The sequence below is a fragment of the Rattus norvegicus genome, chromosome 20 (assembly GCF_036323735.1).
Source record: "Rattus norvegicus strain BN/NHsdMcwi chromosome 20, GRCr8, whole genome shotgun sequence".
NCBI classification, from domain to species: Eukaryota; Metazoa; Chordata; class Mammalia; order Rodentia; family Muridae; genus Rattus; species Rattus norvegicus.
In genome coordinates, this window is record NC_086038.1 from 48,807,592 (window position 1) to 48,935,305 (window position 127,714).

The 127,714-nt window shown below is 46.4% G+C and overlaps 1 protein-coding gene, 4 long non-coding RNA genes and 1 pseudogene across 29 annotated transcripts in view; 2 read left to right on the forward strand and 4 right to left on the reverse strand.

Moving 5' to 3' along the window:
- Positions 1–6,220, reverse strand: part of LOC120098891 (uncharacterized) — a 14,799-nt gene extending 8,579 nt beyond the window's left edge. For all 3 annotated transcript variants that reach the window (XR_010060899.1, XM_063279639.1, XM_063279638.1), the window contains exon 1: positions 4,867–6,220. The gene's annotated coding sequence lies outside the window, so the exon portion shown is untranslated. The remainder of the gene's footprint in view (positions 1–4,866) is intronic.
- A 6,826-nt stretch (positions 6,221–13,046) lies between these two features.
- LOC134483829 (uncharacterized) lies at positions 13,047–26,753 on the forward strand. 3 transcript variants are annotated; one of them, XR_010060903.1, is made up of 3 exons: positions 13,047–13,601; positions 23,909–26,295; positions 26,379–26,753. It is a non-coding gene; the product is annotated as an uncharacterized LOC134483829 (long non-coding RNA). The 3 variants fall into 3 exon arrangements; XR_010060901.1 differs by having other exon boundaries at positions 23,909–26,753; XR_010060902.1 differs by having other exon boundaries at positions 25,205–26,753.
- Positions 26,754–29,643: 2,890 nt separating this feature from the next.
- LOC102555452 (uncharacterized) lies at positions 29,644–41,286 on the reverse strand. 8 transcript variants are annotated; one of them, XR_005497476.1, is made up of 6 exons: positions 41,147–41,286; positions 40,853–40,921; positions 40,623–40,766; positions 38,137–38,223; positions 33,584–33,737; positions 29,644–29,919 (listed from the first exon to the last, which is right to left on the reverse strand). It is a non-coding gene; the product is annotated as an uncharacterized LOC102555452 (long non-coding RNA). The 8 variants fall into 8 exon arrangements; XR_005497477.1 differs by lacking the exon at positions 40,623–40,766 and having other exon boundaries at positions 38,137–38,218; XR_005497475.1 differs by lacking the exon at positions 40,623–40,766.
- Positions 32,351–47,656, forward strand: LOC102555396 (uncharacterized). Of its 13 annotated transcripts, none has more exons than XR_005497488.2 (3): positions 32,351–32,538; positions 37,914–38,102; positions 38,690–43,130. It is a non-coding gene; the product is annotated as an uncharacterized LOC102555396 (long non-coding RNA). The 13 variants fall into 13 exon arrangements; XR_005497487.2 differs by lacking the exon at positions 32,351–32,538 and adding an exon at positions 32,836–32,959; XR_005497479.2 differs by lacking the exon at positions 32,351–32,538 and adding an exon at positions 46,890–47,656 and having other exon boundaries at positions 33,755–38,102; positions 38,690–41,711.
- Positions 47,657–57,711: 10,055 nt separating this feature from the next.
- LOC134483830 (uncharacterized) lies at positions 57,712–97,207 on the reverse strand. 2 transcript variants are annotated; one of them, XR_010060904.1, is made up of 5 exons: positions 97,129–97,207; positions 91,499–91,581; positions 70,078–70,237; positions 63,998–65,282; positions 57,712–60,902 (listed from the first exon to the last, which is right to left on the reverse strand). It is a non-coding gene; the product is annotated as an uncharacterized LOC134483830 (long non-coding RNA). The 2 variants fall into 2 exon arrangements; XR_010060906.1 differs by lacking the exons at positions 57,712–60,902; positions 63,998–65,282; positions 70,078–70,237 and adding an exon at positions 77,318–77,946.
- On the reverse strand, positions 67,693–70,015 carry Nsrp1-ps1 (nuclear speckle splicing regulatory protein 1, pseudogene 1; annotated as a pseudogene).
- Positions 97,208–127,714: the final 30,507 nt, after the last annotated feature.

The window sequence follows — 127,714 nt, forward strand, 5'->3', positions numbered from 1 at the left end:
TGCCCTCGTCTCCCTAGTATAGGGACTACAAGCATGTACCATCATGCTGCCCTGAAACATTCGTAATGAGTCCATTACATCACACGTTTCTCAGGGTGGGGATGTATAACCCCTCTGTGTTCAACCACAGGAGGATACTTATCTATTCTATCAGTGGTTCTCAACCTGTGGGCCATGACTCTGTTGAGGGTCACCTATCAGATACCCTGCATATCGTATTTCCATTACAATTCGTAATGGGAACAAAATTAGAGTTATGAAGTAGCAACAAGATAGTTTTATGGTTGGGGGTCAGCAGAACAAGAGAAACTGTATTAAAGGATTGCAGCATTAGGAAGGTTGAGGACCATGTCCCAGGTAAAACCAAGTATAGCTCCAGACTTCGTTGCACCGGCCCCTGTGCCTGCTGGGCAGGGCATGTACTGAATGAAGGATTAGTTGGGTCCATTGACAGTTTCTATTTCCCTCACAGCTTCAGAAATAGAGTTCCCATGCAGCTTTTTGCATTCATGAAAGTGAGTTCCTCTCAGCCCACTGTGGACCCTTCATAACGATTCTGATGCCACTGGATTTTGAGTGCAAGGGTGAAGGAAGGGTTAGCCAAAAGCCTCCTCATCTTGGCAGGTGAGCTGAGAAGTAAGGCTAGGTGACCATGAGCCTGGATAATTTAAAGGCTTTCAGAAAATGGCAATGAGTCAGAATAACAACCAAGCAAACCCCAGCAATACCCAGACATCATGTTCTCCACGCACGTGAGGTGGCAGGGGGAGGAGGGGAGGAAAGGCCTGGGAGACAGTCAGATGCTTGGCTCAGTGGTGCCAAGAGTTTATAAGACATTATGGTTTGGAAATGAAGTCTCTCCCAATGACCCATGAACTGGGGCCTGGTCTGTGTCTTGGTTCCATTGCTGTGAAGAGACACTATGACCAAGGTAACTCCAGGGACAGCATTTGATTGGGGCTGGCATACAGTTTCAGAGGTCCAGTCCATTATCATCATGGTGGGAAGCCTGTCAATGTGGTGATTTGGAAGGAGCTGAGAGTTCTGCATCTTGATACAAAGGCAAGCAGGAGGAGACTGGGTTCTGCAGGCAGCCCAAAAGAGGCTCTCTTCTGCACTGGATGGAACTTGAGCATAGGACCTCAAAGCTCACCCCTACCATAACACACTTCCTCCAACAAGGCCATACCTCTTAGTAGTATCCCTGTGGGCTAGCGCTGAAATACATGAGTCTATAGGGACCACACCTATTCAAACTACCAGTCTTCAGTGCAGTGTGGGGCAGGCCTTGAGAGATGGGTAGATCAGGAGGCCACTAATCTCTTCCATAGGTGAAACCAGGGGTTCTCAACTTGTAGTCTGTAACCCCTTTGGGGGGATCAAAGGACATTTTCATGGGGGTCATATATCAAATATTCTATATATCAGATGTTTACATTATGATTCATAACAGGCACAAAAGTACACTTATGAAGTAGCAACAAAAATAATTTTATGGTTTGGGGGTCACCATGGCATGAGGACCTGTATGAAAGGGTCGGTCGCAGCATTAGGAAGGGTGAGAGCCACTGGATTAAACCATTGGTGGGAGCCTAATTCCAGGAAATAGGTCCTCGGGGAAAGGTATTTTTAAAGGGTAGTTTGGGACCTTGCCCCTTCCTTCCATCTTGTCTGCCATGATATAAGTGGCTCTCCCAGCTATGTACTTCTGCTTTTGGGACTAGCAAATACAAACTTTTAGAACCATAGTGATGGTTGACCCAGGGAATGGCACTATTTGGAGGTGTGGCCTTGTTGGAGTAGGTGTGTCCCTGTGGGTGTGGCTTTAAGACCCTCATCCTAGCTGCCTGGAAGCCAGAATTCTGCTAGCAGCCTTCAGTTGCAGAAGTAGAACTCTCAGCTCCTCCTGTGCCATGTCTGCCTGGATGCTGCCATGTTCCTGCCTTGATGATAAAGGACTGAATCTCTGTAGGCAGCCCCAATTAAATGTTGTCCTTTATAAGACTTGCCTTGGTCATGGTGTCTCTTCACAGCAGTAAAACCCAAACTAAGACAATCATGAACTAATTTTTCTTGTGATATTTTGTGATAACAAGAGAATTTTTAAAAATCCTGTCCCTTCCTTGACACCTTACAAATCCTAGTGCCAAGGAGGCAAAAAGCAGGAAGATGCCTGGGGCTTGCTGCTCAGCTAATCTTGCTAAAGCAGTGGGCACCAGGGTCAGTGAGAGACTACAAGGTAGAGATTGAAGATGACACCTGATGCCAACCCCTGGCTTTAACACGCATGCCCACACAAGTGTGCATATATACACATGCCTATATGATATACACACACAAAAATTAAAAACAATAAAATTATGAGTATGAATTAAATGGTCTCTGTGTGTGTATATGTGTATGTGTATGTGTGTGTATGTGTGTGTGTATGTGTGTGTATGTGTGTGTGTGTGTATGTGTGTGTGTCTGTATGTATGTTTGTATGTACGTATGTATATATCTCAAATCCATATTGCCGATAATTTGGTATATTAGTTAGGGTTTCCATTGCTATGAAGGGACACCATGACCAAGGCAACTCTTAGAAGGAAAACATTAAATTGGGGCTGGCTTACAGTATCAGAGGTTCAGTCCATTATCATCTTGGCGGGAATCAGGGCAGCATCCAGGCAGGAGCTGGAGAAGCAGATGAGAGTTCTACATCTTGATCTTTTACTGCCCAGATTCCTAGGTCGTATGGTTCTGGTTGGTTATTAAGCACTCTGGTGTCAACAACACTAAGTGCCTCTTTTCCTGTCATGCATAAATGGACCTTATTCTCCAGGTACAACAGAGAGCCTTTGTCCCAAGTCCATGTGCCCTGAATCACCAGTGACAAGAGTCCTTCCGCCCATTTCCAGTAGCCAGCCTGAATGGCCCTGCTTGGGTAGGCAGCAGGCCTCCAGGCTTTGGTGTAACTGAAAACTTCCCTTACCTCCACACAGTTTGACTGAGCGCTCACTTTTGTGTGCGCAGGCCCAGCGAGACTGAGGGTTGTGTGGTTTACATGTGTTTAATTTAAGGCAGGAACTCATTTCTTCTGTCCTCGTGTATGTGCTCCCTCCAGCCCCACCACCTCCATTTTCACGTGAAGCAAGCAAGGGCTAACCAGCTTTAACACACTGTAGATGTCCACTCCCCCCTGCTTTCGGAAATCTTCCTAGAATGATCGCTCTACCTGGAGGCGAGTACAGCCTGGGCAGTGGCTAGACAGACAGATCTTCCACCTGCCTGCTCTGTCACAAGCTGGCCCACGACCTGAGTATTGAGGCTGTTAAGAGGGAGACAAAGTGTGTGTGTGTGTGTGTGTGTGTGTGTGTGTGTGTGTGTGTGTGTGTATGTATATATGTATGTATGTTGTTTGTATGTATCTCAGACCCATAGTCCCGGTAACTTGGTATCTTAGTTAGGGTTTCCATTGCTCTGAAGAGACACCATGACCAAGGCAACTCTTAAAAGGAAAACGTTTAATCGGGGCTGGCTTACAGTTTCAGTCCATTATCATCATGGCGGGAAGGAGACTGTCTTCTGCAGGTATCCAGGAGGAGGGTCTCCACCGTGCTGGGTAGAGCTTAAGCACTAAGAGCTCTCAAAGCCTGTCTACACAGTGACACACCTCCTCTAACAAGGCCACACCTCCCGAGAGTGCCACTTCCCATGGGCCAAGCATATTCAAACCACCACACTTGGTGAGTTTCAGGGATGAGGAGGTGGCTTTGCTGAATGGAAGTGATAAAAGGAAGCCTAGCTCTGTGATGCCTCCTTCCCCAGGGATTTCCTTCACCTTTTCTCATTTTCAAGGGTCCACTGTGATTCCTCCGTGTGACCCTCTCTCCTCCTCTCTAGCCACTGTGGCCAGCAGATATTCCTCAATGACTCTTCTCTCTGGTACCCACTCCTATGTTCCTACTCTTCTGGTGAATGTGTGAGGAAACTGTTCTCATGAGGCCTCAGGAATGTGAGCGCCTGAGGGCCTCTCACCTGGGTGTAAGAGGCGAACAGCGTTCTATAACCAAACACTGGATGGTGAATAATGGATAAGCAATGAAAACTTTACTTCTCATAATTCTCATGTCCAGGAAATACAAAACCAAGCTTGGTGTCCAGTGAGGCCCATTGTGAGCCTCAGGAGGGCACTTGGGAGAGTGGCAGGGTCAAGAGCATAAAGGTCTTCTTTGGTAAGACTCTTGATCCCATTCATGATAGGGGTCACGGTCTAGTTACTCCCTTAAAGGCATGACCTTTCAGTACATTGACCTTGAAGATTAACAGCCAGCATGAGTGTTAGAGGGTCACAAACATTCAATCTGTAGAATAAAGGAACGGGGAAGGGCCCTGTGTCCAGGAGGGCAGTTTGGTGATCCTGTCAGAGTTAAGCCTTGTCAGTCTCTTTTGGACAAAGTTGTAAAGCAGGGCGTGTGCTCCATCCTCAGCTCCCCTTTCTGAAGAATCCCTCTCCATCTCCACCCCAGCCCTGACCACAGCTCTTTCCTACCAACTCTCCCCACCAATGGCACCTTTACCTTCTTATCACACCAGGATAGAAGGGTGCAACGGCTTTGCCCCTTCTCAGGAGCGTTTGTCACAGTATACAGTGAGTGAAATGGTCTATCCCCTGCTAAAGGAATATCAGGGCTGAAGTGTAGAGAGGCCCATTAGACTTCCTGTGTCACTGACAGATCAAATCCAAAATTTGCTGAATGGTCAAAATGGCCGTTAATTTGTTTACCTTCCGGTTGTTAGTTCGTTATCCTGCCTATTTTGTTGTTTTGGCTCCTATTAAAAGTGAATTTAGAATGGGCACAGGCACTACGTAAAAAGGCCTACCTGGCTCCTCACTTACGCCGCCAGCTGAGTAAAACAGGACGGATGAAAACCTGACCTTCTTGCTTTCCATTGGTATCGACCTCCTTCCTTTTAAGACCTTGGGTCAGACGACTCCTTCCCTGAGCATGCGCAGTGTAAGCGCTCAGGGCGTCTGGAAGTCAGTGATACAATGTGTCTACCTGCCTGCCTTCAAGGCTGAGGTTCACAGAGATGGGAGTAACGTAGGCGTGTTTCTGCCCGCATTTCACCCCTAAAGGTGCCCGAAAGTCTCCCAGTCTCAGTCCTGAACACTGTCCTGTTGTCGTCACCTTAGACTCCAGAAAAAGCAGACCTTGTCCGGCAGATCAGGCTGTGGTGAGCTCATCCGCCAAGCCCGAGCAACCGTCTCCTGGGAATCAGATTGATTGCCCCCTCCAACAATACAGACTTTTTTTTCAAGCTGTCTTGCAGAACCAGATCGAGATAATGATCAATCGGACCACATTTTGACCAAGACTGCTTAATTATGCATAGCTCTTGCCTCCTGTCCCGATTCTTCCTCTACTTAACCTAAAAATCTCGTCGACCCACCAAAGGGGTTGAAACGTTTCCTTGTCTTTCCCTAACGGCTACTTTGCCCTGTCTTGTCACCATTACTTCTATTAGCTTTTGGGGGCGGTGAATGTTTGGACTTGACATGTTGGAACAACCTGAGGTAGGTCTCAGGCCTAAGACTCTGGTTACCCAGAGTTAAAATATAGATTTTTTTTTTTTTTTTTTAGTCGCCTAAAATTTGTAACTAAAAGAAAAGTTTCTATACTCTAGCGTGTCGACTTAACGCAGCAAGGTCACCTTACACAGAGCCTGGCATTTTCTAACAGGTCATCTTAAACAGTGTAACTTGGTAGCAGTTGTTATTCAGGGATGTTTGGACGAATGAGGCTTTACAAATCTCCATTCTCTGCTGTGGAGAATGTGGTCCTAGGTCAACAGTGTTGGCATCATTTGGAGTTTGTTAGAATACGCTGGCTCCCGGATACCACTTACACCCTGGAAATCAAATCTTCATACTGTAGTGGTCCCAGGTAATCTGTAAGCAGCCTACACCCTGAGGTCTGCAAGGCAAACTTGCTGATCTATAAGAATGCCCACTATATTTTAAGCTCTGGTTCCCGTTCTTGGAATCTTTGAACATGTTCGGAGTAGGTTAAGTCCACTGAATTATATATTAAAAAAAAAAAAAAAGAACAAAATTCCCCCAGAAACACTCAAGTTTGGGACCCATCAAAAGAATTCATCCCTTTCCACTGGAGCAGAAGATGAGACTGGAGTGACAAAATGGCCTGCCTATCCAAACTGTCACCAGGGTGACGCCAAGGTTCCGTACACAAAAGTAGTAACGATGTTATTTATTAAATGCAATTAGATAATCTACACTTGAAACAATTTGTGCCAAGAAATTCAAGGTGTTCTAGTCTGTGTTAGTTGTTAGAACAAAACAACACAGACCACATGACTTAGGAAGAAACATCTCTCGCAGTTGTGCCCTCCCCCCACCCCCAAACAAAAGCTCTTGGGATTGAGTCAAGGGCCTCTCTCTTGTTAGGCTCTTTATCGCTTAGTGTGGCCTCAGCTCTCTTCACCTTTCTTTTCAAGGCCTCATTAAGTTGTCTGAGCTAGACTTAAACTCACTCTCTACCCCACATTTATCCTGGATTTGTGATCCTTCTCCCTCATCCTCCACGGTCGCTAGATTTCTGACATATAGCACCAGGCCTGGCTTATACTTCTAGTCTGTAAAAGCAGGCATCTGGCTGAGTGGTGGTGGTGTGTGCCTTTAATCCCAGCACTCAGGAGGCAGAGGCAGGTGGATCTCTGAGTTCGAGGCCAGCCTGGTATCTCAAACAAAACAAACAAAAAACTCCAGACGTGGGTTTGGGGATTTAGCTCAGTGGTAGAGCGCTTGCCTAGAAAGCGCAAGGCCCTGGGTTCGGTCCTCAGCTCCGAAAAAAGAAAGAAAGAAAGAAAAAAAGGAAGAAAGAAAGGAAGAAAAAAGACAAACTCTGAGAGACACTAAATTTGATGGCACCTTGCTTCATGTTGTCCCCTTAGTCCCAGCTTCCAGGGCTGTGAGCAGCCTAAGCAGACTATGACAACATGCATTACAGTGCGCTAAGCTGCAGGTAGAATTCTGTGCTACTTAGATTCTGTCATCTGGACACTAGTCGTTAGTCATTTAAGAAGAGGGACTCCAAACTGAAAAAATGCCTCCATAAGATTGGCCTGTAGAAGAGGCTGTGGGGTATTTTCATGATTAACGATTAATGTGAGAGAACCTACCCCACTGTGAGCAGTGGCTCCCCTGGACAGATGGTCCTGGGTTCTATTAAAAAGCAGGCTGAGCGAGCCACAGGGATCAAGCCAGGAAGTGGCACTGTTTCATGGTGTTGTGATAGAGTCGTGGCTCGCATCCAGACAGACCACACCAGGCCAATGCTGTCTCCCTTGGAAGAAGTTTATTGAGGATGATGGAGAAAGAAAGGAGGGGAAGAGAAAAAAGAGAAAAAGAAAGAAGAGAGAAAAAAGAAGGGGACAGAAAACCGCCTTTTACTTAAACTGTGACATGACTGCTCCAAGGTGAAGGTGGGAGCTGAACCAAATGTATGCTGGGAATGTCTGGCCATTGCCACGGCAACAGATGCGCACGCAGGTTCCTGTCGGTGACGTCACTGCTGGAGTCGAAAGCGGTTCCTGATATCAACGTTTCTCCTTCAGGCTTCTACTTCAGGAAGTGACTTTTCTCAAGAGTAGACTACTCAGGATGCATAAGCCAATCGAACCTTTTCTCCCCATGTTGATTCTGTCCACGTTTTCCATCGTGACGACAGGGAATAATCTAGAACTAAGTAGGATAGAAACCAGGCTTATCACACACCAGTAGGACATTTGCAGTCTTGTGCAGAAGAGGACAGAGGCATGGTCTCCCAGAAACATAGCAAGGATAACAAGACAGTCCGTAATAAGGGCCGCGTGAAGTACGTAGACTCCAGATGCCAAGGGAGCGCTATTAGACCAGCGTGTTTGTGATGGATACTGTGAGCTCTCATCTTGTTAGGGTCTAGACTCACCCAGATATACCTGTGAGGAACTTACTGATTAGGTTAATTGAGGTGGGAAGGCCTATGTATCCCGAAGGTGGGAAGTACCATTTCCTGGCTGGGTTCCAGGACTGAGTAAAAAGGGGAAAGACACGATCACATGCGGTTTATACAGTCTGGGGTTCTCTCGCCTCACTTTCTGACCCAGGATGTGAGGTGACCAGCTGCAGCCAGCTCCTACCACCTCAACTACCCTGCTACAACAGACTAGACCCTTGAACGGTGAGCTGGAATAACCCCAAGCTTGCGTACTTTGCTTTTGCCTGGGTGTCTTATCACAGCAATAGGGAAAAAGAAACTAAGACACCTTTCCGGAACAGTTTGAAGGTCCCTTGGGGTTCTTGAATCATGAATAATTAACTTGAAACTGATAAACTTCTAAACTCGCATGCAAAGAAAATGTAAACATAATTTGTTATGTAAATGAACAGGACTTTCCTCCTATAGATGGTCTTTAACATTTGCAAAGGGGACTCATAAAAAAATAATCACTGTTACTGAGGGGCTGGGCTGTCCCTCAGTGGCAGAACACGCCTTTATCATGTTTAAAGTGCTAAGGTCAATCAATCCCTTGTGCCATCAGAGGGGGCACAATTCAGTTTATTGGGACAGCTATAGATAGAGACTAATACAGATGTAACATCGACCTGCAAACCCTACTTTGAGCTAAGAAATGTAAGTTCTGATCCTAACGGAACACTGATTTTCCTGAACTTTCATGAGGTTGTGTTTCTAGAAGGCTTCGTGTATGTTAAAATTGTACAAACAAGGCTTTGTATCTGTATATAAAAAGAAACTAGTCTCCGGGCTCAAGATTAAGCACGGGCTTTTCACCTGGCCTGGAGTCCAGCGGGTGGGGGAGGGGCAGGGCAAACTTCTACCAGCCCAGGATCCCCCTGGGGCTGCCCTGAAATGTAGATCAGGAGGTATGGGGTAGGTTTTAGAATCTCTAGTCATCTCTACAAGGTCCCCGGACTGAGGTTGCAGCTTTCAGAAGAAGAAGAAAGAACGACGGGTTAGAGGAAGCAAAGACTTCACAAAGAAGGGAATACAAACAGACCTTTGAAGAAAGAATGGTCTGGAGCTGTCAACCTCCCCTGACGCCTGGCTGTGGGGAGACAGGGGGGCGGGGTGTCCCTAGCCCACCCTGCCAAAGCCAGTGTGCGGCTTGGAGCCAATAGCCTGCAGTCCGGCCCAGTCTCGCTGTAGGGGTTGAGTCTGGCAGACCCCAGCCAAGTTCATTTCCTTCAATAAATCCAGCAGCTTCCCCTTTGATGAATACTGTCAGAGCTGGAACACGTGGTGTTAACAAAATATGGTTTTAATTTGGGACCCGCTGCACTCACGGTTAAATACTTGTGTATACAATAACAGCTTCACAGCCAGACAAGTTAATATGCCCGGGCCGAAAATGGCTAAGCCCATGAGGATTCAGTTATACACATTTCTGCTGCTCTGAAAAGCAACCTAATCACCGTCATCAATTTTAATACTCCAGAACTTCTCGTGAGCGTGGAGGCTTTTAAAGGGCAGCCAGTTTTGCCTCTACATCCAGTGCAGAAGCCACACATTTGTTTCTCTGATATTTTATACCCACTTATTGTCATATGTTGTTTGACATTCAGGAAACGGCATGCTGTTTTAATCAACAGCTCAACGCGGCATTCAAACTTGACGGTCCATAGCCCCGTGGCAAAGGCGGGAGGGGGCGGAGAGAGAGACGGAGTTGGAGGAGGAAGCCAGACTTGGGGGTTTAACAACAGACAGGCTTGTTGTGGCGAGCCTCAGTCCTGGGAACAGAAACTCTTAGTGTTTCCGTCAGGCTCGAGTGTGTCTGCCTTGGAACAGCCCAGGGAGAGGAGAAAACTGGTTAGACCGGTTTCGATGTGGCCCTGGCAGTGGACAGTGCTGGTAACTGGACCTCCAGGAGAGCGGACAATGAAGCCTGGGGCTTCCAGACAGTGGGTCACAGGAACTGTGTGCGGCCATTTCCTGGTACACCAGAGATCACAGCCCCTGGCTCGGAACCTTACTGGGAAACAGAGCTAAGAAAGGTCGGCAGCAGGTGTGCCGTGGGCAGTCGGCAACAGAGACAGCAAAGAGTTCCTGGAGTCTGGGTTCTCTCAAATGACTGGAGCTTCCAGGAATAGGGAGGGAGGTGAACTGGGTCACGCCTTAAAAACCGAAAACACCCAGGAATCAACGAATAGCCTTAAAGGACTGGAGGTTTATTCCTAAGGCATAAAGGGAGCTGATAAGATTTCTTTGACCATCCTGGCGGCATCTGCATGCTGCATTTAAACACATTTTTCCTATTAGTTAATTAACTTTAGATCCTAATCGCAGCCCTCCCCAAACCTCCTCCCACCTGGCCAGGAGTGAAGTTCAGTAGTAGAGGACTTGCTTAGCATTCTCCGTCCCACACCGTACCCAGGATTGAAAAATAAAGGTATTTTTCCTTCTATTATGTTCTCACTTTGAGAGAACAAGACTATACCATTCCCTGAGCAGCAATTTCCCAGTTAATTATTCTCCGACAAATCCTCTGAAGCAATCTTTAAACTCTGGTGTGAACTCTCTTCTTTTTGGTGCTGGGGACTGAATCCAGGGCCTGTTGAGAGACACCTCTAACCCTGAAACCTTGGGTACCTGTGCACAAGTGTGTGTGTTATTGTAAAATATCATGATACTGAAAGGCACTGACAGAGATGGTTTTAATTAATTAATTTTTCTTCACGCTTTCTTTCTTGTTCTGTTTTGTTTAGGACGGGGTTTCTCCGTGTACCCCTGGCTATCCTAGAACTCACTCTGTGGACCAGGCTGGCCTTGAACTCAGAGACCGACTTGTCTTTGCCTCCCTCTATTTTTCTTTCTTAATAAAAGGTCCTGCTACGTACGCAGCCATTCTGACTGCCCTAGACCTTGTCACGTAACTCAAGCCAGCCTTGTAACTCAAACATGGCAATCCTCCTGCTTCAGTCTCCTGAGTTCTGGGATTATAGTGTGCACCACAGAATCCGGCAATGGGCATGCCTCTTTATGATGAAGGCAAGTTTTTTTCTGGGCCACGTAAAGCTATCTGTTCTAGGTGAAAATGTGTAGGCTCAGCCAATAGGACTGAGAGGATGGGGGGGGGGAGTGAGGGGGGCTACCAGGGCAGAGGTCTCTGGCATTGAAGCCTTTGAGGTCCTCTGTTTTCTCTCATTTGTTGGATGTGGAGAGAGAGGCAGTATCCTCGCCCACCTCCGGTGTGTTGGCTTGGAACCATGGAGACTTTAGGCACACGAACATTCATTCGGGCTGTAGCTACCTTTTGCACTGGCTTCTTTTTTCCCCCTTTGGATTGCTTCCTCGTTAATGGAAGGATCGGGAGGAGGGTGCGTGTTTTACCTGAGAAAGAATTCAGACTTCTAATGGTATAGAGATTGTGTGCCATTAATGGGGGGGGGGGTTCCCACATATTCGTCGCAGCAATGAAACTCTATAGGGACAAGGGGTCAGTGGGCATTTAATACAAATACCAAAATTAGTAAGTAGAACAAGCCTCTAATTGGAGACCTGGGTTCTACCTTAAAAGCTATTCTGCACCTGATACCTTTGAAAGACACCGCGATGGCATCTAAATTTCATGGCTTTCACTCAGAGCAGGTCCCCAAGCACGCTACTCACGAAGCACTGACCCAGCCTGGCACCTGTGTTCTGCAGCCCGAGCCCAGGGGCTGATTGGAGGAAAGTCAGCATTTCTTTTGTAGACTCTGGGGCTCTCTGATGTCTGCCCATTTCACTCCCTCCTGGTACCTCAGCTCCATTCTCCTCCAATATCCTTTCTAGCAAGCGGTTGCAGTTTCTGCATCAACGTACCTCAGTCCTTCTAGTAACTAAGAGCCAAGATTGCCATCAGGGAATGCCCCCTCACCCACAGTTCCAGAGGGGCAGATGTAATTGAACGCCTCTGAACGTGGGTGGAGCATCCGGGCAATGCATAGACCAATCGTTATGGCCTCCCACTTCACGGCCATCTGATTGGTCTAGACAGAGCCTATGAGAGACGGTGATGTGTTTTCCTCTCATTTCTGTTTTGGGTACCCGGGAGGATGTGAGCATCTCTTGTCCCCTAAGGGCCACCATAGGAATCCAACACCAATTGTAACTGTAGTAGCCAGAGCTGAAAGCTGAAGTGAAAACAACCAAGTCTCTGCGCCAGCTAGGGACAGTGGCACGCACCTTCGATCCTGTGAGTTCAAGGTCAGCCTGGATTACTTAGTGAGTTCCAGGCCAGTCAGTACAGTACAATGAGACCCTTTCTCAAACATGAATAAAACAGATTTGTACGTGTATGAAAATATCATGATAAACCTATTATTCTCTAATGTCTATATCTATCTACATATACATATACATACACACACAAACACATGCGCATGCATACTATACGCATATACTTACCTGTACTTATGCCTATGCATATATACATACATATACACACACATACAAACACACACAAATGCACATGCATACTATACACATACATATACCTATATGTCTACCTATGACTATGCAAGGGATATGCCTACACATGTGCATATATGAGTAGATATATGCATACATATATATAAGTATTCTGATAATACTATCTGAGCCCAGTTATCCCAGGGAGCCAGCCCTACCATGAATCTTCACTTAGGTCATTCTATACTGTTTTTAAGCTAAAAATTATGGTAGGTTTTCTGTTGCTTGCAGTCAGAAGACAGATACACCCATTTCCCCTCATTAACCCACATTGAAAAAAACACTTTTCAGAAAGTCAATCCATTCTAAATTATGTGGCCGATGGTGCATGCCTGGGATACCGGCTACTCAGGAAGCTGAACCTGGAAGATTGCATGATCAAGGAATGCCTGGGCTGTGGTGCGAAGTCGAGGTCAGCCTAGGCGATTTAGTAATAAATAAAATTAATTTTTATTTATAAAACAACAAGTAAATAAGCCCCCAAATACAAAGTAAACAGGATTAGAGGTATAGATCCGGGGTTTGTTCAGTCACCACCACTTGAGGACTAGAAAAAAAAGGACTGGGGAACAGGAAGTAGAACAACACGGGCAGAATAGTTAGGGAACAGGAAGTAGAACAACACGGGCAGAATAGTTAGGGAACAGGAAGTAGAACAACACGGACAGAATAGTTAGGGAACAGGAAGTAGAACAACACGGACAGAATAGTTAGGGAACAGGAAGTAGAACAACACAGACTAGTTCAAGGATGAGTCCTTAAGCAAGACTTTAGCTTCAACTATTCATCCAGTCAGTATTAAGTCCCTGAAATATGTTGTTGTAAAGAAACTTGGGGAAACATGCTAGAGAAGACTCTTCCCATAAATGGGAATATAAAGCTTCACTTTAGTCTTTTGTGCTAACTTAATTTGAACTATCAGGAAAAGACAAAAAAGATGATAGATGCTAGCAAAACCATTCTAGACCTAGTATGAGCGGGAGACCTTATACCAGTGTATCTACCGAGCTCTAAAATGGGGTTGTGGGAGTTGGAGCATTGGTCAGGGCTTCCTTATTTTTGTCGTTGAGAAAGAAACCTTCAATAATGGTGAGTTACATTACCGTTTATTTTGTCACTAAGGATACATGGGCAAGTCCACGGAGCCACCCTTGAAACTGCATCATGGGGCTTTCTCTACGACTGGATGTTTTTCTAATTCCTTGTAAGAAGTTGAGATCTTCCAGGCAGCAGTCTGTGTGCTGAGGTAGCTCATAAGCATTTTAGGGTGACATTAAACACGGTGTCTATAGCTGGGCATGGCGGTATACATTAATAATACCAATGATTGGGAGAATCAAAAGTTCTAAGCCATCCAGCCTGGACTACGTGGTGAGACCAAGTCTTTAAAAATCAATTAATTAAAAACATGTAGGTAGGTAGGTAGATAGACGATATATAGATGGATATATAGATATATAGATGGATGGAGAGAGAGAGAGAGAGAGAGAGAGAGAGAGAGAGAGAGAGAGAGAGAGAGAGAAAATAGATAGATAAAACACGGGCTTAGTGTACCCACAGCACCACCTATGAAATACCCAGGGCTCTAACAACACTAATGTGTACTGGAGGGCGAGACCCTGACTTTGACAGACTGGGAGTGGTGGGAACAGGACTGGTTGAACAGTCTCCAGGTGACAATGACTTCATACACAACTAATCTAAACCAGCCTGTTTGTGCTAGAGGAAACAGTTCTGTGTTTTTCACGCCCCGTTGGAGTTGCATTCTAAGTTAGCTAATCTGTTCTGCAGAGTAACTACACTTCCTGGAGAAGGAGGGAAACAAAACAATGGCAGACACTGGCTGGCTGCTCAAGGACAGAGGTCACAGCTCACAGTCTAAAAATTAGCAGTCATGTTATGATGAGACATAACAGACTTTGGAGGAAGGTGAAGGAAGAACCGGGCAATTCGTTTTACCATTTACATGCCAACTTGTTTCTCTTCTCCTTTTTTTACATATGAGCGTGTCTCTTCTCTGAGACATGGTTGTATTATGCTTTTGTTTCCCTCAGTGTTAGCCACAGAATTTGTTTATCACTGGTGTAATTGGAAGCCTTGGGAGCTCCCGGCTATCGGTTCTATTAGTAACAGATGTCAGTTTCCTTGCACATACCTGGTGACCTTGGAGACACCCCAGCTGTTTATCAAGTCCATTCATTGCCCAGATGTGCTTCCCATGGGTGGAAAACAGAGTAGATATCCCCAGAAAAGAGAGGAGGTGGTGGAAGGGCACAGAAAAAACTACTGGGGGACAGTAATACTAACTTCAATGTCAAATGACATTGACAATCTCGTGATGATGGTGGTGGGTTGTGGTGGTAATGGTGTGGATGGTGGTGTTGTCGGTGGTGTTAGAGGTAATGGTGGTGGTGCTATTGTTGTTGGTTGTGTTGGTGGTGATGGTGGTGGTGGTAATGGTGGCCTTGTTGTTGTTGGTGGTGGTGGTAGTGGTCTTGTTGTTGCTCTTGGTGGTGGTGGTGGTGGTGGTGGTAATGGTGTTGTTGTTGTTGGTGGTGGTGGTGGTGCTGGTGGGTATTGGTGGTCTTGGTGGTGGTATTGGTGGTAGGTGATGGTGGTGGCAGTGGTAGGGATTCTTTTCAAACCACAGTCTTTGCCAAACTAAGAAATAAAGAGGCAAAAGTAAATATCATGCCAGGTTTAGCAAACAGTAGCTGAAAGAAAGCCAAGGTCAGCCCTGAGTGTGGAGAAAATACTGCTGGTTAGGCATTGTTCTCTGGAGCCAGACTACATCGTGTCACTGCAGCAAGTGAAGGACACCTACTTTTGTGAAGCAGGACAGAGGCACTGATTCTAAACCCATTAAATTAGTGTTTCTTTCCACAACCCATCGCCTGCACATGCTCCTGTGGCCTGCACACACTCTGGTTGACCATTTTGCTGTCTCTGCTCATATCAGGAGCCCGGATAGCAATTTTCTCTTCTGGTAGCTTTGTTTCCTTGCCTGTGTAGGGGCTGTCCTTACCTATCAGACATCATTTTTTTTCTTGCAGGCCCGGTATTGTGTACCAAGATCAGGAGGCAGAGGTATTGTCTCTTAGGGTGACATTGCTGTCGAATGACTCACCCTCTGAAACCCAGGCATTATTATTATTGTCCTTGCTCACTGGCCTGGCTACTTTCTCTCCTTGCCTGAGAAAAGTATTACATGAACTATGGAGAGTGGTGACCCCACCCAGCCAAGCTCCAAACTTGTGAAAAGGAACTAAAGAAAGGCTTAAGAAGGGAAGGCAACCATCAAAAATGAGGGGACCCAGTTCCATTCCCAGCAAGCAGTGGAGCTTGGCAGCTTCAACCGTGTGGATAGAAGGAAGGGTCGTAGAATCTCCTTCCATAGCTAAAGAAAGCTGTTGAGGTCATGTATATGTCATGGTGTCCCTGCATGGATACTTAGAGAGGCCACTGTGAGAAGCTGTGAAGGTGAAGCCTAGATTTATTGGAAATCCCAAGATGTTGGAGCTGTCAGAGTCGTGGGATGTCTGTTGACAAAAGCTGCTAACAGGGAGTGGAACCAGCCCAAGAGAGAGAGAGAAAAGTGTGTTGCAGTCAACACAGCTGAAAGGAGTTGGCGATCTGAAGAGTGCTTTGACATCAGACATGAACACGCAGAATTTGGAGTTTACCCCACTGGTTTTCAGTCTTGCTTTGGTCCAGTAATTCCTTACCATCTTCCCTTTCCTCCCCTTTGGAATGGTAACATACACTTGGTATTATTGGTATGTTGGCAGTATTGATCCACTTTTTGATTTTTATTTACCTACGTTACAGTTAAGCGATTGGAACATGCCCCCCTTATTCTATCACATTATCTCCAGCTTTCTGTTTTCCAGTGGTCTCCTTCACTGCCTAAGCTTGGCTGTCCTGGAACTTGCTCTGTAGACTGACCTTGAACTCAGAGATCTGCACGCCTCTAGGTCTTCTGAGTGCTGGGGTTAAATGTACGTACCATCACACCTGGACATCAGCCTTTCTTTACCTTTTCACAAGGTCTTTACGTTCTGGGTTGTAGTTCATTCCAGACGTAGTCAAGTTGACAACTGAGAAACAGCCATCACATTCCAACGCTTGTCAATCTGACATAATCATATATCTCTTTATGTCCAAATGGAAACAACCAAGTCATAATAATGCCCAGATATAACTATCCCTTGTTCAACCTCAAACACATAAACAATAAGCTTAGCTGGGTGGGATCTTGCCCTAAGGTCACCAATCCCTTAATCTGTTTCTCTCCTTGAACGCAGGATTCAGTCCCATTGCACTTCCTGGTGCCCCTTTCATACTTGAACCATGCATTTTGTGTTTTTCTGTCTAAGTTTACTATGCTTGATCAAAACATTCCTCACAAGAGTGAACTACAGGACTGAATCTACTTGTCCTGGCTGGTTTGCAATTCCTTTGTCAGTGTAATTAATCTGAATATCTTGTCTCCTTAGCTTCAGACTCTTCAGACAAGGGCAAAAAGCAGGCATATTCTTCACCAAGATACTACAAGAAAGGTCTCTAGGCCACATAAGATTCTTCTCCTCTGAAACATCTAGAGTCAGGCCCCCACAGTTCAAACCACCCTTAGCACCACTATCTCCCATGCTTCTGCTAGTATGGCTCATTAAACCCCACTTAGAGCATTTCACTGCTTTCCAAATCCAGAGTCCCCAAATCTACACTCTTCCGAACAAAAACATGGTCAAGCCTATCACAGAAAGACCATGGTCCCTGGTACCAACTTCTATCTTAGTTCTGTTGCTGTGAAGAGACACCATGACCAAAGCAACTCTTACAAAGGAAAAGCATTTAACTGGGGCTGGCTTACAGTTTCAGAGCTTCAGTCCATTACCATCATGGAGGAAGCATGGCAGTGTGTAGGTAGACATGGTGCTCTAGAAGGATCTGAGTGTTCCACATCTTAAACCAAAGGCATCCAGAAGAAAGACCCTCTTCCTCACTGGGTGGAGCTTAGGCATAGGACCTCAAAGTCCGCCCCACAGTGACACATTTTCTTCAACAAGGCCACACCTCCTAACAGTGCCATTTTCCATGGGCCAAGCATATTCCAACCACTACAAAGTTGAATTAAATGCATTTTGCATCATATGGCTGTAAGCCTGTCTGGACCAGTGATTGGAATGTAGTGTTTTGAGTAACTCTGACATCCGTAGCTCATAGTTTTGAGTGCTTAGTAACCAAGGAGTGACGCTGTTTGGGACTGATTAGGAAGTGTGGCCTTGATGGAGAACGTGTGTCACTGGGGGTGGGCTTTGAGGTTTCAGAAGCCCAATCAGACCGACCCTCTCTCTCTCTCTGCCTGCAGATCAGGATGTAACTTTCAGATACTGCTCTAGCACCATGTCTGCCTGCCACCATGCTTCCTGTGCTCCGCTCCCTCTCCCCATGGTGACGACAGACTAAGCCTCTGAAAGTGTAAGGGAGCAGCCAATTCAATGCTTTCTTCTCTAAGAGGTGCCTTGGTCATGGCATCTCTGCACAGCAGTAGAACAGTGGCTAAGACAGATCTCGAAGTGAGATGTGTTACTAATTATCCCATCCCATCCATCTTCAGTGAGTTCTTATCAGCATGAAAGCGTGCTCCAATACTCCCATTCTGGAAAACAAACAGTCACAAATCCACTCATGGAGGCCAACATTTCTTTTGAACTTTCTTTCTTCCCCCTCTTCATTCTTAGCTGACAGGACGGGCCAGGCACAGCCATGGCCTGCCTTGGTTTAACAGCTCCTCCAGCTGGCTTTGTCTCCTACTCCATCGTTAAGAGTGTCTCTTTCCGGGGTTGGGGATTTAGCTCAGTGGTGGAGCGCTTGCCTAGGAAGCGCAAGGCCCTGGGTTCAGTCCCCAGCTCCGAAAAAAAGATCCAAAAAAAAAAAAAGAGTGTCTCTTTCCAAGTACCCAGTGACACACACCCAGTGTGTGTGTGTGTGTGTGTGTGTGTGTGTGTGTGTGTGTATGTGTGTATGTGTATATATGTGTACGTGTGTGTCTATGTGTATGTGTGTATGTGTATATATGTGTACGTGTGTGTCTATGTGTATGTGTGTATGTGTATATATGTGTACGTGTGTGTCTATGTGTATGTGTGTATGTGTATCTGTGTGTGTATGTGTGTAAATGTGTGTATGTGTGTATATGTGTACGTGTGTGTGTGTGTATCTGTGTGTGTATGTGTGTAAATGTGTGTATGTGTGTCTGTGTGTATATGTGTCTGTGTGTGTCTGTGGGTATATGTGTGTGTATGTGTGTGTGTGTATGTATGTATGTGTGTGTATGTGTGTGTAGTATGTGTGTGTATGTGTGTATATGTATATGTATGTGTGTATGTATGTGTGTGTATGTGTGTGTATCTGTGTATATGTGTACATGTGTGTCTATGTGTCTATGTGTATATGTGTGTGTATGTGTATCTCTGTGTGTGTAAATGGGTGTATGTGTGTAAATGTGTGTATGTGTGTATATGTGTACATGTGTGTCTATGTGTATATATGTGTGTGTATATGTATCTGTGTGTGTAAATGTGTGTATGTGTGTATGTGTATATATGTGTATGTATATGTATCTGTGTAAATGTGTGTATGTGTGTATGTGTATATATGTGTATGTGTGTGTCTATGTGTATATGTGTGCATATGTGTGTATATGTATCTGTGTGTGTAAATGTGTGTATGTGTGTATACGTGTATGTGTGTGTCTATGTGTATATATGTGTGTATGTGTGTGTATGTGCATCTGTATGTGTGTGTGTATCTGTATCTGTATTTGTGTGTGTATGTGTGTAAATGTGTGTATGTGTGTCTGTGTGTATGTGTGTCTGTGTGTGTCTGTGGGTATGTGTGTGTATGTGTGTGTGTGTATGTATGTATGTATGTATGTGTGTGTATGTGTGTGTATGTATGTATGTGTGTGTATGTGTGTGTGTATGTGTGTGTGTGTGTGTGCAGCAGGTTCATGTGAAGACTACAGGTTAAAGTTGGATGTCATTTCTTAGGAGCCATCCATATTTAAAAAGATGTATTTATCTTATGTATATGAATATTTTGGTTGCATAGATGTATGTGAACCATGTGCCTGCAGAGCCTAATGAGACCGTTGGGTCCCTTGAAACTAGAGTTAAGGACGGTTGTGAGCTGCCGTGTGGGTGGTAGAATGGACGGGCCAGGTCCTCCAGTGCTCTCAGTCCCTAAGTTATCTCTCAGCCTCTTTCATTTTTTTTTTTTTTTCGTTTTTAGACAAGTTATTTCACTAGGAGCTGCGGTCCCTCAGGTAGGATATGCTAGGCTAGGCTGGCAGTTCACTGAGCCCAGGAATCATTAATCTATCTGTACCTCCCGGCTCCAGGATTACAAGATCAAGCCACACCTGTTTTTCACAAGGAGCTAAAACTCGGATCCTCTGCGAGCACACTTCTTTGACTAAGCTAGTTCCCCGGCCCCAAATCTAATTTGGTTTTCTTTTTGAACCAAAGCTATCAAACCCTCGTGGGGTTCTCCCTCCTTCCTGTTTTTCTGTGCTGCTTGTTGCAGGATATTCGGTCACACTGTGATCCCTGAGACCGTGTTATTGACTGGAAAGAAACTGTCTTTGGTTGTGGCGTGACTCAGCCTTAGCACACACCATTAATCCAAGAGCTTCCTGATTGAACGTTGTAGACAGGATCGAGAAAAGTCAACCATAGGCCAAGAGGTGGGACAAGCAGCCGGTAGACAGAAGTGAACATAGGATTATTAAGAAAAAAAAACATAGAAGGTGAGAGGGAGTCAGGAGCACAGAGAGGCACGGGAAGTAGAAGGGAGGGGCGTTCAGTTTGAAGGAGGTGTTTTTGAGACTATGGTTCCCAGTGTGACGTCAGCTGAGGAGGAAACTGTGATGTCAGCTGGGAGCTTTCTCTGCCTCCATGAGCTAGTAGGCTTTCACCCCAGCATCTGACTCCTAAGTTTTCATTGGTAAAATTAAACCATTGAGATTTTGTTTAAACAACAACAACAACAACAACAACAACAGTTGCTGACCTTTATTTATTTCAAGACCAGGATGGCCTCGAACTCACTATGTAGCTAAGAATGTGTGATCCCCCTGCCTTCGCTCCCAAACAATGGGATCACCGATGTGCACCTCCACACTCCAGCTCTGACCTTTACATCTTGGAACCTTTCAGGCTCCGCCTCCTGTCTGTGTTGAGAGCCTCAGTTCATACAGTAGCCCAGCCTGTGGCCTGCCCAGCCACCCCAAGACCTGCTGGACAGGAGCGCACCACGCCTCGTTTGTTCAGAACGAGGCCTGTGGCCGTTCTTACTGTGCTAAAGAGTTTTGTATTTTTGTTTGTTTCTTCTTTGTTTTTTCTTCCAAATCCACTCGTTACCCAAGAAGGTATCTTGGTTACTTGCTTTCCTGGTTTCCATCTAAGCTTGTCCACTGGGGATCTTTGGAGGAGAACGGGACCTAGAATAGTGAGGTCAGATGCTCATCTATTTAGCTTCCCCTCTTCCGGTTTGCCACAGGCTGAATCCCTGGGCTAAAGTCACTGCTTCTCTTTATGGGTCCTTCTCCAAATACTCCTCCCCCTCGTGTCTGGATGAGTAATTCTCAACCGCTATCAGCTCCTGGTTCTAGCCGTCTTTCTTTCCCTCTCTTTCTCCTTTCTTCTTTCTCCCTCTACCGCATTATAAAGAGTTATCCCTTTAATTACCTTAGCTGGAGCATACCCCTGCTTCTTGCTGGTACCCTAGTCAGGCAACTGATATTGGAAGTTACATCAATAAGCAGACCCTCGAAATGGAATCTGGGGTTGGTTGGTTGAGCTTCAGAGCTCAAGAGGAATCTTGTGGGGGAACAGGGAGGTTTGAAGCACGGAAAATGACATCAACCTGAGTGTGGTTCTGTCACTTTAAAGAAAACTATCAGTTGTCACTGCATGGGACGCAGCGTAAACAGGGACAAGACACTGTGAGCCCTGATAGCTCTGTCAAAGGTAGCAGAGGTCGCCCAGATTCTTTTTAATGCTCCAGAGAGCATGCCTAAGCAGCAAGATGTGTTAAGAACTATGAATAAGTATTGAACGTTACCCATGTGGAGGCCAGCATCCGTTGGTAACCCCGAGAGCTTTTCAACAATCTGCAGTTGTTACCGTTAACAACCAGGGTCTGATGCCAAGTGTTGCTTGTAGAACCAATTAAAGCCAACCAGGTTTCTAATTCTGAGGAGAGACGCTGGCTGAGGCTGAGGGCAAGACTCTTAAGCCCTCTTTCTGGAAGAAAAATAAAAAAGCAAACTCTTGGGATGAGGCCCAAGACTCTGTTCTTTTAAAACAAATAGTTTTCACATTATTAAAAAAAAAAAAAAAAGGGGGTTGGGGATTTAGCTCAGGGGTAGAGCGCTTGCCTAGCAAGCGCAAGGCCCTGGGTTTGGTTCCCAGCTCCAGAAAAAAAAAAAACAAAAAAAACAAAAAAAACAAAAAAAACAAAGCAAACGTGTGTGTGGTAGAGTTTTGGGCACTGCAGCTATGAAGCAAATGTTCACAGGCTTGAGGATCTGGTTAAGATGCAGGTTCTGATTTAGTAGTTCTCCAGCGGTGCCTGACAATCTGCTGTGCTCTTAGGAGACCCCAAGGTACTGCTTATCTGTAAACCACAGTGAGCCAAGGAGTGAAAGGACCCGGCATGGAAAATGAAGCCGCAAGGTTGCCATTCGCAGCTTCTTCAGTGGGATCTGAAGAGCACATCATCAAGGCCAGAAAAATGGATGGTTAGAGGAGTGCTGGGTCCTAGAGAAGCCCTCCTGTCAGCAGAGAAGATAATGATGTCACTTCGGTGGAATTGCCTTTGCTGGTCTTAATGGGGCCATACATACAACAGCAAATACGATGTCCTGACTTTACTCGGCATGCAAAGAGGGAGGTGCAGGGGTCTGTGGCAACAGGTGACTGATTACCATGTTCCTAGACATGAACTGAGCCAACAGCTTAGTGAGTGTTTCATGCACACGGGGAGTTCTGCTGAAGCTCCCGTAGAGGGAATGCATGGCCCCTGGTCCACTCCCCACACCCAGCCAGCTCAGACTCCTAGCTCTCTGAGGCGAGTGCCTGTAAAGTGCCCCAATTAGAGAAACCAGAGGGTATTTCTCAGGGCGACCAGCACCCTGGAGAAAGGAAAGCAGCCAGAAATGCAACTTGGACTTCACCTCAAGAACAATGGCTGTGGACTTCTGAGGAGAGCAGAGTCTTGTCTGAATCTGCCTAACAGTGCAGGAGTCGGGTGAGACCTGAAACCCCTCCCAGAACACACACATGTACGGTATAAAGAGCCAGGCCTAGTAACTGGCAGGGTCCCCACGTTGGTTCCCTAAGGACTGTTGTAGTGAGAGGAACCTATATGGTCACCTCCACTCGGTCGTTCCAATCCCAGATAGAAAATAAAAGCCATACTTTAGTCTGCTCACCATGAGTCAGCTTCCCTCCGGGTTCCAACCTTCCATATTTTATCCTCCGAGTTTCCCTGAACCCCCCTTACTTTGCCTCTTTGATCCCAGCTTGTGTGGGACATTGTTCATTACCCCAAACGAGAGAGTGGAACAACCCTCATTACTGCATACCAAGTCCCTCCCTTTAAAAAGAAACAGAACACAAAGTAAGACGCACTGGCCATAGACCCCGGAAAACCGTGAGAGAACGCAGGCTACAGTTCAAGTCGTTCCCCATCTTCCTCTATTTGTCCACACTTGAATCCACGTGTTTAACGCAAGTAGAATAATTCTGTTTCGATTATCTTGTGACACGTGTAAAATAGTTTATTGGGGACCCTGTGGATCGGTTTACATGCGTTTAGGACACTATTTGTGGTGAGAGTATTGGCAGATTTCAAAGGTACCTCTGAGAATGACGGAGGAGGAGCCTCTGTACCGTTTCTCAGGGTCCCAGTTTCCTTCAATAGTAGCATGCTTTGTTGTTGTTAATAATGACATTGTTTTATATATTAATTTTTGGACAAGGTCTCACATGTTCCAGGCTGGCCTTGAATTCAGCATAGAGTTGAAGATTGCTTTGAACCTCTGTCCCACCTGCCTCGTATCCCTACCAGATTATAGCATGTGCCATGATGCCCGGTTTATGCTGGGATTTGAACCTAGGGCTTCATGCATGCTGACAAGCCTTCTATGAAGCGATCTACTCTCCCAAGCCCAAAGGCAGTGCCTTTCTGCGTAGTTTCACAAGGGAATGTTATTGGTCTTGATCTGATCCATTCTTCTTCTCCAGGCCTTCTCTGTTGTTTTAAAAATGCATTTGCGTGTGTGCACATTGTGTGCTTAATGCTGTATAATTTTTTATCACGTGCAGAGATCTGCATCGTCGAGACAAACAAGACCATCGCCTAGAACCCCATGCTGACCTTCTGTGGCCACCTCTACTTTTCCTTCTACCTCTCCCCTTCCCCCTCATCTCTTCCCCATTTGCATACCTTGCTCATCTCATAAACGTTTACTAAATGGAATCGTGTTGTTGGTATACGTTTAGAATTGGCTTTTTATTTGTCGTAACTTCACTGGGGCTCACCCAAGTCGTGTCCATCAACGTTGTTACAGCTGCGTAGCATTCTATGATGTAGAGTCAGCACAGCTTGGCCAGTCGACCCTTTCCAAACATATGGACTGCTTTAAATACGGAGTTATAGGGAAAAAATACATATTTTGTGTAGACATAGTTATGGTTTTTCCTGAGATAAATGTCCAAGAATCTGATTTTGAGGTTGTATGGTAATTGTGGGATCAGAGGGAATGTCTTATCTGTTTTCTGTTGCTAATAGCCCAATATGGCAGACTAAGTAAGGTATAAGGAAAGAGTTATTTTGGCTTACAGTTCTGGCATGACCCATGTCTATGACCTTGGTAGTGGAAACCTGAGAGGGCTTAGGACACCATATGGCGTCTTTTTATGTTGGTGCATGCACACCTGAGCACATCTAGGCTTGCCTCTACTCCTCTATGTTATTCTGTTCTCCCTCTTGTAAGGCCACAAAGATTCAATGGTGGTGTCCTTGTCTCTCCCCATCAGCTCCCAAGGCCCTGCCTCTAAGCACCAGAGTGAGAGTAAATGCTCACCCTCACCGTAGATTCAGTTTCAGCAGAGTCTTCAGAGGGAGGAAACCACTCTTTTTTTTTTTTTAAGATTTATTCATTTATTATATATAAGTACACTGTAGCTGTCTTCAGATACACCAGAAGAGGGCATCGGATCTCTTTACAGATGGTTGTGAACCACCATGTGGTTGCTGGGAATTGAACTCATGACCTCCGGAAGAGCAGTCGGGTGCTCTTAACCACTGAGCCATCTCTCCAGCCCCGGAAACCACTCTTGAATGACAGTGGTGGACATCTCTTATAGCTCACATGGAAAGATGGTGCTGTGCAGTATTTTAGGAGACTAAGCTGTCAGAGCTGCTGCCTTTAAAAAAATCATGTAAAATCTACCTCCTTGTTTATACCACCTACGTTATATAAAATGTATGTCTTCTAAGTCTGTGTTCCCGGGTGTTCTTAGAAGAATTATTTGTGCTAGGGGAAAAAAACTAAACAAAAAATATATATGGTGCTATGTTCCGGTTCCTTTTATTTATTCCTTCTGTTTGTCCCTCAGGTGAAAGCTGTCATAGTGCTTTAATTTGAAACTGCTACAAGAATCAGAGCTCTGCCTTTCCCTCCAGACGCTCTTGTTTTTATGTATCTTTTGTTAGCCCTGTTGAGTGGTTGGTCTCTCGTGGACTTGGAGGTGAGTTATAGATGGTAACTTTTTATCTCTCGGTTCTCTGCTTGGACTTTGAGCCTGGAACTTTAAAAGGTTTGCCTAACCAAATCGGTCACATACTCCTTTCATTCTTCTTGTCTCGTCTGGGAAGGGTTTGCTTCCTTCTGCCTTGGTCTCTTTCTTGTTTTAATAGTTATGTCAAACATCCTTCTTATGTGCTCCAGACTGTAGTGACGCTTGTCGTCTTGCCGTGCCAAGTGCAGAAGAGTAACCATGTCATGACTTTAAAGCACTGTTTCTCCTCGGTGCTAATGACGTGTTTGTCATCATCAAAGTCGGCGTGGACTGGAAGCATGGCTTGCCCCGGCTTTCTCTGAGAAGAGATGGGTTGGACAAGCTTGCCATCCCTCGACCTGCAGCTGGCGGCAGCTGTGGTGGCTAGCGGAGGGATGCAAAGTCGACGCAAAGCGTTTGCTCGTAAAGTAAGCCCAAGCAACCGCTTAGTAAAATCGTTTGGCCTCGGCAACAAGAAAATGAAGTCATTTGGAGGAAACAGAAATAAAACAAAGAAACAAAAGTGGAGATTAGGTCCACATGTGGGCCGATGTGTCTCCTTGGAAGGCGTGGTCACGAATTTTTGATCCTCAAAAACAGCCACATATTAAATCCATTTAACTAATTTACACATGTTTGCCATTTACCACAAAGAAAATAAATTATAGTGGGCTGTGGATGGGTGACCAGAAAGCCACTACCCCTGCAGTGGAAGGTAACTGAGGGTACTTGTACTAGGTAATGGGTGCAGTATGCCAGTCCCTGAGGTCTGGTTAGTCTTGTGAAGCTCTTGTTTCAAATGAATGGCCATTTAGTGAAATTTTGTATAATTTTTTCCCCCTAGAACTACCCTGCTCAATTATGGCCGAGTAGATTCTGCTAATCACAGGCTGCATAGTTTGAACACTGAGAACAGTCATTTGGATGAGGTTTGTTTTTTTTTAATCCATGCCTGAGTTTCAGTAGAGCATTAGACAAACTGTGTCACAGATCCCTTCTCTCTTCCTGACAGGTATGAATCTCAGTAAGAGTGTGATCACCGAATGGGTCACTTTTCTTTGCTCATCAAGCCAACAACCTTCATGTTATGGGTGGAGAAATGAGGGTTAAGGGTTGTGACTTGCCTGAGGTCATACAGTAGTACATTCATGATAACCCCAGACCAGTTTTCTCCCCATCGAACAAAAATGCATGCCTCCCTCCCCCGAAGCAGGCCAGCCCGTTTCAGCAGAGACATTTTCACCAGCTCTTCTGGATCCACCCCTGCACCTCGCAGTCGCTCGTCCCCGGTCTTACTTTCTTGCTTGCTCGTGATCTCTCTCATTTTCCTGATGATTTGGCTTTGGGAACAGTGGAGTAAATAAAAGTTCACAGACTTGTTAGCTGGAGACACGGTTGCCACCAAAGAGTGAGGAAAGGGTGTCTCCATATTGGACTGACCACTTAAAAAAAAATTCCCCAGCCTTAAATATTATCACTGGCCTTGGCAAAGCTCCAAGGTTCTAGGCAATGTGCTCCCTGTGTTTAGCTGGGGGACAGGGGTGGGGACAGGAGATGGGGGATGGGGGTGAGAACAGGAGATGGGGCATGGGGGATGGGGGATGGGGGATGGGGATGAGGACAGGAGATGGGGCATGGGGGATGGGGGATGGGGGATGGGATGGGACAGGATGGGACGACAGAAAGATGGACAGGCAGACAGACACCTGAGCAGGAGTGGAATGCTTGGGCTATGATTTTCTTCCCTCTGAAGTTCCTGACTTCTACTGCCTCCACCCTGGACTTCCTGGGACAGGCTTCAGTATACTGTGAGGAGACCCTGGAGTAGTGAGGACTTGCTGAGAATGACAAGTTAGAAAACTCTGGGCACACCATCCTCCCACCCCCCAGCACCCTGTCACTCAGCCATACCCCCAGCATTACATAACGCATTACTGAAGTCCATTTGAAGGTTTATTGTCAGATCACACTACTCTCTAAATTCTGTCAGTAACTACATACCTTTCAACACATCGCTTTTCCATTCTGTCACTTGCAACCAAGAATCTTCATAGGAGATCCTTTCCCTGCAGGACCATCAGATGTCAGCTTAGAGTGCTGTCTACAAATGTACACCATCCAGAGTACTTCAGAATTAGCCTAGGTTAGCTCCCTCCCCCTGGTGGTATAGTCCCGAACACTGGCTTTCTTTAGCTGACACTTACATAAAGTATTCCTGTAGTTTATAGCCCCTAGTTTATTGTTAGAGCAAAAGACTTCATTGGCACACCACTGTCTCAGCTGCCACTCCTGTGAGGCCTCCATTCCTCTACCAGGACCCCTGGCTTGGCAATCCATGCCTCCAAGAAGAGAAATATATTACAAAAGGTTTGCCTACTAGGACAGCTAAAATTGAAAACACTGAAAGCGCCCACTGTCTCCAAGGACATTAAAATGTCTGACATTCACACATCTGCTGGTGGCAATATAGAAACAAACACCCAGGAAGGAAGCTGAGGCAGGAGGATGAATGCTTTGAAGTTAGCCTTGTTTCAATAAACAACAAACAGTATCATCATTTTGGAACTCTAGCAGATTTTAGGATAACTAAATGTATTTACTACAAATACATTTTAATTAATTAATTAATTAAATTATTAACACAAATAATATCTCTAGGTATAGGTATATTACCCAAGGGAAAAAATTAGTGCACAGATGCATAAAATCTTATACAAGAACATTCATAGAAGTTTTAGTTAAAAAAAAAAAAGATAGGGCTGGAGAGATGGCTCAGTGGTTAAGAGCACTGACTGCTCTTCCAGAGGCCCTGAGTTCAATTCCCAGCAACCACATGGTGGCTCACAACCATCTGTAATGGAATCTGATGCTCTGCTCTGTGTGTCTGAAGATAGCCACAGTGTACTTATATATAATAAATGGATAAAAAAAAGATAAAGAACTTGTAATCCATTCATATAATTCTCTACAGTGTTAGAAATGGACAGGTTGCTGGTACCTATGTACATATATACATACACACATACATATGTATGTGTGACCCGACAGAGAGTTTTATTAAGCCAAAGCAACGCCATTTATATGAAACTGAAGAACTGGAAAAAATTCAACTACGGCAACAGAACTCAGAACTCCCTGGAGGACTGTAACATTGAATTTACATGGCAACGAGACTGTCAGGGTTGTCTACTCCTAGAAAAAGTCATTAGGGACTGGAGAGATGGCTCAGCAGTTAAGAGCCCATGGCTGTCCATCCAGAGGATCCGGGTTCCCAGCACCCCAATGGCAGCTCACAACCATCTCCAATTCTAGTCCTTGGGGGAATCTAACGCCCCCTTCTGGCCTCTGAGGGCATCAGGTTCATGCTGATACACAAGTAGACAAAATACCCATTCACATAGAATAGCTAAAAAAAAAAAAATTAAAAATGTAAAGGAAAAAGTTATTAAAATGCACCCTCTCCAGTTCTAGAGAAAATTAGAAAAGATGATATAAGAAAGTAATTACATTGATAACATTCCTTTTTCCCCTCTTATATTGTTAATTCTGTAACCTGTCATAATTAATCTCATCAGGAGAGTTTGAGAATTTTCTGTGCTTCCCCTCCATTCTTTGTTTAGAGAGCCAAAGGGCTTTTCATCCTTTCCAGGAGCAGTTTGATGTTCAAAGGGGGATCATTAGGGTAAAGTAATGATTAACGCAAAAGAAATGACTAGCTTAATGGGTGGGCTTTCGGGCACCAGGAGAGCTGTCATTTTAGGTTAAAGGAGGGTCAAGAAAAGCTTCCAGAGTATTGCAAACTGAAGGGTGAGGGGGGTGGGGCGGGTAATAAATTCAGATAAGTCACTTCTGTGGAGCCCCAGGTAGAGCCAGAAGCCTTTGGTCGTCTGTTTCTGCGATGGCAGGATCTGTCCACTTGTTTCCAAAAGACAGGAAGAAAGACCAGTTCTGGGGCCATCCTTCCCCTTAAAACTGGTAGTGGAAGTTTCTTGGTGTAAAGCAAGACTCTCCCCACCCTCGTTGCAAGCTAGAGCAGGAAAAGAGCAGAGGGCACAGTGTTAAAGGGCAGGAGAGACATGGCATGCAGAGAAAGACGCCCCTAGAAAGAGGGGGGAAGGCAGAGGAGAGACGTCAGCAGGAAGTAAAGGAAGAATGGGTGGTGTGGGCAGGGGAGACCCAGAAGCGCGCCCCTGTGCACTGAGCACCTGCTGCCCGTGAGGCCTCTTGCCCCTGTCTTCCTCTTCTGTTGTTCTAACAGACTGCCCCAGACAGGGTACTTCATAGACAACAGACATTTATTTAACAGCTAATGGTTCTGGAGGCCGGGAAATCTCAAGCACATTTTGCCAGCATGGCCCTGGTGAGGGTCTTCATATTGTGTCATCCGAGGCAGAAGGCAGGAGGGCAAGAGTCCACAGCAAGAGTCCAAGAGGCGCTGGGTGTCAGCACGATCCTTTAGTCCCAGCCTTGGAAGGGAAAGGCAGGCAGATCTGTGATTTCGAGGCCAACGACACAGTGAGCCCTGGAATAGCCAGGGCTATGTTAGAGGGACCCTGTCTCAAAATAATCAAGGAAATACAAGAGGGTTAAGCTTACTGTTTTAAGCCTACTTTCAACATAACTAACCTATTCCCATGATAGCATTAACCAGTTCACAGAGGCAGAAACCCCACGACCTAATCTCCTTAAAAAACCAAACCAAAACCAAAACAACAGAACAACCATTTTTAAACATGTGTGCGTGCACACACAGGAGTGCCATGGTGTACGTGCCAAAACCAGAGGGCAACCTTCAGAGCTGGTTCTCTCCTTCCACGGGGGATGTAACGCAGGTTGTCAAAACTCTTGGGGGGCGGGCACCTTAATCCACCGAACCATCTCTCTAATTACAAATATGTAGCCCCAAACTGGCCTCCAGCTTGCGAGCCTCCTGTCTCTGTCTCTTCGGCACTCACCACAGTGCCCAGCCAAATCAGCCTTTATTGAGTGACAACTCCTGATTCTTGAATTGATTTTTTAATATTTGGATGCCTTCAAACCACAGTGTTCCTCTTGGAGCTACTAGCACTGTAGCCTCTTGGCACGTTTGGTCTCTGAGCCCTCGATTCTCTGGCCCTTTAACGGCACAACGGTTTTCTTAAAGTCCCATCTGATTACATCCTGCTTAAAACTATTTAACATTATCTCATTTAAAAGTCCCAAGCTCCTCCAAGACCTTGCCATGTCCCATCCCTTTACACTCCTCCTGCCTCCCTTATTTTGCAAATAATGAGTGGCTATGTTTAGTAAATGTTAGTTTTAATCTTTTTACTTTAAGAACCTTAGGACGGTATTCGTTGTATTTACACAACCCAGTTCCAGGAAGGTTTGGTGTGCAAACCTGCCAGTGGCCCAGGTGGCCCAGAGAGAGCTCATCTGTCCAACCAGGATGGTCTGCCAAGTGGGGATGAATAGCTGGGGCAGCTTTACTGAGGTCTGATGAGGGGGAAGAAGTTAGCCCCCTATGCCCTGGTTGTGCTTTCTTCTACACGTTGGATAGCTTTAAAGACCCATTTCGGATGCTGCTGTTATAGCCCACTTGGGCTTGGGAAGGAGGAAGGTTTGGGTTTCCTTGTTTTGGAAGCATCCTTCATCTATGAAAATCCTGCTCAAAGCTGAGAGGTGTTTGGGGATAGTTACAGGAAGAGGTACAGGTAGCCTAAGGTCCTATCTCCAGGGGCCCCACACAAATGTAGACAACAGTCATTCGAGGAAGTGAGAGGGCCCAGTTTTCTGCAGGAGGCAGACAGACAGCACAAGAGCCGCCAGCTAGCAAAAGTAAGTCCGGCATAGGAAGAGGGTGGCTCTCAGGGGTTTCTGGAGAAGAGGAATGCCCCTGGGGTAATGAGACAGTGACAAAGGCAGATGCACGCAATGAACAAGGCCCAGTCTGGAACTGGGAAGTGGACCAGAACCCAGTCATGCAGGCCAAGTTGACCCTCGGGGAAGGAAGGGTGTGGCTCCTGGGAGGTGGAAACTCTTGACTCTCCAGGTGACTCTCCCGGTGACTGCCGTATCCATAAACTGTCAACAGACTGCTGATTCAGTCTGACCTGCTGTGGTGCTCCAGGCTACCTAATGTCACCCAGCAGAACGGCAAGGACTAAGCCTAGGTGAGTCGGAGAATACAGTGAAGCTGGCTGTAAGCCTCAGCTGCCCCAGCTCTGGGGACAGGACTGGACTCTCTCTGGACTCCTGCTTTGTGACACCTCTCTTCAGTCTGCATTCTCCTGGGTAAACGACCTCTGCAGTGTGTGGTCCAGGGCCGGCACTCACAGAAAGGCCTTGGTGTGCACAGTGTTCCCTAAACCTCCTCCTTGTCATTCCGACAGCATCCAAGAGAGATTCCTCTTCCTCCGTGAGCAGTAAAACGCAAAACTGCTATCTATCTCCCACTCTCACTGAGAAAAACCCTGGAGCTCATCAAAAAAAAAAAAAAAAAAAAAAAAAAATGGAGGACAATACCTAGAACCTCTCATCGCCCTTCCCCCTGACAGCTCAGGGTTCAGCCCCCTCAAACAAAACTTCAATTTCTTCTCCCTTTCTGTCCCAACATCAGTGGAGAAACCTGATGTGGTTGCCGTGGAGATGTCACTGAGTTCAGAGAGGCTGGTTGCGGTAGGTGAAAGTCACGTACGCCTGGCTGAGCTGAGCAGCTGTCAAGAGTTAGCAGAGGAAGTCACTAATTTCAGGCCGTGATCACTTCGGAGTGAAGGCCGGAGGCAAGCTAAGGTCCGCTCCAGGCGAGCCTTTCCGGTCTTCCGTTTATTTCATGACTGTCATAGTTACTCCTTCCTCCGTTTATTTCCTTCAGAAAATTCATAGCTTCTCAGTGGTGTGCGCGGCTAATTAGGCTTTCCCAGCAGCCCCCGGAAGCCCGAAGCCTCTTATGACGTCATTTCCTTTGGACATAGTCAGGCTTGCCAGCGGCCACCCAGGCCTTCTGGGCATTCGTCAGCAGTCTCCACCAGCTGCACACGAGGAAAGCAGTGACGTTGAGCAGCACGACATGATTGTGTGCATCTGGAAGAGCGGGAGAGAAGCCGCCACCTTTCAAAGGCCATGACGACATGACTTGAGTGACCTTCGGGAAACCCATCCACACGGGGTTTCCGTTTGCTTGTTTTCTGTTTGTGCGTTTGTTGTTGTTGTTGTTGTTGTTGTTGTTGTTGTTTATTTTCCTAAAATGGGCTAAGCCAACAGGGCCTTGAGAGTACATTTTCCACACAGCACAGGGTTCACAGAACGCTTTTCCCGGGAGATGCAGACAAATATCTACTGCTTTATGGAGCATCAAGGATAAACCAGAAGGACAGGTCCCGCCTTCAGGGGGTCCAATGTGGGAGCCAATGAATTTACAGAGCAGGGTTGAAGGGTTACCTACAGGAGCAGGGGACCCCGGGCACTGATAACTTCTCCGTAGCAGGGATGGCCTTCCCTCGACCTTCCACCGTCTGTGTGTACTGCAGCTCTCCAAACCACAATGCCACATGCAGTCGGGCAGGTCACATTAACAAGCTTGGAGATGTAGGAAGGAGTGGCCAAGAATCCCAGGTAAGGGTCCAGTGTCCGACCCCACATCTTCCATGAAGGAAGGTTACTAAGCCTGATCTCCAGGGTCCCTTACAAGTAGTCACGGCTGTTATATTGGGAGGATACAATTCTTAACTGGGGACGTCAGCCCGAAAGACTCAGTTGGGGAGCCCAGGGACAAAGTTACAGTTGGCCCTCAGCTCCAGCCTTCTTTCTTGCCACATCTCTACCTCATTTCACTCAGCTGATCTTTCTCAGCTCAAGATATTCTTTTGCTCTTGAGAGGGAGTGCCAATGCAAATTCCCATAAAGGATTCTCAACCTGAATGGCTGGGTCAGTGTGAGGGAGGCCTAGCCTTCGCCTATGGTCGTTCCAGGCTGTCTGTCTGCATCCTCGATGGCTTCCTGGCTGCTGCTCATGGTCTGAGCCGGAGCCCCTGCCTGGCTTGAGCTGCCGGGCACTGGGGAGCCATGATGGAGAGCACAGCTTAAGGAACCAGGAGTATGGGCCATCCATACGCACAGGACATGCTCAGTCCAGAGCTCCGAGGCTCTAGAAGAGAACGCTCAGGACAGAGGACCTCAAATCCTCCCTCGTCAAATCTCCACCCATGGGCATTCAGCCCTCACTTCTGCCGTACGTACATGGCGTACATGGTGGGTTCAGCTGCCGTTGCCTGTCGATGTCATGGCTCTTCCTGAGTTATCCTCAAAGCATCTTCCCCCACTGGATGAGCTCAGGTTTGCACGTTTCATTGGAGAAAGTCCCGAAGATGAGGTGCCAAGGTTTGTACCACTTCTGGAAGAAAAAAAAGTACCAGCTCCGAAAAAAAGAAAAGAAAAAAAAAAGTAATGCCAGTTATACAAAAAGTTATGAGAGCGGGAATAAACTTCACTCATTTAACAGTTGCCCACTGCATCCCTTTATGTGGGTCAAGCAGTCCCCTAAATATTAAATCTGTCTTCAGGAAACATAACTTTTCTTAAAACTATCTTTCTTGAGGTAGTCTTCATAATAAGCACCGCTCATTTTATTTAGTTATTTTGGGGGCGGGGAGTGGCGGCAGGGAGAGGCACATGCATGCCACTGTGAGAGGTATGGAGGTCAGAGGGTAACTTGTGAGAGTCAGTTCCCTCTCCTTCATTTGGGTCCTTGGGATTGGGTCCTTGGGCTTGGTGGCCGCTGCCTTTACCTGCTGAGCCATCCCACCAGCCCCCAATTTACCTGTCTAAAGTGTACAGGGTATGTTTCTGACAATAGCGTAAGGTAGTATAACCTTTGCCCAAGTCAAGACACAGAACATTTCGTCACCCTGAGAAGTTGCTTCACAAATTCACCGTGACCTTCGCCCCTCCCCCAAGTCATGGGGCAACAACCGATCTGATATTCGGTCTTTATCCTTTTGCTTTTTTTGTAAAATAATGAGGAACAGACATTCTCAGTGGGAGCTACAGCCAAATACCGGAATAGGGATTTTCACCGGCAAGTAGGCAAGAGCTCTGAGCAAGACATGGCTATGCTGTAGAACATGTAAGGTAAGACGGAGCTTCGGAGCTGAGGTCTGGGGGTCAGCAATCGGCCACACGACTGGCTCACCCAGGACCTCATTTTCATAGCTCAAAGATTGAGGAGGTGGCAGAGAAAACAGTTCAAGCAAGGGGGCTCTTTGCAAGCTTCATGTGGCCTTTGTCCTCACCAGAGCCACTTTGTGACTCCCTGCCCCAGACCAGTCAGTGACAGGATCCAATTTGCATTCTGGAAGGATTATTCCACTCACTAGGAAACAGAGGCAGGGAAGAGTTGGAGGCCTGAAGTGAGACTGGTAGCCTCAGCCACGGCTGTGGTGGGCAGGAGTAGTCAGATACAGTCGGCCTTTAGGAGGTAGGGTTCCAGGACTTAGTAGGATGGTGGAGGAGGAGGTGACAGAAAAAGGCTTAAGATGGTTCCCTTGTTTCTAGATTGGATGTTTGTTTGAACATAAAAATGGCGGCATCATTGAAGGGACACTGCAGCTGAAGCCGTCTGGCAGTGTGGAAGTGGAGACGTGGGTTCTGGAATGCAGCTAAGGGGCAATGTCCAGTGGACAGTTGGATGTGCCAGTCTAGATCTCAGAGAAGAGATTCCATTCTCTGTGAACTAACTTCTAGGTTCTCCTGTAGCCTGATAGAAAACCAAAGGATTTGTCCCATCCAGAGGAACTTTTCTCCTTACCCGTTTTCTTCCCCCCTTTCCCCCCTCTCCTTTTCTGTAGAAAAGGATTGATTCTCTGTGTAGCTGTGGCTGTAGACCACGCTGGCTTCAAACTCAGGGATCTGTCAGTCTCTGCCCTACAAGTTCTGGGATCAAAGGTGCGCCCCACCTGGCCACCTGGCCAAGAGGAACTTCTTTCATTAAGTAGAATCTTCTTCCTAAATTGTTTGTTCTAGAAAGAGCTAGTTTCATGTTACGAACCTTTCGGAATCCTGGGAAAGGGCTCTGGGCTTTCGATACATTTTGATACAATATAGCGCATCTACTAAGCACCTGTGAGATGAGGAGGGAGCCAGGCTGGCAGCTTTCTAGTTGCTCGTTGTTCAGAAGCGCTGATGTTCCTCACTTTGTGATATTGACACTGTGCTTTGTGCATTTATAAAATCAAGGCTGGAGGAGGTCTCAGCACATGGTCTACAACCAAGGAATAGTCTACGATCAACGACTAATTTCCCTTTCTCTTTGAAGCAGAAAGGTATTAAGGGAGCTGTGTCTGTGCTCTCCAGAGAGGCAGAGTAACAGAGCACACGTGAAACTATTAGAGACTGCCTCGTCAATGTGGAGACCAAGAAGCCCTCCAGTCTGCTGTCTGCAGGATGAAGAACAAGGAAGACCAGGGGTGTGAACCCCAGTGTGAGCCTGAGGGCTCTCAAGTCAGGACTGATGTTTAAAGACGGGGAGAGAGGGGTTCCCTGGCTCAAACAGATGGTAAAACTCACCCTTTCTCCACATCTTTTGTGCAGTTTGTTTCTTCAATGAATTAGATCATGTCCAACTACACTCCAAAGACCCTTATTCTTCGTTCAGTCTACAAATTTAAGTGTTAAGGACTTCCAGAGACATTTGTAGCAAACACAGAAAATAGTCGTTTCTCAGTCTATCTGGGTATTCTGCACCTTAGCCAAAGGAAACCATGAAAAACCATCTTGGCTTTGTTTTTATTATAAAAAGACTAACTGGAGAGACCTAGTCCAGGCTGTGCCTGGCTGTGGGGAAGAGAAGGACAGGGAGGCAGACGACACCCTGTCTTGGTTAAGAGAGCCACATGGAGGGAAAAGCCAAATCATCACTCTCCAGGGCCAAGGAAGCCAGAGGTTTCTTTTAGAAATTCCATCCGAAAGAAGCTAGATGTGGAATTCTGCAGGCCACATCATACTTCTCAGGGATCCTCACGTAAAATTTAACAGCCTATTTCTTTGTCATTCCCACAGATGTTGGTGAGAGGGATATCTCTGTCACTATAACAAAACGCACAAGACAATCAACTTACAAAGAGGAAAGGTTTTCCACCTCATCGTCTTAAAGGTTCCACTCCATAACCAGGAAGACGAATTTCTGGCAAGGTTGCAGGAGGCAAAGCCTGCTCTTAAGTGTGTATGAGCAATCACACCGTGGCCAGAAGCAAAGGAGAAGAGAGTGGGCACCACATAGAGCATGTGTGCCTCTTCTGGGGGGCACACATCCAGTGATCTAGGACTTCTCTGCTACATCCCACCTCACCCCACAATAGCCTTGCCTGACGAGCATGCCTTCAACACATGGGTCTGTGGTGGTACATCAAATCCAAAGTGTAGCAAGGGCCAGGTAGACTCACAACATACAGGCCATGTTCTCTTTGCCACATGGTGAAGTGAATCACAGAACATCTTTTGAATAGGAACTTTCACCTTCTATTTTATCAGCAGGAATCTGGGCAGCCAGGATTCATCCAGTTGTTGGGCAGCCCACCAAAGTCTCATCTTAATGACCTGTGTTTAAGACAAACCTCTCAGAATGAGGCCGTGGCTCACAAGCCTTTGCCTTGCAGGATTGGGACCCTGAGTCCCATCCCCATTCTACCCTGCACAGCCCTAACAGTCATAACCCAATGAAAACCTCTGTCTCCCACACCCTCCATGACTAACGACACGGGACACTCAACTATAAAAAGCATCAAGTGCAGACAGTCATTTTGACTCTCTAGAACACTAAGCTAATTAATGCACCCTTGACTCTTCCTCCGTTCCCGTTAGGCTGACACTCGGGGCCAGCCCTCCTGTTTACTAGTTCTCTGAGAGGAAATTTTTAGGAAAACGTTGCTTTTAGTACAACCTCGGTCACATTCTTCTCACGTTGGTTGCTGCATAGTCTGAAGGGGTTACGTCAAGGGGAATTTGACACCCACCCTTCTCATTTGCTCTTTGATTTGCACACTCATCAAAAGACTCGGGCCATTTGATACCTCACAAGATGATTCCTCCTATAGCAGACACTGAGGGAAGGGGGAGTCACCTGGCCCCAGCATCTGCTAACTGTGTTCTGTTCCTATTTCAACTGTTGACTCGATAAATGCCCTTGGGCAAGTCACTGAACCCCTCCATGTTTAGTCTCTGGGGAATGAAATCTGCCAACTGTATTTTGTGGGTTTGAACCTCGCTGCCCTCTGGGATAAAAATAGGAGAGGACCAGGTGTCAGCTGGTCCCAAACTGATGTAAGGACAGCGGCCATGGGATCTCAAAGATGTCCTTGAGCTATAAATTCTATAATAGGAACCCAAACACGGGGGCCTCCGGCATTTGGTTTGTGTGATGAATCCCCGCCCTTGAAACTTTTCCAGCCTGGCAAAAACTGGCATTAACCTTCCACTCTTGAATCTCTTGAATCCTCTGCCTCGCCCTGCCCCCACTTCTCAGTATTTCTCCCGCCAAGGTACTCAACCCTGATCGCTGTTGCTTTTCACAAAGCTCTTGGACTGCAAACTTCCTGAGGGAGGAGAACACACCAGCCTGAGGCTTCATTTTCAAGGACACACCAGGCAAGCGGGCACCCTACGTGAACGTTTGGCCAGACGGACGAGTGAATGAACGCTGCCCAGGCCCCAGAGAACATTCCACTCCCCCGCCTGATGATCATCTATTCGTGGCCATGATAAGGTAGGGTCTGATCCCATTTCCCTGTGATACTTACTATCAAGTAGTGATGACCATTGTCAACGTCACTGGACTTAGAATCACCAAGAAACACTCCCGTGGCTGTATTTGGAAGGATCCTAGACTAAATGGAAAGGAAAGGGAGAAAGCTAACTGAACAGTGAGACACTGTCTCCTGCTCCAGTCTCATGACTATAAATACTCTCAAAGTCATCCCCTATGTCCCCACCCCAGGGTAGGCTGTCCCTCAAACGATGTGCCAGAGTGAGTCTTTTACATTTATTATGAAGGTCTTAACCCAAATGAATGTTTGTTATTAACATGGAGATGGAAAAACATTTGCTCGTCTGGGTCTGGAAGGTGAGCGGCATTAGGCTCTCTAACCTTTCAGGTGCACTATTGTTGTTGTTATTATTGTTTGAGACAGATTTCTCCATGTCGTCCTGGTTGGCCTACAACTAGCTATATAGACCAGGCTGGCCTCAAACTGGTAGAGGTCCTCCTGCTCCTGCGTCCCATGCTGGCATCAAAGGCCTATGCGTTCATGCCTGGCCCCCTCTAGTCATTCTTTAATGAAGTTCTCTTTACAGATGTGGAACAACAGTTTCAAGAGCAGATGTCAACACCAGAACCAGAATCATCCAGATTCATGACCGAATGTAAGACACATTCAGAGCCTCTCATCTGATGTTCTGAGTAAAGACTGGCCAAGGTCTTATCCCTACCTCATACAAGAGCACAGGCAGCCTGAGGAGAGATATAGCCCAACCCATTTGCACTAATACCATTCAACAGTTGAAGACCATTTCACAGACCACGAATTTTACCAATGAAAAGTCCTTCCTAGCATTCACTTAGCTAATTGGCCAAACTTCTCTTGATTCTGGCTAAAGTTATCTACCGAACTCAGAGGCAACAGAAGTAATTCAGACATCTAAAAACTCAGTGTAAGGGGCTCCCATAGTGCCACTGTTTGACACAGAAGGGAGTCTTGGCCCTAGAAGACCTTATTTAAGCTTCTTGTCTTCCTAGGTCCCAGGGTAGGTTGGGTCTCTTAGCTATTTGGCTTCCCCAGGTAGAGCGTAACCCAATGATACTCTTTAGGTTTCCCATAGATAGGCTAACAGTTCAGCCTGTAGGCTGTGACGGAAAGAACTTGACTGTCTGGGTTTTCTTCTGCCTTCCTCCCTGTACAGTACAGATAGTTTTAGATTCTAGCTGAAGTCATCCAATAGACCAAGAACACTTTGGTTTTACTGACTAAGGTCCCTCACTATCCTCCCAGCAATTCCTGCTAAATACAACGTGGTAAGGTCAGCTGGAGTCATCCACAAATATTTCTGCAAGTGCTCCCTCACATGCTCTCTTCCCATCTCTTAAATGGGTGTGGGTGTCCCACACTGCAGACTTACCCATAGTGCTCAGGTGAGAAGTATGTTGCGGGTGGGGCAGTCTCAAGGTGTCTGTACCACTATTGGTCTACTGATCCTGAGTCTCTCTGTTGACATTAATGTTGTCCCTGGAATATCCCCCCTCCCACTTTGGTCCTTTAGTTCCCCACTGGCATTAGTGTTTTTATTTCAGTTTAAAGAACCGGACTAGCTGTAAGTGCTCTGCCTTCTAGGTCTGGAACATATCCTCCCAGGATGAGACGCGTATCCACTGGTTCTTGGTATATTAAGTGTGCATCACCTGTTTTCCTGCCTGTTTGGCTTCCATGAAACCCCTGGATACAACACATACATAGCCTACTGCTGCTGACTTCTGTAGCCATCTTGCCTTCCTTCCTGGCTACCTCTATGAACAACAGGTTCCCTTGACTTACTCACTGTCTGTCTGTCTGTCTGTCTGTCTGTCTGTCTTTTTTCTTTCTCTTTCTTTCTGTCTGTCCGTCTGTCTGTCTCTCCGTCTTTCTTTTTCTTTCTTTTGTTCATTCTTTCTTTCTTTTGTGGGCTGATGGAGGCAATACTGGGAATTGAAACTAGGAACTCACGCTAGCCATGTACTTCACCAGCAAGCTACATCTGCAGCCCTAACTCTAATGCTACTTACTATTCATGGGGTCTTTCTCTGTTTTCTCCCATCTTTGCTCTCAAGCTCGACCAGTAAGTTTATGCATAGCATTAATTTTACATGCATCTCTGCTTAGTAAGCAAATTTCTCTCACTTTCTGTCATTCCCATACCCTAGTAGGGGAAGCCCAAAGGACAGCTTCGGGTCACAAGCTGCCCTGTGTGCCCTTACCTGTTCACAGGCCTGTCATTTGCTTAACTCATAACCCGGCACACTTAGATGCAGAAGTTGGTTAGTTCCATGTCTTTCTGGGAAATTTTAGCAAGTGACAAAAAGATTTGATAGGTGCTCATTGACAGTTGGGACCGCAGTGAGGCATGGCAAAGTCATGAGGGTTTTTTTTTTTTTTTTTTAAGGAGCTTAAATTATTTCTTCTATTTCTTGAAATAATTATAGTTACATCATTCCCCCTTTTTTCCTCCCCCCTCCCAAGCCCTCCTACAAACCTACCCCTTGCTATCTTTCAGATTCATGGCCTCTTCATTAATCATTGTCACATATGTACACATAGGAATAAACAGGCATTCTTAACTGAGTGTTAAATTTTGACGCTCTGGACAAGTAGTCACAAGAAAGGACAAAATGGTTCCAGGCCTAGAGAAAAGAGAAGCCAAGGAGACTGAGCTAGATCAGAGTTGAAAACCGATGGTTCAGCTCTGTAGACTACTTATCTCACTCACCTTCGAGGCATCCATCCATCAGGTCAGGGAGGGCTTAACCTGGGCCAGAGGTTGGACAACAACTTTTTCCTGCGGAAGGCAAGACAATAAAACTTTTCAGTGTTGTAGGCTTCAAGTCTCTGTCGGAATTATCAGTTCTGCGGTGGAAGCACAAACGCAGTCAAAGGAACACGCGACACACGCGACAGTCCTCATAGACCCTCATGGACACAGAAAGTTGGACTTTACAAAAGAGAGTTATTTCACTTGATGCATTTTGGAGTTTGCCCGCACTCGAGACTGTGTACCATGTACCTGCGGTGCCCACAGAGACCGAAGAGGGAGTCAGATCTAAGGGACAGCTAAGGGACAGCGGTGGGCTGCCACACGGTGCTGGGAACTGCGCCTGGTCCTCTGTAAGAGTGGTCAGTGCTCTCAACTGTTAAGCCATCTCTCCAGCCCCTCACTTTTTGTGTGTCCCCAGATGATTTTTACTTTGGTGTCTTCTCAGTCATTTATAAATGTAGAAATCATTCCCGCCTTGTGAGCTGGGGGGGATTAGAGCAGATATGGCCTGGGGATGGGGCTTTGCACCCCAACCTCAGTACTGGAGGAACCTGATCTGGAACTGGTGACTGAGATCAGCATGGGGTCTACCGTTCACTGTGAGTATAGGGCTGATTGTGAATCTTCTGGAGTTTCCTATTCCCCTTGGCAACGGAATGCCAGGATGACAATGGTCAAGTGGTATGGACAGTAGGGCACAGGGCCACCTGTTGAACAAATAAAGGAATACCGAGACACGAGCTAAGGACAACGTGGCCAAAACTTGTGCATACCACGGGAAGGTGGTTCAAAGAGGCTTGTGACAAGTCAGCAGGTTGGGAGAAGTCTGGGTTGGACACTTGCCTGGATCCAATGCCCAGAGGCCAGGATGGGACAGAGGCCTTTAGCAAGTAGAGCCACACACAAGTACCAGCTGAGAGCCAGCCTGAGGCCCTCAGAGCAGAACTGCCTGCCTCTAGGTTGGCTAAAGCGTTAGGGGACTAGGTGAGGGGGACGGCTAGCACTTCCCCCACTGGGATTTGCAGAAAGCTCTGTCTGCACCAAGGAGAGTGGGGTGTAGCCTTTCAGAAACAGAATCTGCTTTTCCTTAGAGGATTTTTTTTTCCGGAGCTGAGGACTGAACCCAGGGCCTTGTGCTTGCTAGGCAAGCGCTCTACCACTGAGCTAAATCCCCACCCCACCCCTTTTTTTTGAGATTGGATTTTTTACCATGTGTCTAGGATCTCAACCCTCTTGCCTCTGCTAAAGCAATATACTATAAGCATCCTGACAGAAACAAGGCTCCCATTGGCTACCCGATATCCAAACAAGGATCCCCAAGGAACTGTAATTTCCCCAGAAATCATTCTGGGAAAGAAAAGGCTGAAGCCAGGTGCCTATCAGGAGAGGATCTTGGTTGCCAGGAAAACTTGCACCCTGCTCTGCAAGGTTGTCAGACAGCTCTGCAGGTGGGACTAGAATCAAGATAGCCATGGGTCAGGGAACCGGGAACCACCTGCCGTTTCAGGGCTGCTGAGCTGCGCACGCAGGAGTCCCTTCACCACCTTATTTATTCCTCTAACCCCTGGGCCCATATTGAATCCCCCCCCCCCCCATCCCCTCTGCGCGCACTTCTTTCTATTAATGTCACTTGTGTATTTAGTTGGTGTATGTGAGCAGCCTAGCTTGCTAGAGCTGCCGGGGCTCAAAGCCTAAAACTTCTGGCAACAGTAGCACCATGCGAGTGTCTCAGGTCCCCTGCACAAAGGCTGGACTCTATCTGACAAAGAGTCGCAGAGCAGCGATAAGGCTCCAGGCCACCGTTGGTGTGCTATGCATTTTCTGTATGGTAGAGGCATCACCCTGGGAAGTTCTCTATTTGTGGTTCAGCTTCTGTGATTCAGAAGAGCCCTGGAAGCAGGGCTGTGATCTCAGGAGGGTTGTTCCAGAGCACGCTCAAAAACCCCGCTCACATTCAGAGCCAGAGGTCATTCAGCAGTCCTAAGCTGCTCGCCTCTAATTCAATTTGAGGGAAGCAAAACTTGATTTCGTGAGGCCTCAATTTCTTACCTGCCCGAGTGTGCTACATCAATGTTTACTGGAGTAGCACACCAAACACCCTCAGAGTTTTCCTTTTGAGATGCTTAAATCCAGTGTTCAGAAGGTAAACATTTCATAAATAGATGTGAAATGTATACAACACTGTACACAATATCGCGGGTAAAATAAACTACAGTCATTTATTACCACGAAATACCCATCGTTCAACACAATGTTTGCCTTAACACTTACACTTTCCTGAATTGAGCATGGCGGCACACACATTTAAATCCCAGAGCTTTGGAGGCAAGAGAGGCAGGGGAGGGGCCAAGCAGGGGCGGGGGCGGGGACGGGGCAGGGGAGGGGCCAAGCAGGGGCGGGGGCGGGGACGGGGCAGGGGAGGGGCCAAGCAGGGGCGGGGGCAGGGACAGAAACTGTCAGATTTCTATATATTCGAGGCGACCCTGGTCTACATAGCAAGGTCCAGGTCGGCCAAGGCTACACAGTGGAACCCAGCCTCAGATAACAACAAAAACAAAACGAGCAACAAACTAACAAAATAACCCCAAACTGAATTTCTGGATCTTTCTCTCTCCCTGGGTTATCGTCTCTCTGGGGATCACCTCAGTCCCTATGGGTGAGAAATGGGCACAGCAGAACCAAGGCCTCAGGGGACGGACGGAGCTTTTGGGTCTCAACTCTTTTCTGCTTTCCAACTTAACGCGTTCTGTCTTCACAGGCGGCTGCCAGCATCTGCCCTTCATGACCCCAGTCACCCCATGGCTCCCGGTCCCCAAGCCCACAGAGCCTCATTCTCTCAATCCAACCAAGGTCCCACTGGCTTCCCATTGCCTCGAGTGCTAGGCCACTTGAGAAGGCTTGGCTGCCTTCTCGGCCCCCTGCTGTGCACACAGCTTTCTGTGGGGTATTTATCCACACCCCTTAGCTCAGCCCTTTGTAGGTGCCTGGCTTAGTCAAAGGTCTCTTGTGTGTCTGTAGAGCCCATGGCTGGCTTCCAAGGATGTGAACCATGACAGCCACTGTGCTGTTTCCTCTTTGGCCAGCAAGGGTTTTCACTGCCTCATCTCCCTGAACCAAAGCAAAGTCGACTCCTTGTCTGCCTGCTGCTGCCCCTCAATGCTAGGATTGCAGGCATGAGTCCTTTCCTGTGGATGTTGGAGATCCAAGCACAGGTCCCTGGGTCTGTTCAGCAAGTGCTCCATCCCACCAAGCTCCGATATGATTTTCTAGATATGCCTAAGAAAATTCTGCAGGCCGACCTTGAAATTGTAGGATAAGGAAGAGGAAACACCAGATATCGAACCTCTGCACAGAAGTGACTCTCATGTGGCATTGGGGTAGATTAGTCTGCATTTAATTGTGGCTGTATTTTGGATATAGAATGTTCCCTAATGGTCCACATGGTTCAGGTTTAGGCCAGCAGCTTGTTGTGCTATTGGGAGGCAGTAGAATCTGTAAGAGATGGAACTCAGTAATGGGGGATATTAGGTTGAGGGGAATGTGCCTTGAGACCCTGGCCTTCCCCTCTTCCTTTTTCCCTCCTCTTCCTCCTCTTCTTTTTCTTCCTCTTCCTCCTCCTCCCCCTCCCCCTCCCCTCCCCTCTCCCCTCCTCCTCCTCTTCCTCCTCCTCCCCCTCCCCCTCCCCTCCCCTCTCCCCCTCCTCCTCCTCTTCCTCCTCCTCCTCCTCCTCCTCCTCCTCTTCCTCCTCCTCCTCCTCCTCCTCCTCTTCTTCTTCTTCTTCTTCTTCTTCTTCTTCTTCTTCTTTTCTTTTCTTTTCTTCAATCTGACCACCATGAGGACAGTAGGCCTCCCCTGAATGCCTACACCATGGTCTATGGTGGCAGTATAGCCCCAAAGCAACAGCACCACGTGACCAGGGACTGATAGATACGACATTATAAGCCAAATGCCATACTAAAAAAAGTCACTTAAGATTCTTATAGCCTCCTATAATGCACAGTCAGCACTTCCGGTTCCTAAAAGGTGATGGGTCACACACACACACACACTCACACACACACACACACACACACACACACACACACACACACACACACGGGATGTATTCCCCAGTTGCCCAAACTTAGATCACCTAGAGATGGTCCATGCCTGCTGTGGATCAAGCTCAGCCTCCCCACATTCCTGCCCCTCAGATCGGCTGCTCTTCTGCCTAGCCTGGTCTAAAGAATCCCCCTCAGAAGATTCAGGGACCTCTAGTCACCCTTGCCCATGCCCTACTCCGTCCTGTGGAGTGCACTCTATGCTTTCTCTCTCAACTCCAATAACTCGACCTTTAATGCTCCTGGGGCCCTTTGGGGCTCTTAGTCTCGTTACTAAACTAATTTTAAACTGGACTTGGAAGGAAATTTGAGGACAATTAAATTAGGGAGAGGGGAGGGAGGGAGGAAGAGACAGAGACAGAGACACAGAGACACAGAGACACACAGAGAGGAACAGGGTAGGCAGGCAGTAAAATCTGCCTGGAGGAAGAGGTCAGCCATTCAGAGGCTAAGGGGTGGTAAGGAGGTGCTTGGGAGAAGGAGTAAGGAAGCCTTAGGTGCCAGGAAAGCCCAAGTAGGCTTTGGCCTGTGTCTGAAAGAAAAAGAGAAAGCTATGTTCTTCTAAGGGGGTTTCAAAGAAGTAGGCAGGCGCTACGGGGCTTCATGATGGCAACTTTGTAAGTGTAGACACCAAAGGGGTTTCTGGTTAGGCCAAGCACATTATGTCTTTAAGGGGGTAATTAGTTCCCCTCTCCCCTCATGTGTCTTCTGCTGAAGCAGCTTTTCTGGGCTGTGGGAATCCTGGCTAAGTGATTGACAGGCCCCACTGGATTCACTCTGAAAAAGAGGAGACAATGGTGTGTGATATTGGAGTCGTTTTTTTTTTTTAATGTCAGCTCCATTCCCAAGGCTTGAGGCCGAATTGAGAAGTTTATCCTCTCGACAAGGAGGAAGTAGCTTGCCTTAACCAGATGCCCCTACCCCCGCCCCCCCCCTAAGTTATTGAAACTGACAGGAAACATGGCCGCCCAGGCCACGAGGGAGGGGTTCATTCTCAGTGACCTCCAAGACACTGTGTCTATGTGTCTGTCTCGCTAAGACTCTCACTACCACTTCTCTGTGTGTGGTCCAACTCATTCATTGCTTGAGGCAGAGAATCTGGTGGGGAGACACAAGATCCCACAGGTTCCTTCTCAGTAGTAGCAAGAGAATTATTTTCAACAAAGTTTAGACCTAACTTGAAAAGGGCTTCTGTTACTAGGCTGAATGGGGTTGGAGAAATTGCATATGGCTACAGCACAGCACCCTGAATGAACTCAATCTCCACTGAGGGTGTGAGATGGAAGGCAGTTTGTGTCATGTAGAAGTGAGTCAGCAACTGGAGCATACGACAAACTTGTACACTCAAGAAACTTGTGACAGGGGCGAAATATAGCCAAAGACTCGTGAAACGGGAAATTTAACAAGTCTAGCAATGATCAGAAAGAAAATGCAGATTCACAATCAAAGAAATGGCCACAATCAAACTAAGGCGGGGTGAGAGATCACCTCATGGCGTAAGGCTGTAAGGCAGTTAACCTGGGAAGCCACTAACCAGGGAAAACTAGAAAGCGGGATGGTGCCCGGTGCTGGCAGGGTAGGGGAGAGTCCGGGAGTGTCGCTGTGTGGGAATGAGAGATTTGATCTGTACTGCAGCTCAGGTAGAACTAATCCACCTTCAAATCACGAGGAAGCAAGTACCTGGAATCCTTCCAGCAGTTTCCCTCAGAGTGCTAGTCTCTAAGAACTCCTCACACAGACCATTAAAGAGATATACGAAAGTTGAGGTCAACCCGGGAAATGCGGGGATCGGACACAATGTAACTTAGTGGATCCTATGTGGGGTTGTGCTATAATAGGAAATGTAATTTTGGTTTCTGTTACTAGTTTCTGGCACGTATGTCTTGTTCTAGATTCTCTGACCGAAAACAATTTAGGAGAAAAGAGATTTACATGGCTTACACTTCGAGTTCACGTCCACCATTGAGAGAAGTCGGGCAGAGACTAAAGCAGGAACCTGAACCAAAGACCGCAGAGGAATGCTGCTTCCGGTTTGCCCCTGCCTTGCTGCTTGCGGCACCCCTGCATTGCTATGCTTACGGCTCGCCCCTGCATTGCTCCCTAGCTCATATTAAGCTAGCTTTCTTGTAGAGCCCAGGCCCACCTGCCTAGGGATGGTGCGGTGCATGATGGGCTGGACCATCCTCGGCTCTGTGGTCCTCCCTGTGCGTTTTGGCCCATGCGTGCTTATTTCAGGATATTTGATCGCATCGTGAACGCCAAGATTCTGAGCTGGGAAAACCGTGTTGTGGTGTGCACACCCCTAACGCTTCGACAGCTAAATAAAGTCAACTGTGGGTCAAGAGGCGGAGCAAGCAACCAGCTGGCAGGGAGTGGACGCAAATAAACAGAACGGAGGGTCTTTGAACCAAAGGGCGTTTAAGACAGCATGGAGAAGGAGAAAACACCTTTTCCTTCTGGGATATCGGTGGAGTAGGAAGGTCAGCTTGGTGTTTGTCGGCCCCTCTCAGCATCTGGCTTCTGAGTCTGATTTAGTAGATCGAACATTTGAGATTTTTGTTTAAAAAAACAACGCATGTTTTCTACAATTAGTTATAAGCAATGTGCTTGCCTGAGTTCCAAGAACCACGTTGGCAGATTAACTAAACCTGTGAAGGGGCTCATGGCTGGCTGATGAGTCTGCTTGTAGTGGGCATCTGAAATGGAGGGAATCTTGTAGGGCCGAGCACTCTGCCATCTGTGGGAGCTGATGGTACTATCAAGTGGTCAGTGCCGTGGCTGAGCTGAAGTAGAGACTGCCTAGCTGGAGCGTTCCTGGTATGTGGGGAGACAACCTCCACACAGCTGGTGTTTTGTAGGAGTGTGGAGGAGAAAAGCAAATTTTGTTATCGTGAGACCTGTGTGAGAAGAAGAGCACAAATTGTAAACGCTAAACTGCGTACAGAGCTTTGGAAAGGGGGTTGTGCGAGGGAGGGGGTCCTGGAAACTTGAACTTTGTTTTTTGGTGAATTTTCTTCCCAAGTGGGGAGGCCCATGACAGTGTCATGTGTAAAGTGGAGATTTGAGCATTCCCAAGATAATTCTGTTATCACATCTCTTCAGCTCTTTGTGGGTAGATAAGGGGTGATGTTATGTTGGCATTCCCTTGAATGGCAAAGCATCTACTTAAACGTGAAAGAAAGAAAAAGAAAGAAAGAAAGAGAAGGAAGGGAAGGAAAAAGGGAAGGAAGAAGGAAGCAAAGAAGGAAAGGAAGTAAGGAAAGAAGGAAGAAAAGGGGGAAAGGAAGGAAGGAAGGAAAGGGAGGGAGGGAGGAAGGAAGGAAAGGTGGGACATACTCTTATCATGTGCAAGACTCTGGATTTGATCTCCAGCACTTGGAGGATAGGTGGGCAGAACCTTGCTCTAGAGCTTCCTGTCACCCGGGCGGAGGCGTCGAGAGAAACATGCAAACAGAGCCATGAAGACAGAGTCAAGGAGTTTCCAGTCTCTGGCATGGCAGGAACTTACTGCAGAGGAATATTTTGTAATCCTTGGCAGCTTGTTTTTACTCGTGCCTGTCTGCCATGGAGGGCGCTTGGACTAAGAGGCTCCACGATGCTCCGAGCTGCTTCTCCGGGATGTGCTGGGGCTTGCCCTGCTCTGAGCTGAGGCTCAGGATGTGCCCCACCCCCCCCACCCCCACCCCACCCCCACTCCACCCACCCCCACCCCCCCGGGCAGCAGACTGAGTCTATCTGCGCCAGCCAGTTTTCCAAGAGAACTTCAAAACTGTTTCTAATGAGGGACAGGGGAGGTGGAAACATTGGCTCCCTAGGGAAGTACAGTACCCAAAGGAGAGGAAGACAATAGATGAACCTCGGTCTTCTGGACTGGGTTAGATCTAGCAGTGCCTTTCACAGGGAACAGACCACCCACCCCCAGTTGCCACTTTGGCATTGATAAGGCCTGGGTCACTGTTGCCTGTCTAGCCAGCCATTTTATGCTGTTACAAGGAAACCTTCTTATGTGCTGTTACTAGGGAACTTTCTCCTGCCCTAGTTGGTTGCATATTGTTGTGTTCTATGCTCTGGTGCTCTTGGAAACCAATCACAATAGAGGTCAGTTAGAACTGCTTTGTATAGGTGGCCCTAATAAGCTTGGACCCAAGCCAACCACCAGGCAGCATTTCCTGCACCTTTGTACGAGCTTTTGTGGTTTTTGCAGGTAGACCCGGGTGGTGCTTATGTGACCTTGCCCCCCAAGTTATCAGTGATTGGTGAAGAAAGATGCCAACAGCCAATAACTGGGCAGAAGAAACATGGGCGGAGTTTAGGGTTCCCAGGCTTGGCCTCAGAGGAGAACCATGACCGGGAAATTGAAGATGGAGGGAGAAATTGCTATGGGATAAGAATCTTAAAATAATGGCCATGTGGGTTGGCTAATTGGAGTTAAGAGCATCCCAGACAAGACATGGCAAATTATATAATGGGATTATTGGCTGGCATATCGACATAATAACATAAAGGACAGATATACGCCCAGCTCTAGTGCTAATTAAGGCTTATTAGACATATAAAGGTTGTGTGTCTTTTAGCCAGGAACTAGATAGTCAAAGGTGGGGTAGAAACCCCAGATTGAGATTAAATATTTTCTACAACACTCAAACATTTGTTTTTAACCAATGAAGACCGGGTAGTCAGATGCTGGGGTGGAAGCCTGATAGATCAGAGAGGCAGAGAAAGCTCCCAGCTGACCTTCCTCCCTCAGCCAATGTCTTAGAAGGAATGCCCCTCTCTCACACCATCTCAAAAACCTTCTTCAAATTCAATGTCCCTCCCTACTACTTCCTGTGCGTCTCCTTATCCGTCCTCCTGACTCTGTTACTCTCTGTTTTTTTTTCCTTAGTAATCCTATGTTCACTTCCTGTCAGCTCGTCGCTTGTTCCACCTCTTGACCTACCTATGGGTTGACTTTTTTTGATCCTGTTTACAATATTCAAGTGGAAAGCCCTTGGATTAAGGGTGTTTGCTAAGGCTGAGCCTCACCATAACTAATAACAGTTTTCCCTGCAGTAAATAACCCAGTCCCAGGGTTCACAGTGTGATCAAATATCCTGCAACTGGGGATCACACGTATTTCAGGTCAGCCTGGAATTTGCTATGTGTCTGGGGATGACACTGAACTTGTTCTCATCCTCCTGCATCCACTCCCAAACTCTGATTGCAGATATAAATCATGCCTGGTTCTCCTCCCCTCCCTTCCCCTCCCCTCCCTTCCCCTCCCCTCCCCCTCCCCTTCTCTCCTCTCCTCTCCCCTCCCCTCCCCTCCCTTCCCCTCTTTTTTTCTCTTCTCCTCCCACCCTTCCACTCTCCCTCTTTCCTTTCCTCCTTCCCTGAGGCAGGGGGATGGAGACCCTGCCTCCAGGAAAACAAAAGCAAACAAAACAAAAACCTGGGGTCCCGTGGCGTGGTGGCAAACACTAAAATCCAAGCACTAGAGAGTCTCGGAAGCAGGAGGATCAAGAATGGAAAGCCAGAGGTTGAGGGCAGCAAAGGCTGCATGAGATTCTGCTCAAAAAATAAATAAGTAAATGTAATTAAAAAGAGAGAGAGAGAGAACAGTTGTAACTACGGCGTTGGCTGAGATTAAAAAGGCACAGGATGCGTATGTATATATAAGGAGTAAAAACTGTGGTATACACAGTGTTTAACAGACTTCCTCAGGGGTCTTATCTGCAGATGAGGGGGAGTATGAGTCTGCGCATCACCCCACTGCACAGGGACGGCTTTGGAAAACACCATACACTGTGTATCTCCATGTTCACTATATACAGACAGCCTGACAAAACAGCAGGCAGGGCACATCTCTCCTGCCCACTGCACAGGCTCAGTCTTGACACCATGCTGAGAGGAGAGCAGGGCAGGTGCTGGGCTTTGAGAGGTGGTTCAGAGAGGTCTTAGGGAATCCTGCTCCAGAAGGGAGCGTTCACACAGGCCGTCTACACTGGGCCCAGTGTCGTCTACAACATGAGTGCTGGATAGAGTGTATGATAGAGTGCATCCCAGAGTGTCAAAGAGACACCTCTGTCCACCACGGTAAATGCATTCAGGACAAAGGTCTAGTGACAAGGAAGGATGGAGTGCCGGCCACTGTCTAGGACAGAAGCTATCTTTTTGAAGGGTCCTCATAAGGTCTTATGGGTCCATGTTGCTTGTGGTGCCTGTGTGTGTGCTCATCCATGTGTGTAACGTGTTGGGGCAGCCGTTGCTACTCCCGTTTCCTTGCCGTAGGCTCAGCACACAAGTCAGAGTCAACTTGGGAAGTTCTGGCCTCTGTCTGGGGGACCAATGGAACCGGAAGTGCAGTTTGCAGTGAGAGAACCGTTGAACAGGATGGAGCCAAAGCTAATCAGCCCTGGAGGAATACAGACCCTTGTACCTGAGAGGGGGTCTCAGGTGCCCAGGTACCCAGATGGTCACTAGCTGCACAGAGCTGCTGTACAGAGCCACACACACAGCCTCCCGAATACGATAGATTACTTAGCATTTTGTCTAAATATCTTTGATCTGTAACTAGTTGGGGTTTTACTGCTGTGAACAGACAACATGGCTGAGACATTATAAGGACAACATTTAATTGGGACTGGCTTATAAGGTTCAGAGGTTCGGTCCATTATTACCAAGACAGGAGCAGGCAGGCAAGGTGCAGGAAAAGCTGAGAGTTCTACAACTTCATCTGATGGCTGCTAGCAGAATACTGGCTTCCAGGCAGCTAGGCTGAGGTTATTAAAGCCCACAGTGACACACCTACTCCAACAAGGTCACACCTCCAACCAGTGCCATTCCCTGGGCTGAGCATATATAAACCATCACCGGGACCAACTGTGATTAATTCTGATTTATGGAGGAGAAAACCGTGAGCCAATGTGAAGGAGAGATTGTATGGTTCCTTTGGAGAAACTTATCCTTTGAGACCAAGTCTTTGTAGCTCTGGCAGGCCTAGAGCTCAGTATATAGGCCAAACTGGCCTTAAACTTATAATGATTCTCCTGCCTCAGCCTCCAAAGTGCTAGAATTGCTGGCGTACCACCAAAACTCTTTGAGAAATGCTTAACCGAGGATGAGAGGTGTATATGACTTGAAGTGGTGAGTGCAGGACAAAAAGACACATTTGGGTTGGTTGTCAAGGGCCACAAATATTCCAGGACGTGGGTTGGAAAACTGAGCACAATGGAAGATTAAAGAAACAAACAAGAAACTTCAATATTAAAAATAAAAGTATGACTCGGGGCTGGAGAGATGACTCAGTGGTTAGGAGCACTGGCTGCTCTTCCAGAGGTCCTGAGTTCGATTCCCAGCACCCACATGGTGGCTCACAACCATCTGTCATGGGAACTGGTGCCCTCTTCTGGTGTGTGTGAGGACAATCACAGTGTAGTCATATACATAAAATAAATAAATAATTCTTTTTTTTTTCGGAGCTGGGGACCGAACCCAGGGCCTTGCGCTTGCTAGGCAAGCGCTCTACCACTGAGCTAAATCCCCAACCCCAATAAATAATTCTTTAAAAATAGAAGTATTCACTCAAGGCTGAAGAGATGGCCCTTCTCACTGGCTGCTCTTGGAGAAGACTCAGGTTCGATTCCTAGCATCTACATGGTGGCTCGAAGCTACAACTCCAGCTCCAGGGCTTCTGATTATGCCTTCTTCCAACCTCTGGGGGCACCATGCACACTCTCGGTGCACACTGACATGCCTTCAGGCAAAGCATCCTTCACATAGAAAACCCAAAATAAAAACAAACACCTGAGTCCCTTTCAGAAGCTATCAACTGCCCTGACAGCTCTTCGTCTGGGAGCTGGGACTCGTGAGCCCTGCTCTCCCCAGGCTGGACTGGTGATGCTTCCTTTGACCATACGCCAGCATTCTGCACTAGTGGGACTGACTCACAGATGGCCTGGAACCCCACTACCAGCTCAATGGGAGCAAAAAGGAGCCATGTTATCTACAGCCTACAACCACACTAGGGCAGAAGAGGCCAACTGGAAGGTTACTGTGAGAACGAGCATGCTTCCGACAGCTGGTGAGAACTCGAGTGGTTCTTTTTCCGCTACGTTCTTTCGGCTTCTTTGGACATGGTATCACTAGGCAGCCTAGGCTGACCTGGGACTTGCTATCTATCCCGGACTGGTCTCCAACTTCTTATCGTCTTGTTTTAGTCTCCAAATTTCTGGGGTTGCAGGCTGGTCCCACCATACCTGGCCTCTCTCTCCGCTCTGTTCTCTAGATCGCATCTCGTGCAGCAATTGCATTATTGGCCCAACCCCACAGCCCAACCCACCTGCCACCATGCAGTCGAGGTAAATACTCGATGTAGGGGTTTTTGCATCTATGAGATTGGCAGGGTTGCTTTCAAATACGGTTTCTGCCCTGGCAGACCCATCCCAGAGGGTGGCAGAGTGCGGGGGATTTAGCCCTACGTTGAATCCTAGTGGACTACTGAGCCATAAACCAAGACTGAAGAGGAAGGAACTGAGAGAGGCACCGGGCATGCGTGTTTCCCATGGGGCTTAGCAGTTCTCTGGGTTGCCCAGAGGGCAAAAGGTCCTGCCAGGGACAGATTGTGATAACTGCAGTTTAAAACGCGAGAGGAAAAAGGAGGGACAAGGCGCACTTCCTGAAGTGAGCTACAATGAACATTGGTAACCTTATTTATGCTGGGTGGGGAAAATTATTTGTTTTGTTTTGTTTTTTTTTCCTGGCTGGTTGGAAACTCAGACTCACCAGAAAGGAAAAAAAAAATATTTCACGTTGCTTTAGCAAAATTCAAATAGACTCTACATTCCACCGGAATAATCTAGAATGTATGTGTTAACTCTACTCTATTGCAGACCACAGTCCCGGACAGGCCAGCCTCCCTCCATAACAGATTTAGAGAAAACAAAACAAAACAAAACAAAACAAAACAAAACAAAAAAAACAAAAACTACTTCATCTGTACCTTAGGCTTGTCATCAAAGGGAATAGCATTAACATGAACTTTATGAAATATTAAAATTGCTGGATCAATTCAGTCAGGCCCTTTCCCCCAATACCACACTTGCTTTACCTGTCCCTGTGGAGAACCCACAGAGACATCCAGGTTTCCTTTGTTTACAGGAACTCCCCTTTGCTCAGCAAGGCTCTTCATAAGCTGTCTCTCCTCTGTCACCTGACACAACTGTGTGCTTCACCTCTAAATTCTAGACCAGGCTATTGACCTGTGGATACCAGATACTGGGACAGTTTTTTTTTTTTTTTTTGGTTTTGCAACATAAAAACAATCCAAAGCCAGTAGGACACATTTTTATTCTTACATCCCATTTCCCACTCTTGTTTATGAAGCCTATCCTAATGGCCTCCCTCCAACCCTCTGAAGCTGACTCTGCTAATGGCCTCCCTAAGGGATCCTCTACTCATGGCATGGGTAATGTGATCCCAGCTCAAAGTAAAGTCCAATGGATGAGTCCCGTCAATTGCTGCAGCTTCACCCACTGCCCATGACTGGTTGGAGTGACCATCAGCTGGAGAAGAAGAGGATCTGCACAGTAGCCCTCAGCCCACTCGCTCCTTGTCCTGTCGCAGACAGGCATGGCTGCACCTGCTGGCTTTGCTTAGAACCTGTTTATCAGCCTGGGAAGCAGGTGGGAAGCTGGCGGTCAAGAATAACTACAGGACAGAACTAGCTAACCCCAATAGCCACCAATTTCTGCACTCACCTGTAGACTTAGATTTCTCAAAACCTACTTTAATAGGCGTTCTCAAATGCTTCAACAGCCCCCCTTCTAGCCCACCATCCCAAGGCAAGGGAGAAAAGGAGGTAAATAGGACAAGGGGATCTGGATCTGTTTAGAAGCAATGCTTTGGGGGCAATTCCAACTTCTGTCTGTCAAGGTGCCAACCGTCCAGTTCAAAAGTGTCACCAAATGCAAATCAGCAACTGTGTCCTGATCCAGCAGAAACCGCCAGGCCTCCGCCAAATTGGCATGAGTCAGCAGGACCAGGACCAGGAGTTCTCTGCCGTGCCTCTCTCAACAAAGTGAAAATGTGAGACCAATGAAGAGCCACACAGCTGGCTATGCAAGCCTCCACCCCCATCACTGTCCGTCGAGTCTTATTTATACTCTCTCCAAACACAGGTCTTGCCTCAGCGAAACAACACACGAGTCTGCCTCAGATGACACAACCAGAAACTTTCACTCCACACACCACAAGGGAAGACAATGTGTTTCTCATTGAGCTAGAGTTTTCTGCTAAATGACACCAAGTATGCCACAAGTTCCTAACCTGAGCTAACCAGACTCAAGAGGTCAGAAATAGAAGTCCACAAGCATTGCACGTTAACAGCAACTTAGTGTTCCCATCCATTATGACTGTAGACAGCAAGCCTTACAAAATGAGTGACTCCATGGTCCACAGAGCGTCACAGACAGATCGCAAGGACACTTCCTCCTAACGTTTCGGTTGTCTCAAGGCTCACACGCAGTGTTTGCTCTCGCTGTGGAGAATGCCTTCTGTTTCATTATATACACAAACCGAGTCTCCTCCTTTAAGCTCTTTGGCCATCTAGCATCTCCGTCCCTGTACCTAGCCATACCTGCACAACTCTTGGTCACCCAGCATATCCTCAGTAAATGTTTGCTGACCTTACTTTGCCTCTGGGAAATGATGTGGAAGAGGGTGGCTGTCTCTCGTGACACCCATCAGCAAAGTCCACAGACGTTCTAGCTTTCTTTAATCTGATTTACCGTCTCCAGGGCCTTATCAGTTACCGCAGCTCGAGATGAGTTGTAAGTTGAACTAAAGTTCAATGCTTGCCATTATGCTTGTAGATGGAGGAGGATAAGATGGGGAGGGAAACAAAGGAAGGAATCTCCATTCAGGGAGGCAAGGAGCACTCATCCATTTACCCTTCTCTGTTTCAGGTATGTGCTGGTGGGATCAGGGTACCCAGGCCTGGGTCAGACTCCATCCATTTTTTTTTTCTTTTTTTCGGAGCTGGGGACCGAACCCAGGGCCTTGCGCTTGCTAGGTAAGTGCTCTACCACTGAGCTAAATCCCCAGCCCCGACTCCATCCATTTTTAAATGCCGGGGAATCCTAGAAGACGCTGAGCATCAAGCAGAGGAAAGGGAGCTTTTCCTGTCTGGGCTCCGTTCATCCACCATGACAGTGAAGCCACCACTAAGTGAGGGCAGGCTACCTCACTTCACCTTCACCATAGCCTGTGAAAACACGATTGCACTCCAGGTTTACAGGAAAGGAAACCCTTATCTGCTACGCAAACCAAAAAGTTCCTTGACAGGATTAGAACCAGAAAAGCAGTCAGCGTCACATCTGTCAGATCGGAAGAAAACTCCATTTCTCCACACAATTCTGGCAGAAAGACAAAAACCCAGCATTCCCTGGGAACTTGTGGGGCTAGATCTCTAAGAAAAGGAGCCATTTCTCTTATTCCTGGAAGAAGGGACAAATGGCTGTCAGTGGCGCCTATGCTGACCTCCAGGCTCCCTCAGCATCCCAAGCACCTGTTGCATGCGTCAGAGTCCATCCTGGCCCTTCTCAGCTTGTCCCCAAAGTTCTCCAGGTCATGGGCTCCCCACTCTACCAGCTACTCACTCTGCTCACAGCCCTGTCTCCCTGGTCTTCACCTCTCATTCTCTCTTTCTCTGCTCCACTCTTCCCTCCTGACCAAGTCCAGTCTGCTGGTCATGCTCAGTCTACTATCTCTCTGCTCTAGACTGTTCCAGTTGCCTCTGTGTCTGTCTGTCTGCCTGCCTGCCTGTTTGTCTGCCTAATTGCCTGACTCTCTCTGTCTTTCTCTGTCTCTGTCTCTGTCTCTGTCTCTGTCTCTCTGTCTCTGTCTTTCTCTGTCTCTGTCTCTGTCTCTGTCTCTCTGTCTCTGTCTCTCTGTCTCTCTCTGTCTCTCTCTGTCTCTCTCTCTCTCTCTCTCTCTCTCTCTCTCTCTCTCTCTCTCTCTCATATTACAACAAAATTCTTCCCTGTAACCATACCACAGAGCTGTTTATACAATGTCTTCTTTTATAACCTGTTCCCATAACTATACTAAGTCCTTCCTCATGGGTAAGTGGATAAAGCATACTCAAAACTGAAAATGTAGTAATCATTTTAAAAGATTTATTTAAATAAACGTGTATGAATCTTCTCCATGCTTGTACTTATGTGCACCACACGCACGCCTGGCGCTCTTGGAGGCTAGAGGAGGGCATCAGGTCTGCTGGACCTGGAGTTAAGGTGGTTGCGATTTGCTACCTATTTGTGAGTGCTGGGATTTGAACCCAGGTCCTCAGGAAGATCACCAGAGCTCTTAATGGCTCAGCTGTCATTCCAGTCCTGTGAAAATCTAAATCTTAAAGTGAGGCTCCCCAGCGTCTGCTCTGATGCCTTTTTCTATCAGTTTACTGATTGTGTAGACTTTGGCTCTGGTTAACTTTGCTGTCAAACCTTCAATTATTGTCACCTTTTCTTTTATAAAATTTAAGATAAATAAAATTAATTATCTAAAACTAAAAAAAAATGAGATAAAATAAATCGAAGAAAGCGGGACTACTACTACAGTTCTTGTTGTTCCCAACAGCATCCTTAAGGTTACCTCCTTTGGGGAGCATCCTTCAGATTGTGTTTGCCTAATTGTTTCTTTATGATTTGACTCAAGCAAAACAATTTTAAACAGGCCTATGGGTGGTTCCCCCTTTTAAAAGAAAAGACACTGCTAGTTTTTGTTCAGGATCCTTTTAGGAATGCCCAGAGTTCCAACAATATGCACCACTCTTGGGGACTTTCTTCTCTCTCTCTCTCTCTCTCTCTCTCTCTCTCTCTCTCTCTCTCTCTCTCTTTCATTATCTTCTTTAGTTCCCTTTCTTCCTTCCTTCTTCTCCCTCTACCCCTTCCCTCCCCTCTCCCTTACCCCCCTTCACTGCTTCTTGTCCAAATTAGAGAAGCCTTTAATTCTCCAGCTCTTAACAGCCCTGTACCATGCAGACATCACCTGAATCCAGCCCTGCAGCTGGACTTACAAGTGCCAGGACACCGCTGTGGGCAGAGGCAGTGAGGGGCTGACAAATGCCTGTTCTATCATCACAACAGAGTACAGGGCTGTCCAGGGACCTTCAGAGGCTCTGTGGCTCTGCCTCTTTTCTATTCTCAGTTCTTACCCTGGAAAGGCTAAGAAGAGTGGAACGAACCAGGCCAGGCACTCTGCAGGTGATTGCATGGACACGGGAGAATCCAAACGGTCTTTCACGCGAACTGACCAGTCCCCGATCAGACCAATACCATGAAATAATATGACCGTGACACAATTTCAGAGTGTCAGACAGAATTGCGAAGGAGGCAATATCATGCTTTGAGGCCTTCAAGTCTTCCCTCAGGATCCTCGAAATTATCCGCCCTTAAACTCCAAGAGCTCGAAATTGCTGCTGTCTGAACTCTTCATTTCTTTGTTCGTTCCAAAGACTAAATGGCCAATAGCCAGTGGGCAGTGCCCAGCTCAGACGGTTTACCTCTGCCCTGTGGGAACAGTACGTGAGTTTGTGTGGATAGACCCAAAATAACGTATTTGTTCAATAAACATTTATTGAAGCCCAGTAGAACAAAACCTTAGGGGAAAGTGAGGTTTATACAGAAGCGTGCAGGAGGTTTCACACAAAGGAGTTGAAGCAGGGCACAGAACACTGACATTAGTGAGACACCGACTGTCCTGCATGGCATTAATAAATTTATTTCAACCTATCAGTCTCAGCTTACCAGAACGTTATTAATCACTTCAAGATGTGCTGTTCATTATGCAAAGAACCAACCATCGGAAGCACTGGGGAGATGTAGCCCTGGTTCATTTACCTGAACTTACAATTAGGCAGTCATTATGGACTGACTGTGTGTACGTGAAGCATTAGGCAGCCGTTCTGGACTGACTGTGTGTATTCTCTCCAAACCACTAAGTTAGAACCCGAACCCCTCATGCGATGATATTTGGACAAGGGGCCTTGGGGAGGTAATTAACCTCAGATGAGATCATAAGAGTTTTCACGATGAGATTAGCACCTTTCTAAGAAGAAACCAGCGAGCTCATTTTCACCTCCCTGAATGCTCACAAAGAAACTCTGAGTACAAGGCACAATGGTGCTTGTCTGGAAGCCAAGAAAAGAAAAACCTCAGAAAGAAGCCCGTTTTCCTGTACCTTCATCTTGGACAGCCTTCAGAGCTGTGAGGAATGGATTGGTTACTGTTACACTCCTTGTTGTGTTACCGCAGACCGGATTAACTAATGCACTAACAAGGCAAAAATAATAGGTATGGTATATCAAATCCCGTGACGTAGGCTTTGGTTTTGTTTTTAAAGAGGAGCTTCAGTATTGAGGGGAAACGGGGATATATATAGTCCACTCAGCCCTGACCACGTGCTACACATTGGCTCGTTTGGGGGTTTGTAGCTGGGCATATTTATTTTCAACGAAAAGAAAAGTATGGAGACTGTTTTCCGAGTCCTCGTGTGCATCGTCCGGACTTTCAAAATGTTGGCAGCTTTCCACATGTAGGTTTCAAATAAAGTGCGAGCGTCTCTCAGAGCCGAAGGGCTCTGTCCCCTACCGCACACCTCGCCGCACAAGCTTCCTGGGCTGACACCATCCCTGTGAAATTCCCCAGCGCCGAGTGAAAACACTGGTGGCTTGTTTTCTCACACAAACATTCATTTTATTTTATGACTCAACCAACTTTGTTGATCCGTTCTGTGGCCGAGGGACAAGTGAGCTCTTTTCTAGCTTTCAAACCTTTGCAAATAGCTCCGCTAAGGCCTTCCTGTGCGTGTCTTGGAGCAACTAAAGGGACTCATTTCCATCAAGAATAGACTTGAGCTTGAAGGCACACACGCTGGCCGCGCGTCAGTGTGTGACGCCGAATGGGCGTTGCCGGGGCGTTTGACCGGTTGCTGATCATTTGCGCTGAGACTCAGCATTGCACACTCTCTGTTGGCATCTTCCCTTGTTGCTGTGTACCTGACAGAAGCAACGAAGAGAGGAAAGGTTCGCTTGTGGTTTGAGGGGGACACAGCCCTACGGCGGGGAACTGTGGTGAGAACTTGCAACTTGCTTGTTACATCTTGGTCCACCGGAAAGCAAAGACACTTGGGCCAGAAGTGAGGCCGAGTTATGGCGCTGAATGTTCACCCCGCTGTGACCCATTTCTCCAGCCAGGCCTCACCTCTTAATACCACCACGTTCCAAAACACACTGGGTAGGGACCAAGTGTTCACACGGGAGCCTGTGAGGGAATTCAACACTCGACCCAGAAAGTATTAATTAATCTTTGGGTGGATATGTAAAAATACCTCATTTGGCTTTAATTCTCTGATAAAATGGTTCCACGACATCCACATAGGAACAGCTATTTAAGATTCCTTTAGTGATGTGTCTGCTGAGGTCTTTTGCCCACTTTCGTTTTGTGTCAGTTTCTAATTCACTCCTCTATAAGACTTTACGTAAACTGGGTGTAAGAGCCTCCTTGTCGTGCATAGTCTCTCCCTCTCCGTGGTTTGTTCTCTTGGCGTGTCTTTTATGAGCAAAAGTTCCAGCTTCCAGGTGGCTAACCAGTTTGGTCACTCTTTCTTTTTTTTCTTTCTTTTTTTTTTTTTTTTTTTTTTTTGGTTCTTTTTTTCGGAGCTGGCGGGGTGGGATGGCACACGTCTGTCGTCTCAGGGCTTGGGAGGTGGAGGCAGAAAGGTTGTCAGTTCAAGGCCAGCCTGAACTGAGCACAAACAAGCAAAGAAACCATGAAGTCTAAAGATACGCTTGGCCCTCTGCATTTTTGTCTAGGTCTTCACTGATTGACTTTTTGAATTTCATTTACAGTTCGCACACTTGGTTGTGTCTGTAGAGTAAGACAGAGCAAGATAGAGTTAGTTTGCCCAAGCTTTGCTGTTTCCCATATGGATGTCTTGTTGCTCTCACTTATTGAAGTAACCGCTTGTCCCTCCCCCCTCATCTTTCCAGTCTTATTTATCAGAATCAAGTGTCCATTCAAATATGTGCCTGTGTTGCTCCTGTTCTCTTCCTTGGGTTATTTTGTCATCCTCGTCCTTGGGCCTATAGAGTACACCTGAGGTAGAAGCCCTAGGAACGCGTACATCTGGTTCATTCTCAGTTACAGGACTGAGACGTTCTGTGATTGTCTGCCAGACACGATCCTCACAATATCCATAGAACACTGACTGCTCTTTGCCACTTTGGATTTCTGACATGGCCGGCTTTACCAACAGTGTCTTCTCAGGCATGATGGGCTGTATCTTTGAATTATGAAGCAAAATGTGTCCCTCTTGGGTCCTTTGAATGGGAGCAGCACCCACAGGCTTACATGTCTGAATATGTGGCCATTCGTTGGTGGAACTGTTCGGGAAGAGTTAGGAGGTGTGGCTTTGTAGGAAGAACTGTCTCTGAAGGTGGGCTTTGAGATTTCAAAGGCCCATGCCAGCCCCCATGGCTCTCCCCATGGATAAGATGTAAGCTCTCACCAGTAGGCCTACCTGCTGTTGCCACGTCCCCAGCCATGGTGGCAGTGAATTCCTATCTCCCTGAAGCTGTGAGCCTCAGATCAACTCTTCTTTCTACACATTGCCTTGGTCATGGTGGATCCTTTTGTCTTTTGTTTTAATCACAGCAGTAGAAAAGTAACTAACACACTCCTGAAGTTTCTCTTGCCATGTATCCTGTCACCGCAGTGAGGAAAGGAACTCATATAGAAAACCTGTGTACAGTAGAGCTGTTGCTGTGATAAGCCTAACCATGTTGTTCTCGGGGCCTTGGGACGGGCTTGTGGGAGGAATGTGGAAGAGCTTGGAGCTGCAGGCTAGAGAGGCCCTTAAGACGTGATGAGCAGAATCTAGTGGGCCATTTTGCTGGGCGTATGAAACACCAGAATGTTGAGAACTGGGGACAATTAGAGGTCTCGTCAGGAACTAGGCTCGAGGCTACTAATGTGATGTTCTGTCAAGAAGTCTGCCTTTAGTTTGTCCATGTCCTGAGTACCCAAGTGAGGCTGAATCGAAAAGTAATGAGATGATTCCTTTGGTAGAGAATTTTTTTTAAGATTAAAAAATTTTATTTATCTATGCACGTATATGTATGTGCAGGCATGTTTATGCATGTGGAGAGAGAGAGAGACTGTGTGAGACTGAGGGAGGCTAAAGAGGCATTGGAGCCCCAGGAGCTGGAATTAGATGAGGTCGTGAGCCAACTGACACAGCGCTGGGATGGAACCCAGGTCCTCTGAAAGAGCAGCAAGTGCGGTTACCTGTGGAGACGCCATCTCTCCAGCATTGATGCAGGATGCTTAAGACAGAAAAACTGTCCACAAAATTGCTCCTTGGCCTCCACACTTGTGCTGTGACACACACACACAAACGTCTCCCACAATAATAGCAGGGGAAAGGAGCACCCACAGTAGCAATACATTTGAACTTTTCAAGTTATGGGTAAGAAGAATACACAGGAATCTGTAAGCACTAATGGGATTTGCCCCATGAAGAGAAACATCGGGGCTGGGGATTTAGCTCAGTGGTAGAGCGCTTACCTAGGAAGCGCAAGGCCCTGGGTTCGGTCCCCAGCTCCGAAAAAAAGAACCAAAAAAAAAAAAAAAAAAAAAAAAAAGAGAGAAACATCATTCTTTGTCCCGATACAACAGGAAAAGTGACCTGAAGGGTAAGTCCGTCGGAAGCTCTAACTTGTAACAAAGCAAGCTTTTTTTTTTTTTGGAAGGAGAGATCCTGAACTGGTCAAATAGTCAAAGGCAGTGTTCCCTCAGCACAGAGCTAGGGTGGCTCAGGGTCAGGCTACCTTCTGAGCTGGCAGCAGGACCTTGCAGCCTTGCACATGTGCTGCTCTCTCACAGGCGTGAAATATGCAAGAATGTGGGACTGGCACCTAGGCTCCAGAAAAGCTGCTCAGGCCAGGCACGTAGCAGGGTCAGATTCCCTGCAAGGAAGCCTTGAGAGGCCTTTGTGTGAGGCTATGAAGGAGAAGCCCAAGGAGCAGAATGTTGGGGATGCTGGAACTGTGGCGTGTCCAACAAGGAAAGCTTCACACATGGAGTAAAACGTGGGCAGCAGCGTCCCATGCACTTGGGTCTCAAACTGAATGAGAAGGAGAAAGTAAGTTGAGTACCAGCCTCTCGGGCCTCTTCTTAACTGAGGATACAATGTAACACATGCTTCACGCTCTGGCCGCCATGACTTCTCTGCTGTGACGGACTGCACTCTCAAAACTGGGCCCAAACCCCCTTAAATTGCTCTTGTCATTGAATATGTTTTCAACCAGGAAAGTTACCAATACGGTCAGCAAGGGGAAGAAAGGAGAGAGAGAGAGAGAGAGAGAGAGAGAGAGAGAGAGAGAGAGAGAGAGAGAGAGAGAGAGAGAAAGGAAGGAAAGTTTTACACAGCATAGTGTCATAACCCCATGTATGAAATCACATGTAGTTTGCCTCTTGCGTTTCATGCCTATTCACGCCACAGTCCCTCCCCTGCAACCTGGAAGTGAGGTGCATCGCATAAGAGCAAGAATGACAGAAGCCCAAAGTGACAGAAGCTACCTTAAGCACCCGTCTGTCACAACTCGGGTGGGATTTATCTGATAGTAACTGCAGGGTGTGCCAAGACCAGTCTGTCTGCAAGAGTCCCCCAGGCCTTTAGTGCCAGACTGGACCAGCTGAAGCATCCAATCTTGTGGGCTGAGACACTACCAGATTCTGGGGTTCTCCAGTGTGCAAGCAGCCATTGTTGGACTACCCAGTTAATGTAGTGAACTGAATAAATGCCCTGCTCTATGACGTATATTTATTCCACCAGTTCTGTTCCTCTAGGGAGCCTGGCCAGTACAAATGACTAATTAATGCTTCTTCTTATAATACCTATATAGGTATCATCATTTCTGTTCCCACACCAGAAGGCAGGTTCCATGAGGTAGGAGACTTACCCTTTATTTTCTATTGTATACTATGGACATGGTTGAGAGCCTGGAGATGCTCTGTAAGTAACTGTGCTTTTGTTTTTGTTTTGCTTTCTGATGGTTTGTGTCAGGGTATTGAAGTAAAAATTTCTGGTTTCTTTAGAGAATCAGTCTCGTCCTGTGATGTCTTTCTGGAAACTGTCTTATGAGAGGTTGTCTCTGTTGAAGCAGACACGTGGGGTGATGTTTTGCTGAGAACAGGCTGGTGGTGTTTTTTCTGGAAGCTGCCTGAAAAAGAGGGCATGTGATGTTTTGGTGGAGCAGACACCTGAGAGGGCACAGGATGCTGGGAAAGGGTATAAATAGAGCCCAACAGTGGACAGCGCTGTGTGGTATTGGTTCGCCTTGCCACTCTTTGCTGGTGGTTGTTTGCTGTGACTTCATAGAGAGAAATGCACCACAGGACTTCTCGTGATGTCCCAGCAGCTTCTTGCTACTGCCACAGACTTGGGCCCGTTGGCAGAGCCTCTTGATTTCTCTGGATGGAACTGCTGCCGCCGATTCTATAAATGGTGTCTGTGAGTGGATCCAGCTGCCGCTGCCGACCGTGTGAACTGGACTGTTGACTCCTGACAACACGTATTGGATTTGCTCCAAAAAAACTATTTCTAAATAGGTCCACATCCTCCTTTGGCCTAATACCTTCCCTTTCCACTACCTCTGGTGGGCCGTGGACTAGAAGGGACGTTAAAGCACTTAAGTACACTTATTAATGTAGGTCTTGAGAATTTCAAGCCTTACATGTAAGTAAGGCTGACCTTCAATTTGCTATGTAGTCAACAATGACCCTGAACTCCTGCCACTCTGGGATTACAGGCGTGTACCATCGCTTCTTGATGTGAGTAATTCTTAAAGGAGCGACTGTTACCAAAGACACGGTAGAGGTCATCCGGTTTCATTACAACTTGAAAAAGAGACCAGGCTGCTATATGTCTACTGGGTGTGTACAGGAACCGTGGTTTATTTCTTAACGATTTATTGCTCAGCCCGTTCCGCTTCCCTCTGTGCAGAGATGAAAGTTTAACACTGTCAGCTGACAGCACGGAGATGATAGGCTACTGTGCAGAAGGTGTTGCTGCCGGTTTCGCCAAGTGAAACGACACCGCCTTTGTAATCTGCTCACTTATCATCCAGAGTAAATGTCAACAGTGAGCAGAAGTTTCAAAACATGAGTTGTTATAATCAATAAGGAGGAGGAGTACTGACCAAGTGAGTCATTGTCCTGCCCCCAGGAAACAATGACCTGAATTGTCTGCGGATGGAAAGGTAAATGGTAAGAATTCAGTTTGAAAGGAAAAAAAGAACCAACACACACACACACACACACACACACACACACACACACGCACGCACGCGCAAACACATGCCCATGCATACACACATGCACACACAGACATATACACATACATACACACACAGACACACACATACATACACACACATGCACACACATGCACACACACACATGCATGCACAAACACATGCCCATACATACACACTCAGACACACACACACATGCACACACAGACATATACGCATACGTACACACACAGACACACACACACATGCACATACATACACACACATGCACACACACACATGCATGCACAAACACATGCCCATACATACACACACAGACACCCACATACATACACACACACACATACATTGAGCCCAATGAGAGATTAGTAACAATAGTCATTAATGATATAGAATAGTCTTAGAAGGAAACCCTCAGTTTGCTCCCTTTGTGACTGGTGTGGGATGGAGCCCACTTTGCTGACCAGCCCTTTTCGATAAGTTCTTTACCCAACCACAGCCCCAGCAGTGCCTATGACCTACCATGCTTTGTAAAGAAACTCTGTGTTAGCAAGAGGATCTGCAGAGAGAGTGCACCTCAGAGAAGACGCTCCAGTCACTCTGCTCCAGCTCTCCCCTGCTTCCCAACGTCTCCTCTTTCACTGTCCTGTTTAGAACTCTGCTTTGCTGAAATGATTTGAGTAAAAGAGAGTTCCTAGGTCCATGAACTCTGTTTGTCTATCTTGTTTTCCTGTTCTCTCTCTCTCTCTCTCTCTCTCTCTCTCTCTCTCTCTCTCCCCCACTCGCTCTCTTCAGGTGTATTTTTTTGTAGATAGGCATTCTTCTGAGACTGGGTGTATGCTTGTAATTCCACCACTCAAGAGGCTGAGGCAGGAGGATTAACATGAGTTTGAAACCTGCTGAGCGTGCATAACGGGTTTGAAGTTATCCTAGGCTATATAACAAGAAACTGCCTCAAAAATTAAAAAGTTAAAAATATCATTACAGGAATCTATAACCAGAGACTGTGTGCTAATCAGCATAGCTGATATGAGGATGACCCACGTTAAGCAATTGCCCCAAGGCCTTGCCGGAAAATGGGATAAATACCTTTAGCAAGTCAGCAAACCGTGCACACAGAGGACAGCTGCAGGGCCATCGTACTACATGGGTGAAGAGAGGATGGCTGGTGGCTTGTGAGGTACGTGGCATTTATGATGTCTACATGAGATTTGCCTTTTGAATCCTTGGTTTATTTGCACAAATAGTCTTTCGATACCAAGTTATTATAAAGGTTACGGTAATCTCAGTAAACAGACATCTTGCCGAGCAGGGGAAAGGTTGGTCAGGCAGGTAATGCAATAGGTGTTCCACTGTGGACTCCTCTCTTATAGTAATGCCTTGGGAGCTTGGGAGCTCAATCTGCATCCTCTGTGAAGTCCTTCAGCTGTGGCAGGCCAGGAAGATGGCACTCTTGGAGGTTCCAGACGGTCCTTCAGGGTCTCTGGCCAGTGGCTAGCACTGACAGGTGGGCATGTAAGAATTCAGCAATAGTGTTGGTGAGGCCAGAGTTACAGGGTCTCCAAGTCCCTTTGCCGATGGGGATCACTGCAGAGGCTTGAGTTGCTGTTCCTGGATTACGGTAGTGGGAAACTAGTGTTGCTCCCAGTTCCCAAGTTTTGTATTAGTTTTAGTTTCGTGCTATCATGTCTCACAGCTTAGGGCTGGTTGGCTAAAATGTCAATGTCACCTTGGGGTTGGTTCATATTGGAGCAAGCATTACGTTGTCCGTGTCATACAAAGTGGTTTCACTTGCTTTCCTAAGAATGGAGACTTTGATGTTTGACCCTTCTGGAAGCCTACCTGAGCTGCTATCAAAATATCCTGGTGCCTGCCTCTTCCTCATGGAGGCCCTAGTTAGTCTAAGTGTGTGGTTGAACACAGGGAGGTTCTGTACCTGTTTGCTAAAGGAAGTTTATAGGCTTGGCCGAAACTGTCCTAAGACTAGCTTTAGGCCTAGTAACGAACTACCCAGGGTCGAAAGATTATAGAAAGAAATGGAGTCTCAACCCTCTCTTGCTATTAGATATGTATCAGTATTTGGAGCAGGAACTTGATTGTTACTGAGCAGTCAGAAAACTGACTTTTGACCTAACAAATTTTGAAAATACACTTTAAAAAATACTCTCCAGTTGTTGTTCATACAGTCATATGCTTTTTTTTTTTTTTAATAAGGACAGCATTTAATTGGGACTAGCTTACAGGTTTAGAGGTTCAGTCCATTATTATCAAGGCAGAATCCAGGCAGCAATGGTGCAGGAGGAGCTGAGAGTTCTACATCTTCATCTGAAGGCTGCGAGCAGAATACTCAGTCATATGCTTTCTTAAAATTTTTTTTATTTATTTATTTATTTATTTATTTATTTATTTATTTATTTATTATAAATACATTGTAGCTGTTTTCAGACACACCAGTAGAGGGCATCAGATCTCATTACAGATGGTTGTGAGCCACCAGGTGGTTGCTGGGAATTGAACTCACGACCTCAGGAAGAACAGTCAGTGCTCTTAACCACTGAGCCATCTCTCCAGCCCCAGTCAAGTTCAAGGGTCACAATGCTCTGTGCTCCAAGGAACTCCAGATCTGGGCAGTCCTTAGTCATCTTCTTTCTCAATATAAGTCTTTGCCTTTATCTGCGTCATTTGTCTGGTCAAATACCTGTCTCTAGCCGACATCACTTGTTTCCTCATTGCTCTGCTTTGCAAACTTGCTCACGGCCTCAGGGGGCCTCTCTAGCTCACTGCACTTCCTGGTCTTTCCTCTGCCAGTCTGTGTTTTGTTGCTAGTGATGTTTCCGAACGAGAGGGCTTCCCTCGGTCCCCTTTGTCCTTTTCCATGTTTCTCGCTTTGCTGGACCTTTCTTGGTCAAGAAGGTCATCCTTTGGTCTAGATCTTGGGCTGCTCTCCCTCTATCTCGATGATATTTCTGAAGACTGCCCACTTCCTTCTGGCTTCTCCTTCTCTCTGTACTTTCTACTGTCTTCACATGTTTCCCTCCTTGCTTTCCTGAGCTCTCCTTTTGCCTTTCTTTTCTTTCTCACTGTATCGGTCGTGATCATTCCGTTGTCTCTTTCTTGTCCTCTTGAGGAATATTTCTCCCTTTTCCTTCTCTATCCTGTCTTTCTCCCTGTTCTCGTCCTTTCAGTTCATCGTTGTGCCCATGCCTCTTCCAGAAGTGATCTTTATGACTGGCCTCTCTGTGTCTATGAGAACTCTTTTCTTCCTGGTGGCGGCAGTCCTTGTGACAGTTCTCATGGTCTCCGGACTGCCTGTCCTGGTGCTGACCTCCCTTTTGCTCAGGTCCTCTTGACTGGGAACCTCGTGAGCGGTGCTTGGTACTGAGCCCCCTTTCCTCACTGGATGATCGTGAGTGGGTGCGATTCTTGTGATGCTTGAGGTGTTTCACGGAGGCACCGGTGTCTTCGTCCCCTCTGGATTTTACTTTATACCATCCTCAGAGCTCTTAACAAAATCACTGTCAGCGTCTGGGTTTTCCTCCACTTCCTCCCTTCCATCCGGGTAACCCCTGAGCCTCTCTTCTTTTATCATAGCCCTGGCTTCATGAAAGCTGGATGTAGAAACTGCTTCCTCACCAACTGCTTGGTTTAATAGATGTTGATGAAATCCACTGAGACCTTTCTGCTTGGTCACATCCAAATGTGCTTTGAGGGCTGCTGCCCTCTCTTCTCTTCCCTCCTCCTCAGCTCTCCAAGGTTTGTTTTTTTTTGTTTGTTTGTTTTGTTTTGTTTTTGTTTCTTATATAAGCAGATGTCACAAATGTCTCTTTATCATCGAATTCTCCCCTTTCCACCTCTCGTTCTCTCTGTATTTTCATCTCCATTCTCCCTGTTCCTTTTTCCTGATCTTGACTGCTTTCAGTAAGTTGTGACTATATTTGGGCTTTCGATCTTCTCCCCAAAGTTTGGGATTACTTTCTTCCTCTTCCCCCCTGCATTTCGTCATAAATGCTGTCATACTCATACACAGTGGAATCTCCTGCAAGAGCTCTCTGAATCTCCAGTTTGGTCTGTCTCATGCCTGCTTCTTATCAGCTTCTCTCTGAAGGCTTTTGCTCACGGAAGTCTCATCTTCCCATCAGAATCATTCCCAAATACCAATGGTTTTTGAAAAACTCGGTGCAACGGCTGTGTTTTCTTTGGTGAAATTAAGTCCATAATGCCTGCCCGGAATCGCCATCTTATTCCCACCTCCACTGGACATGGTCGACATGGGGCATGTCTTATTTTTATTACTTTTGTTAAAGAAGAAAGACACATAGGTCCTAGTGGTTAGTGGAGAGTGTCAGAAGAGTGTCCTACAAATTCATCTAGTTATTGATTTTGAAAATCTGGATTTCTTAGTGGCTTTCAAAATGATGGATTTCAGGTTCTAGGTTAATAACTGTATTATGATGATGGTTGTGGTGGTGTGAATGAGAACGGCTCCCATAAGTTCATAGATTTGAATGCTTGGTCACCGGGGAGTGGAACTAATTAAAAGGATCAGGAGGTGGGGACTTGTTGGATATTGTGTCACTGGGGTTGTGTTTAGAGATTTCCAGAAGCCCATTCCAAATCCAGAGTCTCTCTCTCTCTCTCTCTCTCTCTCTCTCTCTCTCTCTCTCTCTCTCTCTCTCTGTCTCTCTCTCTCTCTCTCTGCTACCTACAGATTCAGATGTAGAACTCACCAAGACTTCTCCAGCAGTGTGTCTTCCCGAGAGCCACCATGCTTCTTGCTACCTGAGGACTGAACCTCTGAAGCTCTAAGTCAGACCCCATTAAATGCTTTCTTTTGTAAGAGTCGTCATGGTCGGGGTTGTGGATTTAGCTCAGTGGTAGAGCGCTTGCCTAGGAAGCGCAAGGCCCCGGGGTCGGTCCCCAGCTCCGAAAAAAAGAACCAAAAAAAAAAAAAAAAAAAAAAAAGAGTCGTCATGGTCATGGTGTCTCTTCACAGCAACAGAGCCCTCACTAAAACAATGGCATATTTTAGAATGGATACAAGAGCCTTGGCATGTTTAGCAAAATTCTACCATGAGCTGGATCTCTAGTCCCTCAGTTCCTTTCGGTTTTAAGACTGGTTTGTTTTTATTACATATACATGTAAGTGCTTTCCTGAGTCTAGTGTACCATGTACATGCCTGGGGCCCCTAGAGGCCAAGAGTACACCAGATCCCCTAGAACTGAACTTACAGGCAGTGGTGAGTCAGGTGCCAGGAACTCACCCTGGCTCCTCTCCTACTGAGATGTCTCTCCAGTCCCAGTTCCTTTTTTCATTCAGAGATAAGATCTCACTAAGTTGCTGGGGCTGGCTATGAACTCACAACCTTCCTGCCTTGAGCTCAGTAGCTTGGATTACAGGTATGTATCAAGAAACCCAGCAGTTATGGCTGCTTAGTAAAAAAAAGTGTTCTCTCTGTTAACAGCCAGTGAGAGGCAGAGCTAGAGGATCTAGGCCAATGAACTGCTGTGGTTTTAGCAGAGAGGCCATTGGTTCCTTCAGCAAAGGCGGGTCTTAGAGGAACTACGGAAAGGAGCATCCTTGAGAGATGCGCTCCTCCAGGTAAAGACACCTGGAGTGTGCGGAATGTCCTCTTTCACATTTGGCTTGGGCTGAGGAAGTGTCCTTCCTAGAAAATAAATGATGGCTTCCTAGAAAAGATCAAGTTTCTGGGAGCTAAATGTGGCAGGGAAATTCTTTACATTGTTACAAAAAACAAAACAAAACAAAACAAAACAAAACAAAACCAAAAACCCCCAAAACAAACAAACAAACAAACAAAACCCCAAACACCTAAGGCATCCGCCACCTACGGCTTTGAAGGTTTGGTCTGATACTACTATGTATTCAAATACTAAATACTGGTCCCCCAAAATCTGGTTGCCCTGTACCCCCTCCAGAGGATCCTCGGGGGACAAGAGTCTAGAGCATACCAGCCTTTGTTGTGCGAACTTTGCCCCCAAGTTATCCCTGATTGGCTAAAGATGCTGCAGCCAGGGCTGGGCAGAAGAGACAGGGGTGGAAGGGGTGGAGGTGGTGTTGGTTGGGAGGGTGAGGGGGTGAGGGAATGGGGAGTGGGGGGATAGGATGGGGGTGGGTATGGAGAGGGTGTGGAGAGGGTGTGAGGAGGGGGGTGGATGGGTGTGGGGAGGGGGTGGGGTGGGATAGGTGTGGGGTGGGGATGGGGTGGGCTGGAGTGGGGAGGGGTGGGGTGGAGGTGGGATGGGGTGGGGTGGGTGCGGTGAGGGGGTGGAGTGGGGTGGGATGGGGGTGGCAAAGGGGTGAGGGGGGTGAGGTGGGGGTGGGATGGGGCGTGGGTAGGATGGGTGTAAGTGGCAGGCGCGGGGAGGGGGGGGGTTTAAGAGCGTAGGTTCCGGGCTTGGAGTTTCAGGTAGCAACCGTGTGATACAGCGGGAGAGAGGAAGGAAGAAGGAAGTTGCCCTGGATAGGTGGATCGTGAGTGTATGGCTGTGAGGGCCGGGCCTGTTGGAGTAAGAGCAGCCAAGGTGGAACCTGGCAAGTGCTGTCTCCGGGTTACTGACAGGGAAGTAGACAAAATAGCATAGAGGGTTGATATCTGCCCAGCTCTAGTGCTTTTAAGCTTATTACAAATTTAAAGTGGTTTTTTTGGGGGGGTCTTTTCTTTGGAATCTATATGATCTAAGTGGGTGGAAAACACCAAAATAATATTTCCCACAACAGGGCTTAACTGAATTTCTCTTTTTAGTCTTTTATTCTGATCATTATCAATCATATATTGATTTCCATATATTGAATCAAGCCCAGGTAAGGATTGAGGAAAGTATTCATGCAGAGGGTTTGTATTTTTATTCTGAGTGAGCTCTAAAATACAAAAAGCAAAACAAAACAAAACAAAACTGTTTTCTTTGTTCTCATACTCCTGCCCTCAGTGTCCAGCTCAGCCTGCCCCACCACATCTGTCCACACCACATCTATCCCACCACATCTGTCCACACCACATCTGCCCCACCACATCTGTCCACACCACATCAACACCGCTACATCTGTCCACATCTGTCCACACCACATCTGCCCCACCACATCTATCCAGGGTCTGGCGTGCGAGCAGGGAAGGCTGCCCCAAGCAGGCCTTCTTTTCAGTTGGAAATGTTGGGAGTCAGATGGATTGGCACAAGGCAAACGTAATTGTGTTAACGTCAAAAATGGAAAATATCATGCATGTTAAATTCTATAACCTGTCATGAAGGAAATGATTTGCTTGGCTCTAATTATATTCTGGATCTGTTTACTGTTGCTTGGAATAAAGACGGTGCCTGTTGGCTTTATGATTCAATGCCTTTATTGAACCATAACAATTTTAGGTCGCGGAATTCTACTACTCTACGTATGTTAGTGAAAATGTATGTGGTATTCTCCTCTACACTGTGGAATCTTCATCAGTGTTCAGTTCAGCCTTCCTAACTCTAAAGACGAAGATATTGGTGCTGACAAAATTGAACACTTATTCACGGTAACCCCATCAGATTGCAGTGCAGATATACTTAGGATCCCAGTGCCCACCAATGAGCATTGCCCTGATCACACATTGGAGAAGTGATATCTATAGGCGGCCATCATCATGGGGAGAATTTTAAATTTGTTGAGAAAAACTAGAGTATCTGCCGTTTCTGCCTTCATTAAGTGTTTGATTTTAAATAGGACTGTATTCCGATCGTAATTATTTATCAGTTACTTTACCTTCTTGCGCTGACTCAAGATAGTCTGTGTTTAAACTTCAGTTTAAATGCAGCATTTTCATGCTTCTGGTTCACCAGAGAAGACACGGGAGAGCAGGGATCAAAGGAATTTTAGTGATCATTTACTCTCAGCCTCCAACTTTACAGAGGAAGCCAGGACCAGAAGTACACTGGAGGCTCCTGAGTTTGAGGACAGCCTAGGTTGCACAGTGAGCTTCCATGGCAAAAAGAGGGGGGGAGGGGGAGAGAGAGAGAGAGAGAAGAAGGAAGGACAGAAAGAAGAAAAGAAAAAAACGAAGAAAGCAGCATCAGGAAAAATGACCACTTGGCCAAGATGGCTGCTTAATCTGTTAGCAGCAAAGAATTTAGAACTGAGGTCTCCAGGCCTAGCGAGCTTCGCCACACTGTCTCCAACATTCCTGCATGCTGCATCTTTTAATGCTTGACTCTTTTTTCCTTTTGAGTGAATATAGCTGGTTTTAGTTTTTGTGAGTCAAGGTGAAGTTTCCTAGGGTCCCTAACCCTAAATGTTTCCCATTCTCTCACGTCTTGAGCAGATTTGAGTGGAACTAAAAGGAGACTTCAGGGGAATCACTGAATTGAGAGGTAGGTTAGGGAGAGAGTCAACCTAAGCAGTCGGAAGAGGTTGTAGGTCACCATGGAGATGATGTAACATCTGAGGCACTGAGGAGGACCCACGTGAAATGATTTCAACAGCATCCTTTGGGCCCTGGGTCATTGGACCAGCGTAAGTATTTCTTGTTCAGTAACAAACTGCATATACTTACAGCCTGATTACAGTATGCAATATAGGAATTACAGAAGAGCATTATTTTCTACCCAGTCCCCGAACAGGCCACAGCAAAGATAAACACAGAGGCACACACATTAAAGATCTAGTCGTTAAGTCACAGCTAAGGTAACGTATCTGACCTTCCCAGAAACCAGAGTTTGAAATTACGGTCAAATCTCCCAATTGGCCTAACAACTAAGATACCTTGGTTTTAATTTTTACACAAAAGAAGTGGCTTGGAATAACCTGCTATTGATTGATCCTTTAAAGAAAACTGTCCTGATTCTCTGTCCCTACCAGATAAGGGAAATAAGCCTCTTTCTTCTCTTGAGCCCATCAGAACACTTAATGCATTTTATCGAGTATGTACTGTCCACGCTGCCACTGAAAATCAGATCTTTAAAAGACATTGTAAGCTGGGCACAGTGGCAATGCCTTTGATCCTATCCCTGAGGAGGCAGAAGGCAGGTGGCCAGCCTGGTCTACGCAGTGCGTTTCAGGACAGCCCCAGTTACAGAGTAAGACCCTCTCTCAAAAGAACAAACAAGCAAGCGAACCAACCAGCAACAACAACAAAAGAGAAATGATGATTTTATCCTCTGACAACAGCCACGCTGAGAATTTGGAAGTGTTGTTGGGGTCTGTGAATCTCTGAAGAACGATAAATCACTTTGCAAATGCAAAGAGCGTATATATTCCTGCATGCAGGGGCCTAATTCCACCGAGACAGGACACTGACTGAATTAGCAGATTCAGTCTTAAAGCAAAAAGAGGAACATCAGGGAGGGGTAGGTGAGCCATATCTTGATTGGTGGGTTCTATCTCTGAGGATCTGGGTGATACTATGATTCACACTTGCTTCATGCTAAGAAGGGGTAGCTCTTGACCTCTTGGCTGCAAGCTTGGCTAACTGTCCTTTCGCAAGGTAAGCTTCTTGATGTAAGCCTGCAGTCGTTCCAGTAACTGACTTGCCCAGTTCTGAGAAGTAGAAACGCAGGCCTGGTCTCCTGAGCTACTAGTTGCAGCCTGTTAAGGGGTGAGCCTCACTCAAGCCAACTCACTCCTTTCGGTGTTTGCTGTAGTGGACTTTTCTGATACCGGTGCCGTTCTGCTAATCTGGGCATTTCTCAGCAGCTTTACTGATGGCAGCACCACCCTGGTCAAGGCCCAGTGACATGCACAGAATACAAACGTCTGTGCAAACGTGGCACCCGTTTCTTTCCACTTTCCATCCTTACCTGTAGAAGTCTGGTTCTTCCTCCCAGACCCGTGCTCTCAGAAATAAGACTCAGATTCAAAATATATTTACAAATACCTGGGCCATACAGCAAGATGCTTCTCTGGCTAGATCATAACTTAAAATAACCCGGTTGTTTCGACCTCCATTCTGCCCCATGGCTGGTTACCTGTGCTCAGGTACCCTGGGTTCAACTTGTCACATCTTTCCAGGTGTGTCTCTGTGCCTGGCTCTATCCCAGAATTGTTTCTGCCTCCCGGATGTCCCACCTTCTATTCTACCCCTTCCTATATGCCACAGGTTTTTTTAATTGACAGGTGACACATCCAAACAATGCACAAGACATTCTCTCTACACCTACCAGCCAACATCTAGGCTGGTTCACCGTACAGAAGAACGGCAGAGGGTAAACGTTGCAGACTTTGTCTCAGACAGACCCAATCCTACTCTCAATGTGTTTCTCTCTCTCTCTCTCTCTCTCTCCTCCCCTTTCTTTGTGTGAATGTGTGTGTGTGTGTGTGTGTGTGTGTGTGTGTGTGTCCAGAGTGTGTGAATGAGTGCACACACACGTGGGCATGTGTTTGTGGAGGTCAGACATTGACATCAGGTATCTTCCTTAATCATCACCCACCTCATTTTGAGACAGGGCCTCTCATTGAACCTGGAACTCACCCATCCAGCTACGATGGCCAGACAACAACCTCCGGGCATCCTCCTGTCTCTGCCTCCCCAGCACAGGCATTGCAGATGCATGCAAAAGAAACTCAAAAGTCATAGGTCATAAAGGATTTACTAATACTCTTCCTTAGAAGATATCAAATTACACAAAGTAAAACTTAGCTAAGGAAATGCTGCCCCCACGTACCCGGAAGATAAGTAACGAGCTAACCAGGCCTGTTAAAGATAAGGATAATTATGATGTAAACGTCTGCTAAGCAGAACTAGCCAGCGGTTAGGCTCATCCCTAAAGAACACACCTCTAACAGGCAGCTCGAGGGCCAGCACATGGTCACAACCCAGTGCACGTTAAATCCTAGCCTGATAGAAAGCCCTCAGCTCTCTTCTTGAGAAAAGCACAATTCTGCCAGATGAGTGAGATTCTTCAGATAGAATGCTAGCGATAACTTTGCTGTGTAAATCTCCCATCTGCACTGGCCAGACTTGTAGTCTCCTGCCTTTGTTTAAATTATCCAAAGTATAACGTGAGGCCAGAACCTAAAAGAGATTTAGGACAACCAGTTTCTCTCTCTCTCTCTCTCTCTCTCTCTCTCTCTCTCTCTCTCTCTCTCTCTCTGTGTGTGTGTGTGCAAGAGAGAGAGAGAGAAAGAGAGGCATAAGCCTAAGGAGTTGGTAAAATCTTCTATTTGCGACCACCTCCTCTTTGAACATTAGCCAGAGCCAGACACGCAATATTAAAGAGTTTCCCCTTCACCTCTGAGTGAATGATTTCATACTGGCTAAGCGTATTATGTCTATACTCACTACACGGGGCTTTTTACATGAGCCTCAGAGATCTGGACTTAGTCCCTCCTGCTTGTATAACAAGCACTTTGCAGGCTCCCAAACTTCTTTAGTGATACAAATTTAGGCGTTACTGGAGTTTCGGAGCAAAGCCCCAGCTCTAACAGTGCTGACGAGTTAGGCTTAACTGTTCGTTTCAATATTCCGGTTACAGAAATAAGTAGTGTCGAAGGGCAGAGAGATGAGAGTCGACAGACCAGACACCTGGGGAGAGGAACAGATAGAGTTCAGGGACTCCTAAGTCTGAGGTTTGGGTTTGAACAGAGAAAGAGCTGGGGGCAAGAAGCAAGCGGTGCGCGTCGTCAGGCAGGCTCAGTCAAGTCTGGTCCATCACTGTCTAAATTCTGAGTCTGCATGGTGGCACAAAGAGGTTCTTACTGCTTGGGACAGTCAGCCTCTATAAGATGACAGCTTTTGCTCAGGGTTAATCTAATCATCGGGTGACCTGTCTGCAAACGTCTGCTTTTCCTTGGACCCTACAGGGTTAGGAGTGACTACAGACTTCTATGTCCCTTTGGGAGCATCTGTGTACGCAGCGGGACAGTTTGAGAGCTGACGGGGAACAACTCAGGCAATCTCACGTACCTGTGCGTGCGTGGCGTGGCGTGCGTGCGTGGCGTGCGTGCGTGGCGTGCGTGCGTGGCGTGCGTGCGTGGCGTGCGTGCGTGGCGTGCATGAACATAGGAGTCAGATCCCAACTGCAGGTAGGGTGCTACGCTTTTCTCCCCACTTAGTTCAGCCTAAGTTGCAGTTGTCAAGGTGATCCTGGAATCGAGCTGGACTGGGAGAGCGTAGGGCTGTGTTGGGATAATGAGGGAGATGGAGGAAGGAGGGATGAAGGGAGGAATAGGAAAGGGACAAAAGCAAAAGGCATAGGGGTGACATACAGAGAGTCTCCATGTGGAAGAGTGAGCAATGATGGGGCAGTGACGAAAGGTGCTCCCACAGCCCCTCAGTGCAGCTGGGGGACGAGCAGTGTAGGCATGCGCTGTAAGCAGCTCAGAAACACAGCCAATGGAGTCACAGTTTGTGTTTTAACACAAGGAGCAGGGGACTCCTGGATCTGTTAACGCTGCAGAATTCGTGGTGAATTTCTCTGCAGATTCAAGTCAAGTGTTATCTGCGAATCAACGGGCCAGTTTCCAAGCTGTGTCTCTTACGGTAACGCACTGATTGGGATGGAAGTTCTGCGAGACTCGGGCTGTGGGCTCCTCAGAGATTCTCAGAACTTCTCACCATGCTCGAAGCTACTGTTGGGGAGCCAGGGGGTGAGAAGTTGCCACTCCTTAGCTGTTAAGAAACAGGAAGAGGATTAGGGTTGTCCTCGTAGACAGGTCTGGTCAGTAAGACAGGCACCCTGCCCTGGTGACCTCCTTCCCGCTCTTCAGCTCCTCCTGGTGCCCAACTTTGCCTCTAAACAATACAGACTCTTGTTTGTGCCCTGCGTTTTGTTCTTTCTTGCAAGCAGGTAGGAAGGCACAGTGGGGAAGCCACTTCACCTCCCTGTTCCCAATTCCTTGACATGAAATACAGGCTTAGAATCACAATGTTAGGTGCCCATGGTCCCCAGGACAGTGAGGACCAGAAGGGTGGCCTTCTGGTGACTTGGATTCTATTTCTAAGTAGCCAGCCAGGAGAGGGAAGTGAGAAGCTGCATGCAAAATAAGAGACCAGGGGCCTGGGAAAACACTTGCTCTCTTAACAAAGTCAATAGCTACTCTGTTCTGTCAGTAAGCGTGAGTGAATGTGAGCCCAGGATGATGGCCCATAATCAATCAATCAATCTCTCTCTCTCTCTCTCTCTCTCTCTCTCCCCCTCCCTTCCCCTCCTCCTTCCCCTCTCCCTCCCTCCCTTCCTTCCTTTCTGCCTGTCTTATTCTCCTCCTCATCATCATTATTATTTAGAAAGTGGAAAGTTTTATGCTAACTTTTAAACGTTGACAGTGTGGGTTAATGGTATTGTGAACTATAACGTGGCAGCGGCAGAGGTAAGTGGGCACCTTGTGTGGCCATGCCAGGGTGTCCCCCTGAGAAAGACGCCATTCGACAGATCTAGTATAAGGAAGGTTTACTGTGGGGGAAGGAAGAGGAGTGAAGACCTGGAAAAGGGGAGAGACAGACAGAGCCATGAGAGGGGGAGAAAGTGAGGACAGAGAAGGACAGAAAGCAAGACAGAAAGAGAAAGACAGGCCAGTGGGGAATACCTGGGAAGAGAGAGGAGGGGGGTGCAGGGCTGGGGTAGCAAGCAGTTCTCTTATACACTCCCAGGTCACCCACCCCTGGAGCCACACCGGTAGTAATGGCGGCAGGTGATGACGCAAGCTGTTGCTAGGTCGCTGTTGGGAGGAGCCAAGCGGAATTTTCTTTAAGCCTGAAGCCCATAGGCTGTGAGGGCCCAACATCTTTCGTAGGTCTTCCCAAAGAGAAGAATTGAAGTCCTTGTTAATGGCACTTGAATTTGCGGCGTGCGCCACTGTGGCAGCCCTGGTGATTCTTGCTCAAGGGAAAGTATGACGGTGATTTACCCTCCGTGATGGGCAGAGTTTGGATGCAAGATCGTCCCACTCTTCACAAATCAATATAGAGCTTTAGCTCTATTGTCTCTGCGGTGTTAGGGATCAAACCCAGGGTCTCGTGGATGTAAGGCAGGTGCTCCACCAAACGAACTCTGTTCTCAGCCACAACATCGTAGAAAAAATGCCAAAGCATCCAGCAAGTCACACTGTGACGTGAAAACAGCCTTCATAATTAGTTGATTAATCATTGTCAGCCTCTTGTCTTGTGCTGATATCCGAGTAAGACACGCTCAGGGTATTGATTACATCCAAGCCAGGAATCCTTTGTAGCCTCCACCCGAAGGGCACAGTGACCAGAAGCCCACCTCGAGTTACTGCCATTTGCAAAGTGATAACCAGTTGCACAGGCAGCTGTAACCCAAGCTCATCTGCCTATGGGTGGCGGGCAGTTCCCCCTGCACCGCTGTAGCTGGATTGCTTTCAGTCTTAATGGGAATCTTTCTGAGACAGAAACCTAATTCCATTTAGGTAATAATATGCCCACTCAACCTTTCTTCCCGGAACCAGCCAGAACTTCGAACGTTTGGGGGTTTGGGAAGAACTGGCAGAGATTGCTCTCTGAATGCAGGGCTTAGAAAGACTTGCAACTTTACACCATTCTGGGGACTTTTCCCTATTGAAAGGCAATGTCTTAAGTCCAGTGTACTGAAACTCAGGAATGGGAAGAGTTTACATGCCAGTCTTAAACCAAGACTGTTGCCGTTGTTCCAGCCTCCACTCTTCACTCCTCTTCTCTTTTCTTTCTTCCTTCCTTTCTTTCTTTCTTTCTTTCTTTCTTTCTTTCTTTCTTTCTTTCTTTCTTTCTTTCTTTCTTTCTTTCTTTCTATTAACCTGGACCCCTGGGAGCTCCCAGAGATTAAACCACCAACCAAAGAGCATACACAGGCTGGTCCGAGGCCTCTGACACATATGTAGCAGAGGGCTGCCACATCTGGCCTCAGTGGGAGAGGATGCAGTTAATCCTGCAGAGGCTTGATGCACCAGGGTGTGTGTGTGGGAGGGGCCACCCTCTCAGAGGCAAAGGGAAAAGGGGAGGAACTCTTTGAGGGGAGACCCTGGGGACAACATTTGGGATGTCAATTAACTAATTAATTTAAAAATTAACTTAATTAAAAATTAACTGAAATATAATCACATCAATCTCTCTAACACTTCCTGTGCCCTTTCTCTCCAATCTCTTCCATGCCCTGCCCCCAAATTCATGGCCTCCTTTTCTTTGGTTATTATTGTTACATATACATGCAAAATTACATAAGTACAACCTGCTGAATCTGTGGAATGTTACTTGTACATACGTGATTTCAGGGCTGTGTGTCTTATGACCAATCAGAAGCTCATTTCTGGAGAAGATTAATTGATCCTGGCTCAGAACTTGTTAGTGGCTTGTAGTTCTTTGGGTTGGCTCATGAGTCTTTTTTTTTTCTTTTCTTTTCTTTTCTTTTCTTTTCTTTTCTTTTTTCGGAGCTGGGGATCGAACCCAGGGCCTTGCGCTTCCTAGGCAAGCACTCTACCACTGAGCTAAATCCCCAACCCTTTTTTTTTTAAAGATTTATTTATTTGTGTGTGTGTGTGTGTGTGTGTGTGTGTGTGTGTTAGAGAGAGAGAGAGAGAGAGAGAGAGAGAGAGAGAGAGAAGTGGGGCAACAGCGGTGGGGATGTCAGTGGAGGTCAGATGTCTGTGGAGCTCTAATCCCCTGAAGCTTGAGTTACAACGGTTGTGAGCAACCTGCTCTAGGTGGTGGACACCAAACTCCAGTTTTCCTCAGGAGCAGCAAGCTCTCCTAAATGCTGAGCAACTCTTCTATAGAAATGATTTAAGGGGAAAAGAAATGGGTTCTAAGCCTAGGACAGACATTTTTCCTTCTGCCAGCTCACAAAGTCCTACCTCTAAAGTCAAAGGGACACTAACTGACCATTTACTGTGATTGGCTGGATACTGGGGAAACCTGGGGCTCTGATGGTGTGTTAGCTTTTGTAACTGCAAGAAACTGTCTGGGCTAGCCAATCACTTTAAAAAGAGGAAAGTTCCTCTGGGTTCACAGTCTTCTAGTCCAGGGTATTTCGGTCCTGTGGGTTTATGTGTGTCGTGAGACACAAGAATACATGGTGGGGAAGCTGATGACTTTGTGGTGACTGAGAAACGAAACAGAGAAAGGAGAGTCAGGGTCCTGACATCCTCTTCTGTGAGGGTCCTGCAAGCCTCACTTCTGACGCAACCCAGAAAACCACCCAGTGAAACAACCCAGGGAGAGTCAATATTGAATCTCAGTTCAATACGACTTAGCTGCCTGCACTGGTTCAGACGTCTGGAGTCTGACACTGGGTGGTTTATTCTAGCCATATTTAAGCACAGCACCATTTTGGTAAAAAGGTTTCCTGGTGACAATTAACTCAGTCCTGAGGGCACAACAGAGCTTAAGGCTTGTTTCCACTGAAACTCTTTACCAAGCGTATACGGCTTCTTCTATAAAGGTGGGTTCTGTTGACTTAGAAACAATGTTTCAGTTAAGGGTCTAGGGGGAATGGCACCGGTAAACATGATGGCTGTGGGAGTCAGGATTGGCCTGGCCCTAAGATAACACAGAAGTCACATAGGCTGCTCTAAGTATAAGTACCATCCTTCATGAAGATGGGTTTTACGTTCATGATTTTTTTGGGGGGGAGGTGTAGTCTTGGACAAAGAAACAATACTCTGGGGTATTCAGATGAAGCCTGGCTCTATGGATAGCAAAAGGTCAGCAGGTTGTAAAGTACACCCTTCCCCAGCATTCTGGGTGAAAGTCAGGTAGACATCTCCTTCTTTTCAAGAGACAAGCATGTGTCTTTAACCATCGGGTTTTCCTAATGAGTTTATATGGTAAAACCAACATCTCATTAAGGAGGTGGGGAGAGACAGAGAGAGAGAGAAATAGAGAAAGAGAAACAGAGACAGACATACAGAGAGTGAGAGAGACATACAGAGACAGAGGGAGACAGAGAGCGACACACAGAGAAACAGTCAAAGATAGAGTCAGAGAGAGACATACAGAGACAGTCAGAAACAAACAGAGAGACACACATAGAGACAGAGTCAAAGACAGTGTCAGAGAGAGACATAGAGATAAATGAGAGAGAGAGAGAGAGAGAGAGAGAGAGAGAGAGAGAAAGTACATGGGTTTTGAGACCTCAAAGCTTGCCCCAAATGACAAACTCTATCAACACGTCCATACTTCCTAATCCTTTCCAAGTAGTTTCAACAACCAGGGGCCAAAAAGTCAAACATAGGCCTATGAGCCTTTACTGGCCATTATCATTCAAACTATCACAGATGCTGACAGGAGCCCCCAGTAAAGCAGAGAGAAGCAGAGGAAGCCCCGTGTCCTACCCATGTTCATCAAACTCACAGTCATCACAATAGTGCATCATTCCTCGGGGTGAGCAGTTAGCCAGGGATTGCCACGTAGGAGAGGAAATTAACATGAAAAGCAGAGATTGAAAAAAGGGGGGAAAATCTAAGCAAAAGAAAACCCTTTAAAGACCTTAATAGTGCCACACGGAAGAAAAGACTTCACACTGCTATACAAAGAAGAGATCAAGGCAGGAGGACCAGGAGCCTAAGAGCTTAGGAGGTCTGGTGTCTACACTACACAGCCATCTGTGGTGGCACTGAGGCTGTGCTCTGGCCTGGGCAGCACGAAGACGCCACCTCGTGAAATGGGAAAGGAGAAATTGAAAAGAAACATGGAATTTGAAGATCTAAAACAGAGCTGCAGAAAGAACAGATTCAGTAAAAGAGCCGAAAGGGGTCAGATTTAGTAATATATAAAATTCAGGACACTGTTTAATACAAATCGCGTGTGACAATGTGAACGTAGAACGCACATGCACACATATACGCGAAGCTTTAAGAACTCTCGGAAAGCTTTTGTTGGATGTATTCCATGGATGTATGTGAGGAAGCCAAGAAAGAAGGGAGGGACTCAGAGACAGGAACAAATAGAGGGTAGGTAGACAGAGAGATATAGAGATAAGGAGAATAAAAGATTTTATATATATTTATATATATACATATATTGTATATATAATATATCCATGCACATATGTACATATCCATAAATATCCATATATATATATGTATCCATGTTACATATATGGAGAAAGAAAGAGAAGGGAGCAAGAGGAGGAGGAAAGGGGAAAGTTGTGTTGTGTTTGCTAGTTCTATGTCAACTTGACACTAGCTAGGGTCATTGGAGAGGAGGGAGCCTCAACTGAGCAAATGCCTTCATAATATCAGGCTGTAGGCAAACCCCTGAGGCATTTTCTGAGTGCCCAGCCCATTGTGGGTGGGACTATCCCTGGGCTGGAGATCCTTGGTTCTGTAAGAAAGCAAGCTGGGCAAGCCACAAGGAGCAAGCCAGTAAGCAGCATCCCTCCATGGCCTCTACATCAGCTCCTGCTTCCTGCCCTATTTGAGTTCCTGTCCTGACTTCCTTCAATGATGAACAGTGCTGTGGAAGTGTGAGCCAAATAAATCCTTTACAGCCTGCTTTGAGCATGGTGCACCATCAGAGCAATAGTAACCCTCACTAAGCAAGGGATATAGAAAGACAGGAGAGAGGAGAGAGGAGAGAAGGAGGGAGGGGAGGGGGAAAGGGATGGAAAGGGAAGGGGAAGCTGCCAGAGCTTCCAGGGACTAAGCCACTACCCAAAGACTAGACATGGACTGACCCTGGGGTCCAACCTCATAGGTAGCAATGAATATCCTAGTAAGAGCACCAGTGGAAGGAGAAGCCCTGGGTCCTGCTAAGACTGAACCCCCAGTGAACTAGACTGGTGGGGGGAGGGCGGCAATGGGGGGAGGGTTGGGAGGGGAACACCCATAAGGAAGGGGAGGGGGGAGGGGGATGTTTGCCCGGAAACCGGGAAAGGGAATAACACTCGAAATGTATATAAGAAATACTCAAGTTAATAAAAAATAAAAAATAAAAAAAAAAGAAATACTCAAGTTAATAAAAAAAAAAGAAGAAGAAAGAAAGAAAAAGAAAGGGAAGGGGAGGGGGAGAGGCATGTGGAATGTCTTGTAGCCTTGGTGAGATTACAGGTTTAGCTTCCTTTCTCCCAATAAGAAACCTGTTCAGCAAGCCCCTGAGATTCCTGGAATGCCTTCCCATGCTAATGAGACATCTCAGCACCTTCACCTTCAGCCCACTCCGGATATTCCCTAAAACTAGGTAACCCTTGATTCACCCTGAATAAAGTTCATCTGTCTCCCCAGAGCTAGCTAATCCCTGAGTGTCGTCATTTCCGTTGTTCTCACGGTCCATCTGAAACCCTGTTCCGGAGAGAAGGCAGACTCACAGTCGTGGAACCTTCGGACCAGTGGTTCTCAACCTTACTAACACTGCGACACTTTAGTACAGTTCCTCGTGTTCTGGTGACCTCCCCGAACTATATAACTATTTCATTGCTACTTTATACCTGTAATCTGCTCCTGTTATAAATCATAATGTAAATATCCGCTATGCAGTACATCTGATATATGACTCCCTAAAGGGGTCGTGACCCACAGGTCGAGAAGCGCTGCCTTGGAGGGTGGCGCTTTCCAGTCCCCGGAGGGAGTATGTCACTGGGGGCAGGCATTGAGAGTTTATAGCCTCAGCCCCACACCCAGTTCACTCTGAGGCTGCTATGGCTGGATGGAAATCTGACCTCTCAGCTTCCTGCTCTACCCCCTGCAGTCATGTCTTCCCCCCCCCCCCTCCTGCGCCGCACACTCTCTCCAGAACCACCGGCCAGACAGAACGATTTTTTAAAGTTATCTTTGATCATATTTAATCACAGCCACAGAAAAATAAGTAAAGCAGGAGGAGGGTAGATATCTTGTGGATGAGATAAACAGAGATTATAGGCTGACAAGACAAGCAGTATAGCAGCAGGTCAAGAGAGGAATTAGCCCCGACTGAGTCCGGGTAGAGCATTTGGTGCTTGAAGCACTGAATGAGGTTTTTAGTATGTCGGAGTTTGAGTATGTCTTAGTTTCTTTTCTATCGCTGTGAAGAGACAACATGATTAAGCAGGTTTTATTTAGGGCTCACAGTTTCCGAGGGCGAACCATCATGGCCGGGAGCATCGTGGCAGCGGGCAGGCGTGGTTCTATTATCAAGAGCTTACATCTTGATCCCTAGGCAAGAGGCAGAGAGAGCACTGGCTTTTTGAAACCTCAGAGCCTCTCCCAGTGACACATGATACTAAAAATGATAAGATATCTATATGATATTAAAATAGTAATATCAGAAAATAGCTATGTAAGTGTATAATTAAGAAGCAGAAATGCGAATGGCTACAGAGGAGGACTAATATTTTGTTTTTCTTTATTCCATTTATTCTTATTTTTGTACATTGGAGTTCTGCCTGCAAGGGTGTCTGTGTGAGGGTGTTCGATCTCCTAGAATTGGAGTTACAGTTGTGAACTGCCATGTGGGTGCTGGGAAACGAACCCGGCTCTTTGGGAAAACAGACAGTGCTCTTCTTAACCGCTGAGCCGGACAGATATTTTGTATGTTAAGTTTCCTGGAAACATTTTGCTCGTTCAGGCGCCTGTAACCGTGGTTACTGAACTGGATGAATGTCAGCTTTGGACTGGTTCGGACTGGCCTGGACAACACTATAACACTGCCTCTACACAAATAAATGTATACTACTTACCTTAATAAAATATATTTAAGATTTTAAAGGGTTCAAATCTTAGAGGCAAAATATAATGACATTTCTAAAGAATATCATACCATCCTAGACCATGCAGGATTTATTCTCGGGATGAGCAGTAGCAGAAAACTTGTTATACAATATACACAATATATACAATATAAAATATACAGCATATACAATATACAATAAAGTCAGAGCACTGAACATACAACAAGATATGTGCTGCAATTTTATTATAATTTGTTGATGAAATTAAAATTTTTAATGTTAATTTTTTAAAATTAAACCTGGGGGCGGGTGGTGTCAGGAGCTCCCTATCTGGCCCAAGCTGCCTTCATATTCACCATGTAGTCTAGGCTTGCCTTGAACCCAAAATCTTCCTGCCTCAGCTCCCCAAATGCTGAGTGTACCCATGCCCAGTGATTAGCTTTGTATGAATGCATATGTGTGTGCTTGCATGGATGCACTGTATGAGTGTACATGCGTGTGTTTGCATGGCTGTGATTGCATGTGTGTTGTATGATTGTGTATGTGTATGTATGCATGTGTTTGCATGGCCGTGGAGCCACAGTGTGAGTGGGAGCATTGGGAAACCCCAAAAGTTGACGTTAAATATCTTACATCTCCACTGTATTTGTTGAATCCAAATCTCTCTCTGAACCCAGAGAGCAGCTTGTTTATGTAGGTAACTTTCCCTGGGGTCCTCCAGTCCTCTGGTCCCCCCTGCATCTACCATTCAAATGCTGGGATTGCAGGTAGTTCTCATGCTTGTCTGACTTTTATGTAGAATCTAAACTCTCACCCGCAGGGTAAGCATTTTAGCCACCCAGCCATCTGTGAAGCCCCATGAAACACTCCTCTTGAGGCCAGGGAATATACTTAGGTTTTCTTGGCCAGATAATATGTGCAGTTGCTCTCCCCTACCCCTTTTCTTTCTATATAAAACTCACAGTCCTCCTGCCTCATCTTCCCAAGTCCTGAGATAACATCTCACAGACAACTGTCACTACAATCTCTCGCTATGATGCAAATCTGGCCTGCGTCATCTCCTTCAACCTCCTAATTCATGAAGGAGTTTGGTCCCCGATGTCAGGTGTTAAAGATATCCAGGGGATGGAAACAATCTGCCTAGAATGTTTACAACTGAGGCCTTCAAGGGTGTTTAGGATCAAATAGTGTCACCAGAGTAGAGCCCTCGAGATTGGTTCCTGGTATCTTTATAAGAAGAAGGAGATGGACCAGGCACATAGACATAGATATACTCTTCTGTCTCTGGCTTTATGATGTCCTATGCCATCTTGAGGTTTCTATCAGCCAGAAGGACATTACCAGGCATGGCCCCTAGACCTTTCACCTTCAGAACTGTGAAGTAAAATAAACTTCTATTCTTTTTAAAGACACCTTCCTCAAACAATTTGTTATAGTAACAAAAATCTGACAGACACAAAACTATTAGTGTTATCTAGATGCCAGGCACCTCAGGAGTACTTAGACATTCACAATGGCCTTATGCTAGCTTTATGAAACACCCACCCCAGGGCTTTGAGATGAACTCCCCTCTTGCCTATATAAGGAAAGGAATTTATTTCCCCCATTCCCCACTGCCTTTAGGATCATGGCTGAGGGTCAAAGAACAGAGAGATTGAAATCATACAAGAATGTAATATGAATTACATGACACGGGAAGCGTCATCTGCAAATAAAGGCGTAAAGAAAAGGGTTGATGTGTGCCAATTTAGGCTTGTCTTGATGAAGTAGACAGTTGTGAGAGGTATGATTGGACCATGGGCTATGGACTACATAGTGATGACTTGAGTTGAACTTGGTAAGTGGCCAGTGTCTATACTCAGGTATTGGTGTTCCATTCCTCTTAGACAACAGCGCGCCTCTTGGACGAGAGTGTTAGGACCCTCTAGACAGGATAAGAAAGTTCTTCTAGGTTTTGGGATCTGCTTTTGGGGAGAAGTGGGAGTGGGGTAAGAATGAGCTCCCTGCTTTCGCTGTTTGTGTTTGTGTTCACCTCATGAATTCTACAGGCTGGAGATGACTTCTCCCTAAGTTTTCCCTGTTCCTCATTCCTCAGAGAATTGTACCTGCCACCTCCCCATCATGAGACCCTGAGCCGTGCCTGCCTCAGCTCTTCCACCACAGCGTCCCTCCTTTATTTTCTTTCTTATCAATTCCTTGATTGTTTTTATTTATGATCCACCTCCTTTCATTGGCACAAAAGCCAGGATTGTGTTGTTGTTCATCTGTTACTAGAACTTTCCGGTGCGTAGTTACAGCCCATAGTTTAGTCAAAAGGAGCAAACAAAACCTTTTGAGAGCCAAGCCTCGCTTTGGAGGGAATTGCAGAATTTGGTGAGATTAGAACTATTTGATTCTGCAGTGTGCCGGGCATTATCCACGAGTCAGGACTGTTTAAAACAGGAGAAAACAGGCAGAAATGCAAAGAGGCAGGAGTTGGGAACCGTGGGAAGGATGCAGAGGGGACCGGAAGGATGCAGAGGGGACCGGAAGGATGTAGAAGGGATCGGAACCGGAAGTGCTTGGGCCATTGTGTAGAGGGGGCAGGAACCGAAAGTGCCTGGGCCATGGTGTGGAGGGGAACCGGGAAGAATGTGCAAGGGACCGGAACTGGAAGTGCCTGGGCCATGACAACACTTCCTTTAGCAAAGGATACTGTCTGTTGACATGGGTGACTCTGGAAGATGGTCACTTTGGCACCACTGGAGATAGACTCTGCTGACAAACTCCAAAGGCCTCAGCACTGGAAAGCTGGATTAATTGCTAAAATGAAGAGTGTTCCTTGAAAAGAGAATTTTCAACAACCCAAACCCAGATGGTTTCCCGATGGAACTAGAACAGGCCTTCCACTTGTAGAGGACTCCCAAAATGGCAAGACTGATGTCAAGATGCAGGGCCAAGGGGGATTGTGGGTAATAGTCGGGTGCAAGCCAGTACCCAGACAGACCCCAGGGCAAAAAGAAGACACAAAACCATATCTCGTTTTACTCCATAAACAGACGCAGTTTGGTTGGAAACACTGTCTGCCAGAGAGAGCATTTGCTTCCAGGAGAAATTAAACATTTCCTCTTGGGCACCTGTTTCTAACAGACAGACTGGAGTGTTGACTGGGTTGCAACAATATGTAATTTCTGTTAGTTGATGTTAGTCCACATGCCCTGGCCAGCGGGGCTTATCTCTTATTTAAACATGGAAAGAAAGCGGCTTAATGGTTCAGTTCGTGAGGCCGTGCACACACAGGCAGGTGCTCCGTCACGGTTTGCAGCACAGTGCCCACATAAGAAAGAAAAGGAAACTCAAAATTGTTTTAAGCCAATAAGCAGACTTTACTCAGTGAGCAACTGGCCAGATGCTGGACTCCGTTCAACTTATTTCCACAACCAGCAGTTGCGGAAGTTACCCTAGAATAAGGTATTCTCTCTCTGCTTGGGATGTCCCTGTTGGACGCCATTAAGTCAGATGAGGATGTGCGGCCTTCGGTACAGCCCCAGCTGTGGGGGCCAAAAGAGAGAGGGTAGCAGCTGAGGTCTGGGTCAGGGGTAGTGAAACTCTTAATGGTTTTTAGCAAAGGTCTTTAGGGCCAAGAATATTTGGACCTATGAAGTGCTCTCCTCTCCTCTCCCCTCCTCTCCCCTCCCCTCCCCTCCCCTCCCCTCCCCTCCCGTCCCCTCCCCTCTTCTTCCCTCCCCTCCTCCTTTCCTCTCCTCTTCTTCTCATTGAAGACATGTGCTGCCAGGCCCCATTCAAAAGCCAGCCTCTTACATGTGTTCTATATCAGGAATCGATAGGAGAGAGCTAAATAGAGTGTTCCTCAGGTACTTGACGTCTTTTCCGGAGCACCTGTGTTAGGAAAACTGCTCCAAACCCATGTGTCCATTTGCACAGCGTTGGAGAAGGCTGTGGTCTTGGTATAATAGTTCTAAACAGATTAATTAGGTTGATAGGGAAAGGCTTAGTCACAACTGGATCACAGAGATTGGCTTTGCTGGTTTATGTGTCTGTCTGTTTTGCGACTGAGTCCCACTTTGTAACCCAAGCTGATCTCCACGTCTCCATCATCACCTTACCTTCAAGAGTGCTGAGATCAGAGGCACGCACCAGCACCACCCCAGCTGGATGAGTTAGATCTTGAACTAAGACTTAACTTTAGGTGCCCCTCCTGGCCGGAGTCAAGGGTGAATTTCCCTGGATACACCACGCAGACCAATCCTGAGGTTGACTCCCATGTCCTTGCTTGTTTATGACCTTGAAGTACAGTTTGTATCCTACCAAACTGATTTTACTAACTTCTAAAGGATCGCAATTTCTAGTTTGAAAAAAAAATCACCAGACTCTATCTGAAGTAAACACATTACAATTCTTACACTCCTGTACCCAGAGATATCTGCTCAGTATTTTGCATGGTGAGCATAGCGCTGGCCCAGGCTCAGACTGTGTCTGTCTTTCAGGGGATGTCAGCACCCAGTGCTGTCATACATCGTGAAGTATGAGCCTGTAGTTGGTTTCAGAGTGTGAGCCCCATTTCACAGTCTAATCTTGCTCTCCTGCAGCCATGTAGTCTAGGTCTGTGTTAGACCTGGTCAGGGTCACAGTGAGCTCTCAGATAGTCGGGAGCTGTGGCTTGGTGTCCCACAACACCTGCACTACAGGTGAAAAGGGAAAAAAAGCCCTTTCCTATTCTCTCCTGGGCCCATGGCTGGGGACCTAGCACCAGGGACAGATCAGTAAGAGAAAGGAAAACCAATTTATCTAAAGGGTTTCATGCGACTCAGGAGCCTTCACAAATAAAGACCCAAAGGGGAAAAAAGAAAATGTTCTTGTTTCTGAAACAGTGAAACAGGGCCTCACCATTTAATCCAACTGTCCTCAAACTTGCCATCCGCTTGCCTCTGCTTGGCAAGTGCTGGGATCGTAGGTTTGCGTCACCATGCAGGCTTTTATGCTAGGTGTGATGGGGGGGGGGGGATCACGGAGAAGTGGGGCTGATATGTACTGGGAATGAAGTTAGGGCAGGAATTGGCAAGCCCTGCATATTTGAATCGTCCTTCGAATCTCTGTCTTGAGAGACGAGGACATTTCTTCCCTGTGGTGTAGGAATGCACTTCTTGAATAGAGCCTTCTTCGGGGAACAGAACAACCAGATAGGTGAGCCACCTTCCTGCCCATCTGTTCTCAAGAGTGCCAGGCTGACATATCTTAGGGTAATGAGTTCCGACCATGAGAAAAACAGTCAGGGGCTATGCCGGGGACTCCCCAGTGGTGCTCTGCCCTGTGGCCTCATGATTAGTGTAGGATATGCTGATGTAGCTACTTGAGACCATCTGGGGCAACGAGGAGAGATTCCCCTTTGCAAAATTCTTTGGGTACCAGATCCTGAGCCTAAGAGTCTTGGCCCTGAGCTCAGTCCAGTCAGGGCCTTCTCTCCCTCTCCCAGCAAGTAAAAGGCACATCCAGAGATTTTTCTTTTAAACTAGCAATCAAACGTGGTTATTTTGCAAGGCGCTGTAGCTTTTCAGAGGGTCTAGCATGCCTGTGTTTTCTGCTCCTCCTCACCTTTTTTTCCCCTCGACTCACTTGATTTTGTCCTGAGCATTTTTCACTGTGGTGGTCTTCATTGTTGTTCTTCAGAGTAATATCTGAAATGTAAAATACAATCTTGTTTGGGAAATTAAAAAGGAAATCCAAGGGCAGGAAATGGGTCCTGGGAAGCCACAGGGGGACAATGGGTGCTGGAGGGACTGGAGTCCACTCAGAGTGGCAAATGATTTGAAGCAATTTCGAGACTGGAAAGAAAAAGAAAAAAAAAGTAACTTTCACTTCCCTAAATCATTTTAACCGTTCAGATGATCATTGCTCCCCCGGTGTTTGTAAGAGTATGAAATGAAAGTGAGCGGCTGTGCAGGCTCTCAAGGTCTTCAAAAGCCATTAAACCCACAAAGCCTGCATGGGTTTTACCTGAGGTAATGAGTCCTGACCTGATAATGTTGTCATCCTCAAAAGCGTGGAAAAGGGGTTTGCCAGTCAAGATAACGACTCTCAAGACCCTTGGGCACCCGTTGCTATCTGCTGGCTCTGTGGGTAGACGCTGGCCTTAGTTTCTCCTCATGTGGGGTTGTGCTACTCCACACTGCTGCTGTTAGGGGGTTACTGACAGAACGCATGAAAGCATTTACTAAGCTATGCCATCAACCTATAGGTTTTATTTTGCATGAATGGAATCGCTACAAGTAGGCTGAGATTCCCAGCTTCAGCAGGCAGTTCCAGGGCAGCCGAGGGGAGGAGGCCAGCCTTAGCCCGCTCTGCAACTCAGAACATCTCCGTCTAGAGCGATGGTTCTCAACCTTCCTAATGCTGCAGTCCTTTCGTGCAGTTCCTTCTGTGGTGGCGACCCCTAACCGTACAACTATTTTTGTTGCTGCTCCATAAACTGATAGTTTACTACTGCTATGAATCACCATGCAAATATCTGTTTTCGGGTGATCTTCGGTGACCCCGTGAAAGGGTGGTTCGACGCCACTCCCACCCCAAAGGGATGGCAACCCACAGGTTGAGAACCACTGACCTAGAACACACGCGTCCCTGGGGGGGAACGTTTGCAATGCTTGAACCAGTACAGAGTCCCCTTGGCCTGTACATGGGATTTATCTTGCTAAGCCTGCCAGACCTTGGAAGTTCTATCAAGTTCAAAGTGTATTTAATATACCTAACCTCTGAAGAGCACAGCTCCTGGTAAAGAGCAGGGCACATGGCCAAGGGGGATGGCAACTCGTTGATAGCTTTCTAGAGGAGCATCTCAGTGGGGAGTGTCATTATGGGGTCCATCACAGGCCCTAGAAAAACCTAAATGAAAAGCACGGCTTCTGAGTGCATAAAGTAACGTCATAAGTGAGGAACCCTGAGTCAGGGCCTGTTTACGGGGCAGAAGGGAGGTGGGCCATGCCTGAGACACAGGCTCCTTAACATCCGCCATCGATCGGGAACCCACCACAGTCAAAAAAAATCAGCTGATCAAAATGACAGTTGTTAAGAAATATGCCGACCACACACAGTCTATCTAAGCATCTCTGGACCACGAAAATGTTGCCTTGTGTGACTTTAATAAAGGCTGCAAGAGGAACCTCCAGAGAGTAAAACAGAAATCTCAACTCCCCGTGGGACAAACTCATTGACGAAAGGGATTTGAGGAAGAAATAATTGCAGATGCCCGTTACCCTGGCAGTCAGCATGGCAGACAGAGCCTTGCCCAGGATTTAACTGCCGTCAGTACAGAAGCGAGTAAATGGTGACCAGAAGCCCCCGTGAGAGAACCTAGTGGGGAAACTCACTCTGGAAGGCTCTGGCTAGTGGGGAGGAAAAATGTTTCATTATAACCTGGATGCTGAGGTTAAGGCAGAAATAAACTGATTCTAAGGGGTTTGTTTATTTTTTTTAAATTGTATGTGTACATGTGTATGTGTGTATGTATATATGTATGTATGTATGTATGTATGTATGTATGTATGTATATTTGCCTATGTGTGCATATGCCAATATATGTATATGTGTGTATGTATGGAGTGTATGTGTGTGTATGTGTATGTATGTATATATGTGTGTATGTTCCTATGGTATGTATGTGTGTCTGTGTCTGTGTGTTGGCCTATGTGCATATGCACCCCAGTGCATGCAAAAATCAGTTCTCTCCTTCCAAAACATAGTTCTCAAGGACACGACTCAGGTCATAAGGCTTGAGAGCAAGTGCCTTGATCCTCTGGGCTCACCCATAGGCCCTCGAAGGGTTGTATCTTAACTAATAATTCCTTAGGCCCACTTGGGAATAAACTTCATTTAGGCTGGATCCTCTCAGAAAGACTTGTTTGGAAGTACACTAAGTTGTGTCGATTCTTCTAGATTTATGTAAATTATATCCAAAGGTCTTCGGGATTCCTGTGAACAGAACCCCATTCAGTATTATTTTTCAAAAGATTTTTTTATTTTTAAAATTGTGAGTATGTGTCTGTGTTGGGGAATGTACGTGCACAAGAGTTCAGGTGCCCACAGAGATCAGAGGTATCAAATCCCCTGGAATTGGAGGCTGACATGGCTACTGGGGATTGAACGTGGGTCTTCTGCCAGAGCAGTATGGGTTCTTAACTCCCGAACCACCATCCCTCCAGCCCAATCTGAGGTCAAGGCATAATAAAAGAGAAAAATGGGCTGAGAAACATCAGTGTCAGGGTGTGACTCTCTTTCCATAGCCTTCCTGTAAGAAGGTCTTACAGGAAGCATCGCTCGTTAGGCTGCTCTGGGATCATGAGGTTGGTAGCTTGTACACTTAGGAGCCAGGTCCTTGTTTCCCTCCTGCAAAGAAAAAAGAGAGAGGCAGCCACTGAGCCTCTGAGGTGCAGAGCACCAGTGCGTCTCTCCACACACAGCCTCTTTGGAGTTTGTCTGAGCCCTCCAAGTACCAGCCATAGAACTGATGCAAGGAGGTTGGAGGACGCCAGAGCTAACTGGAGAGCAAAGAACCCTGGGAAATGGCGGGTGACCTCCCCATATCAAGCCTGCCAAGTCAACGAGGTGTTTATTTTGTTGATTTATCTATGTTCTCAATACCAAGAATTGAATCAGGGCATGGAAGATGTGTGCATAAGAAATGAGCTACAGACTCTGGTCTTAAAAGATGTATTTCATGTGCGTGTGTGTTTTGCCAGCATGTATGTCTGTGCAGCATATGTGTGCAATGCCCACAGAGGCCAGAAGAGGAAGCTGGATCCCCTGGGACTGGAGCTATTTTAAGTCGCTGTGTGGGTGCCGGGAACAGAACCCAGTTAGTCCTTCTGCAAGAGCAGCCAGTGCTCTTAACCTCTCCAAATGATGTTTTAAGCTTTATTTAGTTGTTTTTAGTTTTGAGACAAGATTTCTCTATTACGTGGCTCTGGGTGTCCAGTAACTCACTCTGTAGAAGGCTGGCCTCCAACTCAGAGATCCTCCTGCCTCTGCCTCTCTCAGGCTGGGATTAAAGGTGTGTGCTTCCACACCTACCTCTCCAGCCCCTTATTCTGATTCTTTGAATGTTTTTATTTTGAGACAGAGTCTCATGAAGTTACCCAAACTGACCTCCTATCTATAATCCTCCTGCCTCAGCCAACCTCCTAGCTATATTTGTGCAACTACAGGGTAACAGGCTGTGCTACTCCCCCAACTCAATGTGCCTCTTGAACCAATATTAGGACTTCTTTCTATTTTTTTATTTAAATTCTTGTTAGAGTTTAATTTCATATGTAAACTTCTTCAGTGACTGTTTAAACTTGTAAAAATTTCAAAAGAATATAAACATCACAGTTAAGGAGTCGGCTCCACTGGAAAAATGCTTTCCATTGAAGCGTGAGGACCTGAGTTGAGATTCCAGCTGGGTCTGTAATCATGGCAATGGGGAGGCAGAGACTGCTGGAGCCCTGAAGCTCCCTGTCCAGTCAGTCTAGCAAATCAGTAAACTCCAGGACCAGCTCAAGTCCTTGACTGGGGAAAACCACCTCTGTTGACCCCTGGCCTCCATGTGTCTGTGGCTGCATGTGAACACACAAATATATGTATAGACATTCTTCCCCTTCCTCACACAAAGAATACAAAAATTGGACAAGCCTCTTCATTTGGGGAAGGGCAATATATGGCTGACACTGACCTTACTGCTGCCCTCTGATCATAGAGCAACTATAAGCAAGCTATGAACCATGTGTTAGGATAACCACAAGAAGTAAATGACGATCACCCAGTTGTCTGTTTGGGTGCTAGGCCACAGCTGAGTGCCGTACAGGAGGAATGTTCCTCAGATTGCAGAACTCTTGTCCCTAGCAGGGACCGTCCTTCAATCAAATGACGGGCTAACACACCTTAGTCCTTACAGAGCTTCTTGACGGACCATGAGATAGCAATAGTCATGCTTTCCTAAGCACTAGGCCTTCGGCAGGCCGTAACGTAGAGAGAGAAGAGAACTCCCCTTGTCATCTATATGAGCCACCAAAAGTATCACTGGATGTAAACAGAGGCAGACATAGGCCTGATCCAGGCACCTGGAGACCAAGCCAGCTTCCCGCTGATGACGTGATCTCAGAAAATCTCTAAGCCCTCTGGGTCCCATCAGCAAAATGAGGGTAGATGGTAGCAGCTGCTGCGTTCCCCATAAGACTGAACATCTGAGAGAGCTTCACGACTCACTGACTAAACCACCAGCGTCTTACTGTTCTTGTCAAAAGGTAATGAGAGAATCAAATTGTATCCCATTAAGGAAATATGTTTATAACTAAATTACCTCCCGAGAACTTCGTGCTTCCTGGCATGGTCTTTCATTGCTCTCCTAATATGAAATTTACCAGGAAACCTATGTTTTCCTGAGTAGCCAGTAAATATATTTTTGAGACGATTTATTCTAGGACCGCCTTCTTCGGCCATCTACATGAGATCTGTTGGAGGAGGCCCGAAGCAATTTCTTTTTATTAGAAGGGATAAAAATCGATCAAGTAGCTCAGATGCGTTTTGCCGGGAGGAGAACCATTCTTCATACAAACTCGCCACAAGTCCACCGTCACAAACTCAGCCCAACCAACATGCTCGTGCCCACAAGACCTTACTGGGCCTGCGCCTGTCGACCAGATATGGTGGTTACTGTGTCTCAGTTTATTCTCTCTCCCCGTCCTTCTTGCCTGGAATTCACGTGCAATGTTCCCTTCCACATCTGCATCTTTGGTTTTGTTTCTAAACAAAAGCGTTTAGTGCTGAGAGCACAGTTCTGTCCAGGAATAGAGTGAGAGCATTGTACTTTTACAGATCCACCTTTGGAAAACTTGCTTAATCCTTGAGTGTAGCTGTAAAATTATTAAAAACAAAAACAAAAACCCAAGCTGTCTTTTATCCTACACTAGATCTAGCACCACAGTACCCCAAGATATCTGGTAGATGTTTTCATCTCAATCAGTAAAGCGTCTCACCCAATCTGCTCCATCCCGTATCGCAATGCCAGAAACACACATCCCAAGTTCGTGGTGACCCAGTGTCTCTAGCTGCCGCACACTCTCTTAAACTTAAATCGCCACATGAAAGAACACACAACACAATAACCTCTGATCCAATTGATAAGATATAATTGCCCACCTAGACATACAAAGCCCTGTACACACCCATCCCTTAAGAACATTCATAACAACCTGTAAATGTGCAGACAGGAATCTTAACGTCAGCCTCCGTGTTCTCTCTGTGGCTTCCTCCAGTCTCCTTCCGTTCCAGTCTCCTCCTCTTCCCTCGCATTTTTCTCCCGCCCATCCTTCCTTCTCGTCCAATGACAGGCCTTGTTCTATCTTGTACGTGCCTTCACCTGTATGACAATCCTACAACTGTGCCTCAATGTTTTCATCTTTAAAAATGGGCATAATAGTTCCAAACATTGAGCTTACTTTACGGTGGTCAGTATCAACCAGTTAATGTATAAAACTGAACAAGAACAGGCCTAGCTCTGGCTAATCCAAACTTCATATCGAATTCTAAGATAATGTGATCTATGAGTTTGTGGGGTAAGTCGCCCGAGAAGGTGGTTTTTACCTAAGCCTGAAAGGAAGCAACTGAAATGACTTGGTAGAAAAAAGATGTGCTGGTTTTCCTTGGCTGAAATCACTTATTCACTCATAATTCTATAATTTGACAAACAAGTGGGTCCAGGCACAGCCTCTGGGCCAAAAGTAGTTATGAGAATGGTCTGATCGAAACTTGTAAACTTGCTGAAAGTGTGTGCATGTGCGTGTAAGTGTGGTGTGTGTGTGTGTGAGTGTGTGTCTGTATATGGTATGTGTGTATGCATGCATGTGTATGTATATATATGTGGTGTGTATGAGTATGTGTGCACGTGTATGTGGTGTGTGTATGTGTGTGTATGTGATGTGTATGAGTCTGTATGTGGTGTGTGTATGTGGTGTGTGTCCATGCACGTGTGTGCATATATATGTGATATGTGTGAGTATGTGTGCACATTGTGTATGTAGTGTGTGCATGGGTGTATGTGGTGTATGTGTGCACATGTGTGTATATATATGTCATGTGTGTATGTGGTGTATGTGTGCACGTGTGTATATGTATGTGGTGTGTGTATGTGTGCACCTGTGGGTATGTGGTGTGTGCATGTGTGGATGTGGATGTGGGTGTGGTTTGAGTACATGTGTATATGTGGTGTGTGTGTGTGTGTGTGTGTGAGATATGTTTGTGTGTGTGCTCATAACATGATTGTATGATTTTTTAACATGAACTTTGAAGATGAAAATGCCACATTGTAATGTCAAAAGGTTAAACACATAGGATATGGTTGGCAGGTGTGGCTAATCTTTTAGTCATTTACTGGCTGGGCCACTCAGGATGGGGACTTTATATACACTACTGCCATATCAGGAAGCGGTGGGCCAGGGATCTCTCAGTCCTTATGAATTCCCTTGCTCGTCCTATGGTCATGGTGGCTTGTCTTTTTAGAGTGTGCCCAGCTTCCCCCAGAGCAGAACCTCCAGAGGGTCTTTAGCCTGTGTTGAGACTCTCAAGAACTTCACTGTATTTTACTGGTCAAAGAAGTTCCAGGGTCGGTCTCCAGAGGAGGGCTGTGTTTATCAACTGTCCACCACTGTAGCAAGCCATAAAGGCAATCAGCTTATAAAGAGGAAAGGTTTCTGCTGGCTCGTGGATTCGCAGATGTCAGCCCCGTTCAGTTGGGAAGGTGGTATGTCACAGAGGGAACAGATGACAACGTGGAGTGGTTCACAGCCAGGGGACAAAAAGAAAGACAGGCTTAAGGGTTCACTATCCTCTTAAAAGGTACACTTCCAGTGGCCCAAAGCCTCCTCCAGGGCCCCACTGTTCAAAGGCTTCCCTGCCTCCCACCAGCGCCCTCCCAAAGACAGACTGTTTAATACTCAGAACTTCATACCAACAAGTAACAAGGAACTAGAGTTGAGCATGAGTATCAGGAAGCGCGGTTCACTGGGCCCACCGTGAAATGGGCTAACCCGGAGACAAGTCAAAAGGCCTCCCAGGATCAGCTAAGGTGAGCAGAGGAGGCCTGAAACCGGGGCGCCACGCTTAAATAGATTTAAATAGAAACGCCACCTGCAGGCTAATTTGGTGCTAAAATAGTTCTTGGCTAGAGGAGGTGGCTCAGTGGTAAGACTTACCTACCATGTGGGCTCGTGGCCAGAACGGCAAAAGAATAACCGTGTCATGTCATATACCCCGTGTTAATTAGCTTTCTGTGACTGGGACAGAAACAAACAAACAAACAAACAAACCAACAAACAACCCTGGAAAAATTTAAAGGAGGAAAGATTTATTTTGGCTGACGCTGGGTGGATTCTGGACTTTAGTGAGACGAACCGTGTGGAAGAAAGTGTGGGGGGCACATGGTGGAACAGAGTCGCTCACTGCACGGTATCTGGACACCAGCGGGGGTGACACCAGCGGGGGTGACAGAGAAGTACCCTTCAAAAGCATGCTCCCCTTGGCCACTTCTTCCAAAGGGCTCAGGCAGTAACACTCCTTCGCCAGAGGGTGGCGCTGTCTGAGGAGGTTTCAGAGGCAAGGACTGGAGGAAGTGCATCACTGAAGGTTTGAGTGTTCACTGCCTTACCTTACTTCAAATTCTGTTTAATTTTCGCTGTAGCTGAGCTGTCTCAGTTTCCTGCACGTGCTGCCACGCCTGCTGCTTGCTGCCGTGTTTCTCCACCGCGGTGGACTCAACCCTCTGGAACCATGAGCCAAAATAAATTCCTTCTAAATAAATCAATTCGGTCATAGCAACAGAAAAGTAGCAAATACAACCCCCTAAGAGCCCATCCTGTACTGAGCCGCTTCTTCGTAGCTTTAACCCCCTTGGGACGCAGTGATTGCTCGACAATGCCGCCATCTAGGAGTTAAGCCTTCGGTACACGAGAGGGATAGTCCGAGTTCAAATGGTGGCATTTCTTAAACTATAAGATTTCAAAGATCCAAATTAGGCAATGCAGAGCCCTCAAACCCAAGCACGCCTAGAATCCTTGTCTTGGGGAATTCGAATAATCCTTCTTCAATTCTGTGTCAAATTTCTTTGTTGAGCTCACGTAGAGATTTTTTTCACTGGCATTCAGTGATGATAACGAAGGCCCTAGGTGAGAATCGACCGGGAGGTTTATTCCTGTGGGCGCTCTTTTCTGAGCTCATCGGCAGTATTTTTGTCTCACCACTTTTGCCTCTTCTGTTTCTCAAAGCATCCTCGTGGCTGTGTTGTCTTGTCTTTCCACGGGAATAGATTAAGAAAATGTTCTCAATTGAATATCTATCTATCTATCTATCTATCTATCTATCTATCTATCTATCTATCTATCTATATACATATACATATACATATACACACATATATACATATATACACATAATAAATATATGTGCATGTATATATATATATGTGTATGTATATATATGACATATATAACACATAATTTTCCTTTTCGGTTACCATATTTTTTTTTTTTAGATGAAAGTAGCTTACTCATAAAGGATGGTAGTTTGTTTGGCGGTGGTCGGGAGGTAGGGACATGCAAATGCATGTGGAGCTGGAGGAGTCTTAGAGACTCTGGGAGCAGGCCTAGAGCAAAGTAGGACTCCTCCCTCTCTGCCCTGGTTCTGCGTGTCAGACCCCCACCTCCTCCACCCTTGAGGTAGTCAGGAACCTGGTAGCCAGGTTCCAGGTCAAACTTCCTCTTCCCTTATTAGTCATGTCCAGCAGCACCTGGAACTCCTCCTTATGCAAATGAGGCGTCCCCAGCGCCCTGGCACAGACCAATGATGTACACTAACCCCATAAGCCCTACTCACTCCCTAAATGTTTAAATAGCCGTTCTCTCCCCCAATTAAATGAGCAGCTTAATGAAGCTCAAATGAAGCCTGGTCTTCCAGAGTCTGTTCTCGTTTGGTTCACAGCGGCCCGAGGTCCCCATTCCGCCCTGCCTGTCCTGTCTTGCCTTCCCTCTCAGGTCACAGGTCTGGTAGCCTGCAATCATGCTTCAGGCTGTGAAGGGACAGGGAGAGGAGTGAGAGCAAGTGCATGGTGTCACCATCCATTGAGCTTTTGATGAAGGCCATAGGCTGCTTAAAAACATGGAAAGATATCACATTATACCAAGTAGGAGAGCTCAGCCTCCTTCTCCCTTTGTCTTGGTTACTATTCTATTGCCATGACAAAACACTATGACAGAGTTCCCTGGGACTTAGAGTCTTAGACGGTGAATCCATGGCTGTCACGTCACTGAGCCTAGCTGCAGGCAGGTGTGACTCTGGAGCAGTATATGAGCGTTCACGTCTGATCCACAAGCACGAGGCAGAGAGAGGTACCTGGAAATGACATGGTTCTTTTTTAAACCCCAAAGCCCACCCTCCTCCAGGAAGGCCACACCTCCTCATCCTTCCCAAACAGTTCTACCAACTGTGGACCAAGCATTCGTATGAGCCTATGGGGGCTGTTCTCGTTCAAACCACGACTGCCATCACGGAGACCTCGCCATGATCTTAATCCTAATTCCTTCCCAAAGGGCTGGATTCCAAATGCCATAGCGTGTTATGGGACTGTGTTCCCAAAGCACATTCCAAAGATTGCGACCTTGTGTGGTGATCTGCTCCAGATCTGGGGACGGGTAGGATTCAGCATAGGAATAGATCTGGAGTTGGCGTTAGAGATGCGGTGCCACATTCAATGTCATTGTTTAGCTGGGGCTTGGAATCTGTACCCCTGTACTTCCTCTCTCTCCTGTCCTAGAAAAGGAAAGCCCGCCCAGGACGTTTGTTCTAAGAATATTCCTCTTCCCTAGAGAGCACTCTGTTTTCAAGTCAGTCAGATTTTGGCTACTGTAACAAATCAACTTATAAAGAGGAAACGTTTATTTTGGCTTATGGTTTTACAGAGGTTCTCAACCTGTAGGTTGCGACCCCTTTGGGCGGGGCCCCATATCAGATATCCTGCATACAGATATTTACATTACAATTTATAGCAGTGGCAAAATTACAGTTACGAAGTAGCAACACAATAATTTTCTAGTGGAGGGGAGTCACCACGACATGAGAAAGTGTATTAAAGGGCCACAGCACTAGGAAAGTTGAGAACCACTGGTCTAGAATGTTCCTACTTGTGGCCAAAGGACCCTGCTGTTTCAATGTTTGTGACACGGCAGCACATCACAGCAAAAGGCACACCTGGAACAAAAGGTGAGAAGTTAGGGTCTTTGCTTCACCCCTTTTGACTTGAAGACATCTCACGAGACCCCACCTTAAACACTGTCTCCTAATGGTGCCACCCAGGGGTCCAAAGCTTAACACAAAACCATCTGAGGGCAATTTTAGATACAAATTACAGCAACTTAGTAGCAACAAACCATGCTCACCACAGAAAAGGCGTCACCGGTGATACAATTAGTTAGTCAAGAGGACTTAGCCATCTTCCAATCTCATTACCAGACACACGGGTTCCAAAGAAGAAGTACCAGAAACCCCGCTTGAGGTTACAGCTGAGAGAAACTCAAGACACCTGCCCTTGCCTCTGCCTCCCACGGGACCCCTTTATCACCCGAGTTTGGCACTTAGTTTACTGCTGATTGAAGCCCCTTTCTTTTCCTTCTAATTTCCAAACTTCTCGTGGCACCTCCAGGCTGTACAGTCACCATGGTAAAAGCAGCCTTCCGCTGTCTCACTGGGAGATAACTCCCGGGGTGCCTGACTCAGAGGGGAGCTTGGCTCCCAGAGGCGGAGCGCTGCCTGCCAATCACCCCGCACGGAATCACACTCTACTTGGTTTCCAGAGTTCCTCCCTTCGGACTTGCCTGGAAACAGCTCTGTCCACAGTGGTCCTCCACCGCCGCCGCGGCCTCCTCAGCTGGAAACAACTTCTATCAGAAACTGACATTTAGAAACTATAAAGCCAATTATGAAGCTGGTTGGGAAATGACTGTGACCAGCGTTACCAGAGAGCAAGAAGGGAGAACACATGCACATCGCACATGACCTTTAAGACATAACCTTTGGAAGACAACACTGATAGTAAAATAGCCACGCTCTGGGATTAATCATTCGATAGTTACAGGACTTCAGATGCGTCTTTTCTGTTTTGTGAAACTGGGGTGTGTGTGTGGGGGGGGGGGGTGTGTGTATTAATGTCTATCTAGCTATTTCTTCAGGGAAATGTTTTCTCCTCTGCCTTGTATGTCCATCTGTCCTGTAAGGAAGAACGACAGACTGTGTGGTCTGAATGAGAATCATTTTCTTTTCTCATGGTTCCGGGGAGCTCAGAAGTTCAAGAATGGGGGCCCTTGCAGGGCTGGGGTCCCTTGCAGGACTGAGGTCCCTTGAGGCCTCTCTCCTTGGTTTGCAGGTAGCCGTTCCCACAGTCCCTTTGTGTGCATATCACTGGAGTGTCTTATTAGGGTGCCAGTCATATTGGGATAGACCTGATCTTATCTAATCACCTCTTTTTTAAAAAATTATTTTATGTATCTGAATACACTGTCGCTGTCTTTAGACACACCAGAAGAGGGCATCAAATCCCATTACAGAAGGTTGTGAACCATCATGTGGTTATTAGGAATTGAACTCAGGACCCCTGGAAAAGCAGTCAGTGCTCTTTACCGCTGAGCCATCTCTGCAGCCCTAATCTCATCTCTCTATAGGCCCTTTGGCCTATGAATTTGTCAGGGCCACACTCCAGTCCATAATACTTTGTTGCTGATCTTGAGTTTGAAAGATAGTATCCTTTCTTCCCTGCATTTGTTTGCTGATCTTGGGTTTGAAAGAGAGTATCCTTTCTCCGCCTTCTTTCTACTCTATTTGGAGGGTATTGAAGCAGGAGTATGTGGTTCATGGCGGCAGGAACTGTTCAGGGAATGTCAGAAGGGAGAGTACCGCTATGGCTGCTGGTTCAGGCATCCTTCTTCCTGTCTCTGCTTTGTTACTACTTGTGTATCATTAGAAACAAAGGCACTGGCAAAGACGGGGCTACAGAAACTTGTCATGTGACGCTGCCAACTCTGTAGGACCCGATCAGCCCTACGTCCGGGAGGTCCCACTCATGAAAGCAGGGAGACGGAGAGCAATGTAATCAAGCAAGAGGTTTAGTGATCCAGTGCATTGGTGTGGCCCTGTAATTGGGACAGAGGTGACCCCGAAGAACAAAAGCCCACACTCTTTATACTGTTTCAGGGTATAGGCTCTAGGTTAGAGCATGAGTTGGTTATTTCTCATTGGGGAGAGGGGGGGCTTATTACCTTCTGAATTCATTAGTGGCTACCTATTGTCCTTTGAATTCATTGGAGGTCCTTGGTGGGGAGATACCTTTGGCACGAAAAGGGAGTGGTGCAGCATCCCGCCGTTAGCTCATTCACTTGGATGCAGGACTGCTAAGGGCGGTTAGCTCATTTCCTGAAACAGGGTGTTATCCTAAATACTTTGGAAAGGTATCAAAGTCCCAGTCACCTGGTGTTTGCCTAAGGCAGCCTCGTCCTCAAAGTTTGAATCTTAAAGCTCTTGCCCCAGGAAGCGTTACAGCTCTAATATGACAGAAGCTCTCAGAAGATTTCACAACTTTATTCCTTCAGGATAGGATCTTACATACATTTTGGGGTGATTTGGGGGTGTGACAGCAGATGCCTTCTATTGTCTTGGTCTAAGAGGTTAGAGATGCCTTACCTGCATGTGAAGGAGCTTGGGGCACTGCCCCTATGTGACTAATTGTCACGATCCTCTCTGTAGAGTGCTGTGGTCATGTGATAGGTCCAGAGCAGGTGAAACACCTATTGTCCTCTGGTATGAGGTGCCAGGGCTTCCGAACCCATTCAACCTTACCAAGCTTCCCCTGCCCCACATGCACCCATGGGCACATACATTTGGATAGTTGGTCCCTAGCTAGTGGAACTGTTTGGGAAGGATCAGTAAGTGTGGTGTTGTTGGAGGACATGTGTCATAGGTTTTAAAAGCCCATGCCAGGCATACACTCTCTCTGTGTGTATCTCTGTGTCTCTATGTCTCTGCATTTCTCTGTGTCTCTGCCTCTCTGTCTCTGTCTCTGTGTGTGTGTGTCTGTTTCTGCCTCTCTCTCTCTCTCCCTCTCCCTTCCTCTCCCCTCTCTCCCTCTCTCCCTCTCCCCTCTCTCCCTCTCTCCCTCTCTCCCTCTCTCCCTCTCTCCCTCTCTCCCTCTCTCTGCCTTCTGCCTATGGATCAGATGTAAGCTCTTAGCTACTGCTCCAGCACCGTGCCTGCCTGCCATCATGCTTCTCACCATAATGATCTGGACTAACCCTCTGAAATTGTAAGCAAGCCTCCAGTTGAATGGTTCTTTTATTTGTTGCCTTAAGACAGAGGAAATGCTAACTCAGCCACAAAGACAGAAATAGAATTATAGCAGACCTTTTACCAACAATCCTAGGAGCCAAGAAAGCACAGAACTACCAACCAGGATGGCTGTGTTCAGCAAAGTTATCTCTCAAAATTGATGGAGACATAAAAATGTTTTTTTTTTTTCAGAGCTGGGGACCAAACCCAGGGCCTTGTGGTTGCTAAGCAAGCGCTCTACCACTGAGCTAAATCCCCAACCCCCATAAAAATGTTTTAAGACAAGCACACTTCAAGGCAATTCATGAACGCTAAGCCAGTGTGCCAGAAGATCCCCAGAGGAGTACTATATGCAAAGGAAAAAGGAAGACAGTTCGATCCATGAGAACAGTCAAGGATGCATTTTATGAGAGAAACAGATGAAGAGAGGGAAGCTGGGAAAGAACCAATCAAAATAGGAAAGCAGCAAAGCTCCCCTCCTGACAGTGAGGAAAAGAACCAGGGGTCCAACCAAGAGCAACCAGCAAAACAGGGGGCAAGCAAAGTTCATGACAAAGTTGCATGCGAGCAGATTCATGTCTCCAGTGAGAAGACGAAAATTGGCTGGCTGGTTTATAAAAATCTATTAACTCGCTGCTGTCCCTAAGACATTCGCAGAAGGAGCAAAGAAATGGAAGTTGGAAGCCAGCTTTCTAGCAAATGGATGCTGTCAGCAAGCTGGGGCAGTGGCTCTCATATCTAATTAAAGAGACCTCAAAGCACTATTAACAGGATAAAAATACCCGTACACATTGATTAAGGTGACAATTCACCAGATAGACCTAACTTCTTTTATAAACAGGAGGGAGAAGCTAGGAGATTTCTAGGAGTTCAAGGATAGCCCGATCTACACAGTGAGTTCCAGGTTAGCCCCTCCAATAACATATTTGTAAAGTATTCCATATTCTTAGTCCTTGGGGAAAAGGGGAAATGCCTCCGAATGGCTGCCATCAGAAAGCAGAAGAAGCAAATGCTGCTGAGGGCGGGGGGACAACACCCTGCTTCTGCCACTGGGACTGCAAACTGGAGTGGCCACTGTGAAGTTAGCATGGAGCTTTCTCGAAACCTAACAGCTGCCACGTGGCCCAGCTCTAATGCTCCAGGACAGAAGACGGAAGGACTCTGTGAGCTGCGCTAAGGCTTTACACACTCATGTTTATTGGTATTCGGTTCACAATAACAAGGAAATAGAATCAGCCTAGGCGTCCATAACCTGATGAATTGATAATGAATCATGCTTGATAGGAATTGGAAATGTGGCACTCTACACAATGAGTTTTAGTCAGCCATAAGGAAAAGGAGACGTGGGAATTTTCAGGGAAATGGATGGATCTGGAAATTCTTACTAAGTGAGGAGTCTCAGACTCCAAAAAGACTGCCCTTCCGTTCTCCTAGGCAGATGCTAGCTCCTACTTGTCATCCACGTGTATTCATGGAGGCGTTGGTTTCAGGACAGGACATGAAACTAGAAGGAGGAACACAGGAGGGAGAAAGAGCATTCTGGGTAGAAACACATAAGGCGGGGCAGGGTGAGTGACAGGAGAGACTGCAGAGTGGGAGGAAACAAAGTATATAGGAAAATGCCAGGATGAGGCAAGTTACTTTGTATGCTAATTAAAAAAAATGAAGGGTTTCCTTGTCTCCATTCTGTGTTATAGCCTCAGCTATGTCTCTCTTGGTGGCCTCCTGGCTTCCTGTTTAAATGCACAGGAAGAAGAGAGGCACATTCAGTTCAAGTGGGGTTTTATTTGAGACACTGTGGAAGAGAACTGCTTTTCTTTTGGGGACATAGACCGAGTAGGAAGGTCAGCTGTGTGCTTTCTCTGCCTCTCTGAGGTAGCAGGCTCTCACCTGGTAAAATCGAACATTTGAGACTTTGCTAAAACCACATCAGGAATCGGTTTCATTGATGCAACAAATGCATGAGTAAAGAAACTCAGGGAAGGGTTTGCTTGGGTTCACATTTCGAGGGTCCAGTGCATCATGGTGGGGAAGTCACTTCAGCAGAAGCTCCAGGCAGCTGGTCGCATTGACCCACACTCAGGAAGCCCCAGGTGAAGGGTCACATGCAGCAGGCTTTCTCCTTTTCTATGATGTCCAGGACCCCAGCCTGTGGAATGCTGCTGCCCGAAGTGGGCTGGGTTTCCCCACCTCAATTAATTTAGATAAGTCTTCACAGGCATAAGAGGCTTATTTCCATGGCTACTCTACATGTCATCAAGCTGACAGTTAAGATTAAGTATCACTTGTCCCTTCCCCCCAGTTTGTTTTCTAAATGCTGTTCTCCTTTGGAGGGGGGTGGGGTGTGGGATGGGGGTGGGTGGGAGAGAAACAATCTCTTGTGCTACAAAATAAAAAAGAGGGGGCCATGAAAAAGAATATTAGAACCCCATGAATGGGTGACCCTGACAAAATTGAGAATAATTTGAACAATAAAAAGAATGGGGGTTGTGTGTGTATCGAGATGGCTCAGTTAGTGTGGTAGTTTGAATATGTTTGGCCCAGCGAGTGGCACTTTTAGGAGGTGTAGTCTTGTTGGAGAAGCTGTGTCATTGGAAGAACTGTGACACTGTTGGGGTGGGCTTAGAGACACTCCTCCTAGCTGCCTGGGAGACAGTCATTCTCCTAGCAGCCTGCATTCAGATCAAGATGTAGAACTCTCTGCTTCTCCCATGCCATGCCTGCCTAGATGCTACCATGCTCCCACCTTGATGATAATGGACTGAACCTCTGAACCTATAAGCCAGCCATGACTAAATGTTGCCCATTATAAGTGTCGCCTTGGTCATGGTATCTGTACACAGTAATGGAAATCCTAACTAAGACAGTGGGTAAGAGCACTTGCTGATCTTCCAGAAGACACAAGTTCAAATCCTGCACCCACATCAGGAAACTCATAACTGTCTGTGACCACAGCTTTATGAAACCCATTGCCTTCTTCAAGCCTCTACAGGTACTTATGCACATATTAGCATACATGCATGCACATAAATAATAAGCAAGTGTTAACTATTTATTAAAATAAGAGACCATGAGTCCATAAGCTAAATACAGCAAAGAAAAAGAATAAGAGGAAAATTGAGTTAATGTTCACTTAATAGTCTAATCCCTGGTAGCTGATAGAGAAGTTTCGGGGGGGGGTGGTAAGGATGACGGTCTGGTGAGCAATAGGTGTTGGTAAGATATCAGATCACTTTTGCAGAAGATACCAGTCACATCCAAAGTGAGAACTGATGACTATACCCAGGGAAAAAAACAAACGCACCTTGCGGATACAAACCATGTGACCACACTTGACCTTGTCTGTGTGACCGTAAGGACAAAGAGCTAGAAACATTGTTATAGCGGAAAGCTAGAAACATTGTTATAGCGGAAAGCTAGACACACTGTTGTAGCAAAGCGCTAGAACTGTTGCTGGAGTGTTCTACCCAGGAGTCCAGAGTCAGGGCTCTAGGTGGTAATGAGGGGGCACTGAACACACAAAGTGTACAATCATCCTGCCTGATGAAAGGCCGGAGCCAGGAAACAATGAGGTAGCATGGCCTGCAGAGCTGTTCTACATGTCTGTTTATGCAAGGCTTAGCTCCATGTGCAATTCCCACACTTGACTCGGTCTTGTAAGGACCCCAGCTCTAGTCCCTGCGGCTTCTTGGTTGAATTTTGCTATATTAAGTCACCACCACCACCACCACCACCACCACCACCACCACCTCCACCTCCACCACCACCACCACCCACCACCACCACCATGTGAAAAATACTGACAAGAGACAGTTTAAAAAGAGATAAGCTTCCTTTTGTCTCACAGTTTTACAGGCTTCTGTCTGCTGCTTCTATTGTCATGGGGCCTGTGAGAAGGATGGTCGTGCCAGTCAGCATATGAGAGAGTGAACCAGCTCCCCTTAATGTGAACAGAGAGGAGATGGGCAGACAACATTCTGAGCTGGGGCTGTGTATCTACTTCCAATCCAGCCTCCTAACTACTTTTCACCTCCCCACAACCTCCATAATGTCTCCCAGTCCTGTATCCATAGCTGATCTGTCACTGATCTAGCCAACCCCCTTAATCACCTACTCAAAGTCCATCATCTGGAAAATAAGTGTTTTTAGGATGAGCCTTGGAGGAGACGGCGGGGTGGGTACTTCGCAGTTGTTTTAGGCAGTGTGGAAATTGAACCCAAGAGCCTCTCACAGGCTATAATTAAGCTACAACCCCAACCCTGGGCTGAGCTCTAAATAGTCCGTTGATGTTCTTCAGATTCTGTGTTTGTTTGTAGTGAATTAAACAGTGATGTTGTGTGTCCTGTACTCCTGCATTTTAAAGTTTTTATTTTATATATACGGGTGTTTTTGCCCATGCATACCAAAAAGGGGGACATTGGATCCCTTGCAAATTGACATGTGCTAGACATTAAACCCAGGTCCTGAGAAAGAGGTTCAGCCAAAACTCTTAGCTGGTGACCCACCTCTCTATCCCCCTTTTACCTCTGCATTTTAAAGGTTTTGGTGTGACACTACTTGACAAGCTCGCTATGATACAATATTTTAATTCTCCACCCCTCTCTCTGTGTGTGTATGTGTGTATGTGTGAGAAACAGGATAGATGATAGATAGATAGATAGATAGATAGATAGATAGATAGATAGATATAGATAGATAGGTAGATAGATTATAAATAGATGGATTGTAGATAGATTATAGATAGATTGGTAGAGATAGATAGATCAGTAAGTAGAGATAGATAGATAGATAGATTATAAATAGATGGATTGTAGATAGATTATAGATAGATTGGTAGAGATAGATAGATAGATCAGTAAGTAGAGATAGATAGATAGATTATAAATAGATTGATTATAGATAGATTGTAGATAGATGGATTATAGATAGATAGATAGATAGATAGATAGATAGATAGATAGATGATAGAGGTAGACAGACAGACAGACAGATATGGTTTCAGAGCCTTCCACAGAAAGAGAGAGAGGTATCTTCAGAGCCTTCCACTTGGCTGTCTCCTCTCTGATGGCTTTTACCCCACATACCAAGGAAAGAAGGGACACATGTCAATCATCAAGGACGTTTTATATACCCAGAACATACCCAGAAACTGGGAAATGCCGTGGGTGGCTCTGTGGACCTAGCAGACCCACTGTCACCTGGAACAGAACTCTATTCACTACCATGTCCTTACCTATCTCCACTGTGGCCAACCACACATGCGTTTAAAACCAGGTTCTCAGCACACACTGTAAGTGCAAGGTCCCTTGCACAGACAGTATCAAGAAGTTTGAGATGGCAAACAGAAGACCAAGAACGAAAACACTATTAGCACCTTGTAAATATGAAGTTATCACGAACTCCCTGCCCGGAAGTCCTCAGAATAGTTACACATATCCCAGAACTGGGAAACCAGTGTGTGTGTGTGTGTGTGTGTGTGTGTGTGTGTGTGTGTGTGTGTGTGCTCGCGTGCGCGCGCACACGCTCACCCCAGCCTCTTTAAGTTGATGGGTTCTAGGACCCAAGACTAGTTCAGTACTTGAAAATGGCAAGTCATCCCATTTCTGCTGGAATGGCTGTCCTCGCCCTCCATTTGTGATGTCCTTTTTAACTGGGCACAGAGCAAGCTGTATCTTTTTTGGCTATTCCCTCGGTTTTTTCCCTCATAATGTCACATTCACTAACTATCTCCACACCTCCCTGCAAGTCAGACTCCTCGGCAGCTGCTCCCGCCCCTGTGATAATTGCACCCACTTGGCTCCTGCTGATTAAGCGCTAACCTGCCCTCCATAGTATATGTGTGTGGGGTGGGAGCAGCGCCATCCCTGGCCTGCAGAGGGAGCTGCCACAGAATTCCTAGAGATGATGGTGTACCTCTCACCACGCACTGATTGTCGCTCGGGCATGGATCCTCTGGATCCTCTCACAGGATCCAGCCTGCCTACTTTTTGAAGCCTTTTAATCTCCTCCTGCCACCTGTCTAAGCTGTTCCCGCATTTCTCCCTTTCTGACAACCACCGCTTTCCTGGCTTCCGAGAGCCTTCCTAGCAACATGTTTGCGCCGTCTCCTGGGTGCCTTGCTAGAGTACTAAATCGAGTATTCCAGGAGAGTGTTCCCAACTGGCTCCTGGGTACTTGCTAGAGTACTAGAGTACTGAAGCCTCATCCTTTGACAGCGTTCCCAAGAAACAAGCCCTTTCTTATGGAAAAAGCGCTCTCTCTCTCGCTCTCTCTCTCTCTCTCTCTCTCTCTCTCACACACACACACACACACACACACACACACACACACACACACACACACACACACACAGTGGTTTTCTCACTTTGACAGCTTCCATTTGCCGTGATCAGCACTCCTGTCCCGGACACTTTCCTCTGGGCACTGCCAGTGTCTGCTGGCTCCCCCTCTCTTGCAGTTCTTCCTGTGTCTGGTGTCTTTCCTGTCCAGCTTGGTCATGTCAAGACTCAAACCTAGTACGAGGGGAGGAGGTCAGGGCTGATCACAGAAGATACTGTTGTTTTGTAGCAGGAGGGATATTTTTTTAAATCAAGAAGGGAGTATTGTCTCATACTCAGAGACAGGAGGGAACTAGTTCCTCCAGCTCAGTTCTGTAGGTGCCCCATCCAGATGCTCCTTTTCTGTTTCTGGACCCAGGCTGTGTCTGCTCTTTTTTCTTTTCTTTCTTTCTTTAAAAAAAAAAAAACACAAAAACTTGATATAGGCTAGAGTCTTCAAAGTGGATGAAAAGCCTCAATTGAGAAAATGCCAATTGAGGTTTGGGCAAGCCTGCAGGGGATCTTTTTAATCAGTGTTTGATGTGGAAGGGCACATCCCTTTGTGGGCGGGGCCACCTCAGGGCAGGTGGTCCTGGGTGCTATAAGAAAGCAGGCTGAGCAAGCCATGGAGAGCAAGCCATGGAGAGCAAGCCCAGAAGCAGCACCCCTCCGTGGCTTCTGCTCCTGTCTCTAGGTCCCTGCCCTGACTTCATTTAATGATGACCAGTGCTGTGGAATTACAAGCAAAATAAACTCTTTTCTTTCCAACTTGCTTTTGGTCATGGTGTACAGCAATTGTAACCCTGACTAGTACAGGAATTCTGATGTTGGCATAGTAAGTCTTCCTAGTTTGAAAGATTAGCCTGTGTTCCGCTGATATTGGGGTTTGAGCCCATGGTAGGCAAATTTCCTACCACCAAACTATAGCCTCAGTTCTTTTCTTTTCGCCTCCTCTTCTCTTTTCTGCAACCTGTGTTTGCCTCTAAGTTCTCCATATCTGAGAATAACCCACTATCTCCCAGGTTCTGAGAATATAAACCCAAGACAATGCCTGACAGCTCCCTGCCCCTTTTATTCGAGTCAGGATCTGGGGAGCCTTGAACTCACTATGTAGTCCAGGCGGGACTTGAACCTGAGACCCTCTGTCTTCGTCTCCTAGGCAGCTGGGGTTATAAGCCTGTCTAAGCCTTGACTGAGTATCCTTTTGTTGTGCTTTTGCTTCTTTGCTTCCACTGTCTTTATCACTAATTTCCCTCCTTTTTGGCCACCCAACTCCTGACCCATTTCCCCAGGGTCAGCTCAAAGCACAACCAGCTTTGCTTTTCTCAGAGAAAGCAACCAGTTCCAGAGATCCAAGGAAAAGAGGAGTAGACAAGGACACCGGTCCTGTCCAGGTTCCACCAGGTAGAGTCACAGGGTTCTCAGGAAAGTTGGTGGCCTCACGGTGACAGACCCAAACCGAATGGGTGAGGGAGAAGGCAGGAAGGCAAGCCTGAGGCCTTAGAAGTCAATCCCAGAGTAACCGAGGACAGGAGAAAGAGAAGGGGTGGGGTGGGGGTTGGGTGGAGAGAATGGGAGCTGGGGGATGGGGAGGTCGTTTCATTGGCCATATTGGGAGATAAGGTAAGGCAGAGAGGGCACAAAAAGCCTTACTCCTTTGGGCAGAAAAACTCACTGTAGTGTTGGGAGGTCGCGGAAATACTGCAGACATTGAGCGAAGCTAAGAGGGATTATGCAGTTTCACAAACCAGTGAGCGTAGGTTGTAGAGGTGGGATCGTGTTACTGACAGAGACTATGGCTTCTTAAAGCAGAAAGGGATCTTTCGGAGGGCAACCTGTTCCAATCATCCAAACTTGACTCCAAGGTCTGAAATCCCAAGTTTCCCGGCAGCTGAAGATACTAGGGTATGACCTTAGAAAGGTCATAAAACAAGCAGCTACATGGGGAGGGAAACGAGGCTCCTGGGAACCCAGGGAATCTTGGGACTAGGTGAGGACATGTACAAGAAACATTTCCTGTTACAGCTACCTGAATGAAGGAGAGATCAGGAGGCAACTGAAGGCAGAGTTTAGAAGGTCTCTAGAGCCGGGATTAGAAGACATTGGACACTCTGCACCAGTGATGAACTACACAACTTTGGACCTCAAGGAGGGAACAGTCAATGAGGGAGAACCTGTCACTGATTGGGGGTGACGGGTGGAGCAGTTGTAACAGGACAGCAGAGAGATACATGGCTGCTAGGTCAGAGAGAGCTCATTTCTGGAGAGGTGGGAAGGCACAGTCTCACGGACAAGGTCCACCCATGCACGGAAGGTACAGAGCTTCTCCTAGTCACAGCGGCGTTTCGGAATAATGGCCACGGACGGGGTGGTCAGATGTATCCTTCATCAACTGGGGGCAGTCCTTAAACAGGCCAGTGTTCTTGGCAACCGACAGATCTTGAATCTTTGTGGCTCTCTTTCTGCTCTTTGTGGAATCTGTCCCTGGAGATACCCTATGTTCTGGCTCTGAAAAAGAAGTTTCAAGACTGACCCCAAGCAACCATGACTGTAAGGGCCAAACCGTGTTCCTTGGCCGCCCTGAATGGGTCCTTCCTCAGGGAGGAAGTGGGGGGTTTAGCCGTGGTAATGGACGGTCCCTGTGATCCTCCGTGTGAAGAGCTGGCCTAGGGTCCCTAGGTTTCCCCCTGACCATCATAGTAGGGTGGTTCAATGGGGCTCTCCTACGCCACTCTCTAGGCTCTTTCGGTCCCAAGAGTGGGACTGTTGTGGCTAATGCTCTTCCCACGGAGTCTGTTGCTTCTGTGTTGGCACTGTGGAAAAAGCAATCATGCCAGGGGGGATCCAAAAAGCCGGGAGGAAAGGAAGGACTCGCTGAATTTCTCGTGGAATTTCGTCTTCCGCGGTAGGAGGGGCTAGCCTGGAGACGGGTTATTATCATTCCCCTTCCAGAAGGTTTTGACAAATCCCCTACGCCATATTCTTCAGTAAGCCGCCAGGAGGGGCTGTTTCCCTAACCCTTCCCTTCGCCACTTTTCTATGAATGGCCTAACGCATTCCACCCATCTCCGTAGGGAAAAGCCACGACTGGCTCTTTACAACACACTGTAGCCAGGCACTTTAGACTGGAAGGCCCCAGATCTAATTAACCCCTTTTGAAGTTTTTCTCTTAATTAGCTGAGTTTGGCGTCCTGCCATCTGCGTCTGTAAGAGCAAAGATTCATCACGTGCAACTAATAATGTCTTCTGGCTTCCACACGTCAGAAAGTCACTCTTTGTCCTCTGTTAACCTTTCTCTGAGCATCTGCTGGAAACAGCCCATACTCCTTTATTAGAGGCATTATTTCTTTTGAATCTTTCAAGTGACCGACATCACAGGATAAGTATAGCCTGGGCTACCTAGCAAGTTTTGGACTACGTGGAGGCTGTCTCAAAGAACAATCTCAATCAGATGACGAAAGATTACCACCCACTGAAAAGCACACTTTTGTAATAACGTAGTTCATCACGGCTTCTATTGTAGCTGGCATGGAGTGACAGTTTTTATCTAGTCAAGATTTAGGCTATATTGGAAGGAGAAACTCTCTCTCTCTCTCTCTCTCTCTCTCTCTCTCTCTCTCTGTGTGTGTGTGTGTGTGTGTGTGTGTGTGTGTGTGTGTGTGCATGCATGTGTGTTCTATGGCATTGAGAAATATAAAAAATGAAAATGCTCTTTTTACAGGATAGGAAGCCAAAAGGTCTGGATCTAAAATTTTGTTTCAAAGAATCAATAGCACGTGTCTACAGTTCTGGCTCTCCAGGGAGCCAAAACGAGAGGATCACGTGAGCCCAGGGGTTCAAGACTCTTCCAGGCTGCAGTGCTCACCCTCCAGGCTTTGCAGCACCATTCAAAGACAAGAAGGGGACACTGGGGTTGGCCAAGAAATGACCAAAGACTCAAAGAGCAAAGCTGAGGGGAAAGCTAGAAGGAAAACCTGAACCAAAGGCCAAGTCACACGAGCCCACAAGTGTCTTCCAAAATGACCTGCCACGAATTGTCAAAAAGATCCCAGCTATAACCTCGTGTACCCAGCTGCGGTCTCTGAGAGACTGGCCCGGGATCCCTTCAAGGGATCCTTAGAAAGCATCTATCAAGCTGGCCTCAAACTGTTTTTTGTATGATAAACATCGTTACGTGAACCGAGACCCTTTCTCTCCCTGCCAGGTGTCTAGCATGTTATTCACTATGATGTCTGGAAATATGGAAAATGTAAAAACTAAATGCAGCCAGGCACGCACCTGTTATTCCAGAATTCCTGAGACTAAGGGCAAGGCAATTTTAAATTCAAAGCCAGCTTGAGTGACGCAGCAAGACCTTGTCTCAAAACAAACCCCAGACACGCAATGCTTTTCTTTATCGTACACATTTTCAAAAGAATTTTGTCTTGTTTTTGAGACAGCTCTTACACAACAGCCCAGGCTTGGCCTGAAATTCATACTGCAGACCACAGAAGTCCTGAGACTCACAGCTATTCTCCTGCTTCGGCTTCCCCAGTGCTCAAATGACAAGAAATAATATTAGAAATATATTTCCTTGGTAGGTAGACACAAACAGTGTTTTCGATAAAGTAAAGACAGGAATTACTGCCTAAATTAAACCACCGGGACAGCCTACTTTGTAGTAAATTTAGAATTTTTACAGATGGGTCTAGGTATGTATAATACCCAGGATAGTACGTTCATAATTCTATCTCGATCTTCAAGGTAGCTGAGATTATAAGCACATACCTTCTTGACTGACTGCCTCACTTAAATATTTTTTTTTCTTTCATGTCTACGAGTATCTAAGTTAGGGTTGCTATAACTGTGAAGAGACATGAAGACCATGGCAAGTCTTATAAAGAAACTGGGGCTGACTTACAGTTTCAGAGGTTTAGTCCATTATCGTCATGGTGGGAAGCACGGCAGCCCACAGGAAAACCTGGTGCTGGAGAAGGAACTGAGAGTTCTACATCTTGATCCACAGGCAGCAGCAGGAGACAGGGCCTAGTGTGAGCATAGGAGACGCTAAAGCCCACCTCCACAGTGACACCCTTCTTCCAACTTGGCTGCACGCCCGAATAATTCCACTCCCTATGGATCAAGCACTTCCGTAACCCACTCACCAAGAGATAGGCCACCTGGAATAAAATCTAAATAAACAAACTCTGGAGTTAAACAACATCGTAAATCAAATGACGTACACCGGCGTTTACAGAACATTCCATCTAAACACCAAAGGATACGCATTCTATTCTTCTCAGCAAATCCCGTGAGATTTGCTCCAAAATAAGCCATATATTAGGACACAAAGCAAGTCTCAAAAATGGAGGAACATGGAAATCACATCCTCCATTCTACCTGATCACTCGGGATTAAAGCCAGACACCAAAAGAAAAGATAGAATGTACAGACAGGGGCCGGAGAGATGGCTCAGAGGTTAAGAGCACTGGCTGCTCTTCCAGAGGTCCTGAGTTCAAATCCCAGCAACCACATGGTGGCTCACAACCATCTGTAATGGGATCTGACGCCCTCTTCTGGTGTGTCTGAAGACAGCAACCGTGCACTCAAATACATGAAAAAAATAAATATATTTTTAAAAAATAATGTACAGACATTTATGTCACCTAAACAACACACGACTGAACCAAAATCTGGTGATAGAAGACATCAAGAAGGAAACTTGAAATTTCTTGGAATCGAATAAAATTGAAGACAAAACCTACCAAAACCTGTGGGATACACAGGAAGCAGTTCTACCGTGAAAATGATTGGCAGTAAGTGCCTGCAAAAACGCCCAAAAGCTTGAGAAATCTCAAATTAATAATTAATGATATACCTGACGACCGAAAAACAAGCAAACAAACAATAACAACAGCAACAAAAAACCTCCCAAAAGACAAAAACAAGAACAATCACCACCCAGAGAAGATTGGTGGGAAAAGATAATCAAAATCAGGGCAGGGCTGGAGAGATGGCTCAGTGGTTAAGAGCACTGGCTGCTCTTCCACAGGTTACGAGTTCAGTTCCCAGCAACAACGCGGTGGCTCGGAGCCATCTGTAATTGGATCCGATGCCATCTTCTGGCATGTCAGCGACAGCGTGCTCCTAGACACAAGATCGATAAATAATAATAGTAAAATCAGGGCAGAAATCAATGAAATAGAAACAAAAACAATGCAAAGAATCAATGAAATCAAGAATTGGTCGTTTGGAAAGATCAATAAGATCCATAAACCTTTGGCCAAATCAGCTAAAACAAATGAACAATCAAACAAATAAGCCAGACTAAATCAATAAAATGAGAGATGAAAAGGGAGCCATTACAACAGATGCTGAGGAAATTCAGAAAATCGTTAAGGGCATAGTGCTGTTTATTACTGTAAGAGAAAGAGACTTTTTTAATTGGATAAAAGTGGGGGAAATGTAGTGGGTTGGTCTGATGCTGCTTGTATTCTAATGCTAAATACTGGTTCCTCAAGATGGGGTTGCCTCATGTACATCAAGTGTGCCCTGTGAACTTTCTCCCCGTTTTAATTGGTTGATAAGAGGCTAGAGACTGCGATTGGGCACTGGAGGGAGAACAGTGGGATTGGAGGTTCAAGAGGAGGCTGCAGGGGTTGAGGATTTAGCTCAGTGGTAGAGCGCTTGCCTAGCAAGCACAAGGCCCTGGGTTCGGTCCCCAGCTCCGAAAAAAAGAAAAAGAAAAAAAAAAAGAGGAGGCTGCAGGGAGAGGGAGAGGGAGAGAGGAGGAAGACAGACGAGGAGGGAGCTGCCATGGGCCAGAACCGTGTGTCCAGAAGAGACACCAAATAACAAGGGGCTTTATAACTGAGGAATAAGTTAGTATAGTCTGAGATCTGCCCATTCTAGGCACACGGCTTATACATAAAATGTTTGGATTGTGTGTCTTATACAGGATGATTAGGACTGAAAATCCCTACTACAGCATACTTTAATTAAAAATGTCCAACTAAAAACAGTACAGCACAGAATTCTACCAGGCTTTCAAATTAGAATGAACACCCAAACCTCTCCTATAAACTAGGAGAGAAGAAACATTTCCAAATCTCTTTTATGAAGCTAGCGTATATAAAAAACGAGACAAAGACATAACAAAAAAAGTAAATTATAGACCGTTATCTCTAATGAAGAAAGATACAAAAATTCTCAATATCATCTGGCAAAACTGAACCAAAACCCACCAAAATTATTCAACGTGATCGAGTTGGCTTCATCTTAAATATGTAGGGGTGATTTAATGTCCATAAAATCAATAAACTTAATTCACCAATAGAGTAAAAGACAGATGTGGAAAATGCCTTTGGCGAAATCTAGCATCCATTCATAATAAAAGTCCTGGAGAAAACAGGAATATAGTGGGCATATATCAACATTTAAAGGCCATACACAGGGCGCCCACAGCTAGCAGCATCTTAACTGACATGGGGAAAAATTCAAGGGTGTTCACTCTCCTCCTGTTGAATGCAGTAGATGAAGGCTTTGCTAGACCCATAAATAAAACCAACACGGGAGACACAAGCAGGGAAAGAAGAGATTAAAGTGTCTTTATATGCAGGTGATGTGACTCTAATAAAATACACTTAAGACTCCGCCAGAACCTCATACAGCCCATGGATCCATTAAGAAAAGTAGCAGGACACAAGTTAATGAACAAAAATCATTATTCTTCCTATGTACTATGGGGGCTTGAATGAGATGCCCTCCTTTAGTCTCAGGCACTTAGATACTTGGTCCTCAGTTGGTGGCTGTGTGGGGAAGATTAGGGAGTGTGGCCTTGAACTATGCCACTGGAAGCAGGCTTAAGGGTTTCAAAAGAATCACACCATTTCACGTGTTTCCTACTGGTAGACAAAGATATGAGTTCTTAGTTACTGCTCCAGTGCCATGTCTGCCTGCCGGCTGGCACGATTGTCACCGTGATGGAGAAGAGCTCACCTCTTTGGAACTGTGATCCTCAAATAAACTTTTTTCTACAAGTTGCCTTTGCCATGGTGTTTTATCACTGAGATAGAAAAGCAGCTCAGAAAAAGCTGGTACCAGGGAGTGGAAAATTTCTGTGACAATCCTGAGTTTGTTGGTTTTGCAGGACTATGGATAAATTGGGGGTGTCAGTCTGGGGAAAGTGGTTGAAGATTAAAAGCAGACTTTAATGGATCCTCTAAAGAAGAGCTCGGAGAAGACAGCTTCTGAGAAATAGGCAGACTCTTCTGGTCCACATCAAGAGGTTTCAGAGGCAAACTGGACTAGAGACTCTCCTTGTGATATTAATAAGAATGTGGCTGTTTTCTGTCCTTGTCCTAAGAACTTGCCTGGGAGTAAATTTAAAAGTCATAGGGTAGCTTTCTCAATACACATTAGAGAAAAGGCAGAATCCTCAACAAGCGTGCTGGTCATGTCGGATACACATGTAGAAAAATGAACTTCAATCCTCATCTCTCATCCTGCACAAAACTCAATTCAAATGGGTCTGGGACTCAACATAACTCCTGATACCCTGATTGTAACAGGGGAAAGGTAGGGGATACCATTAAACTCATTGGCACAGACAAGGGCTGTCTGAAGAGAAACCCAATAGTGTAGGCATATAGATCAACAATTAATAAGTGGTATCTCATGAAACTAAAAGGTTTCTACATAGCAAAGGACACCATTGCACTAGCAAAGAGAAAGTCCACAGAATGGATTGTTTTTTTAGCAGTTATCCATCAGACATAGGGTTATTATCTAAACTATATAAAGAGCTCAAAAAGTTCAGCATCGAGAAGACAGACCATGGAATGGAAATGGAGCGAGGAACTGAACAGAGTTCTCAAAAAAAAAAAAGCGAAATACGAATGAGATTGTTTTCAGGTTCATTATCTATAGCCATCGAGGAAATGCAAGTTAAAACCGGGTTGAGTATTCGTCCTTTCCCAAATCAAAATACCTAAGATTAAAAATAAACGAACGAACGAGCATGGAAAGATGGTGGATATTGGTCTGCACATGGCCAGAGGGGACTCTTAGTCACTGCTAGTGGGCATGCGAGCTGGTGCAGCCTCTGTGGAAATCAGCGTGACGGTTCCTCAAAAGCTAAACACAGACTGACCTCATGATCCAGTCATGCCACCCCTGCACATCGACTCCAAGCACTGGACATCTTACCACAGAGACACTCACTCAGTTACGCCCATTGCCGCTCTTTTCCTAATAGCCAGGAAGCACAAATCAACTGATGGATGGATGATGGAAATGTGGTGCATTTATATGATGGGATATTACTAAGCCATCGTGAAACTGGGCTGAAGAGATGGCTCAGTGCTTAAGAGTATTGGCTGCTTGTCCAGAGGACCCAGGTTAAATTTCCAGCACCCACATGGCAGCTCATAAGTATAACTCCAGTTCTTGGGAGTCCAGTGCCTTTTTCTGGCCCTCATGGGCACCATAGCACACAGTGCATATATGCATTGGCAAACACTTAAAACACATAATAAATAAATCTAAAAAAAAAATTAAGTTAAATGAAATGGAGCTGGGAACAGATATGCTTGAGCAAAGTAAACTCGGGCCCAGAAAGACAAAACGTTGAATGTTTCCTCTCATCGCAGATGTTAGCTTTGAGTCTTTAAGACATGTTTGTTTCATTTGGAATACCGCGGAGGTCAGGGAATTGCTAAGAGGTCGTGGCGAGGGGCTTTCAGTGCCGAGGAAACAGAGGCTGCTGGCGTGAAAGTTTGAAAGAGAATTGTAGAGCAAGAAGGGATCAGTCTGGGTGGGGAGAGGGGTGGAGAATGAAAGGGGGAACTGGGAAGGCGTAAATAACGCTAAGTACCTGCCAACGGGTCACAGAGAAAGCTACAGCTGTAGAAACTTTCTAAAGTACAACTACACACAAGCATTAAAAATAGGGAAAATGGAGTCATCCTGTAGCAGAGCAGTGTTCAATGCCCTGGACACCAGAGGCTTATAAATAACAAAAGTCATTTATTTATTTATTTATTTATTTATTTATTATTTATTTAGGAGTTGTTGGCCAGTGAGGTCCCAAACATCATAGGCTATTTATGGCCAGGGCTGCTTGTCGTTTTCCAGAACTTGATGGAAAGGCTCTGTGGCTGGAGACACCACATACGGGCATCAGAGAACGTGACGAGATCAAGGCGGTACACACCCAGACGTTTCATTCCTATTGGCTATTCAGAGGAGGAAAGGAAGCCCACCCAGCTGTAAAGCCTGTGGCTGGACAGGACACACGCACTAGTGAAGTAGTGGTACCCATGTCACGGGAGTAGCCAACCACTCTCTAAGGCTTGCCTCACAAGGGGGAGCTCGTACCTGGTCTATTATCAGGCTGAGGACCTGTGGTCAGACAGGTCAGAGGTCATGGAGAGAACCCTACTGAGAACCCTGTGCATCTTGGAGTGCTGCTCTTCCAGACCCTGGATTAGGCACGGATCATGCCCAAACTCCAGTTTTCAACACAAAAAGATCCTTTGTCAAGCAAGATGGAGATACAGTGGCTGAATCCGAATCAGACAGAAACAGCATCAGGTGGCTTGGCAGGGGTGGTTTTTAAGGAGAAAAAAATAAGTCCATGCTAGGATGAGTTGGTGAGTCCTGGTTGGAGGTGTTAGTTAGTGTAACCAGATAGGGAATTTTGATAGCTGGACCTTGGTGGTCAGCCTCAGGAATGAGGAAGAGGCCAACTAAGAAGCCGGATCTTAGTGGCCAGTTTCAGGAATGAGGAAGTGGTTAGATAAGGAAGTCTAGTGGTTTATCAAAGGAGAGAGGAGGGGAAGGGAGGCCATGGTTGCCATGGCTGGGCCTGGTAGAGCCATTCAACTGTTATTCTGGAAAACCAGCATAGTATTAAAACAAGCCAAGGACCAACATTGTCCCACAATGGGCTAATGGTGCAGAAAGTTCAGCCCTACAGGGAACATCTGTAAACCACCCCATCCTCCAGAGGCGCAGGGGTCAGTGTGGAAGAAGGAATGGAGAGACTGTACAAGACAGAGGTGGCGGGTGATTATAAGGAAACAGTGTCCCTGGACACAGCAGAGCCACTGCACATGTGCTCATGGTGGCTCCTGACAGCAAACTTAAGACCTGTACGAGCCCAAGCCAGATCAAATCCAGCATGAAGAAGGGAGTTGGGCATGGAGTTCTACCCCTAGCTGAGGAACTATTGGCAGCTGTTAGCTGCTGAAAGGGAAGGATCGGTTTTCTATAAGAGTGTAGCCCCTCAGGAGGCAGACGCAGGTGTTAGTTCAAGGCCAGCCCTGTCTACGGAATGGGTTCCAGGACAGCCAGAGCTATGTAGAGAGACCTTGCCTCAAAACAAACAAACAAACAAACAAACAAAACCACAATACAACAAACAATAACAGTAAAAAAGTGTAGCTCCTGATAAATTATCCACATCCAAGAAAATCCGGGCAAGCACAAATTGGCCTATGTTGGGGGAGGGGCATAAGGTTGGCTGAGAACAGAAGTGGGGAAAGACCTGGGAAGAGTTTTGGAAGGGAGGGCGAAAGTAATCAAAACTCACTGTACAGAATTCCCAAAGAACCAATCAAAGCGAGAAGAGGGGAAAGAAAGCAAAGATTACTTAAAGGTTAAATCTAATCACTTGGTAGGTATATTTTTCCACACAAAGGTTTTCTAGGGTCTTCTTTGGCAGATAATAAGCTTGACCTAGAATAATTTCTTCAGGTTTTAAGAACATCATATTCATACCCAGGAAATCAAACGCTGCCTTTTAAAAGATCCAAATTGCTTGAAAGGTCGTAGTACATACTTGAAACAGACATTTCCTCCCTATTGGCAGGTGTGATACGATTTGTGCTGGAGTTTAAAGTTAGACACTCCAAAACAAGACAGATGTTGCTCCTGAGGAAAAAGAGGAGAGGGCAGGCTCCCAGAGGTAACCAGGTTTCAGTGGTAGCTGTTGATGGGGCCATCTAGAGCTGTCCCTTAGAATCTAAGAGAGATTAGCTTCAGATTCTGCAGAGACTAAAACCATGCTGAAGTCCCTCATATGAAATGGCTTAGTGTGTGTAACTAACCTCTCCACATACCCCTATAAACTTTAAATGGCCTCCAGATTACTTTCTGTGTTTGACAATTGTATCAAGCACATGTTACATACACAGATACATTTAGAAAATAAGGACAAGAAAAGTCTGTGCCGGTTCACATGTGCACATACACACATGCACATGTACACATGTTGACAACCAAGATCAGACATCACCCAAGCCGTGGCACAAAAACTCCTCAGATTTCTGTCTTGTAGCTATAAAGACATTCTCTGAATGGCCCTTGTCCAGTGATAAACAGTAGGTTCCAGGAGAGACCATGGGGGTCTTCCATATACTGGAAGGAAGGAGAGCTGCAGTGAGACCAAGGTAAAAGGGTGCGCTCAGGAGCTAGCAACCATGTCTGCACAGCGAAACCTCTAGAAGACTCTTTAAGGAGAGGGGCTGGCAGCTTCTGATAGCCAAGCTTTTGAGAGTCTGGGAGGGAGGAGCGGGAAGCTGGGATTTAAGGCTAGAGCGCCGGTAAAAAATTACTGGAGCTTTGTGGACGGCACCAGGGAGGCGGCTGTGGAGACTGAGCCCTCCACCTGTGGGATCAGAGGGTGCTCGGGTTAGAGCGTGTCCCCACAGCGAGAGTTCACGTTCTTGTTTGGTAGGTGGGGATAAACTCACATACGTCCAGCTTTTGAAGTCTTTGTGTTGACAATTCTACAAGGCACCTTGTTCTTCACAACATTTCTCCCTTTTGTCCCAGTAGGAGGTGCCGCTCTGTGGCAGCATGCCTGCTAAGTACGCATAACACCTAGGTTTATACTGTGCACAAGGTGGGCTGCAGGGAGGGTTACAGAGAAATGATGTAAACTCAGTCACTCCGGTTGGAGGTAACGAACGACCATCATTCTGAGCACTGCTATCAGAAAAGAAACCCTCAGAGCATCAATACACACAGTACCACTTACAGCGCACAGCCAAACTAACCACTAAAGAGCCCACTGAACGACAGGGGGACCGGAAGCAGAAAGACCTTGGAATATTTGATAAAGAAGACATACGATTACCAGGGCTGTATTGCAAATGTGTTGAAAGGGCACTTTCACCCTGAGCACAGGCGATGTCAGCAGAAATGGAGACAATGTAACAAGCCCGGATCACATGCCGTTAGTCATGCCTCTCCCACCGCTGGCTCCAGTTCTGAAAAGGCTTGCCAGCTGCCTCAGAGTGTGAGATACCTGTAGCTTACGGTGAGGCAAGAGCCAAACCCTGGGTACCACTTTTCCTCCTTAGGGCCAGCTTGAGAATAAACCAGCAAAGAGGGTCCCAAAAATCAAACCTAAGGTGTGCGAACAGTTAGACAACAAAAATAGTGAAAAATAGTGAGGGCGCTGGACGGTTGTGGCACATGCCTTTAATCTCAACACTCAGTAGGCAGAGGCAGGTGGACCTCGAGTTCAAGGCCAGCCTGGTCTACAGAGCAAGTTCCGGGCCAGCCAGGGACACACAGAGAAACACCATTAAACATACAAACAAACAAACAAACAAACAAATGTCGTGAGGGCAGGTACTGGGTTAATTGTGGTATATTTAAGAGAAGTTTCGAGCCCTTCTTCATATTGTTTACTGACACATTAAAAACAGGTACACATAACATCAAAGGTAGAACTCACAAAAGCTCAATAGATAAACTGGTTTTATCTAGTCCTGCACAGTGCTCTGGGGCCTCCAGCCTCCATGAGCTGCCAACCATGCTGAGTGGGTTTTAGTGGTTATTTCTGTTCCTGTGTTAACGCTCATCCATGCTTCTGTAAGTAATCCCAGTCGAAGTCATTGGCTCATCAAGTTGGACTTTGGTGGTATCTGGTCTTTGGTCTGTCACTGGCATCCTGCCTGGGGTGAGTAGGTGTCACACAGCGCCTCTCTGCTTCTGCCTCCAGCCTCTACAAGCTGGACACCACGGCAGAGGGTGAACCCTCGGGACCCGTTCTGGCTCCAAGTGCTGCAGGCTTCACGAATCATCCTTTTGCCAAAGAAGCCGTTGTATACGAAGTTTTAACAATATCCCACTGCATAGTGAGGTGATACGTTTTCTCCTCTCTCATTCTGCCTTTTAAGCCCCCGTCTCCCCACTCAGAACATCTGTCCTCTTCATAATTAGTAAAATGCGTTAAAACGACTCAGATCAAATTCAAAAGCCTTACATTTTCCTAAGGGAGATCACACGCACGGAGTCCAAGGATAAGCAAAACTGAGTTGTGCTGGGAAGTAGGAATGAGAAGAGTGGCTTCCCCCAGAGGGGTGGGGCCACCCCCAGAGGGGTGGGGCCAGTGCATAGGACAGTTGTGAGGACATTTACTGGGGTGACAAACTCATAGCGATGGTCTCTATATGGATCTATAGGAGTTTGGAGTAGATAGGTTAGCGCAGACGGCAAACTCAGGGAACATACGCTTAAGATCTGTGCAATTTATGGTATGCAAATTGCACATGAAACGGTAAGTATCGGATTCAAGGTATGATATGCGTGAGAAGCATATTTTACCATATAAATTTAAATAGGTAGATTAACGAATGGAGATAAATAGCACATAACGAAGACAAGCATTGTAAAACGTTGGTGGGAGAGCACAGGTGGTGACTAGGTGGGCCTTGAGCGCCTTGCATTTTAAGTATCTGGATAAAATATGGAGTGAAAAAAGAACCCAATACCCAATACAAAGATCTCCTGACTTGCCCTCTGACCTCACGAACACCTTCTTAATCAATTACCTGTTGGCTACTGAATTCATCTTCAGCCCCTAAATACCACTCTTGCTGTCCTCACCCACGGATGCTAACATCCTTCACCTCGTTGTGAACACTTTCCAGGATAAAGATCATTATTTTCCCTCATTTTCTCTCCCTTCCCTAGTACAATTAAGTTCTAAATTCAAATTTTCACTTTACAGTGTCTCATCATTGGGGCCACCTAATGCTTAATCAGTGACCCGGATCCTACTGTCCGCTCCCAAGATGGGTAAAAGCAGTCACCTGGGAAATAATTGCATGTAACTTTGAAAAGATAAATGTCTTCAGACATGGTCTACGGAGGGGCCCTAATGGAGTGCTGAATTAAAATGAGAACACCTCATTATTGTAAGTCTTCAAACGCTGATCCCAGCCTTACTTCCTCGTAGTGTGCAGACTAATGTCTTGAAACCAGTTTTGGATCCTTCCAGAGCATTCGTGCTAGCAGAGAAATCAGAAGGTATCCTATAATGCATGTTAAAATTACAGATATCACTTGGCAGAAATCTCCCCCATTCTTATCTGTTTTCCATTTTCTCATAGCCCATCTTGTAACTAATTTATTTGGAAGATTTGCCGGAGTGAGATCGCTCATGGTTAGATATCCACAGCACTTCGTTTTCTCTTCCTGATGGAGATACCAGTGGTCTTTAAGGCAAAGTAACATTTACCTTATAACTTTTTCTAATAATGTAATTGTAGCTAAGAGACAGTATTACACAGTATTTTTGAGCTTCAGTTATCTGCCCACATGTTGGATTGGGACATGATTTTCATGGAGAAGAATTTAGCTGTCCAAAAAAATTTCCCTGCAAGGATATGGGGTGTCACTTCTGAGGAGTGTCCATCCTGAGGAGGGTTCCAGCCCTGCCCTTTGTTTGGCTGTCAGAACCAGGGGCATTTGAAGACCCCCATGTTTCCGAACCACAGGGTAGTCAGTTTGTATTAAAAACAGAAATCATTTTAAAATGTTAAGACCTTGGTAGCCTTGCCTTTCTGACATTACTGTAGCCATTTTGTTGTATGCCTGTAGCCGAGCATCATACATTGTTACAGAGTAACTTTCTCATGCCGGAATTAACATTTACCATATCCTGTTTTGATGTTCTTTCCAATTCCCCAGACCCTCACCCTCCTTTACAGCCAGTAACAATAAAGGTTAGAGTTGCTTTGTATAGTTAGTTACAATAGGCTTAGACCCAAACCAACCTTTGCAACTGCCCAGAAAGCACTTCCTGTACCTGTATATGAGCTTTTCT